At 40.3% G+C, this 121,406-nt stretch overlaps 2 protein-coding genes across 4 annotated transcripts; both read right to left on the bottom strand.

Moving 5' to 3' along the window:
* Window positions 1–3,547: 3,547 nt before the first annotated feature.
* EEF1AKMT1 (EEF1A lysine methyltransferase 1) lies at window positions 3,548–17,096 on the bottom strand. 3 transcript variants are annotated; one of them, XM_064505024.1, is made up of 6 exons: window positions 16,948–17,039; window positions 9,515–9,644; window positions 8,966–9,125; window positions 7,920–8,002; window positions 6,204–6,484; window positions 3,548–4,703 (listed from the first exon to the last, which is right to left on the bottom strand). In XM_064505024.1, exons 3-6 carry the CDS (start codon window positions 9,119–9,121, stop codon window positions 4,576–4,578), a joined length of 648 nt encoding a protein of 215 aa, XP_064361094.1. In that variant the 5' UTR covers window positions 9,122–9,125; window positions 9,515–9,644; window positions 16,948–17,039; the 3' UTR covers window positions 3,548–4,575. The 3 variants fall into 3 exon arrangements, with proteins under 3 accessions (XP_064361094.1, XP_025964698.1, XP_025964699.1); XM_026108913.2 differs by lacking the exon at window positions 9,515–9,644 and having other exon boundaries at window positions 16,948–17,096; XM_026108914.2 differs by lacking the exon at window positions 9,515–9,644 and having other exon boundaries at window positions 16,838–17,031.
* A 3,182-nt stretch (window positions 17,097–20,278) lies between these two features.
* Window positions 20,279–107,317, bottom strand: XPO4 (exportin 4). Its single transcript, XM_064505022.1, has 23 exons — window positions 106,992–107,317; window positions 83,530–83,635; window positions 78,887–79,028; window positions 78,484–78,622; window positions 66,540–66,656; window positions 65,593–65,746; window positions 56,548–56,660; window positions 53,936–54,093; window positions 53,494–53,668; window positions 48,407–48,583; window positions 46,057–46,199; window positions 45,795–45,940; window positions 44,306–44,483; window positions 42,440–42,599; window positions 40,631–40,800; window positions 39,499–39,673; window positions 38,034–38,327; window positions 37,011–37,191; window positions 35,384–35,502; window positions 34,196–34,326; window positions 33,303–33,420; window positions 31,971–32,063; window positions 20,279–28,670 (listed from the first exon to the last, which is right to left on the bottom strand). The coding sequence occupies exons 1-23, from the start codon at window positions 107,079–107,081 to the stop codon at window positions 28,473–28,475; spliced, it is 3,477 nt and encodes a 1,158-aa protein (XP_064361092.1). The 5' UTR covers window positions 107,082–107,317; the 3' UTR covers window positions 20,279–28,472.
* Window positions 107,318–121,406: the final 14,089 nt, after the last annotated feature.

Raw genomic sequence — 121,406 nt, 5'->3', positions numbered from 1 at the left:
TGGATTTATATCAGTTTGACCTCAACTGTGGTGTGACATTTTCCAGCTTCTAGCCCTCTGGTTACCACGGTTGTAGCCCTGCCTTTAATTTGCATGGGGGGAGGGGAGTTCACTGGAGTTGCTTCAAGGCTCACAAACTGTTGACACAAGGCAGATATGAAATGCCTCACTGAACCCACTCCAGGTCCAATAAATGCAAACAATTCAAAGCTGAAACTATCTGGCAGCTGCAGCTGATTTGAGAAATTTTTTTTTGTGCCAGGAAAATCTTTTCCTTCAATGAGATTGTCCCTGGAATACATTAGGAGCCACAAACCAGAACAATATTCTTGGTAAGGAGATTATTTTCTTCTCTGTAGTATCACTTAACATAGATTGGAAAATTCATATCACGCAGGAAGGTAGCAACCCTGAGATATTAGCTTTGGTTTATTAGCCAGTCATTATATAACAGGGTTTGTGTGACTAGGCAGTGGTCTCCAGGTGCAAGCATACATGGAATCACCAGCAGAAAGGGGAAAAAGGATGGGTATTACATGTGCTCAGAGAGTCTAAACATCTACTAATCTCCCTGGGATTAGGGAACAGCACAGCTACATGGACTAGGGCACAGGTGAGGCAGATCTAGTCAATCTCACATGTTTTGCTGAGTAGTAGCATGAGCTACTGCTTGTTTTTGCAGCGCTTCCTGCCACGAAGACTGCAAAAGACAACTGGCAGTGCAGAGATACCCCAACTCTCAAGTTTGCTGAAGTGGCTTTTGGAACCCAAACCCAAAGCTCCTGCTTTACAGCCACACAGTCTGGCTCAGGGGCTGCTCCCTGGGAGTGACAAAACCCACCAGCAGGAACACCTCCTGCTTGCCCTGGTGCAAGTGCTAGGAGGAGGTCTCTGTGGTGGGAGAGACTGTGCAAGTGTGTAACAGCAAGCTGAGCCCAACACAATTTTTAAAAGGGAAAGGAGAGATGCTTAATGAAAGCAGTACTGTGAATTTCATGCAACAGCCGTTCTGGAAATATTGCGGCTGACACCTGGGGAGTGCAGCAGGCAGCTGTGGTACACTCTCTTCCACGTACAGCCATCACACTGTGCACAAGACCGCAGGATTCCTCTACAGCTGTCCCACCCATTTTGACATACATAACTACAGGGCATTGGGAGGCCTCTTTTTGCTGCACGAGGCCTGTTACTGCAGCTAAGAGGCTGTAGCATTTATGACTGTGTAGTCATACACAACTTTCTGGAAGAGGGGCATGATGATAAAACTTGACCACGTTCTGTTCGATTACAAAGCCAATCTAAAAAAGAAAAAAAGCCAGTCAGTACTTGACACAGATGATTCTTTTTTGATAATCCCATTACAGAAAAGGTATTTTGTTATCACATAATAATCTTTAAATTACTGTAATGGCACAAAGTACAAATTCACTATCAATTTTTGCGACTTGTAACGTTTCCAAAAACACAGCTACTTCTTCAGAAAAAAGTCTGACAAAAATAGTTTAAATCGTATCATTGATGAAGGCTGTGAATGCTACTAGTCAAGCTCTGCTTGTGCAGCTGCCCAAGCTCACAAAGCTTTTAAAAGAGGGAAGCCAGCAGAAAACAGGCTGCTCTATTGAATGCATCTACCAAGATTTACATGTACCCTCATTTTCATAATCATGCATCTTCACAGTGCCTCTTTTCAAAGCACTCTGACCTACATATGAGAAGTGGCATTTATTTTCTTGGTGATGGAACTAAATGTTCTGAGTGTCACTGGTGCTGAATGTACCGAGTTTTATTTTGTTGAGAAAGGGAGCAGGTCTCTGACAAAGTTAGTGAAGTTATCTTTAAGTCTGAGGTGGAGAGCCCAACAACACATCTTTAGCCAAAAGAAGTAGACAAAATGAAGGGCCTTAACACTGAAGCAACAACACAGGTAAAGCTTGTATCTGAACAGCATATTTTTATTTGGATGGTTGGGGGAGGAAGAACAGGGCACTTACCAGCACCCACGTCATCATTTCCGGCAATTGCACCTGTCCCATTTGAAGTCTTTCCACAGATAAAATTAAAATTTCAGGAGTTACTAGATATTGCATTGTCTCCAAGTGTTTGGTGGGCAAGATATTTCAGGTGATAAACATAAAGCAGTTTATGATTGTGAAGCAGAGATTTGTGCCAATACCTATGCATTTAACATTCTGTTCTGCTTTCTTATTTTGCAACTCCAGTCACACAAAAACAATGGCTTAGCCTTCTGGAAAACAACTATACCCAGCTGCATGTCACCTGTGGGCAGTAATTTCAAAGGGGGATTCTGGCTTTAGTGGGCTCCATGGCAAGAATGGCTTCTGGTTTGAAAGGCAAAATGGTACCAAACACAGGCTTACGTGACTCTTGTAATGGCTCTGTCTCACCCCTCCATCTGTAGCTCTTCTCCTACTGCACTTTCCTCTTTCCAACAGTACCTATTAACAGTCACTCTGGTAGGAACCAGCATAAGTGAAAGAGAAAGGGAAAACCAGCATCATGAAACTCAGGAACACTACATGGAGGGCGGGGGGGGGAAGAAAAGCAGCAAATTAAAAACCGTGAAGAGAAAGAAGTCTTAGGAAATGAGAAGATCTCTTGGAAAGCAGGGAAGAGAACAACAGTGGCTTAGAAAGGTATTTATGAAACAGTATTGTGTTCAACTCAGTAAGCACTGAAAGCGGTGTACATCACACCTTCAGTATCACTGCTCACTTGCTTATTCCACTAAATGTGGGAAATCTGCATTCTAACAGGAGAAACACACAGAAATATGAGTATCACCTCTAAATTATTAAAATTCTTGTCTCAGAAGCTTAATGAGGTTCATCCCCACCACAAAACACATTTCCTAGTATTTCCTTTTACGTGCTTCATTTTGCAGATGCAGCATTTCTGTTAGCCTTTTATGCAATCCCAATATATAAATATGGTGTGTAAAGATAAATATTTATGTGTCATATAGTATACTTCTAGCTGATAAAACTGTTGAATGCTTTGGAATTTGGCAGTCTAGCCAAAAGGTCAGAGAAACCTGGCTTTAAAAATTCCCAGAGTTCCAAAATATCTACTATCCCAAAGGAAATTTTTTTAAAAATAGTTATCTATTTTGATTGAAATTAATTGAAAGCCAAAACCACTTATATAAAACTTAACATTTGTGTATTAGAAACAGAAGTTTATCAATACATTATGTTATACCTCAGCAGTCTTATAAAATCCAACTATTTCTAAGATACTTCTTTTCCACTTCTCTTGTTTCCATCTGTGGAACAGGAGGCAAAGATAAAAATGGGATACTTGGGAAAATAAAAAAGACTGTTCTTGATACTACAAACCTGACATAGCTATAAATCACCTTTAACTTGATTTTGAAATCTATTAAAATGCTGGCATTATATTTACTCGGATCCATTATGAGTCAAGATTTAAAGAGCTAATGTGTATAGGTCACATTACTACAGAAAAAGTATGTCAGAGCCAACAGTAACTCAAACTGAAAACACATGAACGGTTTGAGGCACTAATGTAAGCATTGCCTGATTTGTTGCATTTTTATTTAGTATTTACTTTGTATTTGATCTAATGTTTAGGATTCTTAACAAAGGTAAACGGGGAAAACCTTATTGTGTTTTTCTCAAAGAATCATCAGTTTTATAATACCTCTGCAAAGAGATGTGTAACTACTTCTATCACTTTCTTCTAGTGCAACAGACATTCATACACAACTTTACATGATAACAATTAATAACAAAATATACTTTACCTTGCAAAAAGAAAGCGTGGATTTCTACCAAGGCTTCAGAAAAGGCATAAAACAATAACCACAATTTTTAAAAAAGCCAGTCTAGCAACAATCAGTGGACAGTGGTTCCTATCTTACTTGACAACTCTTAGGTAGTTATACTGATAATCAAAGCAATGGGAGAGGCCTCCCCAGGAGGAGACTTGCTCTCTCTTCTAGTTATCCTTTAAAAAAATTATCAGCCTGGCAGCTAATGAATCTAAAAAATACGACATGTTCAGAACAAACGTGTCTCAGTCCTTTTACCAAGGGAGCATTGCTCAAGGTTGAAAGGATACTAGTATTCATGCTTTTTCAACCATCTGCTAGCTACCAAGTTATCCATTACTGCAAATCATTACAGTGATGTCTGCGAGGCAAGCACCTACGTGTGCTTGTGTTTAGCCAAATGGCTAAACCCAACACACTTCAGAGAGGTCACTGAAGAGTCCCTGAATAGTCAATTAGACCATTCAAATGGCCTATTTGGTCTCTAATTACCAATTAGAATTAAATTCTAACAGAAGAGCTCCCACTATCCAGCACCTTCATCATTTTGGTCCCAATTACTTAACAGGTAAGATACAAAACACAGTAATTACAAATGCTTACACATTTTAAAAAAAGGCTATCACATGGTGTTGATTAAAGCTAGCCCAGAAAAACACATTACTCGGAGCTGAATATTTAAACATTGCGAAATGCAGAATTCTGTCACTGAGAAAACAAACAAAGGAACTTGATTGAAAAAGTTACAGATCTTCTTATGAAAGTCAGTCTAGTCCAGAAGCATAGTTCACATAACATCGAAATTCATTGGCTAAATTTCGAGTGTGTCTTGGAATAAACTTGCATATCTTCACCCCAAGATGCTTTGCTGCCTGTTCCTCCATGATTGCACCTGCAGCAGAAATAATTAGTATTTGATAAGAAAAACAGTAACTGAATGCTTGGGTTTTTTCAAACACCTCCTCCCAGATACATATATTAAGCTTAGTTTTTTGAGGAAGCAAGGCTCAAGGGAACTAGTGTCAGCCCCCTCTAACAACTGAAGCTTTTGGGAAATTTTAACTAAATCTGAAAGAATGGCAGAGGTCCTAAAGATATTAATGTCCCCAAAGTTTCATAAAATTAGGTAGAGGGTAAAATCACTGCTCCTTTTAGAGAAAACACAGAAATTTGGACTCAATTCTCTTGTTACATGCCAAAGAAATTACATGGTAGGAAGCCATGGGAAATGCAAACAGATTACATATACTGTACCACTTAAATAAACCCTAGTGTGATATTTACAGCTACACACTTTGAGAAATCACTTCCCTGAGCAGTATTTCCTAAACTTTGTAAGCTGAGGGACCACCTGTCCATTTTAGGAAAAAAAAAATTTCTGTGAACCGTCTTGTGCATGACTACCATTTATAATTAAACAAAGAAGTAAGCTTTTTATGTCCAGATATTCATTTTTCTTTAGTCTTGTTTGACTTCCCAGAACTGTAAATATATAGGATTTTCTGTCTTTTGTTTTTGCAAATGTTTCTTGGCCCATCTTCAGATGTTTTACAGACTACAGTTTAAGAAACATCAAGGCAGATATTCATAGCTTTTTAAATTAGCAAGTGCATATTCAACAAGCAAGGCCTGCAAGTACAGTTGATAAGTTTTCTAATTTTGCTGCTCTTATCATTGATATTTTAACTCCTCCTGCTGAATTTCAATGCCCAAGAATTGATTATTAGTGGCAGAATCCTCATACATTAATTTACATTACAGTTTCTGTGTTTACCAGAAAGGAGCACGTGATAAGAAAAAAAATTTTTTGATTTTTTTTTTTAAGGCTTGGTTAAAAGTATGTCATTTTACTGAGCAATGGCCGTTCCAACCTATTTGTCTTTTTTTTTTTTTTTTACTGTCATTATAGCTCAACTTAGGTTTTGCTGAGAAGGATGCAACAGCTTAAATCTTGTAGCTGTAGATGTTTGCAAAAAAACAAATTCATTAAGTCATTAAAAAAAACTAGCAATAAATTGCATGTTTGTCATAGCCAGACTTCAATCATCACAATTACAGAAAGCATCCTTTTTACAAGAAAAAATATTTCTGGAATGTCACAGGATGATCTTTCAAGTCTTCACAAAAATTAGGAAAACTCATCATGCTGTGTGAAAAAGATACTGACATTAATTTAACTATTACAACACACAGTTCGTCAGATTAAAGAAAAATTGAACTGAAGCACTCCACTAAAAAGTTTATCCTGTTCAGGATAAATATTCTCCCTAGAATTAATTATAAATTAGTATTATTGAGTTAGTATCAGTCTCACTTGAGAAACTAAGTTTCATAAAAATATTTAGGTCACCATTAAACATCCTTGTTTCTCCTCTTAAAAGACTAATTATACCTGTGCAAAGCAGAATCTTTCCTTTTGTTAAGTATTTGATGGTCTCTGCAGTTTTCTGAAGACACTCCTCAGAGAGATAAGGTGGATCTGCTATTACGATGTCAAAACTGTGTGGCAGGAGATTTTCAGGTAAGTTCAAAGGATTGTTATAATCATAGAAGACAAATTCTTCTCCATATACAGAAAACCTCCTGTCATATTCCAGTATACACACTGAAAAATCTTTGCCATCCTGTTCTTTCAGTTTCTGGTACACACTTGGCGCACTAATACATGCTATCCTGAAAAGAGACAACAACTTAGAATATCAAAAGGCAACAAATATGGAAATAACAAGAGCAAAGACAATTCCACCAGTTCTCAAGGCTGCTTTGGGAAAATATTTTATGCATTTGTTCCAAAAAGTGTAAGCTGTTCTTTCTTCATTCTAACAAATATCTTATTGCAGTTTTGAAACTCATGCTGAAACTTTACACATTTTTAAAAGCATGTTATTGCAATAGTAACAGAAGAGAGGAAAACAAGAAGAAAAGAAAAATCAGATACTTTCTTCAGCAAGTATTTTGAGAAAAAAGTTGGCTTGAAAATTCTCACAGAAGTGTTTTTTCAAAAGCTATTTTTTAATCTAATGAAATGGCTTGAAATGTCTATTAGTTCCATATGCAGTTTTTGCAGGACTGAATTCATAGGCTTGATTCATGACTGGGGCTCTCACAGGTGATCTCATTAGGTCACTTCTCATTGCTGAGATCTAACACGTTATGATGACCAAATGCCTGTTTTGCTTCTCTTTTGGAGTTTGACTCCTGCAACAGAGCTGGCAGAAAGAAAAGTCTGTTTGTGCCTCAACTGCTCAGCTCATGGCCTGTTAACTTTCCTTTCTTCCCAGTACTCTGGCAGACTGAGAACTCCCCCAAACTAGTATCTCAGTGTCAGCTTAATTCAAGTGCTCATCAAGCTGACCACCACTAACTGCACATCAATTCTTTAACAACATATGCCTTGTCTCTCCTTTTTATTGGGATATCGACTCTTACAGGTGCCATGTAGAAAGCATTAGCCAGAAAAAATTAATCTTTGATACTTAGGATATAAATGTAGATTTCTGACAGCCACAAATAAAACTAGTATTTTATGTAGTTTGAAGAATTCTTGAGCACATACAAAACTTCCAAAATACAATTACTTTAATACAACTTTAATAACTAGTGTGTGAAGTATTTAGGCCACTACATATTCAATCTCCATGCTACACAAAGACCTTACACGTAACTATAGAGAAAAGCTTATTTCACAACAGCGAAGAAATAAACTGAAAATTTAAGTTAAAATTAAACAGTACTCCTTAAAGAAGCATGAAGAAAAACAAGTTTTTCCTTCTGTTGGAGAGAACTGTTGTTGTAAGAAAACAAAGAAAAAAAGTACGTCATGTATACAAGACACAGAAATCAAGATCTAGAGCTCTTTATTTCCTCAGAAAAAAGATCCACTGTAAACTTTCACATGGCAGGGCCTACAAAATCCAGTGAAACGTTAAACGGTAAGAGAGTCTGAACTATTAATTATATAAATAAATAGTAGCAAAGCATGTGCAGCACCTCCGCCAACTAAACATGAGGTACCAAGAGAAATGAATTAAACTTACACCATCTCTACATACATGGAATAATTACAGAAAGCACATATTAAATCTACAAAATAATTATTAAAACTTACTTGCCATCTTTTCCAGCTGCTGCAACAGCTTCATTAGCCAGGCATGATGCAGTTTCATCACTGTACCAAAACTGGCTCAGTTGCTGAGAAAAACAACACACAATTATCAACAATGTCAAATCTTCTGAGTATGCTGTGTACAATTAGGTTTTGCTATTCCCACTTCAAGAAAACTAAAATCCATAGCAAATTCTCAGTTCGCAAACCATAAAGATGGTTTTTCCTGACAGTCTCTTTGCTTCCATAATCCCATGACAAGCGGCAGTTAGCTTACACTTTGTGTTGCCAAAGCATTTACTACAGAATCAGGAGAACCAAGTAATACTGAATCACTAACAAAGTTAGCTCAAACACAAAATGCAGATTTGCAATATTTATGTATTCTTAAATTGAGTTGCTTTAGGGGAAGAGGAGAAAAGAAGCTGAAGAGTGACATCACGGAGGGAAATAAAAGGTAAAAGCACTAAATCAGAAGATCAGAAACAACAGGATGAGTGAAAATCTAAAATAACCCAGAGTGTGAATCAAAAAATCAGTCAATCACAAGGAAAAAAAAAGCAGCAAGGCAGCCATCCACAAAAACAAAGAAATAAAATAAGGAAAAGATACAACTTAAAAGGAAACAGAATGGTCTTATTGTTGCATTGTGTTTGTCTCAATTTCAGGGAAGAATCTTCATTGCTTTCATATGCCAAGCTGGAGTTAAAATTTCCAGAAAGGATAGATGCTTCTGTGGGCAGCATTATTCCCTCTCTGTAATTTCACCTAGGTCTCCTACACTCACACACACACAGAACAGACAGACACACAGAACAGACAGACACACAGAACAGACACCTATATCCAGATTTATTACTAAGGCAAATAATCCTACAGTATTATTCTTCATGAATACTGCTACATTTTGCCACTCTAGGAATGCCCCAAGTGTTCCCCTTTTTCATTTTATCATCCATTTATCCACAAAAGAAACCTGCTAAAGGCTGTTCTTCCTTAATAGTCACTAATGCTAACTATGCTTCATTCACTGATGTTTAGTTTCTTACCCAGTCTTCTTCTATTGAGCCAAGAGAATATTGATTAAATCCCTGGGAGGTCTTCATGCTCTCTCTCTGCTGTTGTTCCAGATAGAACTCCTGGAGGGCAGCCAACGTATGGGATGAAAGCTGGGGAACATCATCATCATCATCATCATCATCCATTTTTCTAGATATCAACAAGAAAAAAATTTTTTTTTCAATGGTGAAAGCATTTAATAACAGTCTATTCTTCTAAGGTAAAACATCATCCACCGACACTGGAGGTTTAGTCTAATAGCTAAGTAGGAAGACCTCCTAGCAAGGAGAAGAGCATGCTCTCTCTGCTTAAGAGCTCTTAAATCTGTGAGAATAATGTATCTGCAGAGAGAACTCAGGAACAGCAACAGCACTGTTCCCTTTCTACAGAACACAGTTTTGGCTTATATTCTTATGGGGATATTGTCATTAAATCCATACACCCTTTTCTTTTTTCTGCATGCAGAAAAAAGGGCATTGGTGGATTTTCCAAACCCTTTAGAAATTACTCCCTTCCCACCTAGAAATAAGCTTAGTTACCAATCATTTCTTTCCACGTTCAAAATCCACAAAATTTTGTGTCAAAATAAGTAGACTAGTGTTCTAGGATCAACATCACCTCCCTTGAGCTCCCATACTGTAAAAGACTCCTCTGAATGCTTGAAATCGTCTATAAAGTAAACAAAAGCAGACAAGAAATTCAAGAAGATGTTTTTCTAAGATAAGACTACTCGACTGAGAATTTCTGTTTTTCACACATGAGAACACGGACATAACTAATGTCAAACAGACACAGTGTTTACGAACTGAAAAGTATAGCCATTTTCATAGAACTCATGAATTGAGTTACGTTTCGTGGTATCACTTAACCCTGCAGACTCCCCGGGCAGCTGAACAGCATCCAAACAGCAAGCTAAAGCATTTGTGCCTTCCCAGGAGAGACAGTGCCACCTCGTGGAACAGAAAGTGAAAAAAAGAAACCAAGCACAAGAAAACTGCTGGAGAAAACTAGAAAAAGGTTTTTCTTTCAAGAAACATGTTCTCTTGGCATCTGATCCAAGAATTATTACACGTCATGACTTTACTAGAACTTTAGAACAGGGGGCTACTCTTCTCTTTCTCCAGAAATAGTTTGTAATGAAAGTTAGGCAGAGAGAAATGTGAGCCTTCAGACCTCTCTGCCACTTTAAGATTTATTATAATTTGAAGTATAACTGCTTATAAAACAAGAAGAATATGCTTTTTCTCTTCCCTATTGTTTATTACAATGAAAGCTCCAGAATTCACTCTCTCTTCCCCATTTTTCCCTCTGCGCTGCTCCCTCTCTTTCATCGCGGAGCTTTCAAGACACTTTCCTAAAGCTTGTTTTCTCCCTGCTTGCTCGGAAAACAGTGCAATTCACCTGCTACTCGAAGACTACTCATCAGTGTTCACCCTGCCCTTCCACTGCCTGGGTATGCACCTACGTGGGACAAGAACCAAAGCACTTGGCTTTTCCAGAGCACTGTTTCTCAGCTGGGTTGGCTGAATCTGTCTGCTTGGGGTGGGGGGGGAGACTACCTGAAATTATATGAAGAGCAGGAATAAAGCTGCCAACAGAGGTAACTATCTCTTCTGGAAACTTTAAATCTTCAAAGTCTAAAGAACCTTCTATTCATCAGCCTCATGCAAGTGGAAAATTATTGAGTGAAGCTACCTAGTGAAAACAAAAGATCTACTTCTTCCCTATTTTTTGATAAATAGAAACAAAAAGGCTTTAAAAATATTATTTATTAAATTATGTGTTATTTGAAATTATTCACTATTAAAATTACTGCAAGTTTGCACAGGTAATATAGTTTAGGTTTTGAATTAGACTAAATTTATAGGGTAAATAGCTGGAAGGCTCGCATCACTGTCAAAAAAGTAACAACATCACTAGAGAAACAACGGTTAGAATTCTAAAAAGTAATTTTTTATTTAAAACTGCATTTACTGGCTCTTCGATGTTATTTAAGAGAAACAGTTATGGGCATATTAAAAAACTGCTGCTGCAAACAGGTCTGTTTTGATAGAGTCGCAACAGCAATGACTTTTGCAGAGTTTATAATTAATCTCATAAAGCCCACAAAAGACACATAGAAAGAACCTGGGCTTCTACAAATTCAAATTAAAAATAGGCCCAAAATGTAAGGAAGAAAGTAAACACACTGGAACAAACTATTCAGTAAGGGGGGGATGCTCCACCTCTTAAAGCCTTTTAAAAGAGAAAGCAAGCCTCTTTGGAAGACAAATTGTAGTCAAACACAAGTAATTGATTCCAGCACAGTGAAATGCCCTGCACAACACGGAGGCTCACGTTCAACTGTCAAATGGGTCCTCTGGCCTTTAAAAAAAATAATAAAATAAATAAAATTCAATTAATAATAATTAAAGAGATTCCAGAAGCAAAACTAAATACATGTTCCACAATGTTCCAAGAACATACAATGCTTAGATCCACTTCAGGCTCTAGATACATGAACATTTTTTGTTGGGATGGATGTTATAAGTTTAATTATTCTCCATCTCACAACTTCCCCCCCCCCCACTGAGTGCATCACACACAGAGCAAGCTCGTTTGCCATTATCCCCTAGGCAAGCACACATCTATTCTTTGACACTGGAAGAAAGTAAAACAGATGTGAGCTTGCAGTTCTTAATTTGGAAGCCGAAAGTTTGATTTTATATGTTCAATGAGCCTGTGTATGTATTTACAAGGACTACATCCATGCCCATGAAATAAAACTCTCACAGATAAACTGCTGCTGAAGCAATTATCCATTGTTTCATTAGATAAAAAGGCATATCACCATAGACATTTTTTTCTATAAATGTTACTTTAGCTCAGTTTTTTAATAGCCTTCTTTTCAGTTTGTAAATGAAAGCTTTAAAGAACCAAGCAGCAATTTACTGTAAGGTTGCAAGGAGAGGTAACTCACAACATATGGTAGCAAAATCATATGTACATCTATTAGAAATACCTTCAACATTCAGAATTTCTTCTGAAGGTATGCATGTGATTCATTTGCAAGGGGCCATGAACCTGAACACTGTCTACCTATACTGACTTAAGTCTTCAGCACAAAGACATTTTCCTGCTCTTGCACTACCTCGGAAAACTATTAAAGTGAGTGGGTTTATGTGAACAAGGCTTGTAAATGCCTTTGGCTTCAAGTGAGTAGAAAGTTCTACTATTTGAACACCTCTCTTTACCCCTCCCAAAAAGTGAACTGCTCTCAAGTCCAAAAACAATCCTTAAACTCACTTTAGTCCCATGGCCTGGAAGCCCCACGCTCCACGGGACCTGGGGCAGCCCCAGGTGGCTCCAGGAGAGTCAGCAGCACCACTGCGGGGCCACCCTGTGCTCTGTCCTGCCAACCCAGGCGCCCCACAGAGGGACAGTGCTGCATTTTAGGCATGGCCTCAGATTCAGAGCGCTGAGCACATATAATGCAGACACAGCCAGATTACCTACATTAAAAACATTGTATCAACAGAGCACAAGGTTTAAAACTAGCAAAGTGTCAGGCAGGTCTTCTTAAGTGTTGTATTTGTACCTAATTAAAAAACAAAGCGGAATAAAGAATCCGGAAGATCTCCAAGGATGGCTCAAGAACACTGCAGTTTGGAAAAAAAAAACCTCCCTGTAAAATTAAAAGAATAAATTTATCTTAGAGAAAGAGAGGGAAAAAATGCAGTAAGTACCTACATACATAGCGGAACATAGATTATCAGGATTTCATTCATGGAGTAAAATGGCAAATACCTGTAGCATGGAAAAAGTGAAGACACCACAAGTACACCATATGATCTACAGCTCACACAATGCAGACAGGATTAAGAGATGGAGGAGTCTAGCACCTCTTTAGTCCCTTCCCTGTGCACAGCTGAATCTGCCTCTATTGGCCAATGAGCTGTTCAGTTAAATGTCACCATTAGGTAGGGAAAGTTCTTCAAAGAAAACAAACAAAAAAAAAAAGAAGGCAGATAGCAATACTGAGTAAGAGAGATCCAGGAGATCCAAAGCCACATCTGCACAAGAACACACATTAGGTTCCAGCTCTCATGTATGAAAACTGTTAATTTATGTATCCAACTTCTAAAATAGAGGGGGAAAAAAGCAAAAATAATAAATTAAAAGGAACACTATGGAAAAACTAACTCACCCCAAAACTGCTACAATCTTTTTGTACTCCAATACATATGGTCCATCCATAATTAAGTTATGACCACCCAAAAACCAGTATTCTTTGAGATACATTGCAACTTCTATGCCCAAAGGTACACATGTTCTCCTGCACACACAAGCTCGGACACTTTTAGTCAGCAGGTCAGTTGAGGCATGTGCCCTGCGTGCCCTTGCACCATACCTCACTCCAGGAGTACAGAAAACGTAGCTTACTTCAGCTGTTAGATCATTATAGTTTCACACCACTATTCAAAAGGAATACTCCACTTCTGTGGGTGAGGGCAGGCAGGGTACCTGTACCATACTTGAACAGGTATCCATATGCACATCCACATTTTATATCCATATTTACAGGTATCCACATTTGTAGCCATGCTTACAAAGCCATCTCAAAAAAATCTCTTACTGAAAAGTAAGTGCCTGCTCTTTCAGAGCTTTTACCAACAGATTTCACTGCAGGTGATTGGCTACCATTTCTCTGTCAAAGAGGCAGAGTCTTACCTACTATCTTAAGTCAGGCCTCCCAAACTGTCCACGTAACTTAGAAAGACTTGTTTGGTAAAAGTATAAGCAGAATAACACACTGCTGCGCTGCTAGTTTCCAATATTCATTCTTTTACAATACCCTAAAGAAGCCATCTCATTGTAATAAAATGTCCCCTAGCTGGAGGGGGAAAGGAAAGACTAATGAAAGGCCAAGAAATATTAGTACGACTGCAAAGCCATCCTGTTAATCTCCGAGAGAGGAGGGGAAGAAGGGGATAATGTTAGTCTCTTAGATCTTTTACCAAAAGCACAAAAAGTGCATGTACTACTTCAGAAAAGATTTTATTCTAGAGTAACTTGGATCTAAGGACAGATAGCTTGAAACTTTGAGTAAAATATAACTCTAATTTTCCCAAGCCACACAAATTTGCATTTGAGACAAACAGCTCATCATCTATCATATTTGTAACATGAATCAAGAAAATCTGGGACAATGATATACCTCTGTAATGAAAATCACCTGGCTGCAATCCAGGAGGTGATTGGAGGTGAACAAGATGTCTCCACGGAGGGACTGGGAAGTTAATAAAAGGCTGGAAATACACCTCACTGCCTTAAAAACAGGGATTCACTGCACTCTGTTCAAGCTCCAGCTATTTAACACATACAAGGATCCAAATCCCTAGTCTCCAAACAATCTGAGGGGTGGCCAAAAAGGAATGCTAAACCACAAACACAGTCTGATGGATTCTGTCCCAAACACAGTAAAATGCCAGACAACAAAAGGATCCCTCCTATTGGAAACAAATTATTAAGTTTTTTAAATCTTAAAACCAGGTGATAGCTCAGCTTTTGCTCAATGATATGACAAGATGCCTAGATGGCCGCCCAAGGCACTTTCACAGGAAGGACTGACAGGCCAAACTGTATTAAGCATATCAGACTGAAGTAATTTCAACAAAAGAATTCCTCCTGCTAGCTAGTGTGGTCTAGCTAGAAGAAACTGAAGAATGCCATCTGTTTTGTTGAGTCTTCCTACCACGAATCAAACTTTCTCAGCTGAGAAGCCACCCTCAAGCAAAGCCAGCCAGCTTGCTTCCACGCTGTCAAACACAAAGTTCTTGGGGTCCAGGTGCGACAGAATCAAATGACCTCTGAACAGGATGGCCACGCTGCGAGACTACTACATTGCAAAATCAGAAGTGACAAACCTGCATACAAATCTAAAGCAGTTTTCTTACATATTGACAGTTTCACAGAATAAGGGTTGAGGGACACCTTGTGAACCAGAAGCAGCTCCCCTGCCACAGATCTGAGTGACTCTATTTCAGGATTAAGTTTGGACAGTTTTTTGTTAACATCCATAGCAAACGGTTCGTAAGAAAAGCTGTATTAGGGTCAATCAAAGGTCAATATAGACCAGTCTTCAATCTCCAAAAGTAGCCAAAGCAGATGTCTCAGAAAGAGTGAGAATAAGGCAAGTATATGTGATACTTCCCCATCATGTATTCCCCAGACTTTAACCATTTTCCACTAAGGGGGATGCTTCTGAAACTAAAACAGTTTATTTTGTGAATTTAGTTCTTTTCTAAACACTTTTGCAGCCTCGCTTAAATTCATATGAAGATTTTTTTTATCATCTACAGCGTCCCCTGGTAAGAAGTTCTAGCTTATGAAGAACTACTGCTTCTTGCCGTGAACGTGGCTACTAGCTTCATTTGATGAAAGAGCAAATGCTCGATCCCTTCTCCACTCTTTCCAAACCACTCATGATTTCACAGACATCTGTGCCTCATCCCCCTTTCCTCACTCCGCTAGCTGTCTCTTTTCCATACTGAAGAGTCTTAACCCAGTCCACTTACTGTTTTACAAGTGTTTTTCCATATATTTGCTCATCCTTGTTACCCTTTCTTGAGATGAGGTGACTGCAGCTGCACACAATATTTAAGATACAGGAAACCACAGATTTATATTGTAGTTTGGTGATTTTTTTCTGTTACATTCACTCTTTTCCTACAAATGTGTAACATTTGATGTTTTTTAACTGCCACAGAACACCAATATGATGGTTCCACATAATGATGTATTTTAATTCCAAGTTCTCATGCATGAGTGTGAATGGTCTTACATGAAGAATACGATTATATAGAATTTAATGTGAAATTGAAGAGGCTCTGCCAAGAACTCCAAGATATCAGCACATCTAGAACAAAACTAAACAGCAGATCCAGTCCCTGCAGCACAACATAAAGTGGAAAAAAATAGTGGAACTAGAGAAGGTTCAAGGAGGGCAGTGAGGCATCAAAAGACTAGAACAGGTTTTGCAGGGGAATGAATACGAGAAGTAATTGAGAAGGGGCATGGCAGTCCTCTGAAATCATGAGCGACACAAACAGCATGGACAGAGGTCGACTGCTCTCTGATTTCCAGTGCAAGAACGATAAGGCCACATGGGCTGCAGGAGTCAGGTTCAAAAAAGCCCCAAAGGCGGTCCTCTTGACACAACCCCTACTTGAGCTACAGGACTCTTGTCGCAGGCTACTGTAGATGACGAAATTTTACAGTGTTTCAAAGTGAGACTAAACAGGTTTATAGAAGAGAAACTTAAGACTACTAAATACTTTTTGAATTTGATGTAGTTTCTGTGTAACAGCAGGAAACTGGACGGCTAGTGGACCAAGGAAGGAAGTATGATATATTCTAGCCCTACTCTAATACTTTTTAATAAGCAGCACCTGATTTTGGACACAGCCAGAGAGGGTCAGCAAGCCAGACAGCTCAGAACCACTGTTCTCTTCCGACATGTGAATGATAAACTAACGCTGACAGCTTCCGAACAGGGGGAGATGGCTCTTATCTCCTTGCTCCCTTGCTATGAAACCCCACTGCTGCAACCACATTACCCACGCGCCTCTCCTGCCGCCACAGGTTGGCCACAAAAAGCGCCCTCAGCCCTCGCCGCCCACCAGCCCCCCCCCCCCGCCCCAGAGGCATGCACGAAGCAGAGCACCGCCCTTGCCGAGTCGCGGGGAGCGAAGAGCAGCCCACACCGGCGCTGCTGCCCCCTCCGCAGCCCCAGCGATGCGCGGGCTCCCGCCACCCAGCCGCTGCCGGGGCTCAGGCCCCGCGGCCCGGCCACCCCCGCTCCGCCGCGGCCCCTTCCATACCCCTCGCGGCGGCGCGGTTCCGCCGCTCGGGCCGTTACGTCCCCGCCCAAGGCACGCAGCGCTAACGGCCGCCCGCGGGCAGCACGCGCACGCCCCCGCCCCCCACTCACCAGCAGCCAGATCCCTCCGCTCGCTGCGCACGCGGACCTCCCCCCTCCCCCCTTCACCGCCAGCGGCGCGCGCAGCGCTGCCGGCCAATCAGCGCGCGCGCCCGGGAGGGCGGAGGATCTCGCCTCGAATCAGGGCGGAGAGGGGCGTGGGGGAGGGGGGGCAACGCTTCGCCCCGCCCCCTCGATGCCTGAAGCTGCTTCGCCATTGGCTGGAGCGTGGCCGTCGCCATTGCCGTTGCCGTGACCGCGGGCGGGGTGGGGCAGGCGCGGCGTCGCCGCTGAGGTGATCGGTTCTTGTCAAGGCCGGTGAATCCTTGCTTTGCCCTGCTGTGGCTTAAATTCCAGGAGGAATTTACTTATTAACTATTCTTTTTAATAGTTATTTCCACAGGCACAGAAATCTCAGATACGAGCTTTCAACTTCGATCCTGGTCCTCCTGCCTAAACTGTTTTCCTTTTCCCATCTGTCTCGCCCACCTTCCCATTATAATTAAACGTTTCCATCTTCCTCCGCATTAAGGTCACCAAGATAGTCACAAACTGAAATTCCTAAATCTTCACCAATTTTCTGCAGTCTCTTTCACAGCTAACGACCCTACAGGCAACAGTGAAAAAAATCTGAGGAAAGATGGTGGTGAGGACTGACACACAATAATCATTTACATTCTCTTCCATTACCAAAAGGTTCCTGATGCTCTTTTAAGATTTGTGGTTATTTCAAATACCCTTTCAGAACTCTCTTGCAAACTGACAGAATTCAAGTTGTTTTTTTTTTAATACATGTTTACAAGGATAGTAAGTTTTACTTGTATATTCCTTGTTTGAATTAACTCACTCAACCTTTCCATTGAGGCATGCTTCTTGACTACCTGTTTCTCATTTTGTGATGGTACCATGTGCTTTTCTGGCACTTCTTGTAATATGATATTGCCTGAAAATAACTAAGAACTTCCTTCAGCACTTTTTTTTTTATTCCTTCCTTATAAAATCTGGTCTCACCATCATAATTTGTAATATACACTTCCATTATATCTCTATTGCTCACTGAGTCACCTTTAAATAACCTCATAAAAGCTGGCCCAAGGGATTTTTTAGAATCAAACCAGCATCAGTTTCTTCTCCTGTTCTTTAGACGTTCCAAGCAGTAATGAGCGTAATAAGAAACTGCTGGGTCTCGCTTGCACACTGTTGCACTTCATCAGATGCAACACTTCACTATTTATGGCTGAATCGGAAAGTCACTTGCTCTAGCATGGAAGATTTTCCTACATGCGCTGCACCCATATCTATCCACGTTACCACTATTGATGTAATTTAAAACCCCAAATCCCCTTTTCCTTGCAGTGCATTTTCCTTGCAGCACCTGACATCTGCACAGTATGACTGAATGCAGTAAGAAGTCTAGTCAAGTGTCCCTTGTCTGTAGAAGCTAAAGTCAATTACCTATTTAATTGTAAGGATTTAATGCAAGTTTGTAAAAGATTTTATATGAAAAACATTACATAAAGGGCTGATAGATAAAACTGAAGGACAGCAGGGTAAAGGAGACTGTGCAGATGCATACTTTCATGAAGTCCAGATTTCCCTGAGCAATTGTCCCTCTTACGACTAATGATCTTTTTTCCTTACCAAAAGGGTTACAGAGATCATGTAATAAAACACAGGTGGCTGGGGGGAGGGTATGAGGGGCAACATTATTTAGGTTCTTATATCATATTTGGCATTATTTGGCAGATAGTATTTGGCAGCAAATTTACAGCTCAAGACTTCTCTTGAATCTGAGTTACAAGATGGCCTTAGAAGAGAAAACGACCCTTAAGGAGGAAGACAGGTTATGTCTTGAAATACAACTTCTTTGGGGGGTGAGGAGAAACAAACCACGAATATGAAAACACCTGTAAAGTGCTCCCTGTAGGAAATTTCTTACAAGTGATCAGGTTTTACTCTTTCTCAATCCTTTTTTGCAGAAAAGTACTCCTAGTTAAGCTGTCTATACTGTATCCTTTTCACAGATAATGACTTTTCTTTGAATTACAGCAGTGACAGTGGCATCGCTAATACTTTAATCTGCTGCAACAGACCATTGCTGCTGATACTCTGTGTTGGATCAGTTCAGGAACACAGTACAAAATAGACATTTTAAAAGCACAGTTTTACCCTGGAAAGTAATAGCAATTTTTCACTCATCAAGTTTTTGAGGTTTTTTTTTAATCTCTCTCTCTTTTTTTTTTTTTTTTTTTTTTTTTACTGACCAGGGTTTATATGGTTGAGTCCTCTTGCAATAGCACAAGCCATAGCCATATGAAAGTGTATGCATTCACCATTTTTAACTATACTAAAATAAAATTATTAAATTCCAGTTGTAGAATCTTTGCTGTTGCCATTATGTATGTCTAAAAATTTATGAAGAGCTTTCCCCCCCCAATTCTTGAGACATTTTTAGGACTGGCAAACCAACTGCAAGTTTCACTTGGAAGACAGCCAAGCATGCAATACTTTACATTACAAGGATCATATCTAGTGAATGTCAACATAATCCTACTTCTGAAAAAGATGGAAAATAACATAAAATGAAATACTGTATTTACAGAACAACCTGTAATATCTCATCTGTGCAAAGAAAACCTCGCTGTGCTTTTTCTTTCAGTACTGAGTTCCTCCAATATAGAGTAAAACATCCATTAGAGCCCAGCCAGGTAGGTACGTGGGCCACGTGCATCACAGCTTCCCAAGAACTTAGGTCACACTGTAGCACAGCTCATCAGGCAGCCTTTTCAAGCCTTTCAGTCAGGCCTCTGACTCAAATTCAGGCTCTGAATTCAAGTGGAGTAGTAGCCTTCATCTTTAACCAATCTGTGGATGCCCAACTCTTTTCCTAATGCAGATGCAAATTAAGAAATACCAGAGTGGTAAGTTGTTATAATGCCTCCCTTCTCTTTTGTCAGTCTTTGTGGATCCTTTGCAAGTATTTCAGGGACTGCAAAAAGGTCTACAAGCCTTCAGATCGAAAAACGCTCTACTTAAAAGTGGCCACTGGGGGAAAACTCGTGGTATTTACATTCTAAATGGATTTTACAAGTCATTTTTGAAAAACTGAGCAAAATTACCAGTATCTATACCATTGCACATTTTAATATCCATTGACCATACTATCTGCTGTTTTCTCCAAAAATGCAGCTGGAGCGATGAAGGCTCTTCCCAGGACAACCACGAGATACGTGCTAACTTGCAGACTTGATGGAATTTCTGGCCAGAGCCTTCTCGTGTTTTTGTTCCCACCCCCCTTCCCAAACAAGGAGGTAATCACTCTGCCATCACAAGAACCAGGAAGGAAAATATATAAAATATATTTAGCAAAACCAGTAAAATTAAAGTGGAACAGAAAATGCAGTCAAGTAGCAAACATTATGTACAGCAGCAGATTTTTTACAGTTTTTCCTATACATACCTCTGCACTCATTTCACACACTCTTTTTAAGGAGGAGGAAGAAAACAGAAATAGGCTAGCATTAAGAAAGAAAACATTTTTTCCTGAACAGTAAGTGGGATTTATCACTGTTTTTGCTTTTGAAACTCCAATTCAGGCTATAGATACGTCTGAGGAGAAGAAGAAGAAGAGGACATAATTTTCTCAGTCCCTAGATTCAAATTACACTGTCCTCCTTTTACAGATTATACTGGTATTTTAAATACAGTTACACTCACAGGATCTAGACATTATCTGGGCATCTTAAAGGATGTAGGTAACATACATTTTAACTAAGATACGAAACAGGTATCTAATTTTTCCAGCTTTCCTGAGGCTGAGTGAATTGTTTAAATACATGTGCGCTTATCAAAATCCAAGTTACAGTACATTTTTAACAGTAGTTTGTTAAGAAATCATGAAAGTGCATAACAGCCTAAAAGCAGGCAAAAGTATTTTAGAAGAACAGTCTTTTCTTAAAATGGCAGAAGAATATAAGCCTTCCCCAAAGTAGCGTCGATCTTGTGAGAGGACATCAGTGATCTTCCTAAAGACTCCAGAGTGTGGTGGGTTTTTGGTTTTGTTTCGTTTTGTTTCCCCCCCGAGTAACAGCAATCATTTGAATGAACAGAAGACCACAAAAAGTATTGGTGCAGTACTGAAATAAAGAAAAGATCCTGATAACTTAATAAACCAGTAGATGTGAATGAAGCTTTCAAATCAACACTTTCATTGGAGTCTAGCGATGACTTTCATTCAGTAAACAGCATACACAGCGACAGGCTGGAAGTGATTTGAATTCACCACAAACCCAAACAGTATCATCCAAAGCATTAAGTTAAAGCAAATGAAGCACACGCACCTTCGCGACAGTGAACAGTCGGCCAGACACCGAGGGAATGAGAAAGGGAAGCCGATCACATGCAAGGCTGCTACCTTACTCCAATTTGCAAGGGCAACACAGCGGCAGAAAAACCAAATTGATGGATGTTAAGTGACAACTGTTGTTCCATGAGATTCAAAGACCGATGGAGGATGAACAATAATGAGCGATACATTAGTCACAATGGGTAATTTCAGTGTTTTGGGAGATGTAGCTTTGTCTGGCTTTGTCTGTCTAGCTCTTATCTAAATAAAGATTGTTTTATTATTTAACTAATGAAACTTACACTGGTAGTATCAAATTTCAGTTCGGTTCCAAAATGGCACTCTTTCCCCCCCGCCAAAAGTGTTGAATAAATTACAGTGTTTACTAATCCCACTAAGATTACACTGGTTGACAAATTCTGGGATAACATTTGCATTACAGATTTGTTTCTCTTCTTACAGATTAGCTTGATTTTTTCCACATCAAGGTTGCAAATTGTTTTTACTTTCTTCTCCTTCCCTCTCCCCGTTCATTTAAGATCTTCTTGTTGATCTGCCAGACAAATTCCATTTGGAAGGTTAAGACTTCCTACCTTCTTGCTTATTATAAGTGGCAAATAGTGAAGAAAAAAACCCTAAGTCCACAATATATAATTGAAGCAAATATAAGTTTCATAAAGGCAAAAATGAGTATTTTTTGCATACACTTACACAAACAAATGTGAATAAAGGCTTTGTACCCAAATCATTCAAGTTTATTCCAGACCTCATAGTTATGGTAAAGCAAAATAGTTCAATTTTCTACATGAAAGGCTCTTGGATACGCTGCTGTTTTTCCATCTTGCCAGCTGCTTTCAGGAATTTGTTCTTAATTACCTTAAATGTTTCTGTCCTTCACCAGAATGCTCACTTAACTAAACCAGGCCAATATAAATATATTGTTGCAATAATTTTACTTCTCTAACCAATAAAATTCAAGCGATACATACAACCAAGATGTATAGCAAGCTGTCACCATCATAGTCGTAGCGTAGTTTTACTTTCAGGATTTGTGAAACTTTTTTCTCTTTTTTTTTAAAATAAGATTTGCATGTGTCAAAGTAAAAGGGGAACAGCACAAAATAAGTGCTGTTCACCCAAATGCAATTACATTATCGCACATTAAGAACTCCTGCCAGTAATTGAACTTTTCTGAAATGCACACAGTAACACATGCATACTGCTGCATACAACTTACATGGGAACACATCACAAGCCTAGAGAAAATTTCTAGGCCAGATATCCCAATAAACTGTTTAGATTAAATCTACACAACCAATTCAAGACCCAGTAATTTGTATTCCTCCTGGGTATACAAACGTCACCAATAATAGTGACCTGAAAAGTCACCAATAAGCTTTTTTTTGGAGGATAGTGGAATAAGTAATTTGATTATAAATTCATTAACAGCCACTATTGACAACTGTTAAATATTTGTTTGATTTTACTCCAGTGTGAGATACTTCTGCCGCACACCTATTCACATTTTTTGCTGTTGATGGACAAACTCATGCCTTAAGTGCTGATGTAAATCTAAAGTTACCCAATTAACTTCAACTGAATTACTGCTAATTCACAGTAGCAAAAGAACACAGTTAGCTTGAAGTTTCATAATGTTCATATTTGTTTCTACTATAAGGAGCCATAACAAATGCTATGTCAGGGATTCAACAGGTGAGAATTTAGAGAAATAATATTAAACAAGAATACACACACATCACACGCGGCCAAAACAAAATAATAAAAGTCTTTAGTGAAAAACAATTTTATCCTCCTCCTGCTTATGGATCTTAGAAATACAGAAAAATATTGATTGCAAAATTGAAAATTCAGTTGTGATAAGGCTCGATTACACAGCCATTTCCCAAGTCTTATTGCAACAAATTGTGAAATATTTCTATGCAACTTCATATGTATCTACCTATGCATCTTCAACTGTACAAGTAAAACAATACTTGAAATTAACTAGCACTTCAATCCCTGCCTTTATCTTTATTTTTTATAAACTCAAAATAGTACTGAATTATACATTTAAAATATTTACATATTTGACTGACAGCAGTACCAGCATTTATTGCCTTAAAACTGCAAGTTCACTGCATGGAGGTTCCTTAGTTTGCACAAAGGGAACAAATAAAAGTGGATTTTATTTTTCCTAATTATAAAATCTAGTATAATTCAACGGGAGACTGAAATGTGTTGAGGAATGCTATTGGAAGGTATTTCAAATATCAACCTGTAATCGACTGGAAAACTGAACGGGCAGTATCTTCTGCCTGAGTTTGGAGGGGTCTTCCAAATCTCTGAGGAGAATGGCTTAAGATGACCTGGAAAGCAGGACTGGGAAAGGAAGAAACAGAAAAGTAGACTCTACTTCCATTCACCGGGGAGAAGGGAAGGCCAGGCATATGCTCCATCTCCAGTGCTAGGGCGCCAGTAAACCTAACGCTGAAAAAAAGGGTTTGTAAGACAGCTGAGCGCTTACGGCTCTAGAGCAACCCATACTTCATGATTTGCTTCGTGACTAGTGCCGGGAAGCACTAATCCGGTTTACCGCGAAGAAGGTCTACATGATCGACTTAAATTAAGAGCAAGTTCAGAGGGGTGAGGGTGGGGTGAGGAGGGGAACCCTGGCTTTATATGTTTGAACCATATCCTCAGGCCGCGGTTAAACCGAGTGGACCTGGCGCGACCAGAACAGCCTGGGGCCTGGAGAAAGGAGCGGTGCTTGTTCTTAGCGGAGGAAAACCCCCAGAGCTACCCCCTCGAGTGGCACTTGTCACAGGCAGAGGCACCGAAGCCTGCATACGCACAGAAGCGACCACCCTCTCGCTACTTAGACCAGAACTGAGGCACGCTGGTGAGGAAGCATATCTTATTTAAGAAACCACCTTTTTAACTGGCTGTAATTGAAACAACTACAATTTACAGTATTACTGTCCTGCTGTGCACCGCTTCTGTGGAGAACTGTACTACTGCTGCCTCCACTGCGCTTCAGAATTAGGAAAATCTTCCGTTTTCATTACAGTAAATCTTACACCTCACAAAAATTAAAATTAAAATATTTAATATTTACAGAGCATTTCAGATCCTCAATGCATTTATAGGCATAAACTAATCCTCACAACAGCCCTGTGAGGTAGGTAGGTATTGTCGCTATTTTTTTTGTTTGTTTTTTGTTTTTTTTAAACAAAGATACAGTTTTAGCGACTTGCCGATGGCCACAGTGGACCCAGTGGAAAATCTGATACAAAATTAGAGGAGACTGGCTCCTACTCCTGCACTTATATTCATAAGCTACTTCCATAAAAAACACCCCTTACGTAATTATTTATCTGAAACTGAAATTAAAGAGTTCTATTATAGAAATGCTGCATTTGTTTTTCTGAATAGTTTCACAGATCACTGAAATTAGAACTTGCATTACCTTTCCCAGCATTAGATTATAAATGGACAATTGACTTTTCTGTGCAAGCTTGTTTCCTACAACTACATGGCTTAAATAAAAAAGGGATTTATCCAGGTAAACACTGGGGCTTTAGTAAGTGCTATGCACTGTCAAGGAGATGACCCAGATGCAAATCCCTCTTTCAACTAGTAGGATTTGGACATGCTGAGAAAACAAGTTTCTCATTCCTGAGGAAAGCAGTGAGCCCTTTATCACTAACCAGTGAAACACAAACTTTTGGGCAATAAGCAGTAGCAGATTCTGGTGGCAGTCAGTGACGATGATTAAGGCATAATGCATGTAAAAGTGGAAGTTTAATGCAGTCCACTTCTGCCTGTCTGTGTGTCCCTGCGCTTTGTAGGCCTTGAATTTCATGATCCAACTAGACAGTCATGCTTGCCAGCATCAGAATAAATAGGTTGAACCACAGAAAATCATTAGGCTAGCATTTGAAATAGCTATTACAATCGGATAAGGGCTGGAGAAATGGGAAATAAACTACCTGAATTCTTGAATGAAAACACTGGGGCAATAATCTATTTTAGTAAGAAAAGAAGTCTTATGTCTAGACAAATATATTTATTACAACTATATCATGCAGCATTTATAATTAAGTTTGAGTTGCATGTTTTTTCAAAAAAACACATGCATTTTTAAAATCATTATTCACTTTGCACAGTGAATGGAAAATCAATGCAGTGATGCTACAAAATTTTAAAACAGTTACTTGGAGCCAACTCTAGGTCCACTGAAAATGGTCTATGAATCTTTCTTATGGACTTGAATGAGCTTTGCATCTAGATCTACAGCAGGTGGATGTGTGGAAGGTCACCAAAGGATGGGAGGCAAGGGGGGATATCCAAGCCACACAGTTTAGGGATAGAAGCAGTCACCTAGCCAGCAGGAGTATGAATTAAGAAAACTTCTTCCCAGAAACTTTTGTAACAGCTTCATAGATGTCACTAAACAGAAACATCTTTGCATTTGCTCTAGAAGAAGCTTAGAATAGTATGGAAAGATCAAAGTTGAACACACAAGAATGGAAGGAAAAAGAAAACAAGATAGGAAGAATGTTGTCTAACATAACATTAAGCAATAAAATTCTTTTAAAAAGACCCTTACGTGGACAGTTTCCCTTTAATATATAACATCAATTTTAAATGAAGGACAAAAAGTTTTAAGCAATCATCAAAACTAATCTTTGAAAGTAATTGTTCATACTTAATTTAGTAGGTCTTCATAATCAAAACATATTTTATGTCAGTGCTTGTGACAATATGATGGGCCTGATTAGAAAAGCAATGGGTAGGCATATTACTTTATTCTGAATATTAACTAAATTCATACTCCCATTCATCAGTTACAATATTCAAGAGGATTTCCAAATTTTAAAATTCATAAATATTTTTAAATATTAAGCCAGCTTGAGGGCAAAAAGTGAGAGTGACAGCGCTAGTTATAAGAGAAATGAGGATTGAGAACATCGGTTTTGCAGTCAGATACAAAAAGGTTGAAGGTATTTGCACTTTTTTTTTTTTTTTTTTTGAGACTTTGGCCTAGATGTTTGATGCTTGAGTACATCACAGCAAACCAGCAGTTCCTACTGCTGCTTGTGTTCCTAGGCTTTAATGCCCCTCATACGAGAGAGAGAGAGAGAGAGAGAGAGAGAGAGAGAGAAATAATCAAGTTTTAGAAAGGCTGCACTACAGAGTGTACAAACTCAAATTCTAGAAGCAGCTCCAAAAACAAGGCAAAAACCCAAGCAACAACAACAACAACAAAAATCAGACATTGGAACAGTTTAAAAACAGGATCTGCTGGGATCGTTATCATTAGTGCAAATGCACAGCCAAGAAAGCTTCTAAAGAAAAGGATTCATTTTTCCAGGAAAAATTTGAGGGCAATATCCCTGTTCTAAAACACTACACAAATTATCTTAGAATACAGGTTGGAGAGGTATATTATCTAACACATTTTATGGTTGCTTTTTAATGGGTAAATCTGCCCTCACCCAGTTCTCACATAAATTAAAAGAGAAAAGTATACTGACAAGATAGTATTTTTGGCCTTGTAGATCCAAGCCTGAGATGGGTATGGATTTCACTAAAAAATAAAAAAAGCCCTAGATCACTTATAGCACAATAGTACAGATTTATGTCTTTTTACTTCTGGCTATTGTAACTAATTTTGAGATGAACGGCTGAAGGATGGCACAGAGTTGCAAACATGATGCTATACACAGCCATGTAAAGGTGTATATACTGTACATTTTATATAAATGTCAAAAAACAAAAACATGGGAAACATTCAACAGCATAATCTAGCAGAGGTCTTAAGCAAAAGGGCCAACTTCTCCTGCCTCCATGTGTTTCCACAAAAAGGACTGTTACTAGACGTGCAGCCTCTATGTTTGCTTCAGTATTCTCTGGCTCAAAACTAGAGGCAGAGCATGCCCGCCTTCTGTGCCTTTGTGCCACTCTCCCGTGTTGGTCCACTATACTCAGGGCACTGTAACTCTGCTATCATAATAGCTAAAGTGCTGATATAAAAAACTGAGCAAGAGCAGAGCAGCAGGGAGGGCTCTACAGAAGGCGAGCTTCTTTCAGGAAAAACAAAAATCCCTCTCAACAGTGCAGATCTTAATCTTTCTCGACTCAAATCAGCTAAGTATGACCTTTGGGTAAAAGGGTTTCAAGCCCCTCTTCTAGCATAATTGTTTTACCTAATGCCCCAACTCAAAAAAGTCCATGTAAGTCAATAATTTACACCTTCTGCGTTGTTATTGCTTTAGCAAACAGTTCAGTGTAGAAATACATTGCAGTTGTGTGCAACCTGGAGAGGAATCAAAACAGATACTGAAAGTAAAACTACACATGAACCTTGCATTAGACACTCATTCCAAAATGACACGTCAACATGAAGGGCTGCAATATGTACACAGCAGCTTAATGCCAACATCCTAAACCAACTCTGAAGACTCACATCTTGCCTTAGATTTCTTATCTAAAGTATGTGAACTTTTTTTTTTTCCTTTTAAATTAAGGCAAGGAAATGGCTACAGTTCCTAAAGTTCATTTTAGGGGAACAAAAATATACACCTTTTTTCTTCTGAACTTTAGGCAGCAGAACATAATGTAAAAACCTGCATTACACTGAACATGCAACTTCAGGTTGATGTAGAAAAAACAAAACTAAACACAAGTTAAAATACCATTTTGGTGTTGGTTTTTTTCCATTGGAACACAAACTCAAACTTTAGAGAGGAAAAAATAAAGCTTAAAATCAGCTAAACTATTTAGAGCTTTGTATGTGTCTGCTTCACACTCTAACATGGTTTTGGGTAGAAAAAAAATCTGTATGTTTATCTGGCTACTCATTTTAAACGAGTTGGGGGGGGGGAAGGCACTGAATTTACTTTTCATTGTGCCCATATCTGTTTGCACGTATACAGAAAGAATTTAAATTCAGATTTTCTGTCCATTCTTTTCACACACAAGTATGACAGATTGCAGCTAACACATAATAGCAGAAGCTGATTCAAAGTTGACCTCTCCTATTCCACCGTGTTATGTTCAAACTTCCAGGCTCTCTAAAATCTGAGATGGCTGCAAAGAACCCAGAGACAGGTACAAGATTTAGTCAGCATTCAGCATTTCTCAGTGCATTTTGCAGAAAGGGTCTAAAGTAGGCATAGAGTTTTGTTGTTTATTTTACACAGAGAAGTCCACCAACATTTGCCATAAATTCTTCTAAACTCTTTAAGAAGGCCATCTTCTGCTTACGGTCCAGTGTAGGAGGAGTGCTGCTTGCAGTAAGCTTGTTGAAGGCATCTGCTAATCGCTGGTAAATTACTGGATCTTGCTGAGTTGATAGCAATGTTTCAACTAGCTCTGAATATTCAGCCTGTTGAATAAACAACAGTCTTATTAACTTCAAACAAAAAATTGTATACAACTTCTCTCACCAGGACAAAATCCAGAATCAAACCTGTGACAGAGACCCATCAGTATTTCTCCACCTGTGATCCAGCTTCACCCGCTAGCGTATCAGAAGTGCACCCAGACCTGCAGCCTTTCCCCTCTTCTGAGCCAGAGAAAGCCTTTCAACCACTCTAGTTTCTTCAGAAAGGCTAAAGAAGCCTGTAGAGCTAAGCACCATGCTTTGTAACGCAGAGTAAAAAGAAAGCTTTTGGCACTCCCTCCAGTGTGCTTTCCAGCTCTCCCGTAGCACTGGCTCATTTCTATAAACTGCACTTCTTCCTTCCTTCCTGCCCCACGTTGTGCATGCCTTACCAACCAATTGTACCTCGAATTTTCCCCTTTCTAGATTCCTTACCCTGAGACAGACAGATGTTACACAAGAATTTCTCACGCTCACTTGGGCAGAAGTGGAGAAGAAGAAACATGTTAAACAGCTAAAGAGACAGTGAAAGAAACATTGAGGGTTTGGAGAATGATGGAAAACTTGCTGCTGTTTAGGGAGTAACAGGCTCCCGCTCGGCTGCCGTGGGGAACACCAGTTCAGCTGGGAGGCAGGGGCACAGCTCCCAGAGTGGAGTTAACAGACTATGGCAGTCTGTGCACCAGGGGATGAGACGGGGACCTAAAAATACTGCTGGGGGCTGAGATCTAAGCTGTTGTTATGGAAAGACTGCTGAGGCTCACCCAGCCCTCAGACTACTACTGCTGGTTGTTCATCCACATGCCACCAGTGACACTGCCAAGGGACATGTGGAGCAAGCCAGAAAGACTACCGAGCTCTGGGAGCAAAGGTGAAGGACTTGAGAGCCAGGTCCCAATCCCCTCAGTTCCACTGGTGAAGGGGAAAGCCTTGGGGAGTAGTGGACACATCCTGAAGTTGACTCCAGTGGCTGCTGTCACAGGCAGCACTGTTTTTCATGACCACAGGTCTCTCTTTGAGGGATGAGGGCTGCTAACAAGAGAGGGGATGCATTCAATAAAGTAGTTTAAGAACATCTTTGTCAATAGGCTTGCCAGTCTGAGAAGGGATTTAAACTAGGTATATTGGGGGATGGTGGTAGCAGCTTGCAGTTAAGTGAGGGGACAGAGACCAGGTGTAGCAACAACACAGGGCAGGGTGATGGGTACAAGAGAGTGCTCAGGAAGGACAAAACAGACCAAAAGGAGGCCAACCTCAAATGCCTGTGCATAAATGCATTCAGCCTTGAAAAGAAACAGGAAGAGCTAGAGCTCTAGGTGCAGACGCAGAACCGACATCACTGCAATAACTGAGGCATGGTGGGACAGCTGCATGACTGGTGTGCTCTGATGGATGGATAGAAGCTCTTCTGGAAAGACAGGCAGGGAAGAAGAGGATGAGGGATTGCCCTTTATGTGAAAGGGCAGCTCAAATGACTGGAGCTCTTCTACGGGTTGGGCAACCAGCCGGCCTAAACCGGGAGTCCGTAACTGCACTCCAGTGCAAGCAGGACACATGCAGGAGGTAGAAGCAAGAACAAGCTACAAAGGAGGAATACAGAAACACTGCCTGGACATGTGCAAATGACAATAGAAAAGCGAAGTTCAACTAAAGTTGAAACTGGCAATGGACATGAAGAACAGTTTCTACCAGTACATTAACAGTAAAAGAATAAAAAGGGAAAATGTTGCTGAATAGGGCAGGTGATTTAGTGACAGCAAACACAGATATGACTGAGACATTCAATGCTTTCTTTGCCTTGGTCTTCACTGACAGGTTTTCCCAGGCCTTTGACTAGAGATAGAGTTCAAGGAGGAGAAGAACTACCAGTGATAAAGAGGATCGAGTTAGGCATCTCTTGAGAAATTTCAACCCATACAAGTCCACGAGACTCGATGGAATTCATCCAAAGGTGCAGAAAGCTGGCTGATGTCAATGCAAGGCCACCCCCTATTATCTCTGAAAGACTGTGGAGACTGGGGGAAATCCACAGCACTGGAGAAAAGCAAATGTTGCACCCATCTTCAAAAAGGGAAAGGACAACGATATAGGAAACTGCAGGCTGGTAAGCCTCACTTTAGTCCCTGAGAAATCACAAAGCAAGTCTTCCTGGAAGCCACTTCTGGGAACATGAAGGAGAAGGTGATTTGGAACAGTCAGCATGGGCTTACCATGGATAAATCACACCTAACCAACCTGATTGTCTTCTATGATGAAATGACTACGTCTGCGGATGAGGGAGGAGCAGTGGGTGTTGTCTTCCTTGATTTTTCATAAGGCTTTTAACAGTCGCCCATAGCATCTTTGTAACCAAGCTGGGACATTATGGTTTAGATGGGTGGTCTATTACACGGATGAAAAACTGACTGTATCATCAGCATCAAACAGTTGTGGTTAATGGTTCACATTCTGCCTGGAATCTGGTTACAAGTGGAGCTCAGGAGTCTATCCTGGGACCTGTCCTGTTCAGTATTTTATCAGTGACCTAGAGGAAAACAGGAAATGCACTCGCCTCATCTATGGATGAAAGCACACTGTGGAGTGGGGAGAGGGATACAGCTGATGCATCCAGAGGCAGGGCTGATGCAGATGCATTCAGAGACCTAGACAGGCTGAAGGAATGGGCTGACAGGAACCTCAAAATTCAAAAAGGACAAATGCAAAGTCCTGCAACTGGAAGAGACTAGCCCCTTGCAACAATACAGACTTGGAAGTGACTGGCTGGGGAGTAGTTCTGCTAAAAAAAAAAAACAAAACAAAACAAAAAAAACCCCTGAGGGTCCTTGGACAGCAAGCTAAACGTGAGTCAGCAGTGTGCCCTACCTGCAATGAACACTAACAGCATACTGGGCTGTATTTACACGCATGCAGCCAGTAGATCAAAGAAAGTGTTTATTTCTCTACACAGCACTTGTTAGACTACACATGCAATACTGTGTCCGGTTTGGGGCTCCCTAACACATGAAAGATTTTGATGAACTTGAATGAGTCCAGCCACCAAGATGGCCAGGGGCTGAAAGCACATGACTTACAGGCTGCTCAGAGAGGCTCTGGAATATCCATCTTGGAGGTTTTCAAGACCAGGTTGGAAAAAAGCCCTCAGCAACATGGTCTGGATTCAGTGTTGACCCTACTCTGAGCAAGAGGTTGGACTACAGACCTCCTGAGGTCCCTTCCAACCAGAATGACTCTGATTTCAGCCAGATGCACAATAGCCATTGTCCATTAACAAACAAGTGGTTTTCAAGTGTCTAAATGTCATACCTGATGCAAACACACTAATGTGTAGAATGCTTCACCTGCTGCAGTTGTCATTTCTGTATTGTGCTTCTGAAGTACCAGCATATCAAAGACCATCTGAAATCACAAAACAAGAGCAGTTACAGAAGAATTCTGAGATGCAGGCTTAACTTTTTTGCTTTACTAACAACAGCTGTTGAACTTCATCTTCACTCTGATAACAATGAAGAACTTGTATTTACAAACATCCACGTTTTTTTGAATTTTAGGTACCAGTAATTGGAAACTAAATTCTTTTAGAATCTGAGTCTTGGCTTAATGGCACAAATTCGAAGCACTGAAAGCTGCTATGGATTTAAATGTGTTTTCAGAAAGAAACAGCATCTCTCGCATTTTTCTCCAAAATCTGCTGATAACCCAGAGAAAGAATGAATCTTCCAGAATAAAACAGGAAACTTGTTCCTCAAGTTCTGGAGATCCCCACAGCTCACAGAGAGCCAAATAGGGAACAGATTAGTAAGACTGATATTAGAATTTTAAGTGGGAATTTAGGGAAAAGGCAGAAAGCTATATTAACTTAGAAGAAATATAAAGATGAGTAAAAGGTGTTTCTCATTCTCTCAGCTTAGCTGATGTAAGCTCTTCATGAGCAGTCCCCCATAGTCTGGATGTCAGTTTGGCAAGAAGAGATTACGCCTTAAGCAAAACGGAAATCTTTACTGAATCAGGAGACCAGCAGAGAAGTTCCCCAACTAATTTATTCCCAATTAGCATGGACCTGGCTGCTATTAGTTCATTTGAAAATTCAGTGAGATGGAATGGATGGTTCTAAAAGGAAAGTACCAAGCATGGCACTAGATTAAGGCATAATTTATCAGATAAATTGAATAAATGAGAGCATTTTCTTCTTTTATTCTAGTACCCAACTATGCTTTCTCCTGCCTCTTGTTCTAGTACCCTACCTAGCCTTCAGTTCACACAGTTCTGGTACCTTCTATTTCACAGCTTTCACAGTTAAATTTAACTGCTAAAATTGTTGATCACCTTCATTCTAGAACTCATGTACAGAGCACAGAAAAATAAACTGCACTCTGATAAGCAGAGGTCTTTTGTTGATTGGTGACAAGTGATTTCCTCCCTCTGTGATTCTATCCTTCCTTGTACTCTAGTCCAGTGTCTCTAGTCCATGACCTCTTTCTCCTTACAAGTTTTCCTGCCAGTTCTTTAAGCGAGGGACTATTCCTTACTATTCTTGTATGACAGCAATTAATCTACTAAAATGTGATCACCGTTTGGCCTCTTGACACTACCTATAACAAAAAAAACAAAGTAACATGCAATAGTTAGATAACTTACCTTAAGAAAGTGCCTTGTTGCTAGAAAGAGGGTTGAATCTGTTTCTTGTGCTTTTGCACACTGCTCTGCTAATGGTGTTACAGCCTCCAGACAGAGCTGGCAAACCTCAGAACTCATTCTGATAAAAAGTGTTAAAGAATCAAAGTCAGATTTCAGCCCTGAAATTGTAGTAAAACTTCTCAGTGCTGTCATTCAAAAATATTTCAAATTCTTATATGCTCCAAGATTTCTTTTTAGTACAGCACTAATAATAATAATAATAATAATAATAATAAAGCAGACCATTGCAACTTTGTCGCCTTCTTTTATTAGCTACACACCCTAAGGTAATATAACCCTCTCTGACATAACATTTTCAGAAAGAGTCCCTTATGGTCAAGCTCATCTGTTTCTGACACGTGCCGCAGATTAGTGAAAATGGTGCTCCCATTATAAGAGGGAGAGCCCATTGGCAACCTGACAGGAAATGCTCTGGAGCCAGCCCAATGGAACAGCAGCAGTGTTTTGCATTACCAGCTGAGAAACTAATTCAGGAATGGCTTTTGGATACCAGCTGAAGGCTTATGAAGTTACACGCTCTGAAGTGAAGTAATGGAGGAGGCAGGAATGGCTGCCAGAAAAAACTTACACACTAAACCACTTAAACACTGCATTCAAGCAACACGAGTCAGAGGAAATTCAGCTAATACCAGAATCTCAGAAGACACTACAGCGAAACTCTCAATCACCAATGGAAAGCAGAGGGTAAAAGCTGATTATAGATACAGAATTATATATACACATGAAAAACATACAGAAAATGAAAAAAGGCAAAGGAAGAAATCAGAATTCTAATGTGTATTTGTAAAAAACAAATTAAATATTTAAACACTCCCAAGCTCTACAAAGGATACGATGACATCCCTAACTCCAGTGAGTACATTAGGCTCTTAAAGAGGTCCTCTGGAAGCTGTGGAATTTTCTCAGGGAATATCTCACAGATGAAAGTGATTAATTTGTAATATTGATTACACAGGGATGGAAACTGTCAAAAGAAAAACATGGTCATTTTAGAATTAAGTAGCTCTATCCAGACATTATTTCCAGCTGCACAAAGAGACAGGACTGATGCTTTCTCCTGAAAAGACAGTTATGGTAGACAACTTCAGAGTCATTAGTGGCTGTAACTACAGTAGCAAATAATGTGGTGCAATAGAAGCAGATTTGCAAAGCGGAAAAGCTGGTGGTGGGAGGCCAGCATGCATCTGTACACATTTGTGGAGTTTTACTTCAGAGATGAGCAAGTCTTGTGCTGTGGAGCAAAAGCCTCATTAGCGTTTGCAGCACATTAGGGCGCTCCTAGAGCACATCTTTTGACTTAGTTTTAGCTCAAGTGGATGTAGTTCTCACGCTCTGTGAGCGCTACCAGATGAGAACCAAAGCACGTTAAGAGGGGACAACCAAGATGCACTTCAAAAGGGGATTCCAGATTCAAAGTAAAACATTACCACAGTGCCACCCAGTGAAATACTGTCAGTCAGTCATTTCATTTTTTACTGTTCTACTGATAAACTGCATATGTTGATGATATGAAAGCCTACAATAATGCACAAATAATCCAAGATTTACTATTTTTCTACTGAAAAGATACTGCCATGTATCACTCAGTAGCTACAGAACAGAATTAGTAACGTGCAGACCATGAATAGTTTTATGGCCACCTTATCAAAATAAAACAGCAGGTCAACAGCTCCCAAACTTTTTTGACTAGTGATCACTGTTAATGCTTCCTATCAAATTTTTGACACCATCACAAAAATGATTCCACAGACCCCATTTCAGTTTTGGCTAATTGTTGATTTACCCACACTCACTCACAGAGTAGCAAAGTTTTGTTTTGTTTAGACCCTTCTTAAATACAATTTCATATATACATTCTTCTTTTTCAAACAGTATCTAGAACTTGGGAACAATCACTTGCATTTAAAACAAATCCTAGAAAACCCATTCAACTTATGGAACGCAATTTAGAACCTGTTTTTGGAAATTTATCAGTATAACCCTTTTTTGTTCTAGCAACTACATATTATAACTGTACTTACCTTCAGCAGATCCTGGGACATTAGAGGCAGAACTAGATTAACACCATATAAGACGACATCTGCTGCTGATACAGATCTATTTGTAGCTTGCCCAGGCTCATGTCCTCTAAATACTTCATCTGTAGAATAGACAATGTTTTTTTAATATAAAAAGAGGATCAAACATATTGAAGGAAGAATCACATTTCTTTAATGAAGACATTTTTAAAAATAGGACTATTCCCCTCTTTCCAATTGAACAAAAACATGAGGCACTGTATTAAAATAGAAACGTAGTGAATAGAAGCTGCCACATCATCTATATTTATATTCATTTCATAATCACGTAAACCAGATGGCATGCTAAACCAGAACACTTCAGACACTTTCAAAAGCTCCCTTCCACTACAGAAATCTGTATTTGTTTCTAGTGATAGCTGCTTCATGACTGTGTGCATAAACAGATAGCGAGCAAAATATTATTGTATTTTTTCACTAAGTGTGTGCAACAGTTGCACCACAGTTTAAAATGCAAGGAGAAAAAACTGGCGGAGTTATTGAAGAAAAAACTGTATGTTAAAACTTGACAAGACTTATATTTCCCATCAACTGGCAGTTACCTTACTTTTATAATTCCTGCATTAAGTCTACAATAGTATCCAGACAAGTTTCAATCCATTTCATATCTGGGTATTATGTTTAGGCAGTATTCACATTCCTGTTTCACGGTAAGTATCTTTACAGTGTTTTCTATGCAATTAACACGCAATGCCTGGCCTCAAAAAGGGTAAGTTACATAGTGTTGAGTGGTCCATTCAATGGACAAAGTCTAAATCTGGTTCTGTATTGCTGTGTTGTGCACGTGCAACAGAAAACTAGATGGATACACCGGATTTGGGTACAAGGTTCTCTCTCTTTCAAGAGGTACCTCAGAGCAGCAGTGAAGAATATCAGAACAATCCAAGCAGATTGAGTTTGTTATTGATCATGTTTTCTGTGCAACTGCACAGGACAAGATCTGAACCATGCAAACCTGTTTTAACTTATTCAAAAGCAATGCAGTATGGCTAAGTTACAGTTGGCAGATCATATTCAGAACTAATGCAATTTTAAGTGGCAGCAATATGGAAGAAAGTAACAGGCTGGAATACAAAAATCTTCAAACTCGAACCACAACTCCATACCATAAAGCATGTTCTGTACATAGGGAATACAAAAAAAAATTAAAATTTTATTTTATAATATTTTATTAATTTTAATAGCTCAGCATTTCACAAAATTTGGATCTTGTACTAAGAAGATAATCCATCCCTCTTCTTGCAGTCATTTCTTGTTCTGACTTCTCTATGATTTTTTTTAATACTGTAGTCAACTGCTGCTACTATATGTCCAGACTTGCAGCCTTCCGATTTCAAGCTGTTTCATCTATGCCCTGCATATTTTATAAGAACAATAATTATTTCAGAATGCTAAAAGATGGGCCATACTGTGTAAAGTGTTTCCTTTGCTACCAGCACATTAAATACTAATTTTCATATTCTGATCTAAATTTCAATTTTCACTTTGCCTGGATTGAACATGTGACCCCTAATAGTTTTTAATGTCTAGAACATAAGTTATGGCTCATCAGTGGCCAGTTGCTTCATACCTGTATCACTGAAATCTATGAATTCTTTTGATAGAAGATTAGTTAGAAGCTCCATAATGAGGAGGAGATCCTGGTACTGGTCTTCTTCTGCTGTAACATCTATCCGCTGTCGACCTAGATTATTCTTGGAATACACCTGGAGCAGAGTTAGGCAGGCCTCATACAAGTTCATGGCTTTGGCCTATAAAAAAAGAATTAAATAATAAGAAAACCTCTATGTGCTAAAAATGACATACTTTGTTTTAAGATGGTATTATGCGGTCAATGATACCTCAAGGTTTTAATTTCAGTTATACTATCCATTTTTCTAAACAACTGCACACAAAATCATCATGGAAACCGCTATCTTAAGTAATAAGAACACTTACAGCCACGTATTGTCGTGCTACTGATTAAAACATTACTTTTATCAATTCCTCAGTCTTAACAAAAAGATTAGTTACCAATAAAATCTCTAAAGGACCCTGCTATCAAATTTTGGAGCCATAATTCACTGTTAGTCCATATGTAGTTTGGAGTAGGCAGAAACTTTTCTAGATGCAAAAGCAAAATTAGCCAACAGTGCAAAGACCAAAGTGCACTGCGCAGACTCATTTTACCTGAAAGTTTCTTGGTATAAATTATACCATGTTTAGGACCATGCCAGCGTCCCTACAGTATGCATTTGTCACATGAAACAATGGCGTAATTTTCCTTGGCAAGCCCTCAGAAAAGCTTGATATGGTTAAAAAAAGCATTCAACATGGTCTGCACTCTTCTGCCACCCATGCAAAGAGTTAGACTAGTGATGAATTATGGTTAAGTTTATTGGCCTAAGAATAATCTAGATATCCTGCTTTTAACCTTGGGAGGGCATGTTTTTAAACAAAGGAATTTCTCTAATAGCTGTGCCTGTATACCATTTTTTAATGTACAGAATCTAAAACATCACTACGGTTTGTTTAAAGGACAGTACTGCACACCCATGCACACAAGCACACACACTCACACTCTTCCTCTCCTTCTTCTTTTGGTTATATTTACCTCTCCAAGATAGCAAATTTGTTTATGTGCAACTTCAACAAAGACTTCTATTATGAGATTAACAGTCTCTGGTGTGTTTTTGTATACTTCCATTAACCCAATGCAATTATTAAGGAAGTCCATTAGGAAATTAAAGAGAATTGCTACATTATCAATCTGGGTAGCCTCGGCAATGCCACAGAGTGCTTCCAATGTAGCAGTGATTTCCTGTTTCACTTCCTCCTCTTGACAGATCTGCTGAAAGTTTTCTTGGTTTATCACATTCAAGAATCGCTGCTGAAGTGGCTGAAGAACCTTAAAAAGATTATTAGACAAGTCACGCTGAGATAAGCATATTATTACATGAATGCGATTGGAGCCTTAAGTAATTTAGCAAACTGATAAGTTGCTTTTTGTGCAAAAGTACAAGAATCAATCACTTCCACTTCGCATTGGCTCAGTTACGTTATTTTGTATCACATTAGTGTAAAGTGAAGCACTAGTGATGAATGATTCTCACTAAACATCACCACCCACAGGTTGGTTTCAAAATCAGCACCTACATAAGTGCTCCATGTTATTTTATAGTGTTTACACAAATGACAATGACTTTCCCTGACCCGCATTATTTGATTCTCTTCCAAATTCAGCATTAGCAACAAAAAAATTGCTACAGGTCATCAATGAAAGTATTAAGATTCATGTTCACAATAACCTTTGTCATATTATGATTATGTATGGTGCAATCTCTCTTACAACTTCTCATCTACTAACCAGCCTATGCAATTGTGTTTGTAATCTCAACCAATTTAGAAATTTCCATAAAACAGTTAAATGCTTCTCCCAATTACTTCCAGTGCTTGTGATCTTACCTTCAATCACTCATTTCACTCTTTTGCTAATAAAAGTGATCAAGTTTCTCTCAGAAGGCCAATGCTTTATAAACTTATGTGATGCTTCCTGACCACATTTCAGCTACTTTCTAGCACCAGCCTTCCTGGTAATAGATACCTGAGCTTTAAAGGCATCAAGGCATAAAAAGGCTGGTCAAGGGGCTTCAATATTTTCCATGTGAGGTGCGGGGGGAATGTTTGTTTGTTTTTAAACTTGCTGTCATTAAGTTTGAATAATTTAATAACATCTCCAAACTAAAAAAAAAAAAAGGGAAGAAATGAGACAGATCTATGGAAAATTCTTAAACTTTTATAATAGCCTCTTTCAAATGTACTGCTATACTGGCTGTTTCATGACTCCTTCTGTTTAAGTAACGATGTTTTAGAAATCATTTTTGGCAGCTCATTGGTTCCACACAATTGTTGCCTTCCAAAGAATCATAAAAAATATTAATAATCAGTATTAGATGTTCAAAAATCAAAAGATTCTGTAACAGTTGACTTTGTGTCATTGTAAAATTCCCTAAACTGACTCCAAACTTCAGTTGTATTACTTGCTAAAATGAAAGTAATAGAAGCATTAAATAGCTTACCTCTGTCCAGTATTGTTGTTTCGTTTCCGTGTCCATATGAGCAAAACCTCCTAGAACTAAAGCTTTCATTAGTGTTCTCTGCACAGAGCTGGACAAATAGTGAAGAGGAGGACTTCGCCTTGCAAATTGTTTAGCTAAATTCCACCAGTTTTCACACTGAATAACTAAGTTTGCCCTAGAAGGGAGGAAAAAAGCAGTTTAATTAAAGAAAAGGCTTCACAAAATTGTATGAACAGACATCAGGCTGCTAGCAGTTGTCAGTTTTTTATTTTAATTCCTTTACTCTAAGACTAAATCATCTTCTGACTTTCATCTGATTAATGTCTCACCTCTAAGATATCTAAAATATATACTCAAAATGGCTCAATTCATTTGGGAGAAAAGGGAAGTACTCTAGTTTTACACACATACAAACACACAGTTAATAGACATATTACGTGGATTAAAAACTTAGTCTCATTATGTCATGATAAATGAGGCAGTTTATTCCTAAAGTAGCTCCTGTGGGTTTTAAAATCTTTTTTTTTTTCCTTTTTCTAAGAAAATCCCTTAAGCATTTAATTCCTCAAACTTCAGAACAGTCTTTCAAAAGAACTGTGAATCCATGTTTACATGTTAAATTGCATGTCAATTCACAAAAGCAAAAGATCCAAGAATTTCCTGCTTCACAATTTCTAATACCAAAGAAAACTGTGAAATTTGTCTGAATCTGCCAAACTCTAGACAGTTTTAAATATTTACAAAAAAAATTTTACACTGGCTTATGCCAGTATTTGACCTTTCAATCTTGAACAACTTGTTCAGCACAAATAAGCAACACCACAAAAACCCTCACGGTAAGAGTGGAGACCAGGGGAGTTTTCCTTTCTCACTGTTTTAGAGTGAGGCACAAAGGTAGGGGAAGGAGAGTGCACTTCTAAACAATAATATAAATTAGGTTACGTTTTGTCAAATCTAGGTCTCACTCCTCACTTTGTCACACCATATTTTTTTTCCATTCGTGGCAGGTTACTGAAGTCATTTGGCTTACAGAGACATGAATATGAAATGCCCCGGATCTGGATTACTTTGGCCAAAAAATTTTAAAGGAAGCAAAAGAAATTTTTTGACTTCCAGAGGTATAGCAACTTACCGCTCTCTCCTTTCCACTAATGTTACTAGCAGTTGTACAGTATCATTTGCAAGGTCCTGCTCTGAACTCCACACTGCCAGGTTACTGATCACTTTTTCTAAAAGGTAACCCACAATCCATTGGGAACCCTCTGTATCAGCACCAAATGCTGTACTAAATGGCAGACTTATCTATAAGAAAAGCATTAAAATGAGTGAGTTTTACAAAAGCCAGAACTCAAAAGTGTATGGTAATCAGTCAGCAAATTCTTTTCAGGCTGTCACTTCCCTACTTAAAATACACAAAAGTTACATAGACAAAGGCAAAGAATACCTGGAATAGAAAATCTTTGCCAAATTTCTCGTTCAATTTTAAGCACAACACACAAAAGAAAGAAAAGTGCAAACCTCATTACGATTTGAGTATGTCTAGCTTTTAATGCTAATGAAAGTTTAAAAGCTTTAAAAATTAAAAGATCCCAACTTCATCTCCCAAAGTGTCTGCAAGAATTTATGGAGAAATTCCTCCAAATTAAATAATGAAAATTATTATAAATAAATCTAGCTCTTAATCTCTGAGGTCAGTCTTGTAAGAACTTATTTTCAGCACAGAGAATCTTTTCTGCATTGTTCCTTCAATCCATGTACCTTTTTGGAAAGATGGCACATTCTGGTCCTGGCACATTAACATATGCTCCCTTGAAACTGAATGTTCTCCCATCTTTAAAAAAAAAGTTTCTTAAGAGTGAAACGCAAGGATTTTAAATAATTGTGCATAGGCTTCATGTCAGCATATCACAAATACTCCTAACTTTAAACTCGTAATATTTTCATGACTGAGCATAAGATTTAAATAGAGGTGTCCAATCACATTCACATGCCAACTTTAAGCACAAGTTAAATGTGTACTTTCCCTAGATACTCTGTTTTGTTGCTTTGCATTGTTTTTCCAATTCTCCCTTAGATGTTCTCCAATTCTTCCCCACTGGTACCTTTACAAATTCTTTGCTCTGCTTTAAGCAGAGGCTGAATAACATGTTTCAAAGTAATCACAAGCCTTTGGTATCCCCAATTTTGTTAAGAAAAGGCTTCCTGAAGCGTTAGTATTCTTAGTTGCTTCAGCAGTAGAAATGAAGGGGAGGAGGCTTCCTTCTCAAAAGTTACCAGTCAGCAGGACCTCCTCAGGATGCGTGGCCTCTGTCAGCTAGCTGGAGTATAGTTAGTTCTATAAGCAAAATCATGACTGAGACCTAATCATGATTAGTGCTGTCCAAACACAATAAAACGTTGCCCCTTACAATGAACGCATAATACCAATCATGCTAATATACAATGAGAACATAAGAGAACGGGCAGAGGAGAGAGAGGAGCATGACGTTAGCCAATATACAACCACCTTGAACAGCGTTAAATATCCCGTTCAGAATCATGATCAGACTACTGACTGACCATCATCCATCAAGCACAACCACCGTATTAGAGATGAACTGTAAGATCTGATGGATAGTGAGAAGTAGCTGATAAAATTGCTGTGGTTGGTGAGTTTTACCCAGTAAACACCTAAGAGAATACCAAGCCATTTTGCTATGCCAATGGCTACAAAAATCACATTTACGCCAAGATGTGCAAGTAGGGTCACCTAACAACTTACATTTCTACTTAAAAGAAAAAAAAAAATCCACTTTCATACACATTCCAAAATAAACCATTACACATTTCATATTAAAAATACATTATAATTGAAGCTTAAAATAGCTACACTGATATCTACATTCACAGGATAACATTATTGCTAATACTCACCAGTTCATTCATACAGTTATATCCTTACCTGATCATACAGCTTTTCATCCACTAAGAGGTATGTCTTTGCCCAGCGCTTGAGGAACCATACGATATCTTTGCCCATCTGGGGGCTCAGAAGGTGGGTGAGATTTGCCCTTATTGCTCGAGATTCTACTTCTGACACTCTTAAAATAGCGGATAACAACCTGCAGATATAAAATACAATGAAGATGCTGTACGCGTTTTTTGGGAAGCAATGGGACTGCGTATCAAACAGTCATTTTTCACGAAATATAATAAAAGAAACAAGATAACAAAAAATATTTCATCCTACTTTAACGGAGTAAAATGCACCTGAGTTTACTGTCTCTCTAAATGCATAGAGAGAGAGACAGGACAGACTAGCAAATACAAAGTCTGAATATGCATTAAAAGATAAGGTGATTATCTTCAACTGTGAAATAACTGTAACAAGAGAATCCTCACTAGCATTCTGATACCATGGGAATGATGAGAAATGGGAATTTTTCCAGCTGGATCACTACCTGGTGTGCTTGAAAAGCTTTCTCTGAAAAACATTCTCCCTTTCTTGCATCAACCACCTTAGTTACAAGTCTTGGCAGCTTTTGCAGTGTGATACATACTAAACAAATACAAAAATGACCAGTCATTTCTTACTGTTTTTATTACCACAAAATCTGAACTAGATCATCACCAGATGATTGCATGAATATAATCAGTCCACAATACTGTATTAAATATTAGCTTTTATAGCATACTCATTTATAAATTTGATAAGAATGTGACAGTCCTCAACAAATTTAGGAGTTAACAGTGGTCTATTTCTTGAAGATGTTTCAGACCTACTGCTGGAGAGGGCCTCAAATCTCTGTTTACTTAGATCTGATTTTATTCCCATCTCCACTGAGACACTGCATCAAGAAATTCTGTTTTTATTGACCTCTTCCTGTAGCTGACAGGATCGGTATGAATGAGCAGTATTCAAACTTCTAAATGTATTAACCCATGAAGCAGATCTTTGCCAATGAAGAGCCATTTTTCTAGCCTCTTGCAGAAGAATAAAGAGTAAGCACACAACTAATCTTGGGTGAAGACTCTTCCATGTCAGTTAAAAATGCAACATGGTCTTCTCAATTTCAATTTTCCAACCTCAGGACTCCTTTGTGGGTATCATCATCTTGAAAAAAGAGAATGGAAATCCCTTATGCTGTTTCTTAGGCTAATATTGATATGCGTACAGAAGCGACAACAGTCTTCCCCCACTGAGGACCAACTGAGCTGCTACTGAGGCAGTAACTCATGTCCAAAGTAGACAAGCTCACTTACGCTTTGGAAATCATTTGCTTGAGCTGTACCTGTGCAGAATTCATTACAGAGCCTAGAGTGTGTTATCTAAAGATTTTGACCTGTGTTGATTTAAAAACAAGTTCTCAGTAATTTAAGCAAAATTTCTGTATTTATTTCAAAGACTTTCTATCGCATCCTCCAATATGACTGTTTGCTCATGAGCCATTTTAGCCTCACCATCCTGACTCTGAGCTGTAACTGTTTTGATGCTTTACTCCTATTCTTCCCCTCAGTCCTCCTAATGAGGAGATCACTCAGACCACTTCGACTTGAAAGTTCACCTGTAGCCATTCTACCTTTCTTTACCCTAAGAAAACGGCTTCACCTTTTCTGTCTTTTCTTAACCTCTCTCATAGCATTGCCTTACTATGTCTATTATAAAATGATTCTTATAAACTATTTGCCCTTACTTTAAAACTAGTTTTTTTTCCCCAATTTTCAATGTTTATATATATATTTTTTTTAGTCATGGAAGTCCACTCACACTCCAACCTTCTCTCTGAAAAAAACATTTGACATACTTCAGTGCGTGATGCACTCTTACCTAATTACAGAATCCGTTCTGTTGTACCCTGGGATGGAAGAGGCCTTTTCTCCTGGAGATCCCAGAATCTGAAGCGTTGTATTGATGTCAACCTCAGCTGAATGCTTAATGGAATATTCCATTACTTCTGGAGGTATTAGCGGAGTCTCTCCCTGAGTATCATTAGCCAAGAGGTAGCCTTACATTAAAAAAGAAAGAGTGATCACAAATTTCTACCCTAGGTTAACTTATGGCTTTTGATTAGAGAATCCATTGACTTAACTGTAGACATGGCACTAGAATCAAATGTTTGTACAAACCCTGACTAACACTGTTTACACAAGTATATCTAACTTTGAATACTTGAAGTCATTCTGTAGAAGAGAAGCTAAAATGACATGAAACAAAGACTAAAAAACACCCCACCAAATTAAAAACAAAAACAAAGAGCAGCTTTGCTTCATGTGAAAGTACTGCAGCTGATTCTTCTATAGGATAAAAATCATTTTATACAACATTTTGTGGCTAACTTTTTTCTCCATCAGTCATGTGATAAAAAAATGCCCTGATTTTACACCTTCCCCACTGAGTCCACCTCATCCAGGACTTCTGTTCTACTAACATTTCAGATCCATTAGAGGATTTCAGAGACCAAGAAGACTCACTGTAATAAAGGGGTAGCAAATGCAGGTCAGGTGAAGCAAGAGTTTTTACAGTACAATACGCTGATATCCAGATAATTAATATTAATTCCAGATTTAGGCAGTTTTCAATGTCTGGTCTCATAACTATCTGAGCTACAAATATAAACTTCATCCTACAGTGATACAAAAATATTATAAACATATTTATGCCAACATCTGAAAACTACTGCTACACCAGATGTTCAAAAAGCCCACAAAATATTGCATAATGGAATATACATTTCTTCTAACAAAATATAGACCTTGTTTTAGTCATTATTATGCTTTACAGACAGGTGTTAGATAGTTCCAGCTAAAAATCAGAAAAAACAGAAAGTTTCTACATTCAAGTTCCCTGAAATGTAGCCAGATGCCAGCACACAGATCATCAGCACTGAGAGATTCTGGAACTCACTCAAGTCATTGCCACCCCTGAGTAATACCGTTCTCCCGATCCCATGCCGACTCCCCTATACAGTCACACAACCCCAGAAAGTACAACTGAAAGATCATGAACAGACTAATTACTTAAACAGGCTGACTAATAACACCTCTCAAAAATGTATAATAAAATTAGTCACAGGCATTTTCAAAGGACAGACCTTATGTAAAGATTGCATTAATGTTAAAGATTATCCTCATAGTGCTCATGGCAGACGAAGACAAAGATTTTTTGTGATTAGAATATATAAGATGAAAGCATCATAAAGGATTAAATATATGCAGCCAATTGCCAGTAGTGGACATGCTGGGATTTTTTTTTCCATGAGGTGTTCCAGTTTCAGTAAGAATACCGAAATAGGCACTGCTTAAAGCTGTTCACTAACCTGTGACTAAAATAAGCCAATGAATATCCTCATACAGGTCATCAAGCACTTTATTGTCCATTGAGCCTGATGCTGGTGAGGCAAGTAACTGTTGCTGATGTCTTTGCAATTGACCATGGAGCCTTGTCACTCGGTCTTCTAATAAACTGCGGACAAACAATGATAAAAGAACTTCGCATAGTCCTTAAACTGTTTTTGCAAAGATCAGGCTTTTCACATTTGGGGGCTTAATGCATTCGCATTCACAGATATTGTCCTGTACCTGGTCAGAAGAGGTATACAGTGCTCTGCAGCGATTCTCCCCAGCATGCCCACGCTGGCCAGCTGGTCGCAGAACTGGTCTCTGTCGTCCTCCTGTAGCTCACTTATCTCTTCTTCTTCCCGAGAGGCCACGCCATTGGCAGTCTGTTGTTATTTTAACAAAATTAGAAGTAACCAGTTAACGTTCACTTTCTAAATATTATCATCATATTTTTGTACATCTTTTTACTGTTTTCTTTCAAGCTTTTTCTTTTGTTTTGCATGAATGGATAACAAGCTCACACTAAATTAGACACAGCACAGTTAAAACAGAGCAGTAAACTTGGCCTCATATTATCTTCAAATCAGCATTTCACAAACACATTAGACACATTGAGTTCATTGTGTATTTGCTACTGTTTCCAACAGCTCTCTCAAATCCGAAGATTCACTGTTAGTGAAGAGTGTCAAGGATAAGAGTTACGAAAATTGATACTTGTTAATAATAGGGTAAGTACAGGCTAGACAATAGCAAAACAGCTTTTGCACACCCTTGCATGTATGAGTCAGCTCTGTCAAAAGCATCCACTGCTGGAGGTACTGAATATAAAGTACTGAATAGGTCTGGCTCACAGAGGTGGTCCGTAAACCCACTGGTCAGAAGATTGTTGAAATACATTTGCATTTCAAATCACATATATATCATTTTAAACACTGAAACTTACTTGCTTTTTCCTTGCCTATCCTTGTAGTCAAAGATATTTTCCCCAGCTCTCTGAGATCTTACATGAATCACAAAAAGAGGTAGTATTTTTCATGGTGAAATGAAAAGCACCTCTTCCATTAAAAAGTTTCCATAACTCATTGTTCACAGAGAAAAAGCTTTAAAAAATAAATGCTATAACCTCAGAAAAACAGAAGGCAAACAAAAAAAATCCCAGTTTTTAAAGTTTATTTCTTGCTGAATGCAGAAGAAGCCGTACACTCTGATTTTTCAAAGCTTATCTTGGCTATATTATAGAACTGCCTATACAATAATCGGACCTCGTTTCCTTGAGGCCATCAACCATTGTATGTAGGAACTACCTATCAATGCTAAAAATGTTTAAAAAAAATCTTAAAGAATTATAAAGTTTCCACAGCTGACAAAGTAAAATAAAAGTGACAGAGAATGCTATCGTTTCGCATCGTTTCTCCAAAGGCTCTGGAAAATTGAATCCACACACAACTCCTTATCCATAGTGCTTTTAGCCCATCTTTTCTTTATCTAACCCAGCAAATCATTCTCTTTTGGAAACTTCAAAGTTGCAGCTGTTTATGCAGAGTGAGTCCCCGCTCGCAGAGCGGAGACGGCAAGTTCCAGCGACCGCTTTGATATCCCACAAGAAGCATTCTAAAACGCCAGCTGTGGCTTTTAAAAGGTTACCCATGGGATAAATGACTTATCGCACAGAATGACATGAATTAACCTGTATATACAAGTTATGTCAAGACCGCCTGACATGAATTCAAAGTTCTCTCGCGAAATACCTCTCTCTGTGTTGGCACTGTTATTACCATCTGTTACATATCAAGATGTCAGAATTAGGTTTTATGTGGGACTTTTCAGAAAGAGGTATCTCAGAGATCTCTACACAGCATCAAAATCAGGGAGACTAATTTTAATATGGTCACTGAATCAAATCTATGCAATAATTAACTCATTTGGCATTTATATCCAGCTTTCGATATTAGAATCTGTTTTAGTAAGATGCAGACTCCTGACAAAGAGGTTTCTTTTGTTTCTCTCTCGAAGTCATATACTTCTAGGTTTTCTCCAAAACCGTCACCTCAAAAATTCAATATGAAATACATTTACCATTTTATCCAGAAGAGCCATGCAGGCTTGCAAGTTTTCTCCTAGTCTGCGCATAGCCATACTATGCTTTCTCAGACATTTATACATGTTCATTGTATTTCAAAATAGACCATTAAATTATATTTTGAGGATAATGCATGGAAAGAGAGGCAACAACAGCACTAAAAGGTCTGCAATTTCAGTCTGGAAGACACTAGTCCAGAGAAGTTTAGTCATTCCATCTTCAGGGATGGATCAATAGGATGCAGGCCAATTTTTGAATAATGGCTTTATTTTTAATTGATATCTTTTCTTGAAGTGATTTCAACTTTTGTATTCCCTTTATTTCCTCTTCATAATGAGAAACAGACTGAAAAAATGATCCTTTTGTAACAAATTCAGCAAGTTTTCCTTTCCAACCAAAACCATAAATAACAATTCTATATTTGCTCCCTTGAGCTAAATAAAATAGTACACACAAAAGACATGGCTTAGTTACCATATATCATTAAGAACCAGTAGAATGAGGGCTTACCAAATTCCTTGTACCATCAGGAGCAGCTAGATGGCACTGAATATAAGAATTAAAAACCTGAACAGCATGTCGGGTAAAGAAGCCTTTATGGAAATGTTTGTCATCTTGTACCAAAGTAAGCCAAGACTCCAGCAACTTATCATATGCTTCCATATATACCATATCATCTTTGTCAAGCTGTAAGACATGAAAGAAACAAAACAAAGACTTTATTCCTAAACTAAACCAAAGGAACACACTTATATTCATTATTCTTTAACAGATATTCTTCTTAATGTTGAAGCAATAAAAAAAAGTCACGAAACCTGTGTAAGGGTAGCCATGAAAAACTCAGATGAACTGAGGCAAAAAATGAAAGAGGTCAGTGTAATTTTCATGCTTGCTAGGCTTTTAGAAACTATCAAAGTGATTAGTTCCACCTCTTTACCTAATGTTCAAAAAAAACCACCAGTCTTAAATTAAACCTTGAATATACCTGATACAGGCAACAACAGCCATGTATAATTACCTACATATGAAAATTTTTTGACACCCCCCCCCGCCAAGATGCCAAAGCACTTCAGCTCTTATTAGTAACAAATAAGAATTGAGCTATTTCTATTTAATTAGGTAGAAAAGTGCAAAACCATGTGCATATAGATTTATACATATTCTACAATTTTTGAAATACAGAGATGGAAGAGATGACAATTCTCTCTTTTGGAAGAAAGCATTGTAAGATTGCATGTGTTCAAGAAGCCCTACTATGGATAGCCAATTCTGATGATGAGACATAACAACTCAATGCTGTGGACAAAATAGAAAAGCATAATTCCATAGGATAAGCCAGCACTTCCAATTGCTTAATGGATTTTAACTGAAGCATCATGTTTTCATTATTCTCGTCTTTCTATAAACATGTGGTATCTAAGCTGCAAAAGTAACATATCTGAAAAACAAACCTCCTGGGTTACAGGCAAGATAAAGAACCCAGACAGCAAAGCGGCCCTGACCTCTGAAAAGGATTTTTAATGCAGGTATCAACTTTTTGAATTAAGGCAAAAATTGAACTTCATTTAGTAACATCAAGTAACTTAATTATGACTGTTTGCATACTGGAGATTTGCTGCTATAGCAGGACTCTTCTTTCCTCTAACAGGTCTTCTCAACTTTTAATCAGTGAGATCACTCACGCAAGTTATTAGAGATAGCATGGCTTAGTAAAATCATTCCTTGATGAAATAAAGAGCTATTAAGGCCTTAATTATGCTCCAGACAGAAGACTTCCAGTTTCTGACTTTCAGCAAAGTTATAAACGTGTTTGCATGAACAGGCAAAGAAAAGAAAACATTGGCTGGATGACTGAATAAGAGGGAGAATTGCTATCACTTTGGAAACACTTAAAAATATTTTTACAGCATCATTCTCTAATTGCAAAGTGGTCATATTTACAGAAGTTATAATATGGGACAGTCACGGAAGTATAAAAAGAAAAGCTGCAGGTGATGAGCAGAGAGACAAAGTTTTATCCAATATTCAGAGAATAAATATTTAGGACAGATGCCACTATCTTTTTAAAATTTAGCTAAAGGACATAAGAATTCATGGACAGCCATTCAATCTTGAAATACTTAGTCATGTATATAAGTTATATATAAGAATTCAGAGCATAAACCAAGAAACAGACATGCCCTTTTGTGAAGCGCAAAACAAGTCAGATCCATCTCTTACTTCTTTGAGAAGGTAATGCAATAGATAATGCCATGAAAAAAGCTTTTGGCGCTTTATGGTATTCTCATAAGGAAAGAGGGAAGTATGATTAGAAAGTGCCTCCATAAAGTAGGTGCGCAACTAGTAGAAATAGTTTGTTCATATCAAACAAATTGAGTCACAAGGGAACCTTAGTAAGAAATCCCAATCCTTGTTTCAGACTAGTGATTCAGACAACAGGGTCTGGCTGGGCCACCAAATTGTTTTGTGGCAGACAAATTGTAAGTGACCTGCTGCAGCGTGGGGAGCTGAAATGGTTCAATGGACCCAACAGGAAGAACAGCACTTCCCAGCTCAGAACTCAGACCTTCAGCAGGGGCAAGATACACCCAGTAATTAGAGGCCTAATTTCTCTAATATGGGAAAGGAAAAGAAAACTGGTACTTCTTCCTTCATAGTCTATTGACCCTTTGAAGAAAGAACACTTCCAAAATTTGTCAAGCAGCAGCAAACTGGCAGCAGTTAGAAGCACAGCAGAGAAAAGGACCAAATTCAGAATGACCTCTCCCACCACAGGGCATTTTTAAAAAAACCCCACAAAACAGGAACAATGCATTAATACTCATTCTGAGCAAAATAAACCTATTTCCATTTGCCTTTTCACTCAACATCCTGTTTATACCCACCACTAAGTCTGCTGGACCATTTGATCTCTACTTCTGCATAAGAATTAAATCTTGAGCAAAGGAAAGCATAGCTGTGGACAAGCACCTTCTCCCAGACCCAGCACTATCAAAGGAAGAGATGACTGGTCCCAGTTGTGCCACACGCTACCCCCCAGCACTGCTGACGCTTACTGCCTGCCACCACCCAGCCAGGGTAGCTGTTCAGGCAAACGTTCAACCTTCCCTCAGTCAATCTCCCCAACCCCAACAGCCAGCTTAGCGTAAAACAAACATCTGAACGTGAGCTTTTCTGGTTTGGATCCCCCCCTGCCTTTTTTTTCCTTGCTTGAACATCAATAGTAGCAACAGCAGCAAGTGCTATAAGGAAGAGCTTGCAACGCTGTGCCAATCCACGCAGTGCTTTGAAGTGGATTGCACATTACGGTTTGGGATCTCTTCATTTTGACAGTTTCAATAGGAGGCCTTGGGCTAAGCGGCTTCCTTGTGCCTGACGGGGTTTCTGCAATGTTCACGAGCTGCTCGGCTGGCACGTGAGGTGGCAGAAATATGGGGAAACAGCTTTGCGCACCAGCAAAGCTTACCGAGTAGGCCTGCCCACGTTTAGCCGCGGTTCGGCACTCTGAAAAGTTCCAGGAATATTATCTCAGTACTCCACGGAGCCCAACACGTAGGGTATTTCCTCTTTTATCAAAAGCTCTTAATTATAAAAAGTGTGAGCTCAGAGAAGGTGTCACTGCAAGCAAGCTGTGCAAGAGCTTAGGGAACACACTAACCATGGCTAGGACCTTCCCAAGCCAGAGAGTGCCTTCAGGGTCTCAAAGCAGTATTTCTACTAGGCACAGCATTGTATCATGTGGGCCACAAGGATTAAGTAAGCAATAGCTCAAAAGTCTCTATAGCAGGCCTGATTGCTGATACACTGTTAAGGTATAAGAATTATTTTTTTGAAGGTCCACAACCACAGAATTCTGTAACATCCTGGAAATCAGAGAAACAGCGTGAAATTCTGATACTTCCTATACATCCGTAAGACCCAGGACACAAGGGAAGAGGTGAAAGTGTAATGTTTCTTTTACTACGGAATGATTTAATGATTCCAGGACAGTGTACAAATTCTCTCATAAAAGAAAAATCTTGCCTTTTTTTTTCCTGGTGTTGCTGAATCTGAGAACGTTTAAGTATAATACTGTAAAGACTTTCTATAATCCCATAGTTTTCAGCTGAAGAAGCGCAGGCAGCCGTAGTTCATTAGGCATAACCAGTCAGCCATTTCCAAAACACAAATCGTTTGAGGCAGATACCGGTACACACTACTGTAAGCTTTTGCTGAGAGATGAACTGTTTGAGCTGGGGTCTACTGAGCACTCCTGAAGTCAAACGTGGTTGTACATTCCAGCTCTCATGTAGCAAGAGGCTAACTGAGGAACAAATGCATGCTCTCTAGTTTCTTTAACTTAAATGATTGGCATCTATGATTCTGCTGAATGTTTATATAAAGGCTTCATGAACATTCATAAATCCGTCAGCAAACACCAGGAACAACATCACTTTTTTCTGAGTTCTACTAGACAATCTCTAAAACAGAGCAGATTATGAACAATAAAGTTTGAGACATTGTTGCATTTTAAGATTCTAAATGTAATCACCAATTTCTTGACTAAGACATGAACACTGAAACATTAAGTGAACACTGGGCGAAGTGAAATATATCTTAACCTTGCAGCAAAGACCTCAGTTCTAATGCTCTGCAATGAACACTAATTAACACATCTGTGTTCTCCCCACCAGTAAAGAAACATGCCTGTCAACTTTATAACTAAATACTTCTATAAGTATTTTCAAACCCAAGTATTAAAGCCCAGTCAACGTAGCTAAACTGGTAAAAACTCACATTTATTATAATCATAATAGTGGAAAATTGGCTAGTATCTTGATAGCCTTAGTAAGAATACTTTAATCAGTAACTACTACATATAAACAGCTCAGATGCAAGACTATATGCCTTAATACTTAGGGGCTTTTTTTAAAGTTAGGTATCCTTGTAAGTTTTTGCTTTTAACACAATTTTGTAGACAAGATGTAGAAGTACTCTTGAATGTTACAACCAAGTTTCAAAGTAAACACACACAAGTCCTGTGAACTCCTGTGCCAGATAAGTACATAGAATTATCTTTTGACCTGTGCCAGTGATGGAGGGGTGATTTAAACAGCTTAGTAGCATGGGGTTAACAACAGAAGATCTTAACAGTTACATCCACTTAAGACCAAAGTTCCTGGCTCGTAAGCCCTGACAACAGTAGGTTTCAGCCTGTCCATATGCTCATATAGCTGTTCTAAGCTTTCAGAACTGCAGCTTGTTAATCATCTACAACACTTCTCTGAGAAGTCCTACAGGAGCAAGTCAGCAATATTCAGTCTTTCTTGTTTTTTTAATGAATCCAATCTTTTAAAAGTGAAGAAAATATAAGACAGGTGCCTTAAATCAAAACAAAGCTTTTGCACAATCTAATACTGTGTAACTACTGTTCGCTATGTTGCTCAAAACAAAACCAAAATCCTCTCAGATGTGATTTCAGTAATATCTAAAACAATCACAGAATTTCAAAACAATACATTATACGGTTATTAGCAAAGCAGCCAAACTCTCATGTCGCTTACACAAATAGAGGGAAACAAAAAAAAGTTACCTACTATTTGAGAATGGATACTCACCACTTCTTCCAAGGCAGCACTTCTCCCAAAAGAACAAGTGAGGTGTGCGAGGCAGTTAACAAATGACGAGAAAAGTTCATTTGGAATGGCAGTTAAAATATTGCGAGGAAATACGGTTATCAGGTTGCTGATAATACTGGAAATTCCCACTGCTTCAGAGTCTTCTATTTCAATTCTATAGATAGAAATGGCAGTTAGTTTTCTGTCATTAAGAAAAATGCTAAAAGCTAATTGATTTTGTCGATACATTTTCAACCAGTAAATCTGTTTCCTGCTATTTAAGAACCACATTCTTTAAACCGTTTTTTATTTCAATAATCCAAAGTAAGCACAAATTATGCCCAGAAATAAGCAAGCCATACCAGTTCTCCACACACATACACCACGCTCCAAACTAAAGGTTAAAAGATGCTGTCTAAATTTAGAGAGCGGGCATACATACCCATTGATAGTATTCAGTAATCCCTCAATGAAGTGTGCCAGGTAATCGACTTGGGAGCCTTCATCAGGAAAGACCGGCCCATGCAAAGAGGCCAGCTGTGCCAGACACTGTAACGAATCTTGGGCCATATCTGTATCTTCTCTGATTTTTCGATGCACCTTTCAGGAAATGAGAGAGTTAATAATACACGGAAAATAGGGTGTTCTTACAACAGTCACATGGCACTCAATCCAAAAGAGCACACACCAGAAAAAGCTTACTCTAACTTCTATTCGGCCTGAAATGGAAGGGTGTCTGCAACTCTAAAATCACAGTAAATGTTAAGATTGCATCTCGGTTCACAGACGCCACGAGCCATGAATTAACTCACTAAAACTAACGCTTAGCTAGGTCTCACCTACATTTTGAAAATTGAACTGTCTACTGAATGTTATGTCTTAGGGAGAGAAACAGATGCCAGCCAGTCAGACATACTGCTCCTTCTAAAAACAGCAATAATGACAGTCATCCCTATTATGCTAACTATGCCTAGGCTACAGAGTCTTGCTAAAGTTAGTCAACAAGCTCAATCAAGATTATATAGATGCTCCTTTAGCAGAGGTAAACACTGAAGACAGGCACAAAAATGAATGCATCACTTCCTTGGCAACAACCTGACATTATACAAGGCCAAGAGCAGTGATCTCTCACTTGGGCGACCTGCTACGTCACTGCTGCTGTGGGTAAAGCCTTCTAGATGCAAAACTCCTAATATTTTTGTAAGCACAGGTATCTACTGCAATCATCAAGCATGGATTTTAAGATTTCTCTTAGGATCATGTCTTCTATTTTTTCCTCGTAAGATTTACTGAAAAATAAATACAGGGGAGCTTTCCTCCTCCCAAACACATTTAGTTAAAGTATTTCAACAGTATAAATAAAAGCACAGTTAAAACACACTACCCATTTCTCTACGCATTATAGTTTCAATTGTATCCAACTGGTAACTAGATGCATTAGCTGCATGGTTAACTTCTGAAAGATCAAACTACTACGAAAAACAAACCCTGAAGCCAAAATACCCTTTTTAATGTATGTCCTACCCTAGGAAGAGATTAGGCCTGAAGGTTTCCTCTTTAACGTGGTAGTCTTGCCAATTTTTATAAGGTTATTAAAGTTTCTTAGATCTAAATGAATATAAACTACCACCATTCACTTGCATTACTTCGAGTGGGAAACTAATACCATAAGCCTCAACCATTACAAATTAGGAATTTAAAACAAAAACTGACAGCAGACTGCTCTGGCTAGCATTCACTCAAAAATAATCAAATGCTGGCACTTAATTACTATTAAAGAAAATGCAGATGTATTAAAGCAATTCTGCATGTTATTTAAAACATTATTTTTATCATGAATAATTAATTGCCTTATAAACAGCTAAAGAACCAGATATTTAACTCAGGCACCTTCATACTATTAAACAAGAATGGGTTAATGTGGAAGCCAGAAAGTTATTTGCATGTGGAGATTCACAGCTGACAGTAGCAACTGTCTGGATAGTCTAGACAGCTGTTCAGATTGTGTGTAGCTGCGAAGGGTTCTGCCAGCAATTTTTTCACCTTTTCACAACTCCTGGAACACATAAACTTTCAGTCAAAAAAAAAAATTATCATTTATGCCAAAAACAAACAAACAAAAAACAACACCTACGAAGTATGAGCATGGCATCCAAACCCATATGAAACAACTCCCAAGCAGCACTGAAGATTTACATCCACTTTGTTTAATAACCACTTTGACTAAGTCTTGAACATGTTATTTCTCCGCTTTGCAAAAACAAACACAGCCTGAAGAATGCTGAACTCTCAGGTCCCACCAGATGCAACACAAAATGAAATGACCATACTACACTAATTTATAAATCATTAAATGTTGGTGTTGCAGTAACTTCTACTTGAGCAAAGACTACCTACTTCTCCCCCCAACAGTGGTAAGTAAGAAAAGTAACAATTTTATCCAGCTATAATATCAGATTTTTAAAAAATGATAGGAATAAAGCATTACATGCCCTCTTCCCACTCTATATCTTTCCCTATCACTCTTAACAATCTATTTTGATTTAACTTGTTTGGATCTAGTTTGTGCTGGGGAAAAAGATGCAGAATTTTGGATGCTGAAACTGTCTAGAAAGCTGCAATTGCATTACTTATTTTCAGCTGTTCTGCTGAGCAACTGCTAAAATATCAGTAAAAACATACTGTTCATTTGATCTTTTTGAGAGGTGCTATACCTTAGCTGAAAAATATATACCACTACTACAGCTCACCATGCTTGGTTTCATTTGATGCATACAAGTCCAAAAAGCATTAAATGTATACAAGTTTAGATAACCATACATTTTTTTTCTTTAGCTAATGATTCTCAATTTAAGGCAATATATAGGCAAAATATATATATTCTGATAACCTGATATAAATGCATTCCTTCTGCTTGCTTCGATAAATCAACTGAAGTTAACTGAATCAGTCCTACCTGATGCAAAAGGAAGACTCCCACAAGAAAGCTTTAAAACAGGAAGGAGCTGCTTTCCCTGTGGATCTGTACTATGAAAGTTGAAGAATGAAACTTACTGTAAAGAAAAGCTCCATAACTCTGCTGTCCAGGAGGGTCTCGCGCCAGGATTCTGTTGGCTTTAGCATCACATTTTGCGAGGATTCAAACATAGCTATATAATGTCTGCCCAGTTATCTGGTGTCAAGGTCAACAATAACATTCCTACTTGGCTTTAAAAAAATCCTAGATACAACAGGATCCATTCAGAAAGAATGTAATGGAAACAAACTTTAAGCCTCTTCACATACACAGCATAATTCATGCATGAGGCCAAGGAATAAAAGGTATTAAGTATTGAAAAAAAGAATGCTCCAGGAATGTTAGATAACAGTTTGATCATAATTATGAGACATACCATAGTGATACGATCACTTTGATAACCAGGGTGTCTAATGTGACACTGCAAGAAGGGAAAAAAGCAACCGCGATTAACAGGTGTTAAAATTTATGCAAAATGGGAAATCATTTTCTAAAAAATTTTCCTGGCAGCTTTCATAAAGGCCTTATGATACCTAAAGATAGCTCACTGAAATCTATAGCCTATTTTTCTAAATAGCCAAATATGCTTCACAGAATGCAGATATGTTACCCTGCATTAATCTACATTTTTATTATGCTGTGAAGAACAAAAGCATAAGGCACCACAAGTCATTGTCATATTGAACGTGTTTATAAGAGACATGCATAAAAAGCACACACACATTGGAAGCAGGACTCTGTTGCTGTTGCATGAGTTCTTACTATGCATTTTGGTACAATTCAAATTCTATGAAATTCTCCAAATGATCTAATACAGGCAAAAAACAGAAACATGGGCAAAAAGAAGTATGTTACATTCTTTGTCAGTCACATCAAACAGAGCAGCATTTATCAAAGATTTCTGAAAGTGCTTCCTTCTGTGACACCTCCCAGTCCAAACAGCAGTAAAACTGCAGGAACACAGCAGCTTAAGTTTTCATTTGTCTTTTTTAAACCCTTCACTATCCTCTGATCCCTTTCTAACCCAATCATCAGAATGAGTAACAGTATGTTCAACTGCATGTAATGTATATATTGGGGATAAACTGTATTAACTTGAGTACTGTACATCACCAGGTACTACCAAAAAAAAAAGTTAAGGAAAAAGAATTTATATCTCTGAATTAACGTAAGTTTTACGACAGTACCATTTGAGAAAGCAGACCCCTTAAGTTTTTGGTGGGTTTTGTTTAAGAGAAAGACATACAAAGCAAACATATAACTTAATATGCAGTGCTGTGGCACAAGGCAGGATGCACAATTTTAATTTGAAACTTGCCTTCAGAGTCCTGCACTGACTAAAGCAACAGCAGGAGCCAAAACCAGAACTTCATGACAACACTGTCAAACTTTGTTATAATAAAGCCACTTTTCCACAGTGGAGTATTACGCAGAACTTCACTGAAGGCAGGTGTCCAAAACATCGTATTTCCTAACAACAATTAAGAATTTTCATATTACTACAAAACAAAACCAGTTTCACCATTTTCAAAGTTATCAATATGTGTATGTACAATATCAGACCACAACTGATCTACATTATTTTAGACAGAAAACAAATCAGAGAATTGCCTATTTTACTTCCATCTGAAATACAAGTATCATTTAAGTGATCAAAAATGCTTCAGTTCTTCCAGAAGAAAATAAAATACGGGCATGAAATTATCACATGCAAGCATCCCTTATGGGGATATTACTACAAATACGGGGGTAATACTACTAATCAAGACTGATGCCCTTGGATCTGGCACAATACACTACATATTTTTCCTCTTGTTTTGGAATTTTTTTTTTACAAAAAACCGTATTTGTAAATTGTTTATTTACAAGAGTATCCTTTCTTGTAATTCTCAAAGAAAGGATTTGCTAGGAAACACATGAGTACCAGAAGATGACAAAAGATGCATTATCAGTCTCTGCAAAACAATTTGCTCTTCACTAGGTTTAACTTACAGAGGGGACGAGTTACATAACACATTTCACATGGAATGAAAGAAGGGCCAATTTGCTGTCACTATTTTAACAAGCCTCAGTATTTAGCAGTCCTATCCTTTTATTTTTAGTACTGAATCTCAGGCTAATGGGCTGATGACATATCTGACAATAGTAGATTTGTAGGTAAAATATCGGTTCACTAAAACACCACAAAATTACGTCTGCACCTACCATGGAGATCTTACACCCATTTTCCACCACATACTAGATGTGCACAAACACTAGCATAAGTTGGGTTTGGAGAGGCTTGTTGCTGTGAAATACCCTAATTTGGTCTGGACTATGGTTCAGCCCTATTGGCAACAGCCCAGTTACACCAAACCTGAAAAAACTGGCACTAAATTACCTAGAACATGGGCTTCTGCAGCTACCCAGAACGAATGGTGTCTTCACCATCGAAAATTAATTTAACATCTCAATACTTGAGCAAGCAGTACAGAACTAGCCTAATACTCTTCTTCAAGTATTTCTAAAGACTTCCAGTCTATTACGATATCTTGATAACTTTTTAAATGAAAAACAAGGGTAAAACACTTCTGATAATACAGAAGTTTGTAACATTCTTAATTCTACTGAAGAATGAGTTGTTCTCATTACAGCTCACTTTGGATGACACAGAAATCCAAGCTAAGAAACACTTACCAGAAACATGACAATATTTTACCCAGCTCACAAGACATAGAATCATTGATTCTTATGGAGACTAAAAACACCTGCTTAAATCAGAAAAGATTATTCATTAAGATGTATTGAGCTCTTCTGAAAAGCATAAGAATACAACTAGATGCCTTCACATATGGTAAGGCTCACATATTCACTGGTTCATGCCTAAAGAGGAAGAGGACAAGACTGTACTCTTTAAGACAGATTTTCTTTTATCTTTGCTTAAACTTATGGATGTAGCCATTAGCTCTATGATTAGTTGTTTCATGAATTGTAGAAATAAGAGTGATTTCTTTAAAATTGGGAAGTAAAGCATGAAATTTCAAGTTCTATATGCTCCTTGGATGAACACATCAAAAACAAAATGAAAACACATTCCTCCCATCCCTTGCCTCCCTCCCATGAAGGGACTGATGGGTGAGGATGAGTATGAAAATCTTCCAGATGCTGGGGCAGCCACTGGGGATGAGAACACATGTTCCACTTCAGGACGTCCCACAAATCCCAGTCTTTGAGAATGGATCCCAAGGTCTTTTTCTTTCCAGAGGCAAGGTCTGCCTTCCACAAAGCAGTAAGGCAGGAACTTGGAAACCAAAGCTGAGATTTCTTCTGCCAGACATCCATCTACAAGTTTCTCCAGAGAAGTGGGGAAGAACTCAGGAAAGGAGAAAAACTCCTGGAGTGCCTTTGTTTTAGAAATTATTTTAATCACTTTACCTTCCTTGTTTGGAATACTTCTGGAGAGCTCTGTATCTGTCTTAGACTTGCATTTTACAAATAAAAAACTGAATTAAACAGGTAATGGCTTGGAAATCTGCCATCCAGTGTTACAATGCTAACAAACTGATTATATTTGAATTTTAAGACCTCCTCTGGATTGCTAGTCAGCCAAGCACATGGCATGAGTCTGGGAGCAACTCACAAAATTGATGCAGGGGCTTGCTGTCCCCTAGGGAGAAAGGTTTCACAAATCCTCACACTAACTTAGGCTCTCAGGAAACAGATCCAGCATTTAGGAGAAGGAAAGTATGCTTAAACACTTAATCATTAAACACAAGGATCATTAAGTATTATGAGAAAGAAGTAACTACATTGTGCTGGAGACACTGGATTCAGAGTGTGTTTATCAAGCTGTAGGCATAGGAAGTATAGGAAGACCCAAGCCGATCTTAAAATCGGCTAATTCAGGAACTGCTAGCAGGGTAGCCGTGCTAGCACAAAGCCTCATGTCGGCCACCAGCTGTATTCTGCAGCCCCTGCTAAATTTCGCTACCGTATTTGCTACGGCCAACAGTAAGCAAGCTAAGCACTTTAAACCTAACTCATGCTTAAACTACCCATGCAAAAGTGACTGCCATGCAGATACAGCTCAAAAATCACACCTTCCACTATCTACTGTCTGCCATTTAGGAAGTTTATGGCAAAACACTGCAAAATTGGACACTTAAAACCATTGGGGGCAACAGCAGAGAGAAAAAAGCTATCCATTTAGTTTCTGTCAGATCCCCTTCCTAAAAATGGGTCGTTACTGGTGCCTTTTCTTCTTCCATTATTAATGCTTTCAAGATGCTTTTACATTGCAAACTAATTTGCAGAACTCATTCAGGAAAACTCAAACAATAAAATACTAACTGTTAAAAAGTTCAATACAAAAAAAAAAAAAAAAATCAATACAAACACATTTAGTGCAACTATGACCAAATTCAGGGGATCTGTCAATCTGCTCTTTTCTTTTTTCCTCAGCTTTGTCTCAAAACATTGCCAAAAAGGACTGTCGAAACTCACACCACTCCAGAAAAGAATTCTAAATAGCGTGGATTTCAAAATCAGGTAACTTTTCCCCCAAGAGAGCTAAGACTGGTAAGAGTAAAAATGCAGTCATCTCTTTCATACCTCCTTACACACAGCTGTTTTAGTTGCACTGAAATTTTCTTTAAATGCCAAACAATAGCCAGAATAGCATCTCATCCCTTCATCTTTCAGATTAAGGATAAACTGCTGTAGTAAATTCAGAATATCTCCAGGCTACCAATGAATGTAAGATCTAGGGGAGGCAGCCCTGCTGCTGAGGGAAGCCTGCACTGCTGCTCCTCAGCACAGGCTGAAATGTCCGTGCAAGTGCACAACGAACCAAACCAGTAACCTCATCCTGCTAAAAATGTTTTCAGGCAGTTCCTCATGTGGTATCTCTGCTCACAGGAGGCGCTGGGACAGGATGCTTTTTCAGCAGCAATGCCAACTTGAACCATTCCTCAAAACAAACCTCAGGTTTTCTAGAACAGCCTGTGTGTTTTCAATGCACTTCCACTATGCACAACAGATGCTACCAATCTGGGTTGGCTTGAGTTCCAGTCTTGAAAGCCTGCCAAGCTATACAGTTCACAGGATCTCCCAGAAAGGTCTCTCATTCAGGCTTCAGGTATAAAAGACAGTTCCACAACAGAGGTATGAAAAGTCTGGTCCTTTAAATGTGTGGCCGAGGAACGTGCATACGAAAAGGTTTTGATGAGACAAAAGCTTCAGTCAGTTCATACAGCAATTGCCATCGCGCCATTAATTTCAATGGAATAGCAACAATGTGCATTAGCAGAATGCATCACATTAGGTTTATGAAGCCTGTATTTTAAATCCAATCCTTTTCTACATTAACTTGAGAATTTGTCAGCTTCCTCCAAACAACTAGAGGCATCAAATACAAAAGAAGAACTAAAACTAGAGTTTTTCTTTATTCATAAACTATTAGTGCTGTTTACAGAAAGGTATAAAAATCTGTTCCTTAACAAATCAAGTAAGGAATGACTGGTTCTATGATAGCTCGACAGATAATGAACCCCTTTTTGTGGATGGAAGACATCAGTGCGCAATCTTATCCTCTGTTTAAGAACTTTGGCATTGGTGGACAATCATTCAAAGTCCATTAGAACATGGCTGCCAAGAACAGACAAATCCCAGGCTTAAGAAGGACTGAAAAACATCTCCAGAAGTAAGAGAATACAAATTATAATTACATCCTGACTCCACAGGACAGATTATATGTCCATGCCAAGGTGTGTTAGAGCCCAGGAACATTCTGCTCCTTAACTGAAGGCTGCACTTGTAATAGCCTGTAAGTGAGATCCTTGAAGGCACACTTATAAAGGAGATGGCTGTACACCTTAGTACTGATCACCTGCATTTCCTTACACTTGTTTCTAAATAAATGTTTCAACAAAAGATGCAGTTAGAACTAGTTCCATCCAAGTAAACAGTATTAAACAATGTTGTAACAGCACTGAAAAAAGAAACCCTACTGAAGCCAACATGCCACAGAGGACTACCATACGTTCTTAGTGCAAAATAGGAATTCTATGTTATTGTCGTTTCCAACGGTACTGCCAAAAACCTCAGAAGCATCCACAAACACCAGGTGAACTAATACCTAGAGGAGCAGATAAAAATAACAATGTGTGTTAGAAAATGCGATGGAAGAAACTGCACATGACAGGAACGAGGCCTGTCAGATCATTGTGTCCTGTCCCTACTACTGCAGGCACTGCATCCTAAGCCCTTCAAAAATTATTGCGTTCCATCTTAAAAGTAGGTAGATCCCAGCCTCTCCTCTTTCACTGCTCCAATGAGGTGGCTATTCCAGAACACATCTCTCATGCCAGCTCTTCTTTCTAGCAACAGACAATACAGATTTACTACAACTCTTCTGCGATAATAGGTGGCAGCATTGCCCAAGACTGCTTTTAACAGTGCAACAAATGCTATCCTACAACAGCACGTGAACTGTTTAAAAGTGATACGTTTTGCTTTAATTTTCATGACTTAGTGCTTTAAATTATATACCTCTTAAAGATACTCACTGGAGATCTAGTTAATGGACACATGCTATTTACTTTTTTTGGAGATAAAAGACTCTTGCTAAAGATTACATGTCAATACTCCAAGTTACTGCTATTCTGCAGAGAATGCTACGAATCAATACTATCCAACCAGAGAAAATATCAGCTAAAAGGAAAAAAAAAAAAAAGATCTGTGGATACAAAGGATGATTTTAATCAATGCCTTAAGTATTCAATTTATGCCCATTGCTTTGGCATATATTCTGTCAAGACTGGAAAGAGAATACCAACTGATCAACCAGTACCACAATTTTTAGGTTCTTACATGTGCTGCCTTTTTAGGAATTGCAGCGAAGTTAAGCTCCACTGTCCAACAGCTTACAATCAACAGTTACTTTTTAAACTTGTCTCTTTAAGGAAGAGAGATTTATGTCACAATACAATGAACATGTTCCTGTCACTTCAACATTATTGAATCTTAGTCAGCTGAGATCCACACCTCGACGGTGATTAAAGTTACTCCAACTTCTGCGAAAACAGGTTGCTACATAGAGGAGGGAGACCCAAACTGGTGCTGTAATTCTTGCAGCAAAATGAAATGCCAAACAGTAGAAAACAAAAAGATGGTATCAAGTGGACAGAAGTTATGAAAAGATTTGAAATACAGCCACATAAAAGCAGTTGTAGTGGTTCAGACTACAGGTCCACCCAGACCAGAATCCTGTCTCTGGAAGTAGCCAGAACTTGTTCATCATTTGTTCAGTATGTTGAATAGGCCAAGGAGCAGAAAACTCTGTTAACCTTAAGCAGCAACATGGCTTACTATTTCAGTTAACACTTATTTACTCATACCTATTTACAGACTAAATCACTTCTTATTGTATAGAGGGTATAAATGAAAACTAAAACTCCCAAGGCTTCACATCCTGCTTGTACACATCCAGCTCCACTACCACAATTCTTAGGTTAGGACAGGGTGCTCATGAAAAACTAGAGCTTTCACTTTCCAACTGTATCATCATCAGTACTTGTGAATACATCAGAGGTTTGCATTAAGCAAGGCTAAAAATCAGAGCGAAACACCTCCATCATTGCACAATACAAAGACATATCCTTTCCATTTAAGATGACAGATTCTTTTTTAAAAGGTGTTTGCACATTATACAAATACCTACAATTCTCAAATCCTCTTCTCAAAACTTTTATAAGATGCAATAATTTGACTCCAGTCTCAGTCTTATAAGCACATGTACTAAATTCCTCCCTGGACTCCTGCCAAATCACTTCAGTGATTAATAGGAGTGGGATATTGACTTTTAATCCATGACACCTTCCATAAAGGCAATGTAACTAGTATTCTGCTTTACAGATGTGAACCAAGGAATATCCACTTTCAAGCAAAAAAAAATTCACTTTTGCTGCCTGCTACATAATCAATAGAAACAAAGACAATGGAAATAGCACAGATAATGCCCTCTGATGATCAAATAGCAAATAAAATCCTTTACAGCAGATTTGGAGGCAACAGCAAGATTTCTGCAGTATGCATAACTTAATACCATTTTATTCAAAAGCTTTAAAGAAAAAAAAGTTTATAATCCAGTTTAAAATCTGGGATTTGGAAAGTGTGTTCGGCACCTTAAAGAAGATGACCTAGCTATTAAAAATAAGGCATCAAAATGTTTTACTGCAAGTATTGTCTTAATTCTATAAATCAAGAATGTGATTCAGTATTTCTACAATTTTCTTCTAGTCCTTTTATTGGGCTGAACATCTTGATACCTTTTTTCTTCTCTCCCTCACCAAGACTCCTTCTCTTTCTGATATTTCATATACCCCTGTTTCCCTCTCTGCATTCCATCTCCACATTTCCTTGGACATCCATAATCAGCACACATCACCAGGATGTGAAAATGGAAGCAATGGCAACTGCATGTTGGCAAAAAAAAAAAGATGGGGGGAGAGGGATGCCATTTTTTGTTTTAGCTGGAAAATACTTTTCTTTAGCTCAAAGAGAACCTACTACCTAGCATATGTTCTAGTATATGACCATCCTCTCTTACGGCGAAGTGAATCGAGCATGCACATTCCTTTATGATGAGGCTTTCATGTGAACGCTCCTCTTCTCTGAAGAGGAAAGTGGGACAGACCAGATCTTTGCATAAAACTCCAGAAGAAACACAAGCATGATTTTAGATCTACTCACGATTTGGTTCAGCACTGAAGCAGTACATTACATTCCCCCTCTCCCCTGCACTAACCAGTTTTATGCGAGATGGACCATCAACCCATAACTGGCTGCTGCTCTACTGAACTAATTTTGCCTTTTAAATAAAACACTTTAAAATTATAATGAAAAACAACAGCAACTTGAATATGTAAGCACCTGTGAGCAAGCACAGGGGTGACCAAGAGCACTAATGAAAGAAAATATAAATCAAGGACTAAATACAAGGCTTACAAAATTTACACTTTTCTCTCCTCACAAAGCCTGTACTTATCACAAAGTCAAAGTGACAAAAGTCAAGTAAAATAAAGGGCCTGTCATTTAAAGGATATAATTTGGAGGAAGGAAGTTCCAGCTTAAGACCTGATTGGCTAGTGCAAGATAACGCTGAAACACTGAAGACATCTGAGCATTGAGGTTTTCACGTCTGCTGAATTCCTGAAGTACCTCTACTGTGAGCACGAAGATCTGCCGCAGATCGTCCTCCTACAGTCAGGACGAACACAACATATTAAGAGAGACTCTTAGTCATTAATGAAACTGTTGATAAAAAGAGATACTTTCCTAAAGAGAAAGGGTTTTCTGTTTTCACCCTCTTTTTCATTAAAATAAAGCAAATATTCCAAAGTCGACAGTCAGAACCCCAAGTCATTTGCCAAAACTAATGTAATGCTTTTTAAGAGCAAGAAAAAAGAAAAAAAATCATTATAAATATTAGTCATTGAAAGAAAAACCTGTTCACGGTATCTTTTTAACAACTGGTAGAGGAGGGGGTTGGTCTTTGGCATGCAAAAAAGTTGGTAAGTTGTTCCACAAAAGTCAGAGTTTAAAGCAATGCCTTCACGAAAACATTTCTGCCTGGCCAAACAATACATCTGAGACAACCAGACTACACCATCTGCAATAATATTTTTAAATACACAGCTCTCCTTGGCTTTAAACCAAATCTATATTTAAGACTATCATTGTCCCACAGAGTATTCGTTTTGTTTGCAATTGGTAGCCAAGGAATTAAAGAGTCCGGCTGTGTAAAGATCTATAGCTCCACATTCATAAAATAGGCAAAAAGAGATTGTACCTTTTTGATACAATTATTAAAAATACATTACCCATTTTCCTAAAATAGGAAATATCTGTATGCATAATATAGGTTTATCCCATTCAATGTTGTTAGGCACACATTGTAGCTGAATGCACCTAGTGCAAGAAAGTACTTCTCATTCTTAATATTTAAATTTTAGAAATATAGGTAGCGTGTATTGATACGTAACTAGTTTACCTGAAATATACGTTTACAGTTACCATGGAACTCCATGCTTAGTCCAATGTTGCTGGTTTTACTTGAACTTGAGAACTCGCTCAACAACGCCGTTAAAATCGAACAGGCCAAAGTTTGCTATAAAAAAAAATAAGGGGGAATAATATAACTAAAAGATGTCCAAAAACATAATACCACCTACAATTGTCCTTAAATTATTTTATTAACATATTTCTATGACTATTACTTCATTGTTCTTCTAATGCAAACCAGAAAAGCTCAAACTTTCCGGGGTGCAGGCCTTTGGGTGAACCATCTTTGGAATCATCCAGACTCCAGGCCTTATAACACGAACTTAAGTATTTGAGCAACATGAGAAACTAGCACCTGTACCATCATCACTACAACATGGAAACAAACTTGCTGCAGTCCATTTGCCAGCCTTGCTGGTCATTTGCTCTCCGCCTGCACGGGGTTTTGCAGGTGCTACTATGAAGGATGACGCAGTTTCCTCTTGTTTCTATTGGTCTAATAGTTCAGGTCGCTCTGAAGTTTGTTTTAGCCCTTCTTTGCATTTGCTACATTTACCGTGTTCATGTTTGATAATGATTAAATTTACACCGCAAAGTATAAAAGCTATTCAAAACCGGCAGTGCATCACGCTATACTTTTCCCTCTCCTCCCTCAGGAAAGAGGGGGAATAACGAGAAAGCTCAGTCACGTGAAAGCTGATGGACACCTCCCTCCAAAGCCCGGGATGCACACCAAAGGAGCCTTGAAAGCTGCTCTTTTAGAGCCATGTCCCAGAAGCAATATAAAATGGGTGAGAAAAATACAGGTCATTTTTAGAGAAACAGATCCCTTGAGATTAAGGGTTTAAGCATCTTTCTCATTCTCAAAACATAAAGTGAGGTAAATCAAATGGTTATCCTAAAATGCAACTTAAGAGCCAACCTTCCTCTACCAAACACGCTGCTCCAGCCATTGTTGCTGGTTTTTTTGAAATAACAAAGCTTTTTTTCCTGATGCCAAAGTCCACTAACCATCATCACCAGTTTTAATATATTTTAACTGACCATTACACACAGGAAAGTAAATATTGTGTAACAGGGAAGTGAAGCGTACTGCAGAAGTGTTCAACGTACTGCTGTAACAAGCACAATAGAAATTACATACTGATAAAATGAAAACGCTTTTTGTTAAATTGCTGTTCCTAACACAAAACTTCAAAATTACTGGCTTTCCTTCTAGACTGTTTGGAGCCAAGGTGCCAGGGCTGGACAGAGGGATAGGAATTGCTAAAGGGTCAGGCATGCCAGCAAGTGTCCAGGGGTTAAGCAGAAATATGCACACTACCTCTGAACACCCGAAAGATTAAAGTGGAGATGATACTATTTATGCAAGCTCATACAACAGCTGAGAGCAGTGCCATCCACCCACCAACTGCAACATCTTTGTTCAGAAATGCCTCTGAAGTCAGTACCTTGACCCTCCAGACTAGTTATCTTAGCTAGTATACACTAAATTAACATTCTTGCTTGCTAAATAAGTCCCAGACGGATCCAACAAACAGTGTCTTCATAACAACATACGGGTTTAATTTCCCACTATATAATAAAGCTGTACAGTTGGTCAGCATATTGCTGACCAATTGCTAAATCCAAACCTTCCTGTTTTAAACAAATAGCTATTTATTGCAAGTGGACTGTTCCTCATCTACTAGTCACAATTGTCACATGTCACTCATGATAATAGCCAGGGAAAAACAGCATTGAACTTTAAATTCAGACCTATACAAGGCTTCAAAATATTTCTAACTAGTTCAAACACTTCAGTATTTTATTTCCAAATTTCTGTGTAAGCTAGTTCTGCAGCAAAAAATCTATTTACAGGAAATCCAGACTTGAACCAATAAAAGAATTAATGTAGGCTACCATCTTGAGCTTTAAATCCAACATTAGAAACCCCATATGAAAAGAATCACTCTGAAAAAACCAAAAAACTCGCCCCCCAAGTCTGGCTCTAGAACGATGCTTCAGGTAAGAACAGAAGCTTTTAAAGGAATAATGCAAAGGTGCCACAGAACATTACCCAATTTCACTGTATGCCAGTAGATGTAGAAGGCTTACAAGGCTCTCTAAATACTTTAATACAGACGTCGTATTTTGCTTCAGTTACCAACACACTGATGTTTTTCAGCTCTGAGAAGCAGTGCCGTAAGGGCATCACTGGTGACAACCATAAATTTGCAGTTTGATGCTCTATAAGATACTACATGAACCACATGGTATTAATGAGTACAAAAGCGCAAGAGCCTGGCTAAACTAAGCTGCCTCTGCTTCATCGTGCAAAGATCTTCACAACAAGCTACTAGGCAGAACACTAGGATGTAGGACAACTAGGGCAATGACACAGAGTGGCTATTGCTTACACTTGGCTGCCAACTATGATAAAAAAACAGCGAGCTGGAATGACAGGAAAGGAATAAATGGGAAAAAAGTTTGTTCCCACCATGATTACAAAGAGTAAACATTAGCTGAAACGACAGACATTTTCTCCTTCCATTTTTCTGCAGTTTATTTGTATGGTATATGATCATCTATGTGCTACTGCATGAAAACAAGTGTCACAGACACTTTGTGCTTTTCTCCTGATTTCAAGAAGCATAAAATGAAGTGTAGAAGCTCTTAAAAGATGTGAATGTGAAGGATGCAGTTAGGCCTGACTGAATCTGCTAAGAGTCTGATAGAAAAAAAAGGCTGAGTGGTGACCTACCCCACCGCTGTCACCACAGGCTGTTTCAGGTGGCATGGACATCAGTGACCATGCTAAGCGCAAAGGCAAGGGAAGTGGCACAGTACTGGAGAGCTGCACACTTGCCTCCTTCCAGCAGGCATGCTCCCAGCACCCAGCAGAGGACCTTGCACTCCTCATTTGCCTCCCCTCCCAAACTCCACTCTCCCTCCAAATTCCCAGCACCCTGCTGGCTCCTTCACCACCAAACTTTCATCTGGGGATTGCAAGTCCCGCGCCTTTGCCCAGCATCCCAAATGCCTGGGGTGCGCTACGGCCCCTCCGGCGCTCCTCTTGGCCACAGTGCAAGTGTTGCTGGCCACATTGCACCCGCTCCTCTCACCAGTGAGGACCTCGGCACATCCGTCCCCAGCCACCAGAGCAGGAGAAGGCTACGGGTGGGACACGGGCCAGCAATTCCAAATCTGCTGCAAGAACAGGCAGAGAGGAGACTGTTATTGGAGACGGCTGGTGTCCACCACCAGTAGTTTCGTTTACAGACAGGAGCAGAACAAATTGAGAGCTGTAACTGATCCTTATCTACTGGCAATTTCTCCAAGCGTTTGGCACAAAGCTGTACACAAAACACTCCTGCTTCTCAAAACTGCCATAAGACTACACATAGTTACACAAACTGCAGTGCATAGAAGTAAGATTATCATTTTCATACGAATATTGAAAGACAAACTAATTAACGTAAAAAATATATGCCCAGCCATCTATTAAACTCTTCTGAATATACAGTAACATATTTCAGAGCCTCTGGAAAAAAGTTTACTTATTCTCTGTTAACAATTAAGAATTTGAAATATATTTTCTGAATGTACATGTATGTTTGATATGAAGATACTTTCAAAGTATCTAAACACAAATGTGGACTAAAGCATTATAAGACTTCAAAAATCTGAAAAGCAATGTAATTTAAGATAAACCAATACAGTCGAACTTTGTAGAATAAAATTAATTCCTCTTACACATAATAAAACTGAACACACAATACATCTGAAGTTCTCATTTTTTTCAGGCTTTCTGCCATGCCGCAGGAGATGAACAATCCAGTTTAAGAATACCATACAGTAATAAGTAGAAAATGCAAGTGATTCTGGGCATCGTATTAAAAGTCAAACCTGAATGTCTATTGCCCAGTAATGCCATTAACTTCATACCAGTAAGAGTAGACCTCTGAACCTAGTTTGACTCACTCGCTAGCAATTTCACTAGTTCTGCCACAAGTACATACCCAAACAATAACCCCATCTAACAAAATAAAATACTTCTCTTGTTGGGAGCAGACTGCCTCTGAGAATAGCTTGGCACTCACCCCAGTTAGCTTTATTACCAGGAATAAACTTTATGAAAGATCGCTATACATAAAATAGACTCTCAGCTGCTCAAACAGAAGATCAATGAGACTTGTGATAAGAGATTAACTTGGCAATCAGACACCCAAAAGTAGCATGGGTTTAGTGGTTTTCTTTTTAAATTACACTAATAAAACACAGACACTTCGGAAAGAATATGCACCATTTCAATAGTAAACAACATTTGTGCACAATTCGTAAAACTCAAATGTACTAAGTAAATACAACTTATTCCTTCAAATGGAATGTCCCTTATAACAAAAGCTAAAGCCACAATGTTTGAAGGGATTTCACACTTGTGCCTGCACTGCCCATGGAATAAGTGAACGGCTTCATTTGAGGGTAGTTAGGTTACAAAGCATCTGAAAGGAAGAAGAGTTCAAGTACAGCTTAGGAAAAAATGGACATGTGGTACATCAGCTCCAAGGCAGAAAAGCCAACAGACAAAACAGAGTGAACTACAACAACAAAAACAGGATTTCCTCGCTTCTGAAATTCAGAGTAGACATACAGCCAGGTTCTCGGAGGCTTGATACAAGCTTAATCATTCATTTCTCTACAAAAAAAATAAACTACCAAGTTAATTCTCCACATGCACATTCTGCAAGTATCATTTATACCTACAGAAAAATGAGCAAGTATATTTAAGAGAAGAAAGGTCTCACCTAACAGAGCAAATCATAAAGCCTACTCTACTACATTAAATCAATTCCAGTGTGAATGCACATTTATAAGACTTTTTTTGTCCCCATTCTTATAATATTAATTCTGTTACTTCAACCAAACGGAAACTACAAGAAGCATTTAATAACATCCCTAAAACAGCTCCTTTTCACTTGTGCAAAACCAGGATGCAGGTACAACCAGAGGCACGTAAGAGTAGAATTTGCTGTGCTTTCCCTAGGTGACAAAATTCTGTAATGAGAATATGTCAAAAGCAATTCTCCCAAATATATTATTTACAGGCAGGGCTTCCTTTGTAAAGGAGATAAGACTTCTCCTTCCCTAACCTTTTTGAGTAAGCTCACCTAAATTTGTTAGCTTCTTCAGAATATCTAAATCCCCAAAATGTGAGCTGCAGCTCCAAATGGAAAGGTGGCGGTTAACAGGGTGCTCCCAACACCCAAAGCAATGCACACTGAATACACACGTAGAGACAGTAACTGGCACTGCCCCGGCTTTTCAACTTCTGCATGGGATTATAATGGAAAAAGCTCAGGATCTGAGGTAGTAGATCCCAACCTGCCTGCTGGCAGCTGGCGCTGGCTGGGCAGGGCACCCTGTTCCCTCCCATTCCTCCTCCACCACCATGCAACGGCGGAGCAGCAGAGCAAGCTTACCACACCGTGTCCATACCTACACCACGGGCAAAGCTGTGCTCACTGTCCTCGGGGGAAACCAGACCTACCAAGCAAGGCAACCCCCAAGACTGAGCTGAGAAAGAGAAAAACAACTCCTCAGAGAATCACTGGGGGCAACAGGAAGGCGATCGTGTGGCATCTGAAGTATGTAGACTTTGGCCAAAGGGAGCGGAGAAGTAGCAGCCTCTACTAATAGCTGAAGAGGTCCAGGCTGAGCTTGCTGGAGCTTAGGGTGCAAAATGTGTTTTTCTTTGTTTATCTGGGGACGGGCAAAGTTGTGAAGCTGAAATCAGGAGGGGGAAAGGGGGGGAAGTAAATTCATCTAAAAAAGTGAACGTTTGAAAACCATTCATCTAGCGGTAACATATCCTTCCTCAAGGCTCTTGTCTGAAAGTCACTAGCTGATCTTCTGCTACTACAGTAGTTAAACAAATCCAAGACCTTCAATTCAATAATAATAAATAGTAAGATCTTCAATCAGATTCAAAATAACAAATATTAAGGCCTAGCCATGCTGCTTGCCATCAACATCGCCCAGCTTCAAATACACATCACGTACTACTACTAGTTTTGGCAGGTCATACTCTTGGCAAGTGCTCTATGGTGGACAGGTGTCCTCTTTCCCCTCACTTTTTCCAAATACACATTCCTCGTCCTTTTTACTCCCCTGTGCTTGCCAAACTGTCAGATACGCCAAATGAGCCGTGCTACGTGGCTGTGCTCCAGAGCAGATCTGCTTAAAAACAAACAGCTAGGGGGTTAGGAGGGAGAAGGCTGCTTCTTTTTAAGCAGACTACCACACAGATCCAGCTTATTACTGAACTTGCACAATTAAAAGGGCAGTACCACTGAGGGGAAGAAAGAACAAACAGCTAGGGATAATACACTTCTTAAAGAGGCTCTGCCCCTGAAGCCTGCTTATTTGCATGTAAGCACAGAAATAAAAGAGATTCAGATGTAACACGTGAAAAGGCATTGTCTCTTCCATTCCAGCGAGCCTCTGAGGTCTACATGTGAGGACCTCCACTTCTGCACATCTCATGAGACAACAGCAGCGAGGAAGCTAAGAGGCTTCAACACAATATATAGAATAGCAGCACATACCCTTTTCTCTGGATCATGTCACTTCACTTCCCAACTCTGTCTTTGAAACTGTGACTTCACTGTAAATGATAATACTGGGAGCCATTAACTTCTAATCTTAATGTTATTAAGCAACTAAGCTGGAAACATGCTCTACTACATCTCTGTTACATGAATTTGGTGAAGAGGCTCTCTCTCAAAAGAGAAACTGGAGATCATTTAAAAACACCCTGGTTAATACAAGTATTGAAAAGATACTTATGTTATAAAGTTCTTTTAAACGTCTATTACTAAATTTTAGCCTCATATTTGGAACAGTTTTTGGATCCCTACAATTCCCCAAACATTTTTGTTTAAACATATTAGCACAGATCTTTATAGATCTCTTGTCACCACAAAGAAAACAGAGCTTAAATATCCTGGTTTACCACCTGGCTTTTATATTCAATATGCCTCAAAGTTCATATGGAAATTTTATTAGACCAGAAGATACAGCTGAAGATGGAGCAGGGAGAATAATGTTTTTGTCAAATTTGTCAAAATTTACAAGTCAAGAGGGACTCTCCAACTCCCACCTGCCACATGAGATGGGAACAGCTAGAGAGAGATCCAGGAATAAAATTCCTCTTAAAGAATAGAAATAAGGACCGTAAATACTATTTAACTAGTTATCTATTCAGCCATTATTAATGACAGGTTAGTTTCAGTGAAGAGGAATGCCCAGTTTTGGGGGTTGGACCTCTCCAGAGATGCTTTCCAACTTCAGCTATTCTGTGATTCTGTGAGTTCTGCATACTAATATTTCCCACTGTTCACATGGGACCCACATCACATTCCCAAGCAGTTTTAGGTAACCTGAAGCATCTGGATCTCCTCTCCAGCCTAGCTGAGAGCAAAGGAAAACAAACTAAAGATCTGCAGTCTTTAAGGCAGAAAGAACTGTTAGGATCCCAGCGTTCTTCCAGGTCTTGACAGGTCTTTTTGCATGTAGACAATTAGTTAGACACCATATACAGAGCTTTATGCTACAATACACTCTACAACATGCATACTAGATCTTAAAAAAACAGCTTCCATTGCCTCACCATCTTGTGTCAGGTCTACAACAGTTGGACCCCTTTTGTCTCTGGCTATCTCCATCCTGGAAGAAATCCAGGCATAATCCATATCCCAGAGCAGGTTTAAACAACTGTTCCACCTGATTCTGTTCACATGCAGACAAGTTCCTCCTCCTGGGAAGTGGTTACTTTAACTGCCAGGATTCCTGTCCTTCTGGCAGGAATGAAGAAATACAGAAATCCTTCAGTTATACAAAAGCAGAGCATTCTAACACAAAAAAGAAAAGGCCAAGAAATTGAAGGTATTTATAGTTGAGAAGAACTTGGCCCACACAATTCTCCAAAATCTTGAGATCAGTGGTGGAAAACATACCTAACGTTCTACAATTGGCCCATGTTACTGTGTCTATTGCCAGAAGCTCTGTCCCCCAGAGACACAGATTTTGAAAAAAGATGCTGAAATTGCTATTGGGGAGCTTACAGCCTCTGCTTCATGAACAGAAGGATGGCTTGCATGGATGTTACAAGAGCCAGGAAAAACAAAAACAGGAACTCCATAGCTAATCCACGACCTCCCATAGTACTGCTACCTAAACTTGTTTATAAATTAACAAGTATCCATGCCCTATATACTCAGTGTACCCTTATCAGACAGTGGTCTCCTCCATGAGGCGCATAAAGCTCAGCACCTCGGAGGAACAGAAGCAGGAGCCAGCATTCCAGGTTTGAAGCCTGGGTCTAACCATGCACCCTTCCCAACCCCTTTCCATGCTGAATAGCGTTACTTCTCTTTAGTGCCCTGTTATTTCCTGAATGTGTACTCTGTTTTCCACTATTAAGAGATTACTCAATGCTAAAGCCAAATTTTTCATCTCCTGCCCCACTTTCTCCCTTTCATCTATATCCCTCTCCTTCTCTTCTATCCAACCTCTGTCCCCTTAGGTATTTGCATTCTCCACAGTTAATCCATCAGTCTTGCCCCCATGTCAAGTTTGTCACAACATTATTCAACATATCTTCAAGTTCCACCCTCAAATCCATTGCTAAAGAAATTCTTAACTTACATGCCAGAAATTAAGATATTAAACATATGGAACTATACAGAAGGACACAGATCCAAAACACGTAGTACCATCTACATTTGCTGTTCTCCTGATTACATTTAACTTCAGGACTTGACCCTGACAGCATGTTATCCAAGTCCCATAGATTTTATGGAGCACAAATATCTAGCAAACAAAAAGCTAGTGCAGATGTCTGACAGGAATTAGGAGAAGTGTGGCAGGGAGTGGAAAAGATTAAGTATTTACTTCATTCTTATAAGATAAACAAGGGCCAGGTCGCTTCAGAGCCAGCACAGATGAGAAAGCAAAAGCAAGAAGTAGGCAAGAGACCAGCTTACTTTTTTAAAAGGACAATCTCAATTAGAAACTTAGGTAAATTAAATAATTGAGCCTTCAGCTTAATTATTTCAGCTTCAGCTAGCTCTTTTCTTTACACGGAATTCCCCGTTTGTATGTTCTCTCTCTGAACAGACCAAAAAGTGTTGTCTTTCCTCTGCTGCAGGGGCAAAACACATCTTTTTCAATGTTTTTTCCCCCCACTTTTTCTTTGTTACCCCATAAGCCTGACTCAACCTAACACTTGTACAAAGCCATTATCAATGGCTAAAAGTCATGTTTGAAAACTTTAAACTTTTTTAAACATAAAGTGACCTGCTGCTGACTCCATGTGGTACTTCCAAAGCTGCTGGACTGAACCGCAGGCAGGAGGATACAGATGGGTGGGCAGCAGACCAGAGGGAAACATTACGGAGCAGCAGTTAGGGCAGGACACAGAGAGGGACCAGGAGACTAGCTAGAGAATTGGAAGTCAAAAAGGTGCGACGGAATCCAGCATTATACTCTGCCATTTCAGGAGGCAAGCGTGCGTGGTGCATCATGGAAAAGGTGTGATAAAGACAGTGAAAAAGAGTCAGGGAGGCACATACAGAGGGCTGGGAAACCTCTGCTGATCTCTCCCAACACCCATATCCTATCCTCCTCCTGACTTGGGTGGAAGCCTGTTTTTGTAAATGACTAAAATAAGTACGTCTCCAGTGGAGCGAAGCACAGAAATGCCTGCGATGGTACATCCCCATGACACTGCACGGCACTGCCCTCTCAGATCATCTTGGTCTGGAAAGCAGTACAATTTCACTAGCCTCGTACCATGCCCTACAGAACTCTCAGCATAGGCTCCACGCTCCGCTGGCTCAGCTGTCGCAGGTACTGTACACACACCCACACATACACACACACCCACACACACCCACACTCACCCACCCACCACCCTCAGAATTTTGGTGTTGCTTATGTTTCTGTATTAAAGATGCCGAGTCCCGGGTCACATGAAACAGTGCCAGCACTAGAGTTTCTCTCACAAGAAAGTCTCAGAAGATTACAAAAATATTTTTATGAACAAAACTATTTTACAATATAAAGCCTCACAGGTGCATGGGGGCATGTGTTTATACTAGCCTGTTTAAGACTTACAAATGTATAATGCGCCATATAGAAAAGATGTTCAAACAGCATCACATCTTTTTATGACAGCAAGTAGTATTAGCATACCGGAATAGAAAATATCATTACGTGCTCAAGACAGGTTTAATACCCTTCCTATAACTTGAGCACAATTACTTCGGCAAAACTACGCAGCAAGATTAATGTTTGTGGAGAGAAGTGGATAAAAGGAGAGAAGCTGAGCCAAAACTTGTCTCTGTATGAGGGCAGTGAGCAGAGCTTAGGGAAAGGGAGATAGAAAGATTGCTGCTTCCCCTAGATACAGGCAGTCCCTGATGCAGTTCTGCTCTGAAACGAGTCTGGCGTGATATGTACAGCTGGTAGCTTTAACCAGTTATATACTGTGTTCAGTGTAGCATGTTTGTGCATTAATGCATGCACAGAATATATCTGTAGAAGTAGGACTGTGCAAGAGTTAATTTAGTGATGACTTCTCCGTTGACATGCGTATTTTTTACTCCACTTTTGTATCTTTACAGAAAGATCACATAAACTACATAAGCACACACATGGGTACACACAAAACTTGAAAACTTTAGTCATAATTCCATTTTAAAAACACAAGGCTACGTTCCCTGTGGGAAAAAAAAACAAATAAACAAAAAAAACCCCAAACCATGAGCTAAGCATTGTTCTTTTAAGCAAATACCTATTTCTATCCAAATTGTGCACATGCACAGGCTGAAATTTTTTCATTAAGCTAAGCAACAGTGAATTTAAGATTTAGAAACATAACTGAAACTTCCATTCCCTGAAGAGATATCACTTGTACTCAGAGGTGACATACTATTTTTAGGACCATGACATGAACTGCATTACTTCTAGTGCACTTCTTTAGTTGAATTTTCAGAGTTAAACATTTGCAGCTCACATCTAGTATAAATGTTGTTCTAAACGTTCAGCAACGTTAACAGTCTGTTCCCTCAGAGGTTGTTTTGTCTGAATAAAGCTTCAGCTAAAAATTTCAGTATGGAATCTACATAATCTTAGATTTGCATTTGGTAGGAGAAAAATCACCTCTTTAATCTCTAGTTACATGCCTCTATTATGACCTATTCTAAACTTATCTCCTGGCATAGCAAATGGAATTCCACTAAATGCATAGATAGATATTGGACACCTTGTTTCCACTTTGAGCTCAGTAAGGAAGGTAACACTTACCCCCAGTATGACATTAAATCTAGAGTAAGTTTTGTGTTTCCATTCCACTTTTTACTTCCTCGCATCCCTTCCTCGCCACCCACCCGCCTCGCGGGGAACGGCCAAGGTCTACGCCTCTCGCTCTGCAGCCGATTCCGACAGCTGAGCCACGGGAGGGTGCAGCGCCGGACAGATGGGAGGGGAACAGAGAGTGCAGGGAACCACCGCCAGCCAAGGGAAAATCCATTTTGGATCAGGCTGGTTTGTTAAAGAAACCCAGAGAAACAACCCCCCACCACCACCACATTAGTGGCAGTCAAAGCGGAACCAAAGATTACTCTGCGCTTGTTGAGTGATGATTCAGACAAACCTATTATCTAAGAAATTTAGTATAGCTATGTACTAAAGGACTTTACTCACTATTGCTAGTCTCAAGTCATTCTCATTCAAAAGTCTAAACAGTCTTAGCAGATGATTGTTTGAATATCAACTTGATTACTAATTTTAATTTTTGGATAAGAAAAGTATACAAGATCTTACGGTTACTAACTACGTAATTCATGTTACTGATATAGCCTGCTTAAATTTTGAAAAAAGCTACTTACCACAGTGGGGTTACCGCTGCTGATCAACTGGCTGACTTCATGGAAAATGCTTTTGCAGTCGATTGATTTGTCTAATGATCCCCGTTTCACTATTACCGCTACTGCTAATAGAATCTGCTCCCGAACATACTTTTGCAGGCTGTAAACAACATTGCAAAAATACATTTGCAAGTAATTTTGAACATCAATAGCCACCAAAACTTAAAATGCAAATTTTTTTCAAACATTTTCTGTGAATGCTTAACGGAAAGCTGACAAAGTGACAGAAGTCAACTAAGCTTTAAAAAACTGGAAGATGCATTAGTGCTGAAACAGTCTTCCACCACAACACTTGGAAACAAAAGGAAAAACAAGATCCTATGCAGAATCTTACATGTCTAAGAGTTATTTTTTCTATACTTACTTAGGCCTTTGTAAGACATATGTTAGAAGGAATGTTCGCAGTGACTCGATGCTAGTTTTTTCCAACAGAATCCATTCTCGTACAACTGCTTCCATTATCGCTGTAGCAGCTTGAAAAAGGACATAGTCCACTTTACTAGTTTCTGTTGGGAAAAACACAGGCAATTTGAGTATCAGAAGACATGCATATATTTAACTTGTATGTATCTCTAAGAAAAAAAATTAATGAAATTTTAAGATTATTTTGTTACTATGAAAATAGACAAAGAATTTATATTGCACAGGGGAGGAGGGAAATCAGTAACTCAATTATCAAATTGTCCAATATTATTTCATTTGGGTCAGAGATTCGGGGGAAGAAAAGTTGGCTGCACATGGAGACTGGGCCAAAGATCAAGAGTAAGAATGGTAAGAGACATGGCTGTGGAACAAAATAAAATAACGAACACAAAGATTTTAATGGCAATACATTAAGATATGATTAAATTGCAGGGTATGGCAGAAGTGAGGGCTCCTCTGCCATTTGAGTGCTTGCCTTTGCAACAAACAATGCATAAAATTATAAGCATTTTATGGATAGCAATGAAAAGCTTGCTCTTCATTGCTAAAGATGACTTTCTTTTAAGCTATCAAAGCATAAGTTTTACAGACCAGTGTATTTAAGATTGTCTATATTAAGCTCAAGCTTCCCTGCTTTTTATTGAGCTAATCAAAATATAACTTCTTAAAGAGTAGAAACTATTAACCCTCATTATTCAAACGCCCGACTGCTTTATATACAGATGGGCTAAGAAAGCATGTTATGGTAAAAGGTGGTGGTTTGGGTGACTACAAAGTATAACTTAAAGAAAAACTCCAGAAGTTGAACTTAATTGGTATCACAACAAGAGGCTACAGAGAAATAGTTCTGGATCTGTTGCTTTTTAAAATTTTAACTTAGAAACAGCAGGTAGCGTCTCAGTAGTCAGTTTCAAAACATTTTGTCCCCTGTAGAAAACCTAGAAGGAGCAATTAGAAGAGGTGTAGCCACAGTGTGGCAAAGGCATAAAATATGAAAAAGGAAAAACAATATTCCAGAACAAGAAGTGGAGTTTGAGCTATGGTGAATGATCTGCCAGGACTAGAAAAACTGGGTTTGTGCAAGGAAGCCTCCATCATGGGATGATGCACTTCGAGTGACTACAAAAAAGACCTTCTTCCCCTGATTTCATACACACAAGTTTATAATACTCATTCCCTTTATACACAAGTTCTATATTCAAGATAGCAGCCAATTTGCTAAAATGTTTTAAAGCAATTTTATTAAGAAGGCTCCAAACTCTAAACACTACACAGGTAGACATGCTTAAATCAAAATAAGCCACCTTTAAAAACAATTCAGAAAAAGTAACCACTAAATTAAAAACTAATGTGCATGCCTAACATATACATAAAAATGAGCCAAATTATTCCTCCCTGGGAATCTTAATTCTGGCATTTTCTAACTTCTGTGTCTCTGGCTTTGCAAATTGTACAAAGCTCACACAAACAGAGAATACTATTTAAAAAAGTGGGATGGAGTTTCTTCTTTGCATCAAGTACCACAGATCTAGAACTGCAATCAATAACAGCCCAGATGTCCAGCACTTAGCGTAAGCTTATAACTAGTAGGAGCACCATGATCCTCTATATGAAGTCACTAAAGGAAGACAAGGAGTTTTGCCACTACATTCAACAGCTATAAGCTTACAGCACAGGAGTGTAGAGCCCATGCTTTGTGGGTTCAATTCCAGGTTTCTAAAGAAACTGTATTATACTGGTTGCTCCTCTTTTCCTTTTACTCTTCATACCTGGTTTTCTCCCTGTGTGGCTCATACGCTCTTCTTTCCATGAATACCACCTTTTTTATCTCTCTCTCTCCCTTCATTCCAGTTCCTATCTTGGACACATTTTCAGTTTTTCTCTTTTAAGCCAAGCCCATCTACCCTAATCCTCTGGGTCTTACACCTCTTTACCTGTGCATATCCCTTCAGTACATTTCATTTCTTCTTTATCACAGCTTGTTTCACTCCTCTAGTTCCTTCATTTCATAATCACTGCCTCTGCCTTCTCACCCCTCAGGGATAAATCAGCTGTTTTTCCCCTCCTGATCCTATGAATACCAACTCAAGAAGCACAAAACTTCAGAAAAAGGCTCTTAGTTCCAGGCCTCGGCATTTCGACCACTTAATGGAGAAGCCGCTGCAAGGAAAATCCTGCCCCATGTCAAGGCATGCTTGTTTCTCAACGGTGATAGCACATGGGCAGTTTAAAGACGCAATATTTCTAGACATTTGAAAGGTGTTAAAAATAGGATCATATTCTTCCCAGCCAGCAGTATTTCAGAAGAAAAAGACAGACGACTGCAGTGATAGTTCCATTATTAAGCCTAAATTGTATTCACTGCTTCAAGAACAAGATGCAATGCTGTATCCCTTAGCACAAGTAATACTGCTAGGTATTTTTTTAATAAATGTCCATTATTTACTTCTGAGTAGTGACAAATATACCACTTAAGAGAAATGGAACTATTGTACAAGCAAAATCACTTAAATACATTATTTTGCCTATTCACAGTTCTGTAAGAATCAAAGTGAAAATAAAAAGCACCAGTTTTGATGACCTCTAAAACTAAAGAGGTGGTTACAGCCTTCAAGGATCAAAAGAAGAACTAATGTAATATACTAAAAGAAGAAGAAACTCATTTGTAGAGAAAAATTTTGGTTGGCAAGTTGGGTGGGATGAAAGAAGTCAACCACATTCTCCTATATATATATGTATATATATATTGCAGTATAATTTAACACCACAGTATTGAGGCTTGCAATATTAACATAACAATAAACAATATCCACAAATTGTACTTCTCTGATCCAGTAAATTTTGAAATAACTGTTAAAGAACTACAGCAATGATCATATTTTAAACATTACACTAACATTTCTCTTTTCATTCTAGCAAACTCTCTCATACGGAAACTGCTTTTCAGCTTTCTGGGGGTGGTGTTCTTTTCCCTAAATTCCAAGGTTTTCCTCACCAGATTTCTGAGTCAGCTTTTCTCTGAGGTTTCCCTTTCACGGCCCCCAACACTCACATCTGGGCAGTACAGAGGTGCCAAGCAACACTCTTACATGCTTAGTGCAGCTGGAATTTTCAGATCATTCATCTGCCAAATGCTAGCAAGTCTCTGTAAGGTCTGCAAAAACTGAGACTTTTTTTTTTTTAAAACCTTGTAGCATGACCAAATTTGAAGTGTTTCCATAGAGATCACCCAAGAAATTTCTGATAACAGGGTGACACCTACCTACCTCTTTCCCTTCAATGCAGCTACAGTCCCACAAAACTTTGAGTCAATATTCTATGGCTTCTACCAAGCAGGCAGAAATGTCTCTACCTTCACTCTTTGAAGCAGTTGGGCCCCTGACTGACACAACTGAGACTTTCAGCCCGAAATAGATTCTCACCATGGAGAAGTTCAGTGTCAGTGCAAAGTCTGGCAAAGGCATACAAAATTGTATTGTCAGCTGATTTCATGGGATGCATCCAGCTCTCAAACTACAGGCAGTCCTACACTCCACAGATGAGACAGCATTGCCATAAGCACGTAACAGAGGAAAGCTGAACCTACTAGATCAGCGTAGGGATTTAGCCACATGAACAAGCTGCACCTTACTAACTTCGAAGGTGACAGAAACAAAACCAAAGGGCAGCAGTAGCCTTCACCCTCTACTATCGCACACCTCTGCTAAAGCAGTCTAGCAGCTCTGCAAACATTTAAGCTGTCATTTCACCTAGAGTTTAAGCAAGCATTAATGCCAAAAGGAGCAGCCTTGCCCTCTCCCAGCTCCCTGCTCCCCCTGTGCCATGCCTTCCCGCCCTCCCACATTCAGGTACGAGCATTTGCAAAGTGAATCTGAAACTGCTCTCTGATCTGGTTAAACCTAGCCTGTTGACTTACCACTATGTTATTCAGTTTAGCACGGGGCCACCCAAGAGGCAATATATGAACAGGGCCAAGGAGGGGATGAGGAAGGTGGGACTGCCTCTTTCAACAGAAGTGCCAGTTGAAAGCTGTTGCACAAGTATAACTTTAAAATGCATTTATTTAAGGTATTGTTTAAAAACACAAACGTATTGTTTTACTAATACAAAATCTGAATTTTGTTTACATTTTAAAAACATTTCAGTTTGCTTGTAAATTAACTTTCAGTTCTTAAAAACAACAGACATTTCAACTACCTTTTAATTAAGAGAGCTAGCCAACCCAAAAAAAGAGTTTTCAAGTTTTCCAGTTTTAAAGACCCGACTGAACAAAGCCTTGAGGAGCATGGTCTGCATTTGGTGTTGACCATGCTTTGAGCGGAAGGCAGACTAGAGACCTCCTGAGACTCTTTTCAAACTCAGTTATTCTATGACTTATAGCCAAATTGAGTAACTAACAGGGTCAAAAATATCACACTGAAACAAATACGTAAAACATGAAATATAGAAAAAACAAAAAACACAAACAAAGCCCACTCCTCACCGAAATCAAGACTAATGTTCATATTCCCAATCGCAGAAGAACAGCACTGTCTTAGTTATAAAACAGGTACATATTTAACACATTCATTTATTAAAACTTACCCAAAATATGTTTGCAAACAGCAAATGGCGATTTTGATTTCCTAAATGATAAGAATATGTGCTCAGCGTGTTGCCGTTGTTCATTATTGACCATGGAAGGTGGTGCCTGAGGGAAAAGAGCCAAAATAACGTTATTTAAATACTAAAAATCAGTTAAAGTACATCCCAATTGCAAATATCTCTGAGCAACGTCATGATCTTACAAATATCTGGCTTGTTAAGTACCTAAACCAAGTATCTTGTGCCAAGACTGCCTGCTACTTCCCAGCCACAGCCTCAGCTTACACACCACTGCGCATTTACGCCGGGTGCACCTAAACGTGACTATTCACACATCAGGCAGACAGTGAATTACTTGTTAATTATTGCATTCCTAATGACACTTCTGAAGAACGATTAAAAATGAGATCTAAATTCAGCCCGATCCTTTTTCTATACCAAAAATATCACTGCACACCTCTAGATGTTACTAGCCCTGCTCACAGGCACAGAAATACAGCACTAATTTTTTCCTTACTTCTCTACGTTTGTTTGAAGAGTTATTTATATGATAAACCCAAGGGGTTAAAAACAAATCATGAAGCTGCATATGTTTAGAAATAAAGTATTGGCAGTAACACACTACCCTCTAGTGTTTAACGCCGAAGTGAAACTCTCAGAGCGAGGCGAAGCTCAGCTTCACCACTAGTATTTCCCAGTTTCTGCTGTTTTGGATTTAGCCGAACAAGTGCAGAGCACAAAATACTCCTGGAGGGAACCAGCACGACAGGGCAGGGCAAACCGAACTGATATCGCTTACAGAAAGGAGCGCACGAGTGTAGAAGGATTAAGGCCACATTGACAGCGAGATGGTTTGCACAGAAACTATAAAGCCAGTTCTAGGTTACACAGTATGTTATTAAACTTAAGCTTAATTTGTAAACTGCAGATCTGAGCCCTATCTGTGCCCTACCTGGCAATCGGAGGAGAATATACCCTCCACATCTCTTTTGTTTCGTATCTGTTGCTCTTGGAATAAAAGCATCAAGACCTTAGCACAAAGAGCAAGGTTTTTAACTTGAGAAATATTTTCCAGCAAATAAAATATGTATATTAAATCTGATTTAATTCTTTCATCCTTGGCAAAACACAGAATACAAAAGATTCTAATATGAGCTACCAAACTGATGCTCCTCAATCATTTCCTCAGTAATGTGATTAAACGAAGCGAAGAAAAGCAGATTGCTACCATTTGATCAAGTGGGTCCTAATAAACAGCTTTCTTGCACAGCACATTGCTGACTCTCATGACTTGCCCAGCACAGATACAATGAATACCTGAGAGGGGAGCACAAACGAAAGAAATGGAGGAAGGAGGCCACAAGAAAGTCCCTACTCTTCTGGACGCAGGGTAAATACTCTGTCCCTTCGCAAGCCTTCTTCCCTTGGGCTGTACCCAAGGAAGGGGGGCAGGACCTCCCCGGACACTGCCTTTTAATGCGTGCTGAGGAGCCCAAGCCGACCAGCTCCGAGACCAAGGTCAGTCCATCTCCAACTCAAACCTCTGAAATCCAGAAAATCCAAGCTTTCATTAAGTTTTTAAGCAAATTTAAACTTGTAAAAAAGACGCCTCATAGAAGAAGGGTACAGGGTGCTTCTCTGATCAAACCTTAATTCTACCGTCTCCAGGATGAGGAGCTGCTCCCAGCGACGCACAGCTTTTGCGGTTCGAATTACAGCACTTACCTGCCCGGGCTCCAACTACAGTCACTGCAACAAATGCAGCTGCGCCGAGTCCCAGAAGAATATTTAGAGCAAGGCATCAAAAACGCACATGAACCTTGGAAGATGCCCTCTGCCCAATTTCAGGGACAAACGACACAGCTACATCTTGACATGCATTTAATTTCTTTTTACTAATTTTTGCATCTATTGCAAAAAGGAAACCACAACAAGAAAAGCAGTCCCTGCTTGTTCCCTTTGCAACCTCACAGGGAACCAGATCTGGGAACCAATCACTGAAAGACATCCCACCAAAGGCAGGTTATTTTGCATCTGGATCAATCCCCCAGCCAGCTTCACCGTAAGCCAGCAACGGAGCTTGTGCCAGCACAGCACAGGATGTAATGGCTGGTAGCACCGGCTGCTTTTTTCAGCATCAGCTACAATTTAAAGCACATTTGATCTATGGCCTCTTGTTGCTGCACGATATCATGGAAATACTCTGAAGTCTCATGGACTACACAACTTTGGTCAAGGAATTTTAGTGAGAGCTAAGAATGAAGCATCTGAGATGAGTGATTTGCTTCAATAACTCACTGCCACCAAAAGAAGAGGTCCCAGACCCTTTCCCCCTCTCACCTGCATGCTCGTCACCTCCTTGCACTATCCCTCGCAACAACCAGCCCACCGAAAAAAACGGGAGGGAGTGAGTGAACCATCTTCTGTCACTTTAATAAGCATCAAGAAGTCAGAGAAGTGCCAGATGCAGTGGAAGGAGGGAGAAGAAAAGGAGACGAGTGATGTTGCCCCTTCAGCAATACCAAACTTGCAGATTATTCAGCAACCTTGCGACACCTCACAAAATACAGCAACGTTAGAAGGAACCCCTAGGGTATAAGTGACAAAGAATAACATTTTGCAAGGCTGGGGTCACTTATATTTATATTCTTAGAGCAAGAATACGAAATCCAGGGCTACCCGACGTTGGCCCGATTTTGCACTAGCAGAGCTCACACCTCTTTTCAGTGCTCTGGAACACGTGTAAGGGCAGAACACTTTTAGGGACATCAGCAGCAAAGCAGGGCACCACTGCAAAAATGGTAGAATAAAAGTCGCTTGATTGGAAATACCACCTTACACTTACAATATCTAGAAAAGGGCGCTCTAACTTTATTATTTCAACTCTTACTTTCTACTTTTCTGAAGTCTGACTATAGAAGACTTTGGCACCCTAGAAAGGCATAAAGCACATCATATCCCTGTATTAATTTTAAAAATCACAATAACTACACATTATCAACTTATTTAGACTCTCAAAGCCATCCTGAATGGACAACTGCTACTGCTAAGCTTTAGGCTGTACTGTATAACCACCAGAGGGAGCTTGAAGTTCACAGTCTCCTGCCTTTACAGTATTCAAAAATCAGTTACCAGTACACTAGAAGTATTTTAAATCCCAGTTACTTTAAGGCTTTAAAGGAAAAACCAGCGTGCACAAGTTCTGCTTGCAAACATCGCACCACGAGAAGGCAGGCTCCGGCGAGCGGGACGGCGCTGGGAGCGGCGCCACAGCATCCGCTCGGACAAGGGGGTTTGCCGCGTGCCCCGGGCTGTGCTCCAAAGGCGCTTCCCCCAAATCCCTGCAGACAGCCTCACTGATTTCTAATTGTCTCCTCCAAACTCTTCTTCCCCATTCACCTGGAGGGGGATTTTTAGAAGCCTGGTAAGGATCAGGCTTTCGGTGTGTTGAAGCTACTGCCAATCAGACTCCTTTACTGTCTGTATTGCCTGACACCCATCCGCTCTCTTTCATCTTACAGGTAGCTATAAGAACTTCTCCAGAACAACGATAAGCTTTTTGTTTTTAGCATAGCAAGATATTAGCCCATAAAAATAGAGCTCCTAGCTCAGACAGTATTATAAATAAAATTATCTGCCTTCCACTGTGAACATCATCCGGCTACAGAAACAGAACATCAGCAGCAGCATCTGCTACTCGAGTCCAATGGGACCATGCACTCAAAGAAAGATTATTCACATAAGGGAAAGAAAGTCTGAAAATACAAGACTAGAAACACTCTGGCAGACTAGTACAAATAGTTTCATGAGCAGTAAACTTATCTGTAAGCCTGGGCAACTAACAAGAAAGCACTGCAATACACACCTTTTATGTCAACCAGTTTATAAAAAGAAGAAAAAAAACTAACACTAATTTGTCATTACTTACCATATCCTGCTCTCACTTGCTATCACTACACCAAACAAAGATGACAGAAAACCAAGGCGAAGTACTTGATGACAAAACTGCAGCAAAGCCAAGAAGTATACATTAGAAGATTTAAATCCTGTGCAGGTTTACAGAAATCCTGTGTTTTCCTAAGGCTTTTGTTAAGATCATTGCCTGTGTTTCTTCCGCTCAAGGAAGAAGGATGGGAAATGTGGTCTTTTCTTCCCTTCTCTCTCTCTTACTTCTACAGATCACAAATAATTATGATGATTCTCCACAAGCTGTCTACAGTGAAAGCCACAGTGAAAAATCACGCTTTTGAAAAGAGCAGACACATTAAACTTGTGGGGAAAACAGAGTCTGTAAAGTCAAAAATAGAAAACTCCCATAATACCACACAGTCAAAAATGAGGACTGGGAAAAAAAACAAGAGAGAAAAACCTGGACATCTGAGGTTATCCATATTACAGTAAACACCAGATTGGATCCTCAGCAGTCAGCATCTTCCTAACGTTATTTTGGAATACGGACTGATGCAGTTGGAAGGAACGTGTTGGCACAGACCACCCAAACAGAAAAGCCATTCGCACCATAGGTATAAACACATTTTTCTGGTGTAGTGTAAGTATGCTTCGACTTTCTTTATAAAAGCTGAATAGATAGGGAATGACTACAGAGCCTTCCGTACATAAAGAGCAGTTCTTCTGCTAAGAACACATCCCTCATCCCCACTGCAAACGCCAGCAAGCCTCTCAGGCGCTGGGCACTGGTCCTCAGTGGTACTGCAGAAAAAAGAGGAGAGGTCAGGCTCTTACAAAATAAATGCTCTGTTAGATTCTCAATAGTTTGCTTTCACACATCTGCATGTCATCCTACATTTAAGCCTTAGCTTTCTTTTTTTTAAAAAAAAGGATAAAAATCAAGAGCCTCAGCCCACCTTCAGGTGATGCTCTATCACTGATTACAGTGGTGCTGCAGTTATGAAACAGAATTATTTTCGGAAGGCTGGGAGCTGCCGGTGTAAAAGCAACCCCGAGTTAGGCTTTGCCTTCGTTGAGCTCCAGAATCTTAACTAACATCTCAATCAAACTGCTGTGCAGTGTTAGATCAGGTACTTTACAAAAATCTAGATGCAACTGCTGTGCAATTGCCTTTTCCCTCAACTGTGAAACCTCGTAACAATGAAATTGGATTCAGCTTTCCATCCAAAAGCAGGAGATCTATCCCAAAGAGCGTTAGTCCAGCAAGCCCCCTTTCAAACCCTCTTTCCTCCCTTTCTTACCAGTACAAGGAGAACGTTATGAGAAACTGTACTACGGACAAAGCTTCAGCACCTCTCTGCTTAGCATCAAAGTGGTGACTGCCTCAACAGCAAACTTCAGGATAGATCAATGGCCTTATCAGCCCTGTAGTGTCATCAGCAGAGCGACACGCAACGAAGAGGAAAGCCCACAGTCCTGCTATTGCCAAATTAGTATCGCGGCCAGCACCAAGAACGTCGTCAGGGCGCTCAGCAGGTCCTGCAGTAACCACCATGGTGAACAACGGGGCTCCTGGCAAGCTTCCCCGAACCACCCGTGTGGCACCCTCGCACGTCCCTCCAGGTTCAGCCGCAGCAACAGCCCACGGAGCACACCTCCACCCTGCCACCAAAGAGGTACCGTGCCTTTTGCTAAAAGTCTGCTTTTGGCTACTGCTCCAAGAGGAAATCTCCTGTAACTTAAAAGGATGAACATGGACTGAAGACCATTGCTAGAGTCACTCTAAGAAGATACAAGTTCCTACCACGGATCAGGCTCCCAACTGTCCCTCTAAGCTGGCGTTCCCATTCTCAGCCTGAACAACAGTAAAGGCACTGGGGTACGATGCTGATAAAAAATCTGCAACAGTTATGTTATGAAAAATTCTTTATGGCTACCTCTGGTTTATACTCTGAACATAAGGGTTTATTTTTCTTATAAACGTTTATCCTGACTTGCATAGTTAAGTGGGTATTTCATTGCTCGTAATAACTGTCTACTTCCAGCAACCCGAGTATAACTCATCCACTGATCTGAAAGATACAGAAGTCATGAATTCAACAAATTAACAATACTGAAACACTCCAGAGGCCACTGGGTCCTCAATAACTATCAGAGCACTGGAAGGTTTTCAATGAGTTTTTCCATTTGTATTGCCTGCACCCTTCCTTTTGTACTAGGGGAGGGTAAAGAAGAGCACCTGATACAGTAGCACCATATAATTCATCACTTTGTATATTGCCACTTCTTCCTGTCTAAAATAATCCCAATCTTTGTTTCTTCTTATATAACATAGATTTCCCATTTGTAATGTCAGTATTTTTTCCTGCTCCTCTTTTCATGGTACACTGTTAATTTAAATGATATCATACTGTTCACTGAGGCCATGAGAAAGGGCAGCAAAACTGCAAATGAGTAGAAAGGTTATAAAACTGGCATGAGTTACCTAGACAGAAAATGATTAACACACACACAAAATCACAAATAATCTAAAATATTAATTCACACTGGCACTCAAAACGGGAAAGAAATAGATATGAGAAAAGACTAGATCAACTGGCATTTGGAAAATAACAACTAGGAAACAGCTGGTGAAGGAACAAGTGGAAAAAATAAGATGCTGAGGGGGGTTATTCTGTTTTAGCTAGAAGGAGCGCTTAGCTAGGGATAGAGGGTCTGAAGTTACACATACACACACAGAATCGCATGCCCAGAACAAACATTTCCCACCTTTTAAAAATATAAAAAGTGTTGTCGTGAAGGAAAATGCCAAGCAGTGGAGGTAGCGAAGACACGAGCAAGACAGCAGAAAGGTTATAAATACCAGACGCACTCCTTGCCAGACTAACGTTGAAGTCACCACGCATTTGTCATTAACACAGGCAAGAGGTAACACTGCACCACATCCAGAGTTGTGTCTGCTTTTTCAACCCCTTCCACCTACTTTGCAAAACATTGTTTGGAGGAAAAAAAAAAGAAAAAAAAAGGTATCAAATCCATTTTTACCCCCCATGTGCTCCTATTCAAGCAGGCAGCTTCACGTTAGACACAAAATATCACCTTCCTGATTAGGAGTTAGAAGTGATAGCATTATTACATTTCTTTATGATTTTAGCTGTCAGAGAGTGTCACTTACCAGCCACTTCTGAACAGCAACATCATCTAAAATTAACAACTTCTAACACTCAAGTGACAGTGTTGTTAAAATCAATAACCAAACAGGTTTTTATTCAAGTATGTTCTAGTCAACCTGTTTGCACTGTTATCTCGGAACTGCATTATATTTTTGCTAAAATTAAAAAGAATCCATCCATGATAAAAGTAATTAAGAATGAGATGAAGAGCATCCATTCCTTGCCGAGTTTACTCTCCTGGAGACATAAATTCTGCTTTTTTGCCGATTTCTGGCAGGACAGGGCAGAGGGCAGCCGAACTCGGTGTCTTTCGGCAGCTCCACAGAGGGAAACCCGCACCGGGCCGCGGCAGGGCAGAGGCAGGCGCTGCTCCTCCAGGCCGCGCTGCTTTTTAGGAGAGCGCAGAAAGCGTGCGCCCGAGCGGTTTAAACTGGCACTCGCTGTATTCCCACCTACAAAGAACGTTTCCTGCAAACAGCACAGCCTAAACACTAGCAGTGTGATGGAAAGGCAAATATGCCTACTAAGATTTTCTTGGATTAAAAAAAAAAAAAAATCAAATTGCTTGTACCTGCTACTATTAAAGCCAAGAAGAAAGCATCTTGCCAAAAGCAATGTTTATGTCTGCAAGTAAAGTACATCACAAACTTGACAAGAGCAGAAATAAAAATCTGAGCTTTCTACAGAAAGCGCAACTTCGTGAAACTCTCCAGATGGAGCCTTCCCAAATACAGGGGGCAATCCTGCCTTTCTCGCAGTCAAGAGGTCTCATCTAACTGTTCCCAAACCGCGGCCCATGGGCCATTCTTGGCTGACGACAAACCAATTAAACCTGTTAGCTGTATTTTAAAATGGTGCCTAGACTTTCTGCTACAGAGAGAGCCTGGAAGTCTATAAGAGACACGAACAAGAAACTGAATCTGCATCAACATACAAGGACAAGCAAAAGCCACCACAGATAGCGATGTCACCACTGGGCCTGGAGCTTGCTGACAGCCACCATCAGGCAAGATACGCTTCGAGAAACCGGGAAAAAGGCAGCCCATATGGCTAGACAACATGTCCCAGCAGGCAAGCAAGCCAAGTGACAGCAAGACATATGCAAAGGAAGAAGATCAAAAGTGAACTTGAGAAGCATGTGCAGGGGAACACCATGTGATAGTGATAATGTAGTGGAGGAGTATGGGCAAAAATAGAAGGAGAAAGAGGGAAAAAAAATCAAACACAAGAGCAGGAAATGCAGTATTTTTAACTAGCACACGTCCTACATTTAAGACAACTAAACATATTACTTCATTCATGCAATCACTTATTATAGCTGCAACACAACTAAATTATCATAAATCAAAGAGTTTTAACAGACCGTGCACATTTCTATAAAGACACAAGTCCCCTAAAGAAAAAACCTGTATCTTTAAAAACCCTTAAGAGAATCACTCCCCTATATAGTTCTGCTCTATAAGGGAGTTAGTTATACAAGAGAACCAGAGTCTCAGAGCAAGAAGACTCCAGGTTTAGCTCCAGCAAAGTCAGGGCAAGCCTGCCTGGCTCAGCACCGTGCCCCGAGGCTGCATGATCCTGGCTTCTGTGGAGCCTATCCGTAACGCGCAGCTTCCGTCCCAGTTTTACTTGCAACACCTTAAGTGCTTATCACCTTTTTCTTACAGCATATCAGATAACTGTCACTTATCAAAATAAGTTATCAGGGAGATCAAATATGGGGGTCAGACACAGAGAGCTGGATAGTTAGCAGTACTTCTCAGCTATTCACTCTGCTCTTCTAGCAAATGGCAGAAACATCTGATCCACTCGTGAAGCGGATTCTGAACCAGCAGTTGGCAATTGAGGTTACATAAATACGCTGGCTAAGCCCTGCAGCCCCTGGGAGCTGCTTCACCAGTGGATCAGATGTTCTCGCCTCGGGCATCAGCCCAGAAGGCAGTTTGGACAACCGGTGCTGAAAGCAGCTTCTGCTATCCAGGTCCGATCCATCCTACACGACTGCCAGCGTCTTGAGGAACAGCTCAGGTATGACACCTAGCTAGCGTAATAAACAACTTACTATGCCCCAATTAAGTTTTTGCACTTGCATTCTGGAGTAGTCATTTATATCACAGCAATAACTCATTTTTCAAATTAAAAAGACACCTAAAGCTATTTCTGAAGGCTGATAAGAAAGAGGGAATAGATGGCTTCCTACCAGACCTGTAATACAGATAACATGACGGAGCTTTAAGACTAAGTACAAAAACTTTTTTTGATTAAAGAAAAAAACCAAACTTCTCCAAAAGTAACTTATGATTTGAATTATTTAAACCCCAGAGTGCCCAGTATTTTTCAGTTTATATTTGGAAGAAATGCGTGACTGCTGGAGGAATTACCTCCTACACATCTACTCACTCATATCACTTGCCTTCATGGAGAGGCTTAACAACAGAAGAAAAGAGAGACTTTTCTTCACATCAGATCTTGTTTTGTACTTTATTTTGGAACTGAAGAACTTGATTAAGTCTTTCGCAAGTAAGGTAGGAGATAGATATTATCACAAACAATAATTTCTTCTCAGTTTTGAAGAGGCTTTACATAACCATGCATGCGTGCACGCTCTCTCTATATATACACACGTGTGTATATATATACACACACACATCAATCAAGTAGAGAGCCACTATAAATCACCACGTCAATAATCAGAATGTCTTCTGAGATACAACTTTCTCCCCACGATAAGCAATAATGACTACTGAGATTTTATTTCTCTACTACCAACAACCTGACGAAGACACCCTATTTCAGCTGCGCCAGTGATATTAGCATACTGTACCCAAGCGACACACTTCACACACACATAGTTTGTGGTAACCAGTCTGCAGAGCAAATTGTCCTCACTGCACAGGGATGCACCGTTCATCCCGGCTTTTCAGCATTAAAACAGGTAGCCAAGACCTGCTGCTTGGAGAAGGGCAGGTAGAAGGGGGGCAGAAGGGAGGAAAGCATGGCGCTCAACTAGCTGTGCCAGGACACTGATGGCGTTAGTTGGCCCACAGACCTACGCGAGCTGCTCATCCACTACCACCTCTGACCATCGTCACTCTCCTCACAGCGCTTGCTTGTGATTTTCTCTTGTCTGTCCACATCACTCAACAAGAGACTCCACAAATTCAACTGAACTAACAGTACGCTAACATCTGCCAACCTACGAGCAAGTCTTAGGTGAACAGCATCAGTCCAGACTCTCCGCAGCCCATGGAAGATTGCTCCAACAGAAGCAGGAAAAATGATGCAGTTCTGCACGGGAAGTTCTGTCAATCCCAACAGTTACAATTTTAAACTTGTCAATGCTGGACCAAACTCGCAGCACCCACATGAAGTATCACAATGGTAGCACTCAATTATCACAGGCCTTACATACCCTTCGATCACAATCTATTTTCTTTCTTTTTTTTTTAATCCTTGTTTTCTTTATAATCTCTGGATCAAAAAGTATTTCAAATTGGCTCAAAAAAAAAACTATGTAAACTTTTGTAGTCTTTCATTTCTCTAAATTTAAGCAATGAAAAACACTCTATATGCATATATCTATCTATCTCATGACCCAGTGGTGAAGAAAAAAAGCTTTAAATATATACAGTGTTTTATACCTGTTTGTTACTTTTTCCTCCATAACTGCAGTTACAACACAGGTATAAGTACACTGATAACAGGTTAATCTGAAAAGCATCCTATATTATACATAATTTCTGGTAATCTGGCTATGAGGGCAGAGGGTGAATGATCATATGAAGGTATAGTTAAGGCTCTTAATGCAAACGTAACCTATTTCTTGGCCTCCGTATTTGCTGTGCTGAAGTTCCAAAGCACGGGCAAGGTGTGAAAGGCAGTTCTGTTTAGCAAATGTATTTCTACAAAACGCCTGGCTGACCCCAATGGGCCAAATCCATGGAGAGTCCCTTGAAGTCAGTAATGCTCTACAAAGCAACAGTCAATCCACACAGACCTGACAAGGCTCAGTCAAGACAGAACAAGCAAGTGAGACTCAAAATGGAAGAGAAGGACAAAGGTAACATAAGTAACATTATAACTACACAGAATAATTATGGTAAAACTCATTGGTCTCAACTGTTTCAGATCATCTAATGTTAACAACTAAAATGAGTTAGCTTTGACTTCAGCACAAATGAAACATCACTACTGCAGTGGTAATAAATACATTTTACTAAAGGATACAAAAATCCTACGCTGCCCTTGCTACAGCTGCAATCATACTCGCCCTGTGTCCTGCCCTGTCTGTGTCCCTTCTCTGCCTGTCTCTCCAGAGCTGTAGTGAACTTGGCTTCTTCATCCAGCAGCAAGGAAGAAAAGGGTTGGTGGTAGCAGACCAAGCTTCCGCCTCAGCTCCAGCCAACCACAGCTGCTCCTCCTTTTCCCCAGCAAGGCTGCATGGAGGAACAGTGGGCCCTGCGCCCACTAACCTAGAGGGTGGGAAGGAGAAGACAGTCTCAGCATCAACTTATACCACAGCCTCCACTGCAGGGTGAATTATCCCCATGAAAGGTCCTGGTTCTCCAGCAAGATTAGATCAGCTGGCAAGCAAGATGTTGGCAAAGAGGGAGAGACCCTGACCCACCCACAGCCCCTGAAATCACAATCACAACTTGATGGTAAGATTCAAGTAGCTCATCTCTATATTGCTCATCTCTGTACCTGCAACACGGTATAAACATGGCTTAATACAAAAGCCAGGACCATGACAGTGGATTTCAAGACAAAGTATTAAGCAAGAAAGAACCCTTGTGGCCCCTCTTCTGCTGGACGTCAGATCTGCCAACGCTGGCAATGGCCCTACTAACTTTTTATAAGCTCACAAGTTGAGATGCAGATGATACATAACCTATTTATTAGGCTCCCTGTACAAACATCAACAGCAACTTCTCTCCTACCACAAGAGAAACTCTAATCTTGTTATCCCCATGTGAAAAAATGTCTCATACTGTCTATTTTTTCCAGACGTCCAACTTCAAATTATACTTGCTGAAATTACAGCTACAACCACCCACTGCTGCATGGGTGACATTACTTTTACTTGTAAGTACTCAATTATATCCACTTTGTACTACTCCCTCTGTATAGTCTGCCAAATTGAAAACTGAAGGTTGCAAGAGCATGGGATTGTGCAGCACATAGCTCTTGATATCGCTTTAACGCGTGCTGAAGCTACAGCAGACGACGACAGACCTGTCAACTCACGGAGGCCAGTGCTCTGGCCAAGCACAGCGAGGTGCAGGGCGGGGGTACCGGGGGAGAGGGGCACCTGTGCGGAGGGGACACAGCGGAGACTGGGGCACGCACGTAACGCCCCGCTGTGCTGAATCGCACCGCTGGGAGTGTCCCTTCCCTGGTGGCATCGCAGCGCCACTCCAGCTACGCGCGATGCCAGGACAGACCTCATCCCTCCTCTGCCCCACGCGCGCACACAAGCACAGAAGTTGAAAGTCATCATCTTGTGAAAGATGTAAACGGAGATAATGATGCATTTCCATTTCTGAGAGCTTTAGGCTTTGCCTCATAGCAAAAAATTGTTTCCTCCCACCGAGTTAATGAAGACAGACAGACACGCATGTCATGTAAGCTTCCCTGTCAAAAATCAGTTTTTAGCACTTCCTCCTCTATAAACCTTTCTGAAGTTTCAAAACCACCGTTTCTTTCCAGGATAGTTATTTTGAAGGAGTTCGTTAAAAGCAAGATAAAGAATTTGAGAAAGTCTTGAAGGTTTATCTAAATTTCACATTACAAAGCCTCCTTTAGCTTAATGTATTTTCAAAATGGCCTGCCCTAAAACCACCAAGCCTGTTTTCTTAGCTTTTAACTGTTATCACACTAATGGAAACAGGAAAAGTACACACAAAATACAATAACCAAATCATGTAAGCAAACAGAAAGCTAACTAGAGTATGAAATCAAGATTTAGCAAAAAGAGCGCGGAAGATGACAGAAAGAAGGGCCTGAGGAGCAAGGACATGCACACACCAAAGCCAGCCTACAGGGTAAGGAAGCAAGGAGAAACTGGGAAACTAGAAAAGATTTTGTAAAGTGAGTAACTTTCACTCAAAAGCAGCAAAATGATGGACTTGGACTGAACACACCCCAAAAAAGCTCTTTTTCTTAACGTTCTGTGCTTTATTGCGAAATGACAAAAATATATGTAGAATTTTACATATATTAAAAGAATTTTTATATATATTACCTATATAAAAAGGCACATTAAAAATATATGTAGAATTTTACACACATGAAAAGATAGGAGGTTATTTATTTTTACCCTATTTTAATTAATTTGTTCTGCTCTTGCAGATACAGCTTGGACCACACGTTACTGAAGGAGCTGCATCATCTCTGTATTCATCCTCCATCTAATGCATAGGTGGGTAGACACATAGTACATATTTTGAGACACGCTATTCTAAAAACAAACTTCTTTTATGAGGAAGATTTTTTTCCTCCACATACACACACACATATTTAGGGGTTTTGTTTAGAAGAGACTCCTTTAAAGTTAGATGCCTGAGTTCACTTTAAGACACCTGGATAAGTTACCAAAGTGTCAAGCTCTGAACAGTCCCTGGGCTCCCGATACTTACTAAGAAAAAGACTGTGAAGCAACAACATCGTACTTGTTTTATTTTATTCCTATCACTGTTAGAGAGAAAGTTACTGTAATATGAACTCCTGTTCATATTAGCTCCGAGTTCATATTAGCTCCGAATAGCTCCGAAAACAGTATTGTCATTTCTCTTAGTAACAGAACTTAATATTTGTGTATTCCTTGCTAAACAGTTCATTACCCTGAAGCTATCCAGCATCTGCTCTTAATCCCACTTAAAACAACCTCACAAAATAAAGGCTTTGTAGCTAAGCCTCCCTAATTCTCTCAGGAAGAGGTACGTTTGGTTTTTTGGGTTGGTTTTGCTGTTGCTGTTTTTGAGAGGCAAGGAAAGGGCTATTCCTCTTTTCTTCACCAAAAAGGGAGGAGTGTACTTAGTTTGTACACTGATTAGTTCATTTCCTCAGTAGCGAGGCAAGACTATTTTGCTATCTAGGAAGCTACCAAAAAAATGCATGGTTGATAGAAAAATCAAATAGCGGCAACCTAAGGCCAATATTTTTGGCAAAATAAAAAGTAAAAGTCAGTGACTCAAGAGATGATAAAGCTGAGCTATATTTGAATGGTTACGACCGGAAATAAAAAAGAGCATGATCAGGGCAGAGAACATCCAATGCCTTGTTTGTGCTTAAGAAGATCAGTGAGAGTTTTAAAGCAATGCTCTTCAGCCACTGCTTTAACAACCACAAACCCAGCTGTAAGACACCTCATATCAGACGAAATGTCCTGCAGCCGTGCTTCTTGTGCAGACACAAGGCCCTAGTCCTCTTGCAACAGAAATACAGAACCCATGAATCGGATTTCCCATTTTGGGATCTCCAGTTACTATATGTATGTGTGTGTGTACATATATGTGTGTGTACATACACATATTGTGTGCATGCGCGCGTGTGTGACAGACACACACAGACACACGCTGTGGAGGAGTCCTCATGAAGTCTGCCAATGACAAATGTGTAAAACATACCTTTTAGGTGACTGGTATAACACCAGAGCAAACTGTCTGAGCTGCAAGGTGACCAGCTGGCACTCCCAGCAGACAGGCAGCTCTGCAGAGACTGACTACGACCGCACGGAGTCGCGGCGAGATGAGTAAGGAACTGATCGAGTGGCTCATGTAATGCCTATACCAGAGGTCATCAATATAAGCACAAGTTGTGGCAGATCAAGTTTGGGGAACTTCCTCTGAAAACCCCAAAGGATGCCCACAGCAAAAATCAGCAAAAAGAGAAGAGGACCCTGCCTTGGCTGCTTACTCAAGTCAGAGAAGCTACCTGTTGGACCCCGGTCCGGAGAGGGCCCTGGTGAGCAAGTACCCCTGGGCAGCCAGCAGCACAGGAGCCCCCGCCGCCACCAGCCAGGTGGTGCATGGCAGCATGACTTCTCTGGTGCTGCCACGTGGTAGAAAGGCAGGATTTTTTTTGTTTTGCAGTAACAGGTCAGCGTGTGAGCGAGCCAGCATGGTATGCATCTGTATGACTGCTTCTATTGCTGTGTTAGGTTAGATATTGTTTGCATATAATCTGATCACTCACACTACAATTAACAACAATAGCTGGAGTACTGTTTTACAATAATAAAGGATGGTAAAACTCAACACTCCTTGTGTTAGTTGTCACCCAATTCAGCAGCTGATGAAAATCAACTGTGCAAATCAATGACTAAGTCCCAGATCCACAGGTGTCCTGCAGAACACGCCAATGCACCGAACTCTAGAGTATGCCCAACTGCTGGATTTTGAGACTCTAAATTAACAAGGTTGCAACCTGTTGTATGTTGTACCAGCTGTCTCTGCCCTCCTTTCCCCGTCATTGGAACCTGAAATCCAGCAGCCAGGATATTTACTTGGCATGTAAAAGAGTCAAGTTCATGTTGCTTCCAAAGCAGGATGAAAAACTACTGGAACATGGGTCACCCACCTTGGTAGCTTACTGCTTCAGAATCGACATTTGCCTCATCTTGAAAAGTTATTAGTTTAAGAAACCATCTCAATGTAAAAAAACTTTTTAATACAAATGTATCCACCCTGAGAGTGTTAGTTCTGATGAATCAGCTTCAAAAAAAAAAAAAAAAAAAAGGTTCAATACTTTCTCCTGGAAATTACCTATTTATTTCTGAAAATCAGGAAATACAAAGTTAAGGAATATACCACCCACTCCACTACAGCCTTAATGCTGTGCTACGGTAACTCTCCAAACAGCAACAGTCCAGACATCACAGCCTGTCTTGACCAGAGAAAGGGAACACTTCTCTGAAGTATATGACAAGACAAACACCATGCAACTTTTGTATCGCTCTTTCTACTAGCAGATTTCAAAACACTTTCACAAAGGAAGCCGGTATTATCCTTTTCCTTTGGTACGACAGCATCCTAGCTCAAGGTAACAGCAGTGAGCAGGAGTTACCCTTCCAGGGCTCCAAGACTGTGGGTCCTTGACAGGCGATAAAGTGATGGAAACCTTTGTCCCACCTCGTTCCAACTACCTGATTTCCTCTCCGTTCCTGGTCAGTCATTACCAACACTACCTCATGCTAGCTTTGGCACCTGGAAGGTCCTTCCATAAGCCAGTTCTGGTTTAAACTAGTGTGAAAATAGCCTGGGTCTGAGCCTGGGACTGTAAACGTCCTTAACCCTGGCCAAGCCCTTTGAAATACTGTGTTCACGATGTCCCAGAGATCGCTGTCATAAATAGAAAAATTCCACCACAAAACACCTTTGTACACTTCCACAGCCACAAAAAAAGTTACACGAAGCATTCAAGAGACTCTATGGCAAGGCATATCTGCGAAACTACTACAGCTATGCCTCTACCACTTTGTGTAGCTACACATAACACAACTGCATTGGATGAAGATAGATACTGAACTTCATAATTTCAACACAAACCATGGGACATCTTTAGCCTTTCTTCATATACATTTTCACAGTCCTAGAGATTTTGAGGTCAGCAGGGACCACTAAATCAGCTCATCTGATCTCTAACGTAACACAAGCAATAAAATTTCATTCACTTGCTCCTATATTGAGCCAAATAACTTTCTCAAATATATTTTCCACAAAAAAAAGTCTTGATCTGAAGACAAACAGAATGGTACCTGCTACTTCCTAAGTGGTTTAACAACATAATTTGACCAAAGTCTCCTTTAGCAGCATAGGCATCTGCTATGCCATCTCAGTCATGGTAGTAAAATTGTTTATAATGTAACACAGTGAAAATAATCTGAATTAAGATTTTTCCTCCTACATCACCTCACCAACCCAGGTCACCACGCAGCCTTACAGATGGCTGTACCAGCGCAAGTGAGGGGCAGCAGAGAACAGACTGCATAAACTGACATCGCTACTAAAAAGTTCAAATTAAGTTTAAACACTGTTCTGTACTTACTGAACCTTTCCCTGTGGCTATGTCGGGCTATCCAGAAGAATAAACAGTGACCTCTGAAAAACACGAACTATAAAGCTGAGCTACCCTATGTTCTGGCAGAGCCAAAGGCAGCACTGTACGACTGCTGCTCATTATTAGGTCTCAGAAGCAGGAAGTTTTGGGTCACCCCCAATTTTTCTTTTTCTTTTTTTTTGGGGGGGGGGGGAGGAGGAAGTGGGTAAGGGGGAAGAAGAGGGGACATTTAAAATAAATCCTCCTCCCTGCTTCTTTCACTCCCTATGCCCATAACTATTCTGTACTCAACAGGATGTTTTGGACAGACTTTAAGGCGATGAAAAAAAGAACTAAAGACCCTCTTTGCTGCCTCCTGCTGCTCAGACCTGACCCTCCCTTCCACACACCTCCCAGCACTTCGTTTTACACCACTCAGACACCCACTCCAGTATACATCAAAATTGCTCCAACTCTTCCCACTTTCCCTCTACCAAGGCTGCTGCAGGAGCAGTTCCACTCCCTTTTGTTCCAAGGAGGCCACGGAAACCTGGGAAGTAGCAAAGCAGACAGATATGAGGAATATACTTTCCACTGGTAAAAAGGAAAAGGGCACAATTGCCAAAATCCAGAATTCTGCCCCTACATCAAGCCAGGACATGGAAGTGCAAAAAGATTCTTAGGTATACCCAATCTAGACAAATTTTTTAGTATCAAAATATGGTCAGAAATTTATGGAAAGGAGTATATTGCTTAGTCGCTTGTGACAGCATCAGCTCAACTCAGTAATCAAGAGGACTTCCTCTGCCCCTCCATATGGAAAGCTGTTAATTAACTAATGAACTAACAGATAAGGATAACAACTATAAGACTCTTAAGAAATGGCTAAAGGGGAGACAGCAGTAGGTAATGCCTGAAGAAGGATTATCCAGATGGAGTTACTGACTAATGGAGCTCCCCAACAGACAATTCTAGGAACAGACACACAGTACTTTCATTAACAACTCAGCACAAATATAGCAATAGGCTGATGCAACACGGGCATGCCAAATCAGTGTGAAATATCACTCTGATTCAAAAAGATCAATGCCCCCTCTGTAAAACAATTGGGAAAAATTAAGTGTGAAGAATTCCATTTGGCCAGAATTGCAGTTCACCAGATGCTGCATCTGCTTTTTGAAGGTTTCAGCATCTGCATCAATCCCTGCGTTCCTGTTCTCAGCTTCTTGCCCTCGGTACCCGCGCACAGCTGCTCTCAGCTCCCAGCTAAACGTTGCATTAGGGTGGCATGCACTGGAAAAGTCCATCAGCAACCATTAAACACGATGCTACCTCAAGCTCTTGAAATTGCTAAACTCAGAGTAAACTGTATACCAGTGAAAGGATCGCTGTATCACCCCCATTTTTTAGACTCCTTCTCTAAATCAGCTACTAGAAGCAATCGTTGGAAACAGATCTCTCAGCTAGGCAGATGTTTGGTCTAACCCAACCATTACGTATGCACAGATCCAGTTGGTTATACCTGGTAATGACTTGGAGGACTTGAACAAGCCTTCTCAGCACAGAGAGATCATTTGTCTGGATTACTTCCAGCAGGTAATGTACCATAACAAAATCAGAGCTAGTCCGTTCCTTCCTTTCACTCTTACTACTATACAATCTTCATAGTCTGAAAAATTGACCCATAAGGAAGACAGACCGCACTGAGAAGTTGAACTTCCTTACAAAGGAGCCTTGTTATGGTCCTGTATTCCAAGAAATGCAAGTTTAAAAAAAATTAACATATGCAAATGTCCAGGGTAGATGATACAAGCAATTTGTTCTTGAATTTTAGGGATATTAATGTGCTCTCCTACGCTCTTACTTTATAAGCTTATTTCACCATTTGAAACAGAAGTTTGTTTGACCAGTGTTGGACTATCCAACTTTACCTGAAATATCCATCAGAAGGCCAGGATATGCCACAAACTAAGAAACACGTCAAGAAAATACTAATGTGTGGAGGACTAGTTTCATCCCCTCCACCATCACTCCCAAAACAGACCACAGCGAGACCAGAACATTTATGAATTTGTAGAGAACAGAAATCTTCTGCAGCCTTCGCTCAAATGTTCTTGAACTTGGTCCATTAATGCTACCCAGAACCATATGGTGTAAAATAGTTCAGGATGAAAGTGACCTCTGGACATTACTTATCCCAATCCCCTGCCCAAAGCAGAATTTCCTTCCAAGTTAGATCAGGTTGCTCAAGGCCTCAGTTCAGTCGAGTTTTGAGTATCTCCAAAGACAGAAGACTGCACAGCCTCCCTAGGCAGCTTGTGCCACTTCCCTAGCCATACTTACTGTAATTTTTTTTTCCTTCTACCCAGCTGGAATCTCCCTTTCTGAAACTTGCATGCTGTTGTCTTTTCACTGCGCACCTCTGAGAAAAGTCTGGCATTTCTAGTATCAGGACAGTGAGAGTCAGCAAAGAAATTTTACAGGGAAGGTGGAGAATATAGCTGAGCTACTCTGACAGCTCACCACTGCTAACAGGGGCAGACCTGCCCTCTACACATCCAGCAATCGAACTGCAGACCCCGACCCATGCTAGCTCTGCAACTTAAACAGCTGCACAGATAGTCAATTCTTCTTGCTAAACTGACAGAAAACCATTCCCTTGTTTAATTCTCATGTCAGCTCAGCAATATTAATCTGTTCAGTACAGGCCACAGCTAGGGAGAAAGTGGGAGCTGCAGGCAGGAACGGGACCTGCCTCTTTTGGGAGGGCAACAAGCTGTAGCCTGAAACTTTAGTCTTAGGCTTCACTGAAATTTTTGTAGCAATGCCATTCTACCTGCTTTAATAACCTGCCAACACCACCTGTACTAAACAGTCCTGTCTATGCCTCTAACTTCCCCCTCTCACCTAGGGGATGAGGTTTATGTTTCTTCCCTCGACAAAGCAATCCATGTCTTCTCTCATCCACGAGGACAGTTACTAACACAGTACTTAACTAATATCAATTATAGCCAGCATTAATTACCACCTCAGCTAAACAGAACGTAACAGGTAAGAACCACTTACACTTGGGTAAGGGATGCCTTGCCTTGTGGAAACGGAGGAGCATTAAGTTCTCTTCAGATCATACAGATGCTGACGTATGGTCTTCCCAAAGCCAAAGTCACACAGGGTAAAGGTATATATCAGCCTATGGCACTACAGTACAGAATTTCAGGTTTTAAATTACAAGGTGATACGGAGACCTGATTTCAAATAAACACTGTTCAGCTTTGTTGGAAAGGAAGTAACTACAAAAAAGTGCATACTTTTTAATAAAGCAAATAAGTGCATACTTTTTAATAAAGCAAATACTCTTATACACACCAAAGACAAGTCACAGGACCAGCACTCAAAGTCATATTTGGCAGCTAATGACTATTCAAGCTTAATCTTTTATAACAACTCTTCAACTTCTGCCAAATTTCAATCATTTTCCAAACTATGCCTTTTGAACATGGGCCACCCAGAACCTGTTGAAAGGCATTATTGGTAAGAATATAGAGATAAAAGAGAAGCTTGGTGAGGGGACAGACTGAAACCTTCGAGGTCATCACACACTGCAGGTCAAGGTTTGTAAAGTCCACAGAGATCATCAATTTGTGAGGTCAGAGCAATTTTGATGTACCTCATATACCTGAGAAGTAAACAACAGTTTTCCAAAGGAAACCTTACCTAAGACATAGCAGTAAACACAACTTATGAAAATATTTGTCAAAGATTTAGAAAGATCAAGGTAATTCATACTTACTCCCAGGGAAAGTTAAACAGATTCGTTTTCTATTTTTATTAGCATGTCCAAACTCCTCTGCTCCATTATTCTCCTCCTCCCCTGCCAACCCAGGCTCAGGATTTCAGCCGAAATCAAAACAGATGTCACATAAACCACCCCCCAACATGCCCCATCCTCAAATACCTTGCCCCACTTCTGATGCCTCCCTAGCAACTGTACTTTGCAGAGATTGCCTGTATTGTCTTCCTCATCTGACATACTAAAACCATCTGTTTCTCGGAATCTCTCTGCCCCTCCCTACCTGGTTAAAACTTCTTGCTGTCTATTGCCAAGCACATCCACAGCTCTGCCCTTTGCTGTTTCTTCAGATCTCTCTCCACTTCAGGGTGCCTGCCTCTACTGATGGTCTCCATTACTAGCACCAGGTTCACCACCCTCCCCCAAGTCCTCAGATTTTCACATAAACACCTACAGGATCCCATCAAGTTGTTTCACCAGTTCATGCCTCCCAACTGCCAGGCACACTTGCTGCCCTCACCCCCAAACACACCTTTTAACCAGATTTTACCAAGCACTTAAAATAGTCCTCTGGCTAAATTAAATGAAGATTAGCCCTGTCCAGGTGCAATCCTGCACTAAGCGTTTCCACAGTGGCCAGCGAGAAAGCCCAGTGGCAGAGAGCACAACCCTTCCAGGCACTGCAGCCCCACATCCAGCTTTGCAGAGCAACGCGGCCGGCTCCTGGACCTTCTCCTCTCTGTCACGCCAAAGACCTGATGGTGCTTAAAAGCAAGAAACACAGAGCAACAACCCCGAGCAGTTTTCACAGCTCCTCTGGCCGACCCTCTCAAGGCCTGATTCGGAGCCCTTACAGCTAGCTTTGGTAACTCTCCATTTTCACACAGCTTCCTCAGGAAGAGGGAGCTAATCCTGGTCAGTTCAGTGTTGTTACGGGACTTTCAAGAGCAGCAGTGAAACACAAGGAAAAGCAGCCTCTCAGTTTTCATACTGTTCCAGGCTGGAGAGTGAGGAGAAGCTAGAAACTGCAGCAAAGATCCTAAGAATCACGTGCCTGCAGACTTAAGATATAATTTTACCAGTAAGTATAGCACCTAATTTTCAACAGAAGTATAAGCACTACCATAAAAGTCCTGCATCTTTTCACTGTATGAACATTTTTATTTACTTAAACTCCACATCCCATTTCCCTCTCTACGCTACTAGGGAAGCCACGCCAACACAAGAAACCTTGAAGTTTTCTAGTGCCAATGCAAAACTTTGGAGAGGCCACTCCACACAGTACCAGTTTGATACTAAAAGCTACATAACCACTAGCTTCCTTCCCCCCCACATTCTGTGTCATAATAATACTTATTACATATTTCCTTTACACAGTCAAGCACTTCTGGTATTTAGAAATATATATTTTTTTTTACATAGAGATACACAGATACGATTAGAATGTCAAATGATCTGCGTGGTTAAATTTTACAATAGCATATATGAAACATTAAAGCCACTCCAATCTTAAGACATATCACAACTTGCATATTTAAGCTTTTTCTATATGGAATTAATGCTTGCTGCAAAATTATCCAACCTCAGTTTGTTTTTGTTTGGAAATATACTCAACACTTTCCAAGCTTTGATTTTGCGAGGAGTAAGGACGTGTACTTTGGCGAGGATATCCCTGACTGAAGCTAATTCCCTGTCACTTTGCAGTCTGGCCTCTCCGGCTATGTCTCAAACTCGCAACCACGTGGGCTCCACGCAGGCTTGAAGTACTGACCCTAAACAAGCCTTCCTATGAATTTGCTTGGCTCTTTTCAAATTCCTTTAACACTGACAACTTACTAACTTTAACTCAGCTGGAATCTTATACTTTGATAGGATAAAAGTGAGTTTTGCGAGAAATCCTTCCGGCTAGACGTTTGTTGAAGATCGGCAAGCACGACCTGCCGATGACACACATCCGCGTGCAGCTTTTCATTCAAAAGCAGGAAAGTCATTCACAAGTAGGTAACACTTTATGCTTTTAAAGCACTAGCCGGAACGGGTGTCCAGCTCCCTCCGAGAGACCAGCCGCGCCCGCCGCACAGCTGCTCCCCTCCGCCGCGGAAATGGGCGCACGAGACGCTGCCACTCGCGGTCGCACGACGGGGCAACCCGCGGCGAAGGCACCGCGGCGCGAACCACGACGGCTTCGCCCGCGCAGCAGCCCGTCCGCCCCGGCCCCGCGCCCCCGCCGCGGGGGAGACGCCGCCCCCGGCACTTGCTCGGCGGCAACTTCGCCGCGGGGGAGCGCGGGCGGCGCCCGGGGGGCGGCGGGACGGGGGAGCCGCCGCCGTCGGGGCGGCCGGCGGCGCCCGGGGGAGCGGCGCGCGCGGCTGAGCGCCGGCAGGGGAGACGCCACCGCCCGCGGGGCGAGGCCGGGGGGGGCCGGGGCGCCGCGCGGAGCCGCCGCGCGCGGCGCGAGGGGGCGAGGGCGGCCGCCGCGCGCGGGGGAGGACGGGAGGGGGGGGCCGCGCGGGCCGGGGCGGCGGCGCGGGCCGGCGCCGCGCCCGCCTCACCATGAGCACTTTGGCCGCGTTCTCCAGCTGCGCGATCACCTCGGGGGCCCCCCCCGCCGCCGCGGCCGCGGCCGCGGCCGCCGCCATCATGGTCTCTCTTCAATGACGCGCCATGCGCTGCATTCTGGGACGAGGCGGCCGCGCAGCCAATCCCGGCCGCGGCGCGGCCCGGCCCCGGCGGCCACGAGAGGCCGCGGCGGTGGCGGCGGCGGCGGCGGCGCAGCGTGAGCGCCGGCCGCCACCGAGCGGGGCCCAGCGCGGCGCCGCCACACACAGCCCCCGCGCCGCGCCCCTTCCCCTCCCCTCCCCTCCCCTCCCCCGACCGCCCTCCCCCAGGGCGGGCCCGGCGGGGGCCCCGGGGCGGAGCGGGCCTCGCCGCCGCTGGGGGCCGTGGGGCCCCGCCTGCGGGCGCGATGTGCTGGCGGCGAGGCTCCCCGCGGCCTCGTGCGGGTTGGCGTTGGGGCGTGGAGGAAGGTTTCGTGTGTGAAGCAGCGTCCGGGGGCGGTGGGGAACGGGAAGGGCGGTCCCCGCCGCTCCAGACCAAACTGCGTTGCAGGAACCGCGGGTGAGAAGAGCCGCCGCCGTTTACAAGTGACCTCGAAGGCCGCGTTGTCCTGGTGGCTCCGTCTAGAGCTGCCCTTGCGGTTTTGGATGCGAGTGACGAGGCAGCATTGCCTCTCAAACGTACGCTGGGGAGAAGGTTGTTGTACGTCAGTGGAAGCTGCAGGACTCTCCGATTGCATCTGCGTTAGCATTTCCGTTTGGCTTAGGAGTTCGCTTTTGAGACAAATCTGATAGTTTCCACTCACTGCGCTTGAGTTGGCACAATGGAACAGTCTTGGAGCACACGAGCTTCGATAGCTTTCTGATGAAACCAAACTGGCAGATCCGCCACCGCTGAGGAGGGCTCAGCCCGTAGGACCAGGCTCAGCCTCTTCGAAGTGCTTCCCTCACAATGCAGCGTGGATCAGCATCCGCTGTTTTGATCCACAGGCCCTACTGCCTTTAAGGCAGACTAGTGTTTCTGAGTGTGGTTCTTCCATGCTCCCAACTTTGAGAAGACAGTAATTGGCCTCTCTAGCTGAAGTTATGCAAAGCTTGGAGCACATCAACTAACCGAAAAAGTGAGGGTCTTGAATGCTCGCAGCCTGTCCACATAAACTGTGTGTGTATCCAGTGCTTTCATGCAAGTGAATACAATACAGTAGTCAACGGCAGACACAGTGATCGAGGAATTAGGGCAATAAGAATAAATATGACTTATTTGACACTTCAGAATGAGACTCAAAAGTGGCTCCCAAGAAAAAGCAGTTTTCACTATTGAAGAGGATGTGGCCATGCTTGATACTAAGCAAGATTAGAAGAGAGCCACATAAAATTTTGTGTTTTAGCTAGCATGTAATTTAATTCACGCTGAGGCATTAAATGTATTTCAGGGTAAAGTTCAACTTCACTGTTGTAGCATTTGGGGGAAGATTAGCAGGGCCGCAGTGAAAGGAGAGAAGAGATGGGTATAAGAGAAGTTGAACCACCAGTCAGATGGAGGAGTTCACAAGGAGTGTACTATGACAACACGCTTAAGCCCTGAAATATGTTTAATGGGCAAACAGTGGGATGTACAGGGAGTCTTACTCCAAAGAACAGTAAAACAAGTGCTGAAGACTTAGCAGTTTGTATATAAAGAGGTCATGTCAAAAAAGCTAAAAGGTATCAGAAAAGGTATTTTAAGCAATTCTTTGTTCAGTAAAGGACTACTTCAGTTGAATACTTCTGTGCTTGTAAGTTGTATTTAAAATGAGATTGGCTACAACTACTTCAGCATGCTTGAAGATCCTCCATTCTTCTGTGCACTTGCCTGTTTAGCAGCACACCTGAATAATTATAGGAGCAATAGAAAGAGCATAGACTTGATCAGATTGCAGAGGGCCTTAAGAGCTCTCTAGATCAACCTTCTGCTCAACACTGAATTCAGAGCAGGTTGCTCAGGGCTTTGTCCAGTTGGGTCTTGAAAACCTCCAAGGATGGAGAGTGCATAGCTTCTCTCGGCATCTTGTGGGAATGGTTGGTGATTGTCATGGTCAAAAGTTTTTTTCCTTACATCAAAGTCTTCCAATTTTAATTTATGACCGTTGCCTCTCTCTCTGCTGCCCAGCACCTCAGTAAAGAGTTTTGCTCAATCTCCTTGACGATCAAACCAAACTGATCAACCAAAATTAGGTTTCCCCTCAAGCCTTCACTTCTCCAGCCTGACCAAGCCCAATTACCTCTCCTCAGAGGACTTGTGCTCCCACCTTCTGATGACTTGGTTGCCCTTAGCTCAATTTTTCAATTGCAATTTATCAACCTCTTTCTCACACTGGGGGCCCAAAGTGGTATGCACAGTGGTATTCCAGATGTGATCTAACAAGTGCTGAGTAAAGAGGAAAAATCACTTCCCTCAGTCTCCTGGCCACATGCCTGTAAAAACATGCCAGTATGTTTTTACAAAGGCAGTCTTGCATGCTGCCATGGCACACCACTCACTCATCTTTAGCTTGCTGTCTGTCAGGGCCGTGTGTGCACAAATAGACCTTGATTGCCCAGATACCTCACCTGGGACTTCAGCACATGCAGTGCTGTAGATACACCTGTGCCTGGTCCTGTCTCCTGTTGTCTTGGCTTATTGATTGGCCTTCCTGGATGGATGCATGGTATAAGAGGCTGTGTCTCCAGCCCTGTCTCGTGCGTGGACCTTGTCTCCAGTTTTGTCCCTGGCTGTGCTTTTTGCTGTTCCTGACCGGACCCTGGACTTGACTTGTTATCTCGCCTTGTCTGAGGCTTTCAACAGGACCTGTCATGGTCGCCAAAACAGCCATCCACAAATCCTATGGGACTGCACCCTGGTCGGTGGGGGCACTGCTCTGCCTGTGCTGTGCTCAGCCTCAGTTACTGGCTTGCCCATCCTCATGGAGCAGCCCCATTCTTGTTGCTCCCTGACATGGTACACCAGGACCTCCAGATCCTTTTTTTAGTCAGTCCCAGTCTGTACTGCTGCAGTGGCTATTCCATCCCAGTAGAGGACTTTGTATGGCACCTTGGGATCCTGTCTGCTTTTTCCCTGAATAAGCATAATGGCTTAGTTAATCTATATCTTCCCCTTCTTCACCCGAAGTTGTTTGTCTGTCTGAGCATACCCTCACATTAATTTAATCCACTTTCATTTACAGATCTATACAATATTTGCAGACAAGAAAATCTTGCATTTGCCATATTGTCATCAAGTGCATATTGCCTGTATTTCCAGTGAAAGGACTGAACGGATCTACTACAGTGAAAATGAACATGTTCAAATAGTCATGTTCTTTTCAGTCATATTACAATCTTAATGTTCTCTTGGCTAGACTCAGTAAAGCTGATTGTTCATTTATCTTGTCAGAGGGAATGCTGAAGCTATTTCTGCTGCTGGCTAAAAACGATGCATCACATTCTTCCTTAATGCTTCCCTCTTTTGTGATGTTAATACTCTTAAAATAGTTCAAAGCTGTTGGACTCATGGCTAGAAAGAGTGATGTCAGTAATGGAGCCTGCGCTTCCTGCTTTAGCTGTCCTTGTCTCTCTTCTTTTCTTCCACAGCTGAAGGCATCTGACTACTGCTAGCTTTAGTCAAAGATTAAAATGTTAATGAAAAGGAGCCAACAGTTTGTAGCAAAACAGTCATGGATTAATTTGTTTTTGTTTTTCTTTTAATATTTGTTGATCAGATGGTCATATACCACACCTAGTATGTAGGAAAGGTCTGTTGTCGTTGGGAGCATCTGAGAAAGCCTAAGGTAAGGAAACAGAATTGGTGGGGCAGTAAGTTAAGGAAGGGTAAGAAAAGGAAACCAAACTCCATAGGGAAATGGATCACCAGTATGAAAGAACAATGACAGTTGCAGGGTTGGGAGGCATTAATCTTTCATCACTGGTTGGCTGGGATGTTTAGAAGCCCTTGTCTGCTATCAGGACATGCATCTTGATTTATTCCCTAATCTTGATATCTTAGTATTCTTAAAAATGTTTCCCTCCTGTTTCCCAATTGTGTTCAAGAGACCTCTTCCCACATAACCTGTAGTTATTTTTCAGTCAACTCATTTCTCTGGCCAGGATGTCCAGTTTGGTCCCTTTCCCATACAGCTTTCTACTAACATCTGCCTTCACTGGCCCGATTTCCCCTACAATACCTTCTGGTTTATTGCTGGCTTTTCACACATGCTCAGCAAAAGTCTGGTTTGGAGTGGTGGCTCCAGTACCAGCTGTCCAGGTTGTGGCAGTCTGTGATGCTCATCTCAGTGACGCAGAAGAGCTCACTCCCACCAGTGTGAATTACTTGACAGGGTCACTTTAAACAGTTCTGCTTAATACCTTCAGATACCTCAGATGCATATCTGGGTATCCATACAAATGGCCTAAGAGTTATATAGCCGCTTAAGTCACTGTTCCTCTCTTGAGCAAAAGCACCTGCCAAAATTATTGTAAACAGGCCTGGTAGCTCTGCTTAGTGCGGCTACTCAGTACTTCCCACTATGAACTCATTTCTCAGTTGACTTTGAAGTTGGGCAAAGTTTACAGTTTTGGAATATAGCTGTCTGTGCAAGATACCTGTTACAAGTTTAAAGAGTATGTATACTTAAGCTGAAATTATAGTCTCTTCTGAGAGCAAAGCAAGAGAAAAATGCAAGACTGAAGTGAAGCTTTTGTAGAAAGCCAGTTTATTTGGAAAGTGTGTTTAAAGTTTGAGAAAGCAAAATTTTGATTGGAAAGTATCTCTTCCCATATCTGATAATCAGTCTGTTTGGCTGAATTTAAACTAATAAACTGAGAAGGTTCACGTATACTTGATTGGATAAAGTCAATGTAGTCTGAAGGTTTCCCTTCTCAATGATAATTCATCTGAGGGTTCACAGAGGACCTCGGAACAGTCCTTTCCCTTGCAACTCCCACGTGTGATGGAACTGCACCTCTTATCCTCCAGAGCATGCTCCAGCCCCTCACAGCTTTTGTTTGTGGCTGAAGTCTCCACAGTTACCATCCACTTTGCCCTTGCTACCACTTTCTTCCAGAACACAAATAATGCATTAATTGCTTTACAGGAAACTTGCTGTGTTTGTTTTTGTATCTGCTTATGCTGAGTTTATTCCTGGCTCTGCCTGTCTAGCAACCACTGTGTTAGTGAGCACTTACGTATACTGAGAAAGGGGGAGCTGAGGGAAACATAACAGTCACTAAGTTTAGCTATTTTGACCTTCAAAGTTATCTTTAGGATTTGGGGTTGGTTGACTAGAACATGTTGCTTAGAATTTACACCTAGAGGTTTATCAGCAGTAACTTGCATTAAGTATGGGAAAACACGTTGTGTTTTCTTCCACAAACCCCACTAAGTTCCATGGTATTCAGGAATACTTCACTGGTAGACTATGTAGTAGGATGATAGTTTAAACCAGCCTGTTTCATTTTGTCTGTAACACTTAAAAATCTTCATGCAGCAGATATCTGTGTTCAAGCACACATAATGCCAACTCAGATTGCCACCTTACTGCCTCTTTCATCTCACACTGTTGTGAAGGAAAACTCTTGTCAACCCAGAAGGGATCAAGGCAACACCAGAGTATTTTAGGCAATTGTCTCTAGACATGTATTTGTTTCATATGTGCCATTCAATCAAGATGAAGTTGTTCTTTTGATTAGTGTAGGCTACAGTACTGACACTTTACTCTCTCCTTCATGAGATCATTCTGTTCTGGCCCTGCCTTAAGGATTTCTGTAAAGGGCTTCCTACTCCCAGTAGTTTATCTCCAAGGCCATTCACTTAGGAGGTGGCTTGTCCTTCCTGTCGGTTGCTCACAAGTTCAGCCAAGTTCTCACTGGTCCTATATAAAGAGCAAAGACCTAAGTCCAAGTCCTAAGCAAGAGTCTCAGGTAAGACCTAACTGTTGTCTCAGTGCCAGAAGATTTGGTGGGCCTAGGCTGGATGGCTAACTCTCCCTGTATGTTACATGGTATGTGAGAGTGAGGTTCAGAGAAGCTGACATCTGCTCTGGGTAGCAGGAAGTGCCAAAGAAACTTTGTTGTCAAAAAACACACATGCACATGCACACACGCTTGTTTTACTAGCTGTAGAAATCTTGTGTTGGAGACACTACTATCCTACTTCAGAGGTTTTCCACGAAGCAGCTCTGACACAAGCTGAGAACTTTTGCGCAACAGTTTTTCTCCTGGCAACAGAAATAGCGTGGAGTGCTGCCATGTTCTTGCATCATATATCCATTTCCTTTTTAGAAGGCACCTGAGGGAAAGTGAACTAGTAACTCAGCTACCCTTACCACTGTACAGCTGCCGTAGGCGTGTGCCATGTAAAGAAATCAATGGCAATAGCGAAAGAAAGGTCCAATAGCTGACATATTTGTTAGATATAGGCTTCCTAAATGTGGTTTACTTTTGAAGTCACAACAGAAATGTGCAACAGGACTCATCATTTAACTTGTTGGTATTTCTCTTCCGTATCCAGAAGAGGCAAGCATTAGAAAGTAGCCATCCTGCCAGTTAGAGAGGGACACGCAAGCAGAATGATGGTTACGTAGTGCCGGTTGTCTTCTTCAGCTTGGGGTCTATAGCATGCACAAGTTCCCTGAAAACCAAATGGCAGAGTACCAAGCCTACCCAAGCTTATCCTAAGGTTGAGGAAATGAAGATATTATTCAGCTTTGGCAATTCTGGAATAAACTAGGATTTTCAGAGGATTTTTTGCTCCCTTTCCTTGAGTCATACAGAGGAAACATAACAGTGTGCTTCAGAAGGAGATTCTAGGGTGACGGATTAGTATGAACTGGGGGCATCACTCTTGCTTGCCGTGTTACCAGGACTGATAGCCACTATTACTATGGTTTTGAAGCAATCAAAGTTTTGCCTCAGTTTTGCACCAATTTATTTGCATCTCCTACTGGCATCCCTAACACACTGCAACCTCTGTTAAAAATAAACTCTTCTTATGTTAGTCTGAAGCAGATTCGACTGCTTTATTGAAAAAAATAGTATTAATTTTCCTGGTATCTTGAGACATTAGAAAAATCCTTTAGCAGCGCCAGTTATTCCAGATAGATAGTCTAAACGTGTGCTAGCCTTATCAGAAATTATTTATATCTTCCATCTGCATGCTTGGTATGACCAGATCTGTGATAGCCTAATGAAGTCAACGAGGAAAAAAAAGGTTGTATGTATGATAAATTGGAAGTGCCTTGCTACTTAGACTGCAGGTCTAAGCCCCACACATTGCAGAGAGGCATGGGTTAGATCCATGCATAAACTGATTGTGCCTAACGTGAATTAAGTTTCTTGTTCTCACATCTCTTGTTGAATGCTGTTCCAGAATCGGACTTTTCATAGTTGTAAATCCTTCTGTTTTCCCACTTATTTACTTCCACTGTACTTGCTTTCTGGCACAGGAATAGATATTGTTCTTTGTCCTAATTAAATTTTCTTTCTTCCTAGTGTTTATTCTAGGTTTATCTAGAAAGTCCTGTTGCCCTCATTCTTTAGTTTGCCAGTTCATATAGAACTAGAAGAGCTTTCTTCCCTTAAGTTCTGTCCCTTTGACTGTGCTAGCACTTTTGTTCTAATACGAGTTGATCTGTCTCAGAAAATGACCAGCAGAATGGGTAAGTGGTGATATTCCAGACTAGGTTTTGCAAGGGCATTGCTTTTTCCATAGCTGTGCTGGAAATATGTTGACCAATGTCATAATATTGCCTTCACTAGTTCCACATCTGCATCATTTTAGTGGCTTAGTCATCCCCAAATCATCTGATACACATGAATAGATTATAGCAGAATTTCTAGGGTGTTAATCCCATAAGTCTTACAGAAAGAAACTTCATTCCATTTCTGTTATTCCATGCATCAGTCATTTGGTTTTTCCTTTTACAGTACTTTTAATGTTCTTTTTCTGAATGTGCCTAAAGACTATTTGTAGATTTCATTAGCATGCTCTAGTTCTTGGTCTCAAGCCATTTGTAAAAGTATTAAAATTAGGTCTATTTATAGGCTTTCCACCCCTTGACATGCCCCATTGCAATGAGGCCTATGTGGCAGAATTACTATCTCTATTTTTCATCATTAACCCCTCAAGGACTTCATTGTAGATTATTTTAGCACTAGAATCAGCTCTGCTTAGGGCAATTCAAATAAACAACTGTAAGGAAGTTCCTAATCCTACTAATAAATTCCTAACGGGAATTCCATTTTTCTCCATCTTGCAGGAGATGGAGACCCTCTCCAAAGTTATACCTGCATCCTGCATCCCATTTCTATACCGAACTGCCATTTATTTACCCAGCCCTTCCTGGCAGGAGCTCTCTGGGACCTCGAGCCAGCCCCTCCACAGCTGTTCAGAGCCCTGACCCTTCTTTGCTTTTTCTGGTTCAAGGTCTGACAAGGTAGCAAGCAGGTATCTCCCCAGGCAACCCTGTGACTCCAGCGGAAGAAACTGGTCAGCAAATCCACTTACTGTCACTCTAGCTCTAGTATCTCAGTGTGGGGGAACTGGGGGAAGATCTTTCAAGCTGTTTTTCCTAGATTAGGTTTTTCTCTGGACCCCCCAGACTCGGTTTTCACATTCTGAAAGGTCTACAGACAAGTGTCTCCACTTCTGTCTGGTTTTCCAAGGGAACTTTGCAAGATCACAGGTCTTCCCACAGATATCTTACCCTATTCTAGTTAGGTTTGTTGCCCGGGAAGTTGCCGGACAATCCCAGTTGACTACAACTGCTTGTTTTATTTTTCTTCATTTACATCTTTCAGATGCTGTCCACCCTTTCAATCGGGTCCAGCTGGAATATGCTTACTCCACCACTGAGACACTAGACATGCTTTATGGCTGCTAGAAGCTGCTACTGACAAGAAAATGGGAGGACAGGTATTAGTGGATTGATCTTTATAGCTACTAGAAGCTTTCAATCAAAATCAGTTGACTAATACCTCTCCTTCTGTTTTGCTACCAGTACAATCCATTCCAATTTTTTCTCTAATCCCTTTCTATTCTATCAAACTGAAGATTCTCTAGTTTGGTTTCTCCTCTCTCTCATGGTTTCTTCAACCAGGTTTGAATTTTTCATCTGATAATTAAGTTTGTTTTGCGAGACAGGGCGACCAAAAGCTCTGCATCTAGTTTCTTTAATTATGTATTTTATACTTTTTTAATTATTTCTTTTGCTATTTTTTCTTATGGCATGTTCTTTTAAATAAACTCCAGTCTTTTTACTCACTGTTCATATGAGAGTTTTCTCCATGTCTTTGTTCTACAGCCTTTTCTAACTCTGTCTAATCTCTGAAGTATCCTTTTTGAGAGAGGATATGGTACTGTGTGTAGGGTGCCACATGAAGATATTCCAGTAATTTGTGTAATATCATTATATTTTCTCTGACCACTGTAACACCTTGCCTGCTTTTATGGCTATAGCTGCATACTTATCAGAAGCTTTCAATAAAATGCCTACGTTCATGTGCAGCTGCATTTCTTGAGTCGATCAAATTAATTTAGACACTTTGAAGGTGTACAGATAGTTTACATGTTTGTCTCCAATGTTTATTATATTGCATGTCACTATTGAATTTTCATTTCACATCATATCGCGTATTCTTGTATTCTTATGAGATCTTGAGTACCAGAGCACTAGGTCTCTTGAGTACCATGCCCTGTTCCCAGTTTTTAAGATAATTACTTTACTTGTACAATTTGCAGATTTTTCTACCTATTATTTCCCTTTTCAGATGGTAATATATTAAACAATACTGAACTTAATACACAACCTTGAAGTACCTTTAGGTTTTCATATTTTAACCTGTTCATTTTTTTATTATATTATTTGACTTCTCATTCCAGGACCACTTAATTTGTTAAATAGCCTCTTGTTAAGGAACTTGTCAAGGCTTTTTGAAAATCTCAATGAAGATAAACTCATTCACCCTTTTCCATCATTTTATCACAATCTTTAAGTAAAGCTATGAGATTACTGGAACGTGGTTGTCTTGCACAGAAAGCATGCTAGTTAAACTTTAGCATGTCGTCTCATAATTTTCTAGGAATTTTTGCATTCTCTCTTTAAGTAACATTTCAACAAGTTCTTCAGATGCCGATGAAAGGTTTACTGGTCTATGTTTTTCAGGATCCAACCTAGAGTTACTTTAAAAAAAACCAGGTATGATATTGGCCAACCCTTTAGCCCTTTAGCCGATTTAAGAGATACAGTTACATAATGGCTGTGCATAAAGACTAATTTTTTGAGCACTCTGGATATGAAGATTTTATGAGCCAATGCACTGTCAGAAGATGCTTTTATCGCCTCAAGGAAGTTGCAGCTTGCTTTTTTACATTGTACTTCGATTCCAGGTAAGCTAGAAGGCAAGTGGGTTCCTTCCAACATGGAAAGCTTCCTCTGCTCCCCAGCAGGTCATTAAGCTCAGTCAAACAAGTAAGAAACTCTCGTTTTAGCAAGACAAAGATAATCTTCAAGTAAAAAGATGCACTTTTTTAGACTTTCCTGTCTTCTTTCCCAGTTAGCAGGATGCTAAAAGAATGTTTATTTACAAGTATTTCAACTCACTGGTCTCATATACTCTAAATTTCAAGACCTATTTCAGGTGTAATTTCCAAGGAAGTCTGTGTGCAATGTAGGATCAGATACAAAAGCTGATAACCTGAAATCAATGTGTGATCTGTTCCAAAAGAAAAGGAGTAGCACACAGCATGATGACGCATGGCAGGCTAGGCTGCAGCCATGAATTTTGCTGTGCTTACAGAACTATTCTCGTTATGGTTACATGGCCCCGTTTTCAGCCAGACTGATGGTTTAGGCAGTCCCTATCCTGCCCACCTCGTTCAGGCCCAGCTCTGTTCCTGGGCTCCTCTGCTGGGCCAGCCCAATTTGCCATATCACTATGCAACTGAAGTGGTTTAGAAACTCAATCCAGCTAAAATTAGCAACTTTTGCTTTGTTGGGTTGTTTTTTGGCCTAAGTCCCCCAAGTCTGCTGCACAGATGCACAATTATGCACAATTATGCTGGCATGCCAGAGGGGCATGGCAGGAGCACCATGAAGCAAGCAGCACTGTCAAGCAGTGGCTTCAGCAGGCTGCACATTAAATATGTAATCCTCACCTACACAAATCCCCCAAGCAGTGGTTTATCCCTTTCCTTCCCTCCCCTCTGCTACCTCCTGTGCTGTTCTGGCACTACCGTTAGTGAGGCCATGCAGAGAAACACTCTGCAAAGCTTTTCTAACCGGAAAAATAACAATCTGGCTTTTCTGTTGGCTTAGTTTTCAGCAAGATTAATTCCCTGATCCGGAATACCACTGGTCACACAAACACCTGTACAGGGAAAAGGCTGACATGGGGCTGAAAAGGCAATGAAGCAAGCAAAGACATGGAGTAACTCTAGCTTGTGTTTGAGTCATATGGCTGCTGAATGTCTAATCAGGGCTTTGGTGAATATGTAGCCTAATCTGCTCCCCAAAATACTAAGGAAAGAACAATAACAGTCGTATAATGAAGACATGTTTTGTATCTTGCATTTATTAAAAATTTTCTTCCCAAATACAGTGGAGTTGACAGAATCACTCCTTTTAGTCTGGGGTTGGATTAGCTTTGGTTTGGGTTTTTGGGGCATAATCCTTATGTTTGATTATGTAATTTGTGAAAAAATACTAAATTTAAAGTCATCTTAACCATTAAGAAAAAAACCCTGTGAGCAAACAATCCATGTAAGATTTAAATATTGGAAGTAATTGTCCTATACAATCTAAAATAGTGAGAAGGGGTCCTACTTCAGAGAGATGAATCCTCAGCAGTCCTCATATAAATGAATGAAGGAGATTTTCTTATAATCAGTCTTTACACATCATCTGTAAAAGCTCTGACAGTTTATTTTAAAACTTTTAGTTTTAAAAGCAAATTGATAATTTATTAATAATTTGCCATCATGAAAATACTCCCAGTGGGGATTTTAATCTAAGAAAACAAAGACTATCTGTTGGATTACTCATCTTCATGAGTACAAGTTTTTCATATGCAAATCACCTGACTGGTTCATGATATTTTTAGCTGTAGCATCTGCCAAGACATTTTTCAGCAATTTCAGCTAAAGTGTCTTTCGAAAGTGAGCATTCAGAGTAAACAGTCTGCCTAAATGACTACATGTTGAACTAATGAGATAAACAATTTCATTAGCCTCAAAGATAGCATTATTGATTTACACAGAGGACGATTTCTCTCAGACACTAATTGATCAAGAGGTCAGAGGATGTAATTTTTCAGTGGTGGCTCTGTAAAATGCAGTGGAGCCAGAAATCTCTGAAGCTCGGAAGTGCCATTTTCTGCACAGAAATACTGACTAATATTTGTCCTCTACCTTGACTTAGAGAGAGAAAATGGTATCATCCCAGCCTGACACTGAGAAATCCTAATATGTGCTGTGGGTGAAGGAAGGAGCAATGTCACATGTGTAGTGAGAAGCTATTTTGCTGCATTAGATATGTTTTGTTCCTGTTGAGAATTTAAAGGACTTATGCAGGCAATTTAAAGGAGTTATGCATGGAACAAAATGCTGAAGGAGGTTTTCTGTTGGTGAGTTCTGGCAGTAAGTTTGACAAGAGTCAGAGTATGGTTGTGCTTCGTTTGTTCTGTGCTGCTGTTTGGACCACCTCTTCTCTTGAAAGGCCTTAGTGCGTAACTTGTTTTCCTTACTACCATAGATGTAACTTGTCCTCAGCAGTTGCATTTAAGACTAACTCATCCTGAGTAATATAAATAAAATGTGTTTTACTGCTAATATGCTGAAAAGTGAGAAGAAACACATCACAGCTGGCAGGTCGGTAGGATCCAACACATGAACATTTAAATAGTTCTAGCAACACCAGTAGCAATGACTCCCTCTCCTGAGATCCAGGATTGCAGTATCCCCTCTCCTACTTCCTCTGCTAGCTGTAGCTCTGACATGAGGATGTTTCTAAAAAAAAAAAAGAAAGAAATGTAATAGCATTGTTTTGGGATGAATGGTCTCTGAAGCGGAAGGCCAAGGTGATTAAGGCAAATAGACTCTGAGATTGTGTTTATTAGCCAGGAAGTGGTTATTACCAAATTGGCAGGAAATGCACTGGAGGCCAATATACCAACTCCAACACAGATGCACACATTGTGCAGAATTTGCCCAGTGACACTAAAATCTTGAAAGAATGATGCCAACTATATTAATTTATTTTTTTTCAGCCAATGCTGCAATTAATTCCACCTTTATTTAGAGAGAGTGCCTCTAGTTACTCTACTTGAAATATTTTTGTGAAGATAGGGCTAATGAAGCCAGGCCGGCCGCAGTCATGGAGGGTGTTTGTACAAATGGCAATTGCACCGTATGGCTGAAAGCACGCACATGCTAGGGGATGCTGATGGCAAAGATGGACCTGTATCCCCCTAGTCCTCCTGGTAAATCTGCAGGTGGAGAAAATGTCAGAGTAACTTCCCTGGGCCCAACAGCCACTACAAACAGTGAAGAATTTAACACATAGCTCACCTTTCTGTGACAAGGCCCTGAATTCAGGACAGCTTTGTCTGTGTTAAATACAAAAGCACATCGTGGGCGCAGTGATTAAATCCCATCAGACAAGGGTGGATATAGGCTATGGATTTCCAGTGTAAAGTCTCTGGCAGCAAAACTGGCTTGATGCAGCTGTGTCCCCCACTGCTGCGCAACCAGCAACAAGTGCTGTTGAAAAAGCTGATCCCATTTCCCAGTTTCCTGGCTCCAGAAGGACCTGTGCAAGCACATGTGAGGTGGAAATGCCACGGCAAACAGGCAGGTAGGAGCAGGGGGAGGCAGGATGGACGAGGAGTGGCGGTGGTGCTGGCAGGATCTCCGCGAGAGCTGTTGTTGCTGGAGACAACTTCTCAGGCAACAGCCATGATGCTATTGAGAGAGAGGTGAAGTCCCAGGGGTAGGATGCTCACTCCCACCGCCTTTTTTTTCACAGGAGGGGCAGTTGTGCTGCTCTGGCACAACTCAAGGCAAAAGGAAAACTCTCATCCTCTCTCCCAGCCGAGCAATGCCCTTGCCTCATGCCACTGCGCTGCTCCCCGGCAGCTGCTCCACAACCACGGCTGGGAAAGGTGTTAGCTGGGAACAACACTCCTCAGCTGGGGCACAATTGGGAAGGAGCAGCACAGGCTGGCTCAGCTGGCAATAGTCGTCCCCAAAGTCATTCGGGGCTGCATCCTACTTCTCTGGCATGAAGACAAGATGCCCCTTCCATATTTTCCCTTCTCTTTTGTATTGGAGCTATTCTTGAAATATTTTGCTGGTGCTAATTATTTGAAGCAGAGGATTAGCTTAGGGTCAGCTCTACAAATAGA

Source organism: Dromaius novaehollandiae, chromosome 1 (genome assembly GCF_036370855.1).
Source record: "Dromaius novaehollandiae isolate bDroNov1 chromosome 1, bDroNov1.hap1, whole genome shotgun sequence".
Classification (NCBI taxonomy): domain Eukaryota; kingdom Metazoa; phylum Chordata; class Aves; order Casuariiformes; family Dromaiidae; genus Dromaius; species Dromaius novaehollandiae.
The sequence above is the reverse complement of the archived record's forward strand: the minus strand, read 5'-3'. Positions and strand labels throughout refer to the sequence as shown.

Bases quoted from the DNA above. Each gene is read 5' to 3' on its own strand.
- XPO4 (XM_064505022.1), bottom strand. From the start codon at position 107,081: ATGATGGCGGCGGCCGCGGCCGCGGCCGCGGCGGCGGGGGGGGCCCCC. The intron at 42,600-44,305 runs GTAAGAGTGCAT...TTATATCTGCAG, and splicing joins AGAACGGATTCTGTAATTAG to GTTGTTATCCGCTATTTTAA. The intron at 35,503-37,010 runs GTATGAAGCAAC...TCTATTCTACAG, and splicing joins CATAGATTTCAGTGATACAG to ATGAAGTATTTAGAGGACAT.
- EEF1AKMT1 (XM_026108913.2), bottom strand. From the start codon at position 9,121: ATGGATGATGATGATGATGATGATGATGTTCCCCAGCTTTCATCCCAT. The intron at 8,003-8,965 runs GTAAGAAACTAA...TGTTTTTCTCAG, and splicing joins GCTCAATAGAAGAAGACTGG to CAACTGAGCCAGTTTTGGTA. The intron at 6,485-7,919 runs GTAAGTTTTAAT...GTCTCTTTTCAG, and splicing joins GCAGCTGGAAAAGATGGCAA to GATAGCATGTATTAGTGCGC.